Genomic DNA, 144,179 nt, shown 5'->3' with positions numbered 1-144,179 from the left:
ATGAAGATCAGGATCTTCCATCCTTATATTGGATTCCTTAGCTTCACAAGAATCCTTATAAGGAAAGGTTCTTCCAAGTGTTCCACTAAACCCCTTTCTAAAATTCTTACTTCCATACTCACTGCAGTCAAAGAAGGACTTCAGAAATATTCCGAAATGGCATATTCAAGAAGTGGTGTTAATCAGATGTGGATACTGAAAAATTCAAAAGAGTTATTGGTGAATTTACAATCCCAATCATTAAAACATTGTACCAACTTTAAAACCTTTGATTTTTCAACTCTTTATACCACTATTACTACCAAACGTAAAGCTCGACTGAAAGAACTCGCCAGCTTATGTTTCTTTAACAAAAAGGGCACTAGACGTTTTAAATATCTAGTTTTGAGCAGAAATTCAGCTTACTTTGTGAAAAATCATAGAGTCAAGGAAAAAATACACCGATGAGGATATCACTGCCATGCTGGACTTTTTGATTGACAACATATTTGTTGAATGTGGTTGTCTTCCAACAGCCTATTGGAATTCAAGTGGGTACCAATTGCGCTCCTCTATTGGCTGATTTGTTTTTGTATTCCTATGAAGCAAAATTTATCCAAGGGCTTGTGCAGAAAGGAGAAAAGAAATTAGCCCAGTCTTTAAATTTCACCTTTCGGTATATTGATGATGTACTGTCTCTTAATAATAAGAGATTCAGTGACCACTTACATTTAATATATCTAAGAGAACTTTTCTATGTTGGCTACATTTTAATGTTGTGTGTCTGTTGTGTCGTAGTTCTCTTATATTTGATGCGTTTACCTCAGTTTTAATTTGTACTACTGTTACCTTTATTTATCATAAGATCAAGGGCTTCACAAAAAAGAAATCATGAAACGAAATACTAGTAAACAGAAAACAATTTCTGTAATTCTTACTCGATTTATCCCTTTTTTCTGACCTGTTAAATATATTCTTTATCAACGTGTTATGATTTTTTTGCACGAATGAACGCGAAATAAAATCGCCGTTTCACGATGAACGAACAATTATTTTTTTTAACTAAAATAACCCTTTACCACCCTCTTTTAATATAAGGCACATAGGAACACTAACATGAAGGTCTGTGTCTGTTGTTTCTACATTGATTCCTTCATTAGAAAATCGAAATGCAAGAAATCTCATATTTTCATCATGTAATAGTTTTGGTCTTATTATTATTTAAAAGTCGGGAATGAGTTTCGTCAGAAATTAGTTACAGGTCTGCATATAGGAGAAAATGTTATCATGCATCCCTTTTTAAGTGCATAATCTCTTACTTCAAACTACTAATGGATTCTGTTGAGGGTTATCCTGGAAAACCACAAATCGGTTATAATCTCTTTTGGTGTTAATCCAAAGGATGAAGATCAGGATCTTCCATCCTTATCTTGGATTCCTCAGCTTCACAAGAATCCTTATAAGGAAAGGTTCTTCCAAGTGTTCCACGAAACCCCTTTCTTAAGTTTTTACTGCCATACTCACTGCAGTCAAAGAAGGACTTCAGAAATATTCCGAAATGGCATATTCAAGACGTGTTGTTAATCAGATGTGGATACTGGAAAATTCAAAAGAGTTATTGGTGAATTTACAATCCCAATCATTTAAACATTGTCACAGTGTAGATACTATTCTGTACGCTTTCCGGAAGTCGCGATTTTCGAAGCGAGATTTTTTTGGATCACATTTTAAATTTGTCGGATATACTATATTAAACGGTAAGATGTTCATCTGTACATTGCTTAATGATTAATTCAGCTGACATCGATATTCACAAATGGTTTATAATTAAATTTAGCACATTCATTATTCGTATTTTTACCTTAATCAAGAGATTTTCAAGTGCATCATTAAGGAAAATCAGTCGGTGAACCTAAAAACAACCTTTTTTCACCCTTACTGTACAAATTAACGTAAAATCCAGAATTAATTTACTAAATAAAGTATATTTTAAGTGGTGGTAAAAGTTTCAGCCAGATCTTTGAAGCCAGAAATAAGAAAATTACACTTGTTCGAATTTCACACTGTACGATCAGTCTCGCTTGTATATTTTGAAACTGTATGATCAGTCTTTATTTCACTGTATTCTAGTAGTGATTTCAAAGCTATTTACGATACATTAGAAGATGGCATTTTTCTAAGTAACACAAATATATTTTAATAAATTCACATCCTGTAAACTTTTCAAACATGTTTTAGCTTGATAGGGTGTACTCGACTTACTACATTAAGTATAAGGATGATTGAATGTGGCTGAAATAAGAAGAAGGTTTGTTTGTTTATATAAGTTTCAGAAATGTCCTCCGTTATACTTTAAATTGTACAAACACACAGATTTAATTGTTATACAAAAATGCATGTATTTACAAACATTCGAGGCCGTACTGTAGCCTATAATTGATCACAGTTCCTTCACTTTGTTTTGGATGTAGATCTGTCTCTTTCACACTCAATTGTGCACCACTTTGTAAAGCGATGGTTTATAGTGATAATGAAGTCCGTCTTTCCGTTCGTCCGTTGGACCGGTACAACATGTTTCGCCGGTTTTGCAAGCGCATCTCCTCATAAACCACTTAATATACATTTGGGTTTCCAGACATTTTTAAATGGAGAGGGGTCCAATCCAGGAGAAAAGAGGATTCTAAATATATGTTCCCATACAAATGCATTGAAAGTTAAAAAAGAATTTCAAACCGCCGGGTCCCAATTTTCTTGAATCCTTCACTGGTATAACTATTAATTATTTTTTTCTCGGATTCCGTATCATAAATTATAATATAAAAAAGAAGATGCGGTATGATTACCAATGAGACAACCGTCCACAAGAGATCAAAATTACACAGACATTAACAAATATAGGTCACCGTATGGCCTTCAACAATAAGCAAAGCCAATACCACAAAGTCAACTATAAAAGCCCCCGAAATGACAATGTAAAACAATTCAAACGAGAAAATTAACGGCCTTATTTATATAAAAAAAAGGAATGTATTTCGAATTTTATTAAAAATCTTTTATGGGGTTTCCTTATATAAGATACGGACTTGAACATTGCATTATATGGGGGCACCCATCAGGTATTTCCAACCGTGACCCTCAAAACCAATTGTTAAACTTTTCTAAAAGTGCTCCATTTTTAATCAATTAATGTATTATGGAGCTTCTATTTCGAATTTTTGGTAAAAATATTGTTGATGTTTCTATATCTTAAATACGGACTTTGTCATATTAACCGTATATTGGGCGTACCTATTTTATATCCACAACTTCCTTCAGACAAGTGTCATAACTTAATGAATCTTCTTTTTCAGATTCCTTATCATTTAATTCAATTGTGTACCTCTTATTTGGTTTTTCGAAAAATCATCAGTTTTTTTATTTCCATGATAAGGACTTTTCCACTACCTTATTGGGTGGTACCCGTTTATTATACGCAACTATCAAAAACTTACCATATACTAATATTAATAAAACTTCCTCATATTCGTTTTTAAATGATGCCCCTGTGCACCTATAATTTAGTTTTTCTGGTGGTTTATTTTATTCCAAAACATGGACTATAGAAGTGGCGGGGTATAATTTTGCTAATTCTTTCCTCAATCCCTAAAGTTTTTAAACAAAGTTTTCTCTGCTAGTATCTATTTTTTGTCATTTTAAAAGAGACAGGCTTGATGTATGTTATCCCCAATTGGTCAACGGCAGACGGACGGTGTAAATAGTCTTTAAAAATGTAATAGTTAAACAGATAACTGCAACGACACACTAATACAAAGTCCACAAGCGAATCATGTATCGCTTTTTAGGCATTTGATTAAAAGTAAGTCTGATAGAACAAAAATATAATTATTTTGCCGTTTACAAAAATCATCAGAAATATATTTGTATTGTCTGATGAAAGAAATTACACGTTATAGTTCCAGGCACACAATCATAATTTCACATAGACACGTATACACCTTCAAATTGCCGTTGTTTTTCAGTCAAGGCCGTTAAAAACTTCCATTTGTTGTGGTTTTTTTCTTCAAAATCACGACTGGTCATACAGACAAAAAATCTGAAATCGCTACTAGAATACAGTCAGTTTTAGACTGATCGTACAGTAATTTATTTTGGGATCCTCAAGGAAAGCATATTTTTTATTTGAAATACGAACATTCTACTTAAATACGATAGGAATATTGAAACAGTATATATTTAACTGTAAACTGATGCAAATATTTGCAATAAAAGATTATTTGCTTTGTACTACGAGAGCAAAATTGTCAATCGATTTCACTTTTTTCTATGAAGTTGGTGTGATGCACACGTATATTTTATATTCTACTGCATGTTTTTGTTACAGTTACTCATATTTATGATGCTATACATACATTTAAGATGTGCAAAGCACTTTATAGCTATAGGAGTAAACAAATGATGAGAAAGGGCAACCAAAACAAAACCGTTCTGTTAGCCAGTTTGAAATCCTCGCTTCGAAAATCGCGACTTCCGGATAGCGTACAGAATAGTATCTACACTGTGATTGTACCAACTTTAAAACCTTTGATTTTTCAACTCTTTATACCACTATTACTACCAAACTTAAAGCTCGACTGAAAGAACTCGCCAGCTTTTGTTTCTTTAACAAAAAGGGCACTAGATGTTTTAAATATCTAGTTTTGAGCAGAAATTCAGCTTACTTTGTGAAAAATCATAGAGTCAAGGAAAAAATACACCGAAGAGGATATCACTGCCATGCTGTTTTTTTTTATTGACAACATATTTGTTGAATTTGGTTGTCTTCCAACAGCCTACTGGAATTCAAGTGGGTACCAATTGCGCTCCTCTATTGGCTGATTTGTTTTTGTATTCCTATGAAGCAAAATTTATCCAAGGGCTTGTGCAGAAAGGAGAAAAGAAATTAGCCCAGTCTTTAAATTTCACCTTTCGGTATATTGATGATGTACTGTCTCTTAATAATAAGAAATTCAGTGACCACTTACATTTAATATATCTAAGTGAACTTGAAATTAAAGATACTACCGACACAGATAAATCTGCTTCATATTTAGACCTTTTTCTCGAAATGACTACCGATGGTAGGTTAAATACCAAAATTTATGACAAACGCAATGATTTTAATTTTCCTATAGTTAACTTGCCATTTATGTGTAGCAACATCCAAGCGGCACCAGCATACGGAGTATATGTGTCTCAATTGATACGTTACTCTATAGCTAGCTCAAAGTACGTTGATTTTGTTTAACGGGGAATACTGCTTTCTCAAAAGTTGCTAAAACAAGGCTATGAATAAATCAAATTAGGGTCAAGAAATTTTGCGGTCGCCCTTATGAGCTGATTGGCCATTATTACAAAAGCGTGTCAGAAATCATATCTGATATTCTTCCTAGGTCATAATTACCTTCCATCATTACCGAACTGAACAAAGAAATAACACGACGGGTGTCGTATACATGCAGGAAATGTTTACCCTTCCGGAGCACCTGATTTCACTCCCGGTTTTTAGTAGTGTTATTTCTTATTTCTTATTTATAACTTTTGATGTAAATGTCCTTTGGTTTTTTAGATTTTGATGACGTTTTTTTACATTGGCCCGATAGCAATTTTAAGGGTGTGACTACGCATCCCGAAATTTCCCTATTTTTTTTTTTAAACAATATCAAATAAATGTTATTGGTGTGGTGATAATTTTTTCGATGATGAGTACTCATGGAGATATAAGGATCATATTTCGGTTATGTGAAATTGTTATAAAGAACGCTGAATTGCGGATCTCTACTATGAGAAATTCGCAACTCGTCCAGTAAAAAAACTCATCATAGAAACCAGGATAAAAATATATATATTTACGCCAGACACAAGTTTCGTATACAAAAGTGACACTAGAATCCAAAAATGTTTAAAAGACCAAATAGAGTACGAAGTTGAAGAGCATTGAGGACCAAAAATAAAAATGATACCGTAAATATTATTAGCTTGTTTGTACTGAAGAGATCTTTTGAATATTTAAGCATCCACGTGTACATTTTATTTGCACAGCCCCTCAAGGAGGTAATTTCAATTCGCCGTTTTTAAGTCAAAGGACTATAACTCTGCACAAATTCATAAGACCGGTACAAAATTTAAACTTGAACTGTAGCTTGTCATGATAAAACTATAAACCAATTATCAATTTAATTTCTTCAAGAATGACACAAAAAGTGCTGAAAACTGATTATTTGAGTGAATTTTCTAAGTCAAAGGACCATAACTCTGCACAAAATCATCAGACCGGAATGACATTTGAACTTGATCTGTAACTTGTAATGATAAATCATTGCACCAAATATTAAATCAATAACTTCAAACATGAAGAAAAAAGTGTGTTAAACTGATTTGCCGGACTGATAGACATATGGACGGAGTGCAAACCTTAAGTCCCCTTGTACCAGTATAATGTAATTTCTACCCGGTAGGTAACTTTGTATTGCCATGGGCCAGGTGAGCTAAAAATGTAAAAAATTGTAACAGAAACTTAAAATTGATGTTTTAGGACAAACTTAGTTTAATATTGTTATGTTTGGTTTCATTTCATTCAGTAGTTCTCTTAAAGAAGACATTTATATGTATTTCCCACGGGGTCCAATGTTAAACTAAGTCCCCTGCTGGCGGCCATCTTGGGTGATGGATCGGCTACAAAGTAACAACACTTGGTCAGCACCTCAGAAGGAACATTCATGATACATTTGGTTTCATTCCATTCAGTGGATCTTCAAAAGAAGATATTTGTATTTCCTATAGGATCCTATGTTAAACTAAGTCCCCCGCTGGCGGCCGTCTTGGATGATGGATCGGCTACAAAGTAACAACACTTGGTCAGCACCTCATAAGGAATATTCATGCCATGTTTGATTTCATTCCATTCAGTGGTTCTCTAAAAGAAGACATTTGTATGTATTTCCAGTAGGGTCCTATGTTAAACTAAGTTACCCGCCGGCTGCTGCAACTTGGATAATGGAAGGGTTACAAAGTAATAACACTTGTTCAGCACCTCATAAGGAACATTCGTGCCATGTTTGATTTCATTCCATTCAGTGGTTCTCTAAAAGAAGACATTTGTATGTATTTCCAGTAGGGTCCTATGTTAAACTAAGTTACCCGCCGGCTGCTGCAACTTGGATAATGGAAGGGTTACAAAGTAATAACACTTGTTCAGCACCTCATAAGGAACATTCGTGCCATGTTTGATTTCATCCCATTCAGTGCTTCTCTAAACAAGAGGCTCTCAAGAGCCTGAATCGCTCACCTTAATTTTTTGGTTAAATTTCTCATCAATGATTATTTTGGCTTTTCAATTTATTTAAATGTTCTTTGAATCGTCCTATTTTCTTCAAAAGCAAAAAAAAAAAATTTTCTCCTATGTTCTATTTTAGCAATAGGATCTATGTTTCTTGACATACAAGGAAATAAAATATAAAATTTATACTAGATACTCTGAAACTCATTTAGCCTAAGTTTGGCTGACATTGATACAGCAGTTTCAAAGGAGAAGATTTTTTAAAGTAAGTCAACATGATGAACAAATTGTGAATAAAATCTTTAAAGGGCAATAACTCCTTAAGGGGTCAATTGACAATTTTGGTCAAATTGACTTATTTGTAGATCTTACTTTGCTTAACATTTTTGCCATTAACAGTTTATCTGTATCTATAATAATATTCAAGATAATAACCAAAAACTGCAAAATTTCTTTGAAATCATCAATTCAGGGGCATTATACCTGAAAGACCAGTTACCCAATTCGGCTGAAAATTTCAGTACAGGTAGACTTTGACCTAATAAATACTTTAACTTCTTGTCTTATTTGCTCTAAATGCTGGAGTTTTTGAGATATAAGCCAAAAACTGCATTTTACCCTGTGTTCTATTTTTAGCCATGACGGCCATGTTTTTATGACGAAATAAAAAATAAAACACAGACTTTATTTTATACACCCTACTGATCATTCAGTTAAAGTTTGGTTGAATTTAGTTGAGTAGTTTTAGAGAAGATTTTTTAAAGTTAGCAAATATGATGAACAAATTGTGAAAAATTGTCATTAAAGGACAATAACCCCTGAAGGGTTCAATTGACAATTTTGGTCATATTGACTTATTTGTAGATCTTACTTTGCTGATCATTTTTGCTGTTTACAGTTTATCTTTATCTATAATAATATTCAAGATAATGACCAAAAGCTGCAAAATTTCCTTAAAATTACAAATTAAGTGGCAGCAACCCAACAATGGGTTGTTCGATTCATCTGAAAATTTCAGGGCTGATAGATCTTGACCTAATGAACATTTTTACCCCATGTCAGATTTGCTTTAAATGCTTTCGTTTTTGAGATATAAGCCAAAAACTGCATTTGACCCCTATGTTTTATTGTATTTAACGGCGGCCATGTTTTTTTACGGATCAAAAATCGAGAACAAACATTGTGCAGGATAATCTAAGGAACAATCATGCTAAGTTTCATCCAAATCCATTCAGTAGTTTCAGAGAAGATGTTTGAAAAATTGTTAACGACGACAGACGACGACGACGTCGGACGCCAAGTGATGAGAAAAGCTCACATTTCCTTTTAGGAAAGGTGAGCTAAAAAAGCATTTGTATGTATGTCCCATAGGGTTCTATGTTAAACCAAGTCCCCCGCAGGTGGCCATCTTAGATAATGGATCGGCTACAAAGTTACAACACTTGGTCAGCACCTCATAAGGAACATTCATGCCATGTTTGGTTTCATTCCATTCAATGGTTTTATAAAAGAAGCCATTTGTATGTATTTCCCATAGGGTACTATGTTAAACTAAGTCCCACACTGGCGGCCATCTTGGATGATGAATCGGATACAAAGTGACAACACTTGGTCAGCATATCATAAGGAGCATGCATGCTACATATAAAAAAGAAGAAGTGGTATGATTGCCAATGAGACAACTATCCACAAAATACCAAAATGACACAAACATTAACAATTTGAGGTCACTGCATGGCCTTCAACAATGAGCAAATCCCATACCGCATATAGTCAGCCATTAAAGGTCCCGATATGTTTGGGTTCATTCCATTCAGTGGTTCTCTAAAAGAAGACTTGTGCATATATTTACCATAGGTTACTGTGTTAAACAAAGTCCCCCACTGGCGGCCATCTTGGATGACGGATCGGCTACATAACACTTGGTCAGCACCTCATAAGGAACATTCATGTCATGTTTGGTTGCATTCCATTCAGTGGTTCTCTAAAATAAGACATTTGTATGTATTTCCCATAGGGTCCTATGTTAAACTAAGTCCCCCGCTGGCGGCCATCTTGGATGATGGATCGACTACAAAGTAACAACACTTGGTCAGCACTAAATAAGGAAAATGCATGCTATGTTTGGTTTCATTCCATTCAGTAGTTCTCTAGAGGAAGTTCAAATGTAAAAAGTTTACCATGACGTGGGAGACGAACGACGGACACCAAGTGATGACAAAAGCTCACTTTATGCTTTGGGCCAGGTGACTAAAAAAGTGTGGAAAGTTGATTTGCGGACTGACTGATGGACAGACAGACAGATAGAAGGAGTGCAAACCTAAAGTCCCCTTTGACTTCATCAACAACAAACTACGCATATCAACTGAATTAAAACATTTTAATATAATATATAGCAACCATGATAACAAAAAAAAATATCATAACATTTGGTGGTCATCCATCTGACTAATAAGAGGTATTACTATACATGCACTCAGACTTTTTAACATGTTATCTGTATGACTTTAGAATGGACCAATAAAAACCTTCCTTTAATTTTTATAAACTTAAGTCTTTTAGAGGAAACTGCTGAAAATAAAACAAGGTTAATAATGAAAATGTGAGTTAAAAAAAAGTTGAAATGAATTGAGAGCAAATTTAACAATGAAATCAAACTATATATACAACTTTTCTTTATAGAAAATTAAAAAAAAAAATCTTAATTACTAATCACTCAGTTTTAGAATCTTGTAGCAAGTATATTTTGAAATTTTTATGATGCAGAACATGATCCAATAGCACACCTTCTTTTATATCTTTTATTAACTATTTTCTTTATTAAATAAAAATTCCAAGAAGAGTTACTTTGAGTATATATTGGTCTTTTTGTCGTAAAATAACTTTCATAGAATTTTTTTTTTTTAAATATGAAAAAGAAGATTTTGGTTTGATCTTTATTACTTTGCAATCAGATTTTGTTTCATCTTGTAGCAAATAAATTGTGAAATAAACATTCATCAGAATAGGGACCCATAGCACCCTTTCCTTTTATAAACTTTGATTTCTGTGAAGAAAACAGACGAAAACAAAAAAAAGTTACTTTTTGTATATTGGATTTTCTTTGTTTGTCAAAAATTATTAATGGAAAAGAAATAAATTTAAAACTTGTTTTAAGATGAAATAAAAAAAAATAACATGGTAAAATTGCTCCACAATTTAAATATCTTCCACCACTTTTAAATATACGCTAAATTAAATAATGTCACAAACAAATTGACATAACAATATAACTACATCCATGAGAAATAAATAGATTTTCTTTCTTACATTATACATACAATGAAACATTGATGGACTACAGGCCTCAGAACACAATTATTCTTCCCCTTGGCAACAATGCATTTTTTGATTAAGGTCAAGTTGAATTAAAAAAATTGCACCATGTCAAACACGAAATAAATTTAACTGCTATAGACCATTATTATTCTTATAAATTATACTTGTCTCGGGAAAATCCATCAGTGATTTAATTCTTTTGAGAGCCCTATCAATATGCCAATGGTAGGATTTTAATCTTGAATAAATGATGAAGGCTTATTTCTACCCTACTTTCGGGTTTACTTTCAACAACAATCTTTTTCCACATGTTTTACTTATTTCAATATATATGCAACTTATAGGACCACTTAAATAGTAAACATTTCAAAGAAAACAGTAGACAGATTACTTAGGAAGAAATACCCCATATAATAATTGGGAACTATATTCCTAGACCACGAACAAAGGGAAGTAATTGTGGTCTGAGGAGACCACGAACAAAGGGAAGTAATTGTGGTCCGAGGAGACCATGAACAAAGTGAATTTATTGTGGTCTGAGGCTTACAGTCTTAGACTAAAATAGTTTGGCATATCAATAATTCCTCTACACATGTATAATACAAACAGAAACACATTTTATTTAAGCTTTGTCAACATTTTATTCTAGGTCCACTTTTGATTACAATTTTTGGAAAGTGCGAATCATTATGAAAGAGTGCAGTTTTTTATTGTGAGACATTTTTATGAGTTTTTTTTGCAAATTATTAGATACAAGATCAGAACCTTTTTTGTATAAAAATATGAAACAAAAATAAATTCTAACATATATTTAAATATTAATAATTTACTGCCAAATAAATTTCCGGAAAAGTAATAAATACCATTTCTGGGAACATAAACTTTAATTTTGCTGAAACTTTGAAAAATTAGTGGAAATGCAACACGCCCTATATCAGAGAAACTGTTTATATAAAAATATTGATATTAAGTTACTTTCTTAGTATATAAAGTCAGGAGCATTATTCAAACAAGTAAATGTTTTTAGTTACTTAATATATAGGTAATTTTTGTATAAAAAAAATACTCAATAGAGTTATTTTAAATTTCAATAAAAACATGAACTTAATAGAGTTTTAATGAATTTTTAGAGCATGTAATATCATTTTGAAAGAATTAGTAGTAACACTTATTTAAGGAACATATGTAATTGTTTTGGGTTACAAATTATAAATAACGTCAAGTCTTAATTAAGTGCCAGTCTTTGTGAGAATCAGGCAATAAAAATCACAAAAATCCCATTGAGCTAATCATGCTATTTAATACTAACCATCATCCTGAGTTAAAAACTATAAGTCTTTCATTTGTGTGTGTCTAGTAATACCAAATAACTCGGTTAGAAAATTGGTTAGAATGATAGCAAAGCACAGAGTTATCTCCCCTTATTTGTTAATTTCTAATGCATTTCAACCAAATTGTAACTTCTATTACCAGAACAGAAAACGTAAATGAACGTTATTTTTATGCATAACTACATATTATGAACTTAAATCAATGTCAAATTGGGTGGGTTTTTTGGTCATGTTTTCACCACTGTCTGATTCTAAGGCAAACTGGCACTTAATTCACAAGATTCTATCTATTTATACCTTCAAGATTTTTGAGGAAAACAATATTTAAATGGCCCCAAGAGATCAATCTTTTACCCAAAGCGTTGATATGAAAGACAATCGCGTCAGAAAGGCAATGAGTGTTTCAGAAAGATCAGATTTTATGTTTCATGGGAAAAATAACCAGATGACCGTGAAAATTTGTTAAAGTTATTAAAACCTGTATAGTTGGACACCTATAAAAATTATATTTAGAAAAATTACTTATATAAGTAATATTTAAAATAGCCTCGTTTTCAACATTACTTGTTTAGGTAATTTTAAATGTTACGTGTTTAAGTAATGCCCCTGACTGATATACATCTAACACCATATAAGGCCAAATGATTTTAATTTGTAGAATATAAATCATTTTTGTCTATAAACTTTCTTTACAGTTTAATTCATTTGTAATTTGAACACATTTCAAAATTGAATGGAAACAAGAATGTGTCCTTAGTACATGGAAGCCCTGTCCATCTGCACTATCAAATTATTTTCATTGGACCATGAAAATGAGGTAAAATTATAATTTGGCATTAAAATTAGGAAGATCATATCACAGTGAACATGTGTACTAAGTTTTAAGTTGATTGGAATTTTAACTTCACCAAAAACTAACTCGACCAATAAATTAAACCTGAAGTGAGACAGACAGACGAACGATCAAACAAATGAATGCAAAGACCAGAAAACATAATGCCCCAAAAAGGGGGCATAAAATTAACTTCATAAAGGACCTTACATTGTTAATAACATGAGTATAACTTTAATTAAAAAAGTGCTTTATATCCAATAATGGCAGAATTTCATATTTGATTTCTGACTGTATACATCATCCTTTAATACTAATAAATCTTCCAACAAAATCAAAGAAAATTATTTATATATATCTCTGTAATTTCTATTCATGCAAAACTAAATATCACATTTTTATAGAATAAATAATTTTAAAAAGATTCCATAAATATGCAACAAAACAGTGTTCTCCTTTCTTCATTTCTAAAGGTGAGGTGGGTATTTTTGACAAAAACACCTGCAACAGGGTCATTTTAAATACATTCAACCTGGGTTTTTTTAATGTGAAGACCTGAAATTTTAAGTTAAGTAATCAGGTGTAAGTAAGTTCTTTTTTTATTATAACCAGAAGAGAAATTTCAGAAGCCACCCCGTGATTTTCTTACTTTCTGCATTCCAATCTTATATCTAAATCTTTCTTTGTTTTGCCCTAGATATTTAATTGCATGCCTGATATGTGAACATCATATAAAACTGACACTTCTTTACAGGGGTGGGCTTAAGGGGTGGGAGTATCCTACTTACACTATGTAAGTACTTAATTACTTATCCTCTTCATCCCCAGTTGGACATAAGGCCACACACATGTAAGTAAGCAGTTTAAATTTTTTTGTAGTTTCCCATGTTCAGCTAGAACTCATTTCCCATTTTTACGGCACAATAATTTGACTTTCATGTGTCACAATTACAAAAATCGGATATTCTCACATCAAGCTTAGACCCCTAGCGAGTGAATGAGACCCGCTACAGGCAAATGAATAATATTTAAGTTAAAGGGGAAAGCATTACTCAAATAGAAAGATAATAGTAACCGAGTAAAGGAGTAGGTGCAGAAAGACCCCTTTATTGACCCAAAATATAGCGGTTTTTCAAAATTGTTAAAACATAAACTTTAAGCTATTCATTGGAAAGTAGAATTCTGAATACTTCTGCTACATAAAATATGGTCTGTTTTTTACAATACAATACACGTATATCGGGTACTAGCATCACTAAGTCATGACTAATTACTGAAATATTCACAATTTTAGCATTTGAATTAAAGTTATGACAGTTTCTATCTTAAATGGAAGTACAGGCAGCACTTGTGTTCATTCTTAATATTTTAATGTAAATTGTATTTGATGATTATGATGATACATAACACATATATATTTAGGTTGTGAGTGAACATGGATGCAGCCACTTTCTTTTTTGACAAGAACCATCTGAAAAGTGACATATTGATTATTATTATAGCATATTTGATAGATTTTTCATATTCAAGCTTGAATTTCAGCGCCTGTTAAGACTTAATCAGTTTAAAACTTTTACATGACACTATTTTATTCGACTGAAGTAGACACTTAAGTCTTTAAAAAGTGTTGAAACTCTTTCATCACTTGAGACTGAAATTTGACAATACTCTTTTATAATAGTTCTGCGCAGATAATTTAAGGAAAATACAAGGGGTTTGAAATACACATGTAAAGGTTAAAAGTATTACTTATTAATAAATAGACAATGATACAACATGTACAATTAGGAAATAACTGTATTGTATTTCAAGCTCCTACAGCATCAATTGGGGATTTGATGGTCGCAAATTAAGTTTACTGGCGACGCGTTAGCGCAGACAGTAAACAGGTATTTGCGACCATCAAATCCCAAATTGATGCCGTCGGAGCTTAAAATACAATATTGTTATCTTCATTCTAATGAAACTGACAGAAAACAATGTTTAAACATGTATTTAAAATCTGACATATGCCGTCTACGCTTGCGCGTACCTCCCATAGCATCAATTGTCAATTGATGCCATGTAAGAAAGTGACATTATCCAATCAAAATGAACGTTTCAAACGTTGTTGCATTAGAATGATACTTAAATTATAAGTGAATCATTAAATATGCTAAACTAAAAAAAAATGTAAATTGTTTACTTATAACACTACACTATAACAATGTTATCATCAAATATTCTTTGTGACTTAAGGGGGAACAGAACACCTAAAGGATGTAATTCTTCAAAATTCAGACAATCATTTTTTTAACCACACACTCAGTACAGAGAAATCAAAATAGGGTTTGTCAAACTGTTATATACCATGTATACTGTAAATTCAGAAATTATTGTGTGCATTTGTTATCTGCCCCATCACTGTTCACTCTCAACCTTTATATATGTTATGTACATGTATTATAATAAAATACAACTAACATTTAAATATTTTAGACTGAAATGCGATTTTAATTCTTGCAATTTTGAGAAAATTCCTGCTGAATTCATATAAACAATTTAAAAATGCTTGTTAAAATTATTGCGAATACAAGCAAGTCACATTTTTTGCAATAATAAAAACATCCCAATTATTTCTGAATTTACAGCCTGCAATGGCATTATTCTTGTTCAAATTTCTTGATTTTTTTATATTTTTTGTCAACCAGTCAAAGTTTTTATGATTATTAAGGTGTTAGACCTTGGTTCAGGGAGATAACTCCTTAAATCAGTTATGTGTTTGTAAAAGTCAAGTTTCATCAACGTATTTTAAGCATTTACCTGAAACAGATTGAAAATAGTGTATTAGACCGTTGGTTTTCCCGTTTGAATGGTTTTACACTAGTAATTTTGGGGCCCTTTATAGCTTGTTGTTCGGTGTGAGCCAAGGCTCCGTGTTGAAGGCCGTACTTTAACCTATAATGGTTTAATTTTTAAATTGTTATTTGGATGGAGAGTTGTCTCATTGGCACTCACACCACATCTTCCTATATCTATGTATCCTAGAAGCTTAGAATATATTTATGAAAATGGTTGACAAATGTACTGAAGACTTAAAGAGTTATTTCCCTTAACCTGGAGAATGAGGGCAAGTGATTTATGTCAGATGGAAACTTCAAAACAATATATGGTAACATGGTTATATATAATGATGGTTATCTCAGGGAAGTGGTTCCATTTAAATACATGTATATATATTTATAATATTGTTTGACAAAAAAAATAATGTGAGTGAAAAAAAGACTTTTGAACTTGAACATGTTGAAACAGAAACTATAATATGATAATTATGATTTAACAACTGAAATGAATTATTGTAAATAACATGGCTTATAAACAGGTTTTATAACTCTACTTCATATATGATGATTAAGTTCATTTATAACTGTATGAAGTTCAGGATTTTCTATACTTTCATGAGTACTTGAATTTTCGGTTTCACTATCAAGTTTAGAAATAAGAGTCAAGTGATGTTGTGCATTGTCATTATGAATTTTAAATTCATTTGAAATACACTCTGTCCACTGATGATGTTCAAGATTAATGTTACTAATTGTATGATGTTCAGGATTAAAACTTGAATAATGCATATCTCCATTCATTGATCTAGAGTCATCACTATTTGGCATTTGAACCTGACAAAGAGATAAAAGGGTTTCCGCTGCAGATTCGCGGCTCAGAGTTTGAGACTTTTTATGTTTCTGTTTTCGTTTAGGACCAGGCCAAGGTACAGCTTTACAATATAAGTGGTCCTTGAGGTGATCTGGATATACTAGTTCTGTGTTGAGGTAGTCACATGGTGGGTCTGTTGCAGAGTCTGTGCTCGATGATGGATTATCTCCCCTGGTTAACATGCTAAAGGCATCGGAGAAGTTGGTTATCTGTTCTACTGAAGCTGTACTCTTTAAAAAAAATGCAATTTATGATTAAATAAATTATATATTTATAGATTATCGTTGATTATCTCAACGAGATTGGTTTTGGTACAGCGAAAGTGAGAAAAGCAATCGAGTTGAGATGATCAATGATATTCTGTTTATCGCTATTTTACCTATGACGATGTTGTCAATTTCAATGTCTCCTGGCCTCCTTAGTTTCTAGCGATAATTTTTCCATCTCAAGCGAGAAGCATGATATGAAAATTATCACAAAAAAAGATCAAAGGAAAAATGCACAAAATAGCGATAACTAAAGTTAATATTGTTTTACATTTGTAAAAGCTTAATATATATATTATTCATGGCAATACCTGGTTTGTTTACATGTACATATTCTTTTCTTTTTTTATAAAGAAAAGTGTATTAAATATATAAATGTTGTTTTCTGTTAACAAAGTTAAGCAGCAACCATTTGATTTTCTGGGGGGGGGGGCTATGGTTTTTTTTGGAAAAGTTTGTTTCCATTTTTTAGAGAAAAAAATAATTTGTCATTGATTCTGAGAAAAAAAATTTGTTTGTTTCACCCTCAGCTGTCACTATATGTAATGCTAAAATTGAAAGAAAAAAATTGTTTTCGACTTGTCGCGAAAAAAATAGATTGTTTAGATATATTATATGTCATTAAATTTGCTTTTTTTTATTTGGTTTAAAGTAATAAGAAACGAATGACCGGTGAAAAATAATGTTCTTACAATTCTTGAACCAATGCATACAAACATCATAAATTTAGTCTTCTGTGCATGAATTTATCATTTCTTTCGTGTAAATTTCGTATATTCGTCAAAATTTTTCAATCAGGCAATGTTGTGTTGTTGTGAAAATATGGCAGGTAATTAAGGTTCAGGTTTTGAAGCTGAAGTTTAACAATTGTCAACAATCGACAAAAAATCAACAACAAAAAAATGGAAATTGAGAATGTGTTTAACATGTAAATTCAGATAAAAGTTTATTTTTAGGAAATCCATGCGTATTGTGATCACCAGATATTTACGAGATGGGTCACACTGAGATCACTTTGCATACGGAAAATATGTCGGGTGAATTTCCTGGAAGGAAGCAATGAAAATAAAGTAAACTTCTTTTAATATGAATAAAATTCAAGAATTTTCTTCAGAAAAAAGTATCATAGGGTACATGTGTACTAACATGACTATAAGTTTCAAGTTGATTGGACTTCAACTTCAACTTCATCAAAAACTACCTTGACCAAAAACCTTAACCTGAAGCGAGACAGTAGAACAAACAAACAGACTGAAGCACAGACCAGAAAACATAATGCCCCTCTACTTTCATAGGTGGGGCATAATAATTGTCATTCTATGTAGAACTAAATAAAATAAGCAATAAAAGTAATACATGATATATCAGCCTGTTCACCATTACTTGTACATTGTTATAAGGAAATGCAGAGATCAAAGGATTAAGATCACTCCAAGGAGTAGACGGTATCGGGATCGTTAGCCCTAATAACATGTTCGCCCTGGGTACGTTCAGCTTGAAATTAGTAAACACAATAATGTACGAACTGTAAATCATGAAACGGATTTACAACTAGTTCATTATTATACTCGGAGACAGTCCTAGTCAAAGTTATACTGCATACATTCATGATTGACTGAATACAATTATTTTGTTAACAAATATCAATAAAGAGAAATACATTGTATACCAATTCTACTCTGTAAATCAAAGAGAAAATGATAAAATGATTGCGGCAATATAAATATTCTGTCAATTTGTAACAAACTTTAACATATTTTGTTCAAATACTTAAAATTATGCGACAAATAGAAAAAAATAAAAATCTGGGCGAATGGACCCTGGGCGAACAGGTATCAGGGCGAACACGTAGTAAGGCGAACGTGAATCAGGGCCTACAGACCCGGATGTTCTTACAATTCTTGAACCAATGCATACAAACATCATAAATTTAGTCTTCTGTGCATGAATTTATCATTTCTTTCGTGTAAATTTCGTATATTTGTCAAAATTTTTCAATCAGGCAATGTTGTGTTGTTGTGAAAATATGGCAGGTAATTAAGGTTCAGGTTTTGAAGCTGAAGTTTAACAATTGTCAACAATCGACAAAAAATCAACAACAAAAAAATGGAAATTGAGAATGTGTTTAACATGTAAATTCAGATAAAAGTTTATTTTTAGGAAATCCATGCGTATTGTGATCACCAGATATTTACGAGATGGGTCACACTGAGATCACTTTGCATACGGAAAATATGTCGGGTGAATTTCCTGGAAGGAAGCAATGAAAATAAAGTAAACTTCTTTTAATATGAATAAAATTCAAGAATTTTCTTCAGAAAAAAGTATCATAGGGTACATGTGTACTAACATGAATAAGTTTCAAGTTGATTGGACTTCAACTTCAACTTCATCAAAAACTACCTTGACCAAAAACCTTAACCTGAAGCGAGACAGTAGAACAAACAAACAGACTGAAGCACAGACCAGAAAACATAATGCCCCTCTACTTTCATAGGTGGGGCATAATAATTGTCATTCTATGTAGAAATAAATAAAATAAGCAATAAAAGTAATACATGATATATCAGCCTGTTCACCATTACTTGTACATTGTTATAAGGAAATGCAGAGATCAAAGGATTAAGATCACTCCAAGGAGTAGACGGTATCGGGATCGTTAGCCCTAATAACATGTTCGCCCTGGGTACGTTCAGCTTGAAATTAGTAAACACAATAATGTACGAACTGTAAATCATGAAACGGATTTACAACTAGTTCATTATTATACTCGGAGACAGTCCTAGTCAAAGTTATACTGCATACATTCATGATTGACTGAATACAATTATTTTGTTAACAAATATCAATAAAGAGAAATACATTGTATACCAATTCTACTCTGTAAATCAAAGAGAAAATGATAAAATGATTGCGGCAATATAAATATTCTGTCAATTTGTAACAAACTTTAACATATTTTGTTCAAATACTTAAAATTATGCGACAAATAGAAAAAAATAAAAATCTGGGCGAATGGACCCTGGGCGAACAGGTATCAGGGCGAACACGTAGTAAGGCGAACGTGAATCAGGGCCTACAGACCCGGATGTTCTTACAATTCTTGAACCAATGCATACAAACATCATAAATTTAGTCTTCTGTGCATGAATTTATCATTTCTTTCGTGTAAATTTCGTATATTCGTCAAAATTTTTCAATCAGGCAATGTTGTGTTGTTGTGAAAATATGGCAGGTAATTAAGGTTCAGGTTTTGAAGCTGAAGTTTAACAATTGTCAACAATCGACAAAAAATCAACAACAAAAAAATGGAAATTGAGAATGTGTTTAACATGTAAATTCAGATAAAAGTTTATTTTTAGGAAATCCATGCGTATTGTGATCACCAGATATTTACGAGATGGGTCACACTGAGATCACTTTGCATACGGAAAATATGTCGGGTGAATTTCCTGGAAGGAAGCAATGAAAATAAAGTAAACTTCTTCTAATATGAATAAAATTCAAGAATTTTCTTCAGAAAAAAGTATCATAGGGTACATGTGTACTAACATGAATAAGTTTCAAGTTGATTGGACTTCAACTTCAACTTCATCAAAAACTACCTTGACCAAAAACCTTAACCTGAAGCGAGACAGTAGAACAAACAAACAGACTGAAGCACAGACCAGAAAACATAATGCCCCTCTACTTTCATAGGTGGGGCATAATAATTGTCATTCTATGTAGAAATAAATAAAATAAGCAATAAAAGTAATACATGATATATCAGCCTGTTCACCATTCCTTGTACATTGTTATAAGGAAATGCAGAGATCAAAGGATTAAGATCACTCCAAGGAGTAGACGGTATCGGGATCGTTAGCCCTAATAACATGTTCGCCCTGGGTACGTTCAGCTTGAAATTAGTAAACACAATAATGTACGAACTGTAAATCATGAAACGGATTTACAACTAGTTCATTATTATACTCGGAGACAGTCCTAGTCAAAGTTATACTGCATACATTCATGATTGACTGAATACAATTATTTTGTTAACAAATATCAATAAAGAGAAATACATTGTATACCAATTCTACTCTGTAAATCAAAGAGAAAATGATAAAATGATTGCGGCAATATAAATATTCTGTCAATTTGTAACAAACTTTAACATATTTTGTTCAAATACTCAAAATTATGCGACAAATAGAAAAAAATAAAAATCTGGGCGAATGGACCCTGGGCGAACAGGTATCAGGGCGAACACGTAGTAAGGCGAACGTGAATCAGGGCCTACGGACCCGGATGTTCTTACAATTCTTGAACCAATGCATACAAACATCATAAATTTAGTCTTCTGTGCATGAATTTATCATTTCTTTCGTGTAAATTTCGTATATTCGTCAAAATTTTTCAATCAGGCAATGTTGTGTTGTTGTGAAAATATGGCAGGTAATTAAGGTTCAGGTTTTGAAGCTGAAGTTTAACAATTGTCAACAATCGACAAAAAATCAACAACAAAAAAATGGAAATTGAGAATGTGTTTAACATGTAAATTCAGATAAAAGTTTATTTTTAGGAAATCCATGCGTATTGTGATCACCAGATATTTACGAGATGGGTCACACTGAGATCACTTTGCATACGGAAAATATGTCGGGTGAATTTCCTGGAAGGAAGCAATGAAAATAAAGTAAACTTCTTCTAATATGAATAAAATTCAAGAATTTTCTTCAGAAAAAAGTATCATAGGGTACATGTGTACTAACATGACTAAGTTTCAAGTTGATTGGACTTCAACTTCAACTTCATCAAAAACTACCTTGACCAAAAACCTTAACCTGAAGCGAGACAGTAGAACAAACAAACAGACTGAAGCACAGACCAGAAAACATAATGCCCCTCTACTTTCATAGGTGGGGCATAATAATTGTCATTCTATGTAGAAATAAATAAAATAAGCAATAAAAGTAATACATGATATATCAGCCTGTTCACCATTACTTGTACATTGTTATAAGGAAATGCAGAGATCAAAGGATTAAGATCACTCCAAGGAGTAGACGGTATCGGGATCGTTAGCCCTAATAACATGTTCGCCCTGGGTACGTTCAGCTTGAAATTAGTAAACACAATAATGTACGAACTGTAAATCATGAAACGGATTTACAACTAGTTCATTATTATACTCGGAGACAGTCCTAGTCAAAGTTATACTGCATACATTCATGATTGACTGAATACAATTATTTTGTTAACAAATATCAATAAAGAGAAATACATTGTATACCAATTCTACTCTGTAAATCAAAGAGAAAATGATAAAATGATTGCGGCAATATAAATATTCTGTCAATTTGTAACAAACTTTAACATATTTTGTTCAAATACTTAAAATTATGCGACAAATAGAAAAAAATAAAAATCTAGGCGAATGGACCCTGGGCGAACAGGTATCAGGGCGAACACGTAGTAAGGCGAACGTGAATCAGGGCCTACGGACCCGGATTCGGAGTAGACATGGGATTTGGTCATGCTGAACTTTCCTCCATCATTAAATTTTCATCCATGGAGATCCCCATAAACCGTCTTGGAACAATAAAGCGCCACCATGAATAGAAGGAATGTGATTATGAGTAAACAATTTCTTATCAACCATAGCATTGTCAACAATATAAAATATTGAACAGAAGTTAAATTCCGCCTCCCCCAAAAAACTATCAAATGCCTCAAGGAATAACATAAGGTCCATGTTAGACCAAATTCTTCTGTCCCTATTACAGGTTGGGCTCATGATAGAAAAAGTGGGTTTATACCTGTTTTCAGTTTGATGGGTTTTGGAATGCATGCAACTTCCACTGATGACGAAAACACACTCAGCAGTGATAAGAAAAATAGTTTTAGTTTGATTAGTCTCTGCTTAGTCGGAGATTACTCTGATGTCTAATGGTCTCTGCTTTGACCTGGACATTTCATTGGGTTAAATTTTACTTCAGGAATGTGTTGAAATGTTCCCTTCCCCCTTTTTTGTGTTTTTAAATATCAATACCTTTTCTGGGCTTTTATAACTAGCGATCTTGTCATTATTTTTCCCTAATTTCTTAAGCTTCTTGTTTTCTTTCTGTATGAACAGAGTTGGGGCATAATTGTCATCATTTGGATCGTCGCTATGCCATCCGAACACAAAATGGTCAGAGCATATGTTTGTGTGTCCATTCGGTTCCCAATCCTCTCTATTCACGGCTTTTATCCATGCTTGAAGTTTTTTCTTATTTGCTGGAAATCGAAAGAAACTTATATTGTTTACTTTTGCCACAGAATTAGCCCGATTTCGACACTTGTAAACACAACAAGTTTTCACCATTTCAGTTGTTTTTGTTTACGGTGTTTCCATCCGGAAGTTAGCCTTGCGCATGTGCATATGAATAAAAGTTTTAAAAGGCGCGAAATTGAAACGCAGGCGATAGCGGGAAATGAACCGTAGATTTGGATCACTTTGTATTAAACTGAGCTATTAATAAAAAAACACCGATTCACATATATCCGTTAGCTAAACAATTCCTTTCAAAGTTACAAAAGTAGATGAAATTTGTAATCAAATGTCAATATAAATGATAAATGAGACAACCATTTGTTATTTTGGAGCCAGATAACTGTATTGTATTTGAAGCTTTAAGGACGTCCAACGATAGTCTTACTGTCGCAAATTTAGTTTACCTGGCGACGCGGAGATTTCGAGATCAGAAGGAACCTCCCCCCTCAATAGAGTGAAACTTGAATTAAAAGGCAGGACAGATCGATATAACAAATTAACAAATGGTTCAGTTTCACAGATGAACTGTTTAAATTATTATTTTTCATTTCGGGCCTTTTTTAGCAAATAATATGTCATGGGTATGTTTGCCTATACTTTTAAATAACAATTATTTCATTTGAACTTGGGTAGATAGTTGTTTGAACTTTCATGATTGTCAATCATACCACCTCTCCTTATTTTTATAGTGCATCAATGGCAATTTAACTGCCAAACATGGATGTGTACCTGTTCAACTATATGCTGTTGTACTCAGTTTTTCATATTCGCCTAGATCTGTATCTGAGCAGATTACACCAAGATATAAGATAAAGATAATTTAAATCATAGTTTTTTAAAGTGTCACCTATTGATATATACATTAAAATACATAACAAAATCATAAAAAAAAACAATCAATACCCAGCCTAAAAAGTTTTACGATACACATATATATAGACTTATCCATCTCTAGCTGAGGGGTTAAATTGATGTACACATGGTTGCGGATTCAAAGAGGTCGAATTATTCATTTATTATTTATATTTGCAAGTGAATCATTCATCATCAATTTGTCTTAGCTTATTTTGACAAAATTGGACCATACTGGCTGCTAAAAGCGAATTATTATTCCACTATTTCACTTTCATTGATGTTCGAACAAAAAAAATCATATTTTATATTTTTTATGTATCTCGTAGCAAGTGCTCCTTTACATTCATTTCCGAGAGTTCATTCATTTTCTCCGTGATGGCGGCCGTATTAGTTCAAGATAGGCGTTTTAGCTATATATACATAACTTTACGTCTATTTGAAACACGTACCTCTATTAAAATATCAAACGGAAATTTCTGTTTGATAGACTAAGCAGCTGCTTACCTTTTTATGTCCCACCTATGATAGTAGAGGGGCATTATGTTTTCTGGTCTGTGCGTCCGTTCGTCCGTCTGTTCCTCCGTCCGTCCGTCTGTTCGTCCGTCTGTCCCGCTTCAGGTTAAAGTTTTTGGTCAAGGTAGTTTTTGATGAAGTTGAAGTCCAATCGATTTCAAACTTGGTACACATGTTCCCTATGATATGATTTTTCTAATTTTAATGCCAAATTAGAGATTTTACCCCAATTTCACGGTCCGCTGAACATAGAAAATGATAGTGCGAGTGGGGCATTCGTGTACTGAGGACACATTCTTGTTGTATACCGTTTCGATCCGTGACTGAATGACATATACTAAAAAAACCTGATAAATTTGATTGCAAATTAATATTGTTGGTACAATATGCTCTATAACTCAAAGTTAGCCTTTTTCCTTTTTTGGGGCTATATATTTCATATAAATCACATTTAAAAAAAATATATTTTGAGGGCATTTATGGTTGGATTTTTATCAACAAGGCCTTAAAAGACGTAGAATTGTCTAAAGTATGTTTGTTTATTTTGTAATAGTTTTGTCTTTAGGTTTTTATTTGTTTCCTCTTGATTATAATTTGAACACATTAATCGTGTAGATATTAATGTTGAAAGTTGCAGAGTTCTTTGTTGTTTTTCAGAGGAAATAGCTGGAGAACTGTTGCCCATCGTGGAGATGTTATATTAATTTGTGTTTTCATGTCATTCTGACGTTTGTATGATAAATCATGTCAAGTAAATGTAATGTTTCTTCAAATTTTATAACCTGTTTGAAAGACCTATTACCATTTGAGGCACATTCCATTTTTGAAGACTGGATGACGGAGTAAAGTCTGGCACAATTTTCACCACATTGCCTGTTCTTTGTTCTGTCAATTTTACTTTTTTGTGTATACTTTTATTTATGATTTAAAAGCCATCTGACTCAACTAATGTTTGGACAAACGAAAAAATAAACACATCATCAACGTGGCTCTCATCAAATAGAGTTGACATATGGCATACAGTATTTCAAAAACAGACCAAAACACAAGAACTTAACTTTGACCACTGAACAATAAAAATGAGGTCAAGGTCAGATCATGACACCTAGCTGTCAGTGGGACAAGAATGCTTTACAACCATTTCGAGGAGGTTTATGTGCATATTGACCGTTATGGAATAACCGTTGCACAACTGATATCGGATATGTTCCTTACGTCGTAAATACAATCCCTTTCCCCTTCATTAATGTGACCTACCGAATGAGACTACTTACCGGATTTGTTATCACATAACCAACACGACGGGTGCCACATGTGGAGCAGGATCTGCTTATCCTTCCAGAGCACATGAGACCACCCCTAGTTTTTGGTGGTGTTCGTGTTGTTTATTATTTAGATTTCTATGTTGTGTCATGTGTACTATTGTTTGTCTCTTTGCCTTTTAATTTTTAGCCATGGCGTTGTCAGTTTATTTTCGATTTATGAGTTTGACTGTCCCTTTGGTATCTTTCGTCCCTCTTTTACCTGGTACCTTTGATAACTATTTACACCACTGGGTCGATGCCGCTGCTGGTGGACGTTTCGTCCCCGAGGGTATCACCAGCCCAGTAGTCAACACTTCGGTGTTGACATGAGTATCAATAATGTGGTCATTTTTATAAATTTCCTGTTTACCAAACTTTGAAATTTTTGAAAAACTAAGGATTTTCTTATTCCAGGCATAGATTACCTCAGCCGTATTTGGCACAACTTTTTGGAATTTTGGATCCTAAATGCTCTTCAACTTTGTACTTGTTTGGCTTTATAAATATTTTGATATGAGCGTCACTGATGAGTCTTATGTAGACGAAACGCGCGTCTGGCGTACTAAATTATAATCCTGGTACCTTTGATAACTAATTAAACAAAGGACACAGAAGGATTAGTGACAAAATTGTGTTTAGGTGATGGTGATGTGTTTGTAGATCTTACTTTACTGAACATTCTTGATGCATGCTTACAATTATTTCTATAATAAACTTGGCCCAGTAGTTACAAAACGAAATATTGTGACAAAACAAAAATTTACCAAATTTATGAATAAAGGTTACAAAATTGACTATAAAGGGCAATACCTCCTGAAGGGTTCATTTGACCGTTTTGATCGCGTTGATTTATTTGCAGGTCGTACTTTGCTGTACATTGTTGCTGTTTACAGTTTATCTATATCTATAATACTATTTAAGATATAATCAAAAGCTTAAAAATGTCCTTAAAATTACCAATTCAGGGACAGCAACCCAACAACTGGTTGCCTGATTGGTCTGAATTTTTCAGGGCAGATAGATCTTGTCCTGATAAACAATTATACCCTGCCAGATTTGCTCTATTCTAAATGCTTTGATTGAGTTATACGCCAAAATTTACATTTTACCCGGCTATGTTTTTTTTTAGCAATGGCGACCATCTTGGTTAGTTAGCCAGGTCACCGCACACATTTTTAAAATTAGATACCTCAATGATGATTGTGACCAAGTTTCAAGTTGGTTTAATTTGGCTCAGTAGTTTTAGAGGAGTAGATTTTAGTAAAAGTTAACGACGACGACGGACGCAAATTGATGAGAAAAGCTCACTTAATTGACCATTTGGACCAGAGGCGCTAAAAAGTGAGAAAGTGACATTTTGAGTAATACAAGTAAATATGCATGATAAAAATGTCTGTTTCACGGTCCGATGAAAAATTAAATGCATATAACTATAACTCTCTTGTGGTATATATGAATGTGAACATGCTTAGCTTGATTTTGAACCTGATAGTCAGTCACCAAGTTGTAGCATGCTAGAAGACATGAGATCTTACCGCAACAGATTGATCCAAATCTCTGCATAGCATGCTTCCTTTTACTTCTAAATGCCTCATGGCTTGCAAAGAAGAAGCAAATATTAATGCAAAATTTAACCCCGCCGCATTTTTTGCGCCTGTCCCAAGTTAGGAGCTGGCATTTGTTAGTCTTGTATTATTTTAATTTTAGTGTCGGGTGTACAATTTGGAGTTTAGTATGGCCCTCATTATCACTGAACTAATATATATTTGTTTAGGGACCAGTTGAAGGACGCCTCCGGGTGCGGAAATGTCTCGCTACATTGAAGAACTGTTGGTGACCTTCTGCTGTTGTTTTTTCTATGGTCGGGTTGTTGTCTATTTGACACATTCCGCATTTCCATTCACAATTTTATGGTTTCACAGATATGGTAAAATGTCCATAGCTACATTCGAGCACCTGATCACACCCCATGTCTTCAGTGGGATGTATTTTTTGTCCAGTTTTTAGTTTTATATGTTGTGTTTTTCACTTTTGTGTACTGTTGTTGGTCTTTTGGTTGTTTTTCTATTTGGCAATCTATATATATCTATATTGTTCAATCCTGACACCCCTCGGTGTGTTCTACGACAAGAAAAACCTTAAAATATGCATTATCTATAACATGTATGTTTTCCAATTCTTGTCAAGGCATTGTCAGTTTGTTTTCGACTTATGAGTTTGGTTATCCTGTTGGTATCTTTAACCTCTCTTTAACCTGACTGGGAATTAATCTCAGGTCATGACCTTTGTATGCATGTTTTCCAATTCTTGTCAAGGCATTGTCAGTGTGTTTTCGACTTATGGGTTGGGTTATCCTGTTGGTATCTTTAACCTCTCTTTACCCTGACTGGGAGTTAATCTCAGGTCATGATCTTTGTATGCATGTTTTCCAATTCTTGTCAAGGCATTGTCAGTGTGTTTTCGACTTATGGGTTGGGTAATCCCATTGGTATCTTTAACCTCTCTTTAACCGGACTGGGAATTAATCTCAGGTCATGATCTTTGTATGCATGTTTTCCAATTCTTGTCAAGGCATTGTCAGTGTGTTTTCGACTTATGGGTTGGGTTATCCCATTGGTATCTTTAACCTCTCTTTAACCTGACTGGGAATTAATCTCAGGTCATGACCTTTGACTCATGTTTTCCAATTCTTGTCAAGGCATTGTCAGTATGTTTTCGGTTTATGTGTTGGGTTATCCCATTGGTATCTTTAACCTCTCTTTACCCTGACTAGGAATTAATCTCAGGTCATGACCTTTGACTCATGTTTTCCAATTCTTGTCAAGGCATTGTCAGTGTGTTTTCGACTTATGGGTTGGGTTATCCCATTGGTATCTTTAATCTCTCTTTATCCTGACTGGGAATTAATCTCAGGTCATGACCTTTGACTTATGTTTTCCAATTCTTGTCAAGGCATTGTCAGTGTGTTTTCGACTAATGAGTTGGGTTATTCCATTGGTATCTTTAACCTCTTTTCACCCTGACTGGGAATTAATCTCAGGTCATGACCTTTGACTCATGTTTTCCAATTCTTGTCAAGGCATTGTCAGTGTGTTTTCGACTTATGGGTTGGGTTATCCCATTGGTATATTTAACCTCTCTTTACCCTGAATGGGAATTAATCTCAGGTTATGACCTGACTCATGTTTTCCAATTCTTGTCAAGGGATTGTCAGTGTGTTTTCGACTTATGGGTTGGGTAATCCTGTTGGTATCTTAACCTCTCTTTACCCTGACTGGGAATTAATCTCAGGTCATGACCTTTGTATGCATGTTTTCCAATTCTTGTCAAGGCATTGTCAGTGTGTTTTCGACTTATGGGTTGGGTTATTCTGTTGGTATCTTCAACCACTCTTTAACCTGACTGAGGATTAATCTCAGGTCATCGCTTTGGTATGCATGTTTTCCAATTCTTGTCAAGGCATTGTCAGTGTGTTTTTGACTTATTAGTTTGGTTATCCTATTGGTATGTTTAACCTCTCTTTACCCTGACTGGAAATTATTTTTAGGTCATGACCTTTGACTCATGTTTTTCATTTCTTGTCAAGGCATTGTCAGTGTGTTTTCGACTTATGGGTTGGGTTATCCAATTGGTATTTTTAACCTCTCTTTACCCTGAATGGGAATTAATCTCAGGTCATGACCTTTGACTCATGTTTTCCAATTCTTGTCAAGGGATTGTCAGTGTGTTTTCGACTTATGGGTTGGGTTATCCTGTTGGTATCTTTAACCTCTCTTTACCCTGACTGGAAATTAATCCCAGGTCATGACCTTTGACTCATGTTTTCCAATTCTTGTCAAGGCATTGTCAGTGTGTTTTCGACTTATGGGTTGGGTTATCCTGTCGGTATCTTTAACCTCTCTTTAACCTGACCGGGAATTAATCTCAGGTCATGACCTTTGTATGCATGTTTTCCAATTCTTGTCAAGGCATTGTCAGTGTGTTTTCGACTTATGGGTTGGGTTATCCTGTTGGTATCTTTAACCTCTCTTTACCCTGACTGGAAATTAATCTCAGGTCATGACCTTTGTATGCATGTTTTCCAATTCTTGTCAAGGCATTGTCAGTGTGTTTTCGACTTATGGGTTGGGTTATCCTGTTGGTATCTTTAACCTCTCTTTACCCTGACTGGAAATTAATCTCAGGTCATGACCTTTGACTCATGTTTTCAAATTCTTGTCAAGGCATTGTCAGTGTGTTTTCGACTTATGGGTTGGGTTATCCTGTTGGTATCTTTAACCTCTCTTTAACCTGACTGGGAATTAATCTCAGGTCATGACCTTTGTATGCATGTTTTCCAATTCTTGTCAAGGCATTGTCAGTGTGTTTTCGACTTATGGGTTGGGTTATCCTGTTGGTATCTTTAACCTCTCTTTACCCTGACTGGAAATTAATCTCAGGTCATGACCTTTGACTCATGTTTTCCAATTCTTGTCAAGGCATTGTCAGTGTGTTTTCGACTTATAGGTTGGGTTATCCTGTTGGTATCTTTAACCTCTCTTTAACCTGACCGGGAATTAATCTCAGGTCATGACCTTTGACTCATGTTTTCAAATTCTTGTCAAGGCATTGTCAGTGTGTTTTCGACATATGGGTTGGGTTATCCTGTTGGTATCTTTAACCTCTCTTTAACCTGATTGGGAATTAATCTCAGGTCATGACCTTTGTATGCATGTTTTCCAATTCTTGTCAAGGCATTGTCAGTGTGTTTTCGACTTATGGGTTGGGTTATCCTGTTGGTATCTTTAACCTCTCTTTACCCTGACTGGAAATTAATCTCAGGTCATGACCTTTGACTCATGTTTTCCAATTCTTGTCAAGGCATTGTCAGTGTGTTTTCGACTTATAGGTTGGGTTATCCTGTTGGTATCTTTAACCTCTCTTTAACCTGACCGGGAATTAATCTCAGGTCATCGCTTTGGTATGCATGTTTTCCAATTCATGTCAAGGCATTGTCAGTGTGTTTTCGACTTATGGGTTGGGTTATCCTGTTGGTATCTTTAACCTCTCTTTAACCTGACCGGGTATTAATCTCAGGTCATGACTTTTGTATGCATGTTTTCCAATTCTTGTCAAGGCATTGTCAGTGTGTTTTCGACTTATGAGTTGGGTTATCCTGTTGGTATCTTTAACCTCTCTTTACCCTGACTGGAAATTAATCTCAGGTCATGACCTTTGACTCATGTTTTCCAATTCTTGTCAAGGCATTGTCAGTGTGTTTTCGACTTATGGGTTGGGTTATCCTGTTGGTATCTTTAACCTCTCTTTAACCTGACTGGGAATTAATCTCAGGTCATGACCTTTGTATGCATGTTTTCCCATTCTTGTCAAGGCATTGTCAGTGTGTTTTCGACTTATGGGTTGGGTTATCCTGTTGGTATCTTTAACCTCTCTTTACCCTGACTGGAAATTAATCTCAGGTCATGACCTTTGACTCATGTTTTCCAATTCTTGTCAAGGCATTGTCAGTGTGTTTTCGACTTATGGGTTGGGTTATCCTGTTGGTATCTTTAACCTCTCTTTAACCTGACCGGGAATTAATCTCAGGTCATGACCTTTGTATGCATGTTTTCCAATTCTTGTCAAGGCATTGTCAGTGTGTTTTCGACTTATGGGTTGGGTTATCCTGTTGGTATCTTTAACCTCTCTTTAACCTGACTGGGAATTAATCTCAGGTCATGACCTTTGTATGCATGTTTTCCAATTCTTGTCAAGGCATTGTCAGTGTGTTTTCGACTTATGGGTTGGGTTATCCTGTTGGTATCTTTAACCTCTCTTTACCCTGACTGGGGATTAATCTCAGGTCATGACCTTTGTATGCATGTTTTTCAATTCTTGTCAAGGCATTGTCAGTGTGTTTTCGACTTATGGGTTGGGTTATCCTGTTGGTATTGTTCCCCCTCTCTTTACCCTGACTGGGGTTTAATCTCAGGTTATGACCTTTGGTATGCATGTTTTCCAAATCGTGTCAAGGCATTGTCAGTTTGTTTTTGACTAATGAGTTTGGTTATCCCATTGGAATCTTTAACCTCTCTTTAACCTGACAGGGAATTAATCTCAGGTCATGACCTTTGTATGCATGTTTTCCAAATCTTGTCAAGACATTATAAATAGATTTAGGAAGATATGGTGTGAGTGTAATTTTTTTTTTTTTGTGGGTTTCATTATCCTGTTTGTCTTTCCCCTCTTTTTACCCTGACTGGGGATTAAACTCAGGTCATGACCTTCGGTATGCACAAGTAATGCCCTTGACCAAGAGGTTTTTAAATTGATATAAATTTGTATCCAAATAAGGGAGCTACTACGTTTGCAGTAATCTTTTAAGGAGGAAGATCTTTCTAGAGTAACAAGAATGTGCCAATAGTACACAGAAGTCCCACTCACACTATCATCTTTGATGTTCAGTGTACCATGAAAATTGGGTAAAAACGCCAATTTGGCATTAAAATTAAAAAGATCATATCAAAGGGAATATGTGTATTAAGTTTCCAAATCGTTTGGACTTAATCAAAAACAACCATGACAAAAAATTTAAAATGAAGTGGGATAGACAAAACGACAGGCGACATACCAATGGATGCACATATAAAAAAATAATGCCCCTAGGTGGGGCATATCAAAAATAGAATTTGGAGGATTTATGAGTACCTAAAAATGCACAAAGACGCCTGTTAATCAGCCTAGAGATAGGGGCATATTTAAAGTAGAATTTGGAGGATTCAGGAGTACCTAAAAAATGCACAAAGATGCCTGTCAATCAGCCTAGAGATAAAAAGAGAACAAAATTATTCATAAACAGAGTTTATTTGGAACCATAAACATCTTTTAGAGGTGTATTAATGATTTAAACATGAAAGTTATGTAAAATAAATTATATTGACACCTCCCAAACTGACATGTAAAATTTTTATTTTTAAAAATAATTTTCAAATATAAAAAAGCGTTTTTCAACTTAAAATTTAAGGTTGACCAAAAATATATTAAATTTATTAATTGGTTAACACAATATTACAAAAATAGAAATAAAAGAATAACTGGTATTGAAAAATAAGGTGGTTTTTAAAATCACACTTGTACAAATTAATTTAAAAATCTTAGAAAAGTTGTCGGAAAACAAATTCATAAAATTTTAAATGTATAAATAAATAATATATAGCTTAAATATATTTACTTTATTAACAGTTACAAAACTTCATCCAAAATAGCTTCTTAAGCACATTTTTTTTCAAAGTAAACAGCATTTTACATTTGATATTATGCAAATTAATCTTTACTAATTATCTCCCCTTACATTTAATCAGCTTCACTTTAACAATGGCAAGACTCTAATAAAACAGCAGAGGATTTTTATAAATATAAATCTATTTATAACTTAATGTTTTGGAATGTCTGAAAACAAATAAGTACACCATTCTTAAGTGATCTCTATTACTGTGCCTATCCAATAAGCTTTGTGGTCGAGAATTACCTATTGCCTGACCAGTTTAAAAAATTGTGAATACAATTTGTCCATTTAAATTGTACAATAGGTATTGTGAGAGCTACTATCAACAGGTGGTCATTTAACTACCTGTAGATTTATTTACCTGGTTTGTTTTTGACAGAGCTAATTTAAATGAATGATACATGTAGCTAGCTTGCTTTCCTCATGTTTAATGTCCTGAATGAACTATTCTATTTAGGTATGGGACATTTTACATTAAATACAATATTTGTTCTTTTTAATAAAGATATTTATTGTAAATTTATTTATTTTGCTTACAATCACAAATAAATCATTGCTGGTATATCCCACTTTCATAATGAAGAATAAAGCACTGAAATTTCTATTCACTATAAGCCATTTGTACTTTTTTTGATATATTGAAAATAAATTTTTAACAGTAATTCCAATTGAAGTAGATCCTGAATATTAAATGAAACTCAGCATCACTACTATTCCATTTCAGGCATGTCAGGAATCTTAATATAACATGAAAATATATCCCATTAGAAAACACTACGCCACACATAATTCATCTTGTAGAATTATTCACATATCCAAAAAAATCCATTTCACAAACACTTTAATTCCATTCAGGAATCAAAAACTTAAAATACATCCCACATTAAAAACACCATGAAGCAAACATATATCTCCTTTTTTATAAACTAAATCCACTGATTGAAATGTCCATCTTGACTATTTAGAGACACAAAAAGAAATGGCTTAAAATGTCCCATATCTTATTCAGGACATTGGTCATGGTGCATGAGGAAAGCAAGCTAGCTATCGGTCATATAAATTTTACCTTTTAGAAATAGTGAATATTTTTTTACTGGGTAGTTAAATGACCACCTGTTGATGAGCTCTCACAATACCTATCATACAATTTAAATGGACAAATTGTGTTGGCTATTTTTTATACTAGTCAGGCAATAGGTATTTAAATACCCCAAAGGTGATGAGATAATGACAGTAAAAGGACGGTGATTTTCCTAATGTAAATAGTATAGAATTTTCTGAATAAAAAATAAAAAAATAATAATTTAAAAATGAAAAAAATAACCACCATTTTGTTTTTGATTTAAAAATAAATTAAGGTAGAATTTTTTTAAAGCCATACATAAAAAAATTTCTTCCAATTCAGTTTAAAAACTTTTCATCAGAAATTCAGAATATACTGACATCACACTTATTCTTTCTTGGATGAAAATGATAAGTACCCTTTCAGATCAGTACGAGAATACAAAAAAATTATAAAAATCTAAAAATAGATTTCCATTATTTTGATAGAACCAATTTTACAGAAAAATGTGTTTAAAGACTCTATTTTGGACGGATTACATATAAAAGAAAACATTTTACACAATAAAATCAACAATAAGACACATAAAATCTATAAAAACTACTTAACAATGATGATTGCATTCACATTTTCATCAATACAGTTAGGTTCAGATGATACATACTTAATTATATATATATGGTTTAACCAACTTCCAACATGTGTTAAAATGTTTTCGTTTCAGAATCTATTTTACTGGAATGTAAGGTTTGCGATAGGCATTAAGAGCTAGTTGATAAGTACTGTACCCAAAATGACAGAAAAGTTCCTTCTGAAAATAAACATAAAATTCTCCATTTTTTATGAAATTTTCTAGTATCTACTCAAAATAATTACCCAAACACGGAAGGTAATTTGTATTTACAAACCTAAATAAATTTACTAGTAATTGAAAATAAGAAGGATGCTGATTTGGACTTTCAAAATAATCACTTGGTAAATACTGGTGATTATTCTAAACACATTCAAATGTTTCATCTGCTCCCAACTGTAGATAAATAAACAATTACATTGATTCATAAACAACAAAGTTAATATCAAGGAGCAGCAATACGATTGGACAATATCAGTAAAAATCTGACCAATGAAATGTATTAAGCAAACTAAATTGGCACTATGAACATCAATTTTTTTTTGTTACTTGGCACTGAATTCTATTGGCTTTTTATTTCAACTTTTAATTTCCCTAAATAGTTTTTTAAATTCTTTTTAACATGATCTTAGAGCTAAATATTAAATCCTTTAATATATAACATATAAAATACATGTTTTGTAAATACTGACATTTTTAAAATAAATTAAAGTTTCTTGTTCATCATACATCTAATAGCATCAACAATTATCCATTGGCCGAACTTTTAACATGTGAATGTGTGCAAGTTTAAAAACTACAGTATAAATAAAAGCATGTGAATCATCAATATAAATAAGCATTATAAATGCAAAATATACACATAAAATGCTAATTATCATATAAATGCAAAATAAAGTGTATTTTTCATAAATAAAAAAAAAGACAATTTGGTTTATAAAAAAATAATTGAACTTTCCATTTGAGACAATATAACTTTGTTTAACCTCTCAAGGTCACATCAGGTTACAATATTGTGTTGTCATATTATTACACTTTTAAAAGTATGAAAATATATTTTTTTCAAGTTTATTGAAAAAGTTCTGCCACCTACTACAATATATCTGCTATCAAGAACTATAACTCTTTTTAACAATCAACAAAATATCACAGAAAAGCTTTCTTTGTACTGGATCATCTTTATGGTAACAAAAATAGGGACCATCTCAAAATACATTGTTTCCTCCTAAACACAGTTTTCAAAACTTCATCATTCTGAAATATGATCTCAATTTCCAATGAAAAAAAGAGCAGAGGAATGGTTTAGTTTTCAAATATATAGAATTAATGATTTTTTGGCAAATCCCAGAATGACATAGCTATTTCAATTTAGTATAAAAATCCAAACCAATTTTAAACTAGCGACACTAAAACCAGTTTAATTTCAAGAGTTCAATTAAAAAACTTTTGAAATCGGTAGTGTTCAACCAAAACCAGTTCAATATAGAAATTAGTCCGTAAATACTGGCTTAATTTCACGAGTTCAAATTCTGAATCGTCCAACACAAACCAATTAAAAACAGGCGATGAAACATCACCAGGCGCTGTTAATTATGTATATTGGCATATATACTATAATTTTATGTCAAACCTATTCAATAATTGAAAGTATAACACTAATATTGGTTTAATTTCAAGAGTTCAAATTCTGGGACGTCCAACCCGAACCAATTTAATAATTCAAAATATGAGAACACAAATGCTTCTGTAATGTTATGTGAATGATCAAGTCCTCGAGCCTCTACTTGTAATGTTCGATTAAATTTAAGTCTTGCTTCCATCTCAGCTTGTTTCCTCGCCATTTCTTCTGCAAGTTTTCTAGCTTCTTCCATTGCTCGCTTGGCTTCTTCTTCTCGCCTTATTCTAAAAATATATCAAAATACAATTAACCCTCTTTAAAGTTATATGAAATGAGGGACTAGTGAAAAATAATGTTTATCCAATTCTTGAACCAATGCATTTATATATCATAAACTTAGTCTTCTGTGCAAGATTTAATCATTTTTTACTCAAATATATCGTATAATCGTCATTTTTTTTTCTCTCGGTCTGTTATGATTTTTAAACAAGTATGGCAGGTCATTAAATGCTGTGTTTTGAATCCGAATGTTACACATTGTTCCCTTATAGTAATCAATCAACAAAGAAACATGGATATTGAGCACGTGTTTAACATGTACCATCAGATAATAGATTATTTTAGTGAAGTGCCGCGTTAAGGTCACTTTGCAGATGGAAAATATGTCGATGAATTGCTTGCTGGAAGCAAGCAATTAAAAAAGTAAACTTCTTCAAAATGTGGACACTTTTAAGAATTGTCTTCAGAAAAAAGAAAATGTACATAAGTTCAATAATGAAAACTATCGATCTTGTTATAAAAAACATATGCATATTTTTTTCTAATTTGAGGTTTCATATGACTTTAATTATATTAATTCCATCCAGAAAGCCCCTCATTGGTGTTCTTTGTAATCATTTAATCACAGTTTCTTTGCCAATATAATCACAAAATCATTTATTATTTCTTTAAATAAGATAATTAATATTCCAATGGGCATAACTTTTAAAATAATTAATCACAGATTTTCAAATTTGTTCGAGACATTATAGTTACACACCTATGATATTAGTTTGATAACAATCCTTACATGTGAGAGTGCTAACAAGGCTTTTTACAATATAATTAATATTTCTCAGGGAAGGCATAGAAGTATTTATATAAATGTGTATGCCACTAATAAAAAACACACAAGTTAAGCAAAATATTGCATTACAGATAAAAAAAAATACTGTATGTCATAATTTAAAAAAAAGATCAATGTATGGCACCAAAAGGGTATTTGGAGTCCGACTAGGGTCATTTGAAGACAAAATTCAGCTGAATACCAAAAGTGTAAACACCTCTTTAAAGTCATGCCTAAAAAGTCAAAATTAAAAAAAAAATAATGTATGGTGCTAAAAGGGTATTTGGAGTCAGACTATAGGTACATTTCAAGACAAAATTTAACTGAATACCCAAAAGTGTAATTACTTCCCTCTTTTAAGTTATGCCTAAAAAAGTCACGATTTAAAAAAAAAATTGGAGAAAAAAATAATAAAAGTATGTCCTTAATCTTACTTGTCTTCCTCTTCTTTTCTCTTCCTTTCCTCTTCCTCTAATTTCTTCTTTCTCTCATACTCCAACCTCTCTTCCTCCGCCATCTTTGCCATCATTTCTTCTTCTTCCTTCCTTCTCTCTTCTTCCTCTCTCTGTTTCTCTAACATCTCCTCTACAAAAACAATGTCAAATATTTTTTAGTTTTTTCATTTTTTCACTTAAATATTTTTCATCGACATACAAACGAAAAAAACTAAATTATAAACCATGTCTGAAATTGAAATTAAATTGAACATGTATAAGGCTTAGAACATGTAGAAATCAAGGTTTTGGCGAGCACTTCTTTCCTGTTTCAAGCTAAATCCACATAAAATTTAGACAATGTATGGTTGTTCCTTTCATTTGAATCAAAAAATTTGTAAGGGTTCCGCGGAACCCAGTGTCTCGCCTACTTTTGCTGTAATTCGCAGGCTTAACAAAAATGAGGAAAAAAATCAATAAAAATATTCCTCTTGATACTATCTTATGATTTAAAGAAGCTTCTGTCCAAGTTTGGTAAAAATCTAGTATAGTTAATGAATCTAATAAATATTTTGAAAACTTGAACTGCAGACTGTATGAAATGTTAACTGGAAGAAAATCTAAGTCCATTTAAAAGTAAAACACAGAAAAAATGGAGTTATCTTTTTACAAAATTTCTGGATAATATCTTCTGATGATAAACAAGCTTCTGTCCAAATTTCGTAGAAATCCAGTATAGTTTTGAGAAACTTATTAAAATTTCAAAAACTTTAACCACAGATTGAATATTTGTGACGGAGAATGTAGGATCCCTAAGTCTCGCTTTTTCGACTAAAGTCGAAGGCTTGACAAAAATGGTTAGTAATGAGATAATTTCAGTAGAAAATGACAGTATTAGCTTCTCAACAATATCAACACTTAATAACATTATAGGACTGCAAAAATTTCAGAAAATGCACAAATTAAACATTTGCCACTGGACATTAAGCAACCAACAATCGACAGATAGATCTATGTAAATCCACACTAGATAATTTGTTCTCATGAAAAACGTGCATAAAACATTTGCCTCTGGATATTGAGCAACTGACCATCACACAGATAGATCTATGTGAATCCACACTAGATAATTTGTTCTCATCCAAAATATGCATGAAACATTTGCCTCTGGATATTGAGCAACTAACCATCACACAGATAGATATATGTGAATCCACACTAGATAATTTGTTCTCATCCAAAATATGCATGAAACATTTGCCTCTGGATATTAAGCAACCAACAATCGACAGATTGATCTATGTGAATCCACACTAGATAATTTGTTCTCATGCAAAACATACATGAAACATTTGCCACTGGACCTTAAGCAACCAATAATCGACAGATTGATCTATGTGAATCCACACTAGATAATTTGTTCTCATGCAAAACATAAATGAAACATTTGCCACTGGACCTTAAGCAACCAATAATCGACAGATTGATCTATGTGAAACCACACTAGATAATTTGTTCTCATGCAAAACGTGCATGAAACATTTGCCACTGGACCTTAAGCAACTAACCATCGACAGATCCATCTATGTGAAATGTAACACTAAGTCAGTATGTCTTACCATAACGTTTCTGTTCCTCCTCAGCTTGTTTCCTCTTCATTTCTTCCAGTTTACGTTGATATTCCTCCTTCCTTCTTCTCTCCTTCTCTACCTCAGCTTTTTGTTTGGCCATTTTCTCCTCTTCTTGCTGTGCTTCTCTTTCTCTCTCTTCATCTTCTTCCATTTTTCTTTGTCTGCAAAAGTGTTTAAATTACATGTAAAAGATATTTTCTCTAATTTTTTTGCTATTTTCACACATAATTGCTCTCCACGCTAGTGAAAAATCTGTTCCTCGGCAAATGATTAGTTGAAATTTCATGTCAATTTTATTGACAACACCACGTGCCCCCTTAGTTTCTAGCAATAGAATTTTATATCACTGGACTCTGCTGAGAAAGGAAATTATCAGTCAGCAAGGAAAATTTCGTAAAATAGCGATAAAAATACATTTCAAAGGGAGTCAATTCTGCAATCCTTAATTATTTTAACCATACCGTTTTGCATCTAGTGTTTTGCGTCTCTCAGCCTCCATTTCTCTCTTAAGTTGTTCAGCCCTTTCATGTTCATCTCTTTCCCTTCTTGCTTGTTCTTCTTTCTCTCTTCTTTTTCTTTCCACATCCTCTTTACGCTTGGCAGCTTGTGCGGCTCTCTTGGCCGCCCTGGCTTCACGATTAGAAATCATTCGTAATCTGGCTGCTTCATCCTACAAATGATTTGAAAGTTTAAGAATCGGTAGTACAGTGAAACCTGATTAAACCGAACCCTGAATAAACCGGAAAACTGTCTAATCCAAACTTGTTCTGAAGACCAATCATACCATATTTAAAGCATTGTGAACCTGATGAAACATCATCGATAGACTGTAAATTCAGAAATTATTGCAAGGTTTTTATTATTGCGAAAAATGCGATGGAGTTGTAAACACAATTAATAATTTAAACTCCCATTTTGAAATATTTTATATGAATTAAACAAGATTTCTGTCGAAATCGTAAAATTAAACTTGCATTTAAGTCTAAAAAAACAAAATCGCAATAATAAATGCACGCAATAGTTTCTAAATTTACAGTAACTTAAGCCATATTGAATAGTTTAAAGTCCTAATCAGACTTATCTCCCCTTCAACATATTACAATCGGAAGACAATTCAAAGTATCCTAAAAATTTGCCAATTTTTTTTTACTGAGGAATAAATATCAGTATAATTTTTTTTAAATATCTAACAACAAGGGAAGAAAATAAAGAAGAAAGTAAAGCAACTGTGAAACTTACCAAATGAAATATTTATCCAGTAAAATTATATGTAAAAATCATATAAATACATAAATCTCTATTTATACACTAACGCCTTCTGCTTCATGTTTAAAATAAAATAAAAAATTATAAAAAAACACACACACACACCAAAAATAGTTCAAGTTTGTGCAGAAAAAAAAAAGGCAACAGTAGTATATTGCTGTTCAAAACTCATAAATCCCGGGACAAAAAACCAAATCGTTACAATTATATTAAATAATTAAACATTCTCTCACAACTTGCATGCCACACAGTAATAAAATATTACAACAGTTATTATTTGAAATGGTGTAGTCAATTAAAATGTGATTTTTAATTAAAATATTGACTTTATTTCAATAAAATTATAATAATTTTTAAATCATTTAATTTCAGACATGGCATATCATTTTCAATTATATCTTAATATTTTAAATCTTAACACAAATATGACTTTTAAGTATCTAATTTCAAATTTTCAGTTTTCAATTACAAATTTTAAAAGAGAAATTTTTAACCCATCACATTTTCTCTTTTTATAAGTTTATAAATGTTATCAAAAGAAATTAAAAATTTATATCAAATTGGTAATAAAATATTATTATAAAATTTTATATTGCTTTATTATTGTTAAAATATACTTTGCTTTATTGTTGTAAAGAATTAAATAACTGAAAATTAAAATGCACTTTTAGAAAAGCTTTAAATTCATGCATGCTTATAACACCTCTAATTTAAAGTGAAACATCTTTTCATGCTGCAAATGATCTTGGACAAACCCAGGGTCGGCCATATTTCTGACTGAATTATTGGATTATGTTGAATATCAAGCAACAATATTACATGCAGGCCCGTAGCCAGGAATTTTCAAAGGGGGGTTCATTGGACTCACAAACTCGACTTTAACAGTCACAATTGAACAGAACATTGACTTTAACAGTGCTTATTTGTTTTCAAGTGGGGGTTCGTCTGAACCCCCCGAACCCCCCCTGGCTACGGGTATGACATGCATATTCAAGACGATGCATTTGTCTGACTTAAAGCTCAGACACTCATTTATTTTAATTACTTAAACAGCAAAACAAAAAGTATTTCCATCCAGAAATGTATCTTACCTCATTAAGTTCATGCATTTGAGGCAGACATTTTTAGCTTAAGTATAATCATTATCAAAGTTGTGATTTAATCATTTCAAACCTCACAAAAGCATAATAAAATGTAATGCAATCTAACAAATCATTAAAATTGTGTCAAGCACAAGCAATTTGAGCACTAATGTCCCTTATGTCAATGAAAATGTCATGTCATAATAAGACATAAGACAGTTTATTTCACTAAAGCCCCCACATGGGGTATGTACATTAAGCCAGTTTAAGCTTCCTTATCTGAGTTATCTCCCCTAACGCACAGGATAATTTCATGAAGCAATATTTGTTTACAACTTTTGATTCATTTCCCAAGTATATAATATTATTAATAATAATAATATCTTTATTCATATTGTATAAATAATTGAATTGAAAAAATTAATAAAATCAAATGAAAAAATAACACAGAAATTATATATTTTTTTTTAAAGTTTGGTTTAAAAAATTCTATAAACAAAAATGTTGGTGCTATTTCCTTGTGAAATAACTGCAACAATCAGTGTGAAATTGATTGACGATAGCTTTACACTACATCTTTATTCTAATTTTAAATTGCAATCCAATTATATTTCTAAGGGGAGATAACTTTACATAAGGGAGGCAAGTCATGATGTGTGAAAATATGAGAAAAAAAAATTCATTCAAAACCATGCTTTTTACCTTTGTCCTTGGCTTTTTAAGATAAAACAATTAATTTGTATGTAAAATTTATGTAAAGTATATGTATTTGTATTCACAAATTAACTCCTTATTCAAATCAAGTCAATTATTGACACGGTAAATTTTCTTTCAATATAAATGTCAAAATTTTAACTAGTGTGAAAATGAAGATTTTATCAGTAACATCTGCTACTCATGATGATATTTTTTTTCCTTCACTACTGTGGGCATACACCTACATGTATTATGATGATAATAATTGAAAGCTTACTTTTTCTGTGGTAAGTAAAAATGTTGAAGATAATCATACCTCTATTTTGAGGGAAACAAATGTGTATGCCATTTTGAACCAATTTGATAATATCTTCTTAGTTCTACACAAGTTTCGTATTTTAAAATATGAATTTTTATGATCACTACTTGAACTGACACTCAAAATTGATATGATAAGGCCACACATAAAACATTTGATTTTGTTCCTATAAACATTGTATGATTGTATTTTTTTCTTTAAAGCACTAAAAAGATTTGTATTATATGAGCTACCTTGGATAGATATCAACCTCATGCAAGTGCATTTTTTTTGTTATATAGATTAGACCGTTGGTTTTCCCATTTGAATGGTTTTACACTTGTAATTTTGGGGCCCTTTATAGCTTGTTGTTCGGTGTGAGCCAAGGCTCCGTGTTGAAGGCCCTACATTGACCTATAATGTTTTTTTTTAGAATTGTTATTTAAATGGAGAGTTGTCTCATTGGCACTCACACCACATCTTCCTATATTTATGAACGATACATGTCCAAGACTGATAATTCATTCTGGAACATACAAATACCAAATAAAAGATGAATTTTTGACTGGTTTGTAGTTTTCTTATATCAACTCCATTGTCAAACAGTTACACTAAAAATTTGTTCCACCTTCAATTGGTTAACTCAGATGGATTGATAGTCATTTTATATAATTTAATTCTAAATTTTATTTTTAACCAGAGTAAACCATGAACAAACGTTGATGACGTCACAGTCACATGACCAAATCATGTCTATGAGCTGATAAACAAAACAACATTAGTCAATCAGAAGACACGTTTCATCCAAAATTAAATTATTTATGTATAAGATCAATTCTATCAGACTAAGCTCATATATAATCATTCCTTTTGAAAAGGAATTTACCACTTGCAAAAAAACACCTTTTTATTTAATATAAGGCCTAGATAAATATCATTATACCGAGGTGTAATAAATATTCTATGTATCATAAAATTATGAATAATAATAAAGTTAATTGTTATCTAAACATACATGTTTTATGATGTTATAAGAGTTTATAATGATCACTTGAAGTTAAAACAGTTTGTTATGCATTTACTTTTCTACATTGGTTAGAGGTATAATAAGGGGGAGGGTTGAGATCTCACAAACATGTTTAACCCCGCCGCATTTTTGCGCCTGTCCCAAGTCAGGAGCCTCTGGTCTTTGTTAGTCTTGTATTATTTAAATTTTAATTTCTTGTGTACAATTTGGAAATTAGTATGGCGTTCATTATCACTGAACTAGTATATATTTGTTTAGGGGCCAGCTGAAGGACACCTCCGGGTGCGGGAATTTCTCGCTACATTCAAGACCTGTTGGTGATCTTCTGCTGCTGTTTTTTTATTTATTCGGGTTGTTGTCTCTTTGACACATTCCCAATTTCCATTCTCAATTTTATCATATTGTGGTTTGAGTTAAAAGGGTTATAAATGTTATAAATGTTAGGTGTGTTTGATTGAGTGATAATTTGGTGATTTGTACCACAACAGACAGAAAAGCCATAGCTAGACAAGAAATTGGAAACTAATGATATAAAATGAACCTGAAATAAAAACTGGGACTGGATGTGACACTGATCAAATTTTGAAAGTTAAAAGACATGTATGGAGATAGGTGTGTAAAATTGTAAGAAAATCATATTTAGCCTTAAATAATTGTCCAAAAATGTACCTACTCTAAAATGAATGAATAGATGGAGGGCTTTTCCTATGCAAGAACACACAAGACAGCCTTATTCAGAACATACATTTCCTTTTTTTTTCTTTCTTTTCCTCCATTGCCAATTTAATCATTTAATCTTTGAATGAGACTTACACTGATCAGCACAACATGTTCACTCTGTGTAGCAGGATCTGCTTACCCTTCTTGAGCATACATGATCTGCTTACCCTTCTTGAGCATACATGATCTTCTTACCCTTCTTGAGCATACATGATCTGCTTACCCTTCTTGAGCATACGTGATCTTCTTACCCTTCTTGAGCATACATGATCTTCTTACCCTTCTTGAGCATACATGATCTGCTTACCCTTCTTGAGCATACGTGATCTGCTTACCCTTCTTGAGCATACGTGATCTGCTTACCCTTCTTGAGCATACGTGATCTGCTTACCCTCCTTGAGCATACATGATCTGCTTACCCTTCTTGAGCATACATGATCTGCTTACCCTTCTTGAGCATACATGATCTGCTTACCCTTCTTGAGCATACGTGATCTGCTTACCCTTCTTGAGCATACGTGATCTTCTTACCCTTCTTGAGCATACATGATCTGCTTACCCTTCTTGAGCATACATGATCTGCTTACCCTTCTTGAGCATACATGATCTGCTTACCCTTCTTGAGCATACATGATCTGCTTACCCTCCTTGAGCATACATGATCTGCTTACCCTTCTTGAGCATACATGATCTGCTTACCCTTCTTGAGCATACATGATCTGCTTACCCTTCTTGAGCATACATGATCTGCTTACCCTTCTTGAGCATACATGATCTGCTTACCCTTCTTTAGCATACATGATCTGCTTACCCTTCTTGAGCATACATGATCTTCTTACCCTTCTTGAGCATACATGATCTGCTTACCCTTCTTGAGCATACGTGATCTTCTTACCCTTCTTGAGCATACATGATCTGCTTACCCTTCTTGAGCATACATGATCTGCTTACCCTTCTTGAGCATACATGATCTGCTTACCCTTCTTGAGCATACATGATCTGCTTACCCTCCTTGAGCATACATGATCTGCTTACCCTTCTTGAGCATACATGATCTGCTTACCCTTCTTGAGCATACATGATCTGCTTACCCTTCTTGAGCATACATGATCTGCTTACCCTTCTTGAGCATACATGATCTGCTTACCCTTCTTGAGCATTCATGATCTGCTTACCCTTCTTGAGCATACATGATCTGCTTACCCTTCTTGAGCATACATGATCTTTTTGTTATGCTTTGTATTGCTTAGTACAAGTTTATATGTACAAATGTAGTATTTTAGAGACTGGTCACAGTTTTATGATGATCTTTCCATCTTATTTTGCCATGATTTTGTCTGTCTCCCTTTGACTTCTAAATCTTGCTACTTCTTTTGGTAAAATTGAGAAAGGAAATGGGGAATGTGTCAAAGCAACAACAACCCGACCATAGAGCAGACAACATGTATCTTAAGCCTTTTTTTAATTAATTTCTGTCCTGAACATGCCTGAAATATTTGCCACTGGACATTAATTCATCCAATACAAGTCCCCAGATGTAGGGGGTTGGGCTTTGCCTCTCAATTATACTGAACCGGTCAGATACCCTGGTCTGCACCAAATAAAAAACCTTCTTCTCCAAATCTCATTTTTTTTTTAAATTGTCTAACATCTTACAATAATTTTTAAACCAATTGTTTACTAGTCATAAGCAAGGCCTGCCATTTAAAAAGGGGAAGGGGTCCCATCCCAACCTAGGACAAAAGGGGGGGGGGGGGTCCTAACTATATGTCCCCATTCAAATGCATATTGATTGGCAAAAAAAAAAAAGGGATGGGGTTCCAACCCCTGAATCCCCCCTCCTAGATCTACCAATGCCTGCATGGTGGTTTTTGTCAAAGAGTCAATTTATATAATATAGATCTTCTTTCAACATTCTATCAGGTATACTGGGTATATATATAACAATCTATATATTGATACCTACTAGGGAAAATTATCTAAACACACCAAAAAATTATTGTAAAAAAATAAATGAATAATACACAAAGATAAAAGTCAAATAATATGTTTTCACTCTCATTATATCCAGTATTTGCAGTGACCTCAACTTCTTCCTATAATCTTTGAATTTCAAATAATTTTATAGCAGGCCAATAATTTTGTAAATTAGAACTAGTGCTGAACTTGGAACACTTAAACATATTTAAGATTTTGTAATGTTGTAAAAAATTTTAAAAAATCATATTCATAATATAGAATTTGAACATTCAGAGGCTCACTTTCCAATTAGCCACAAATTGTCTTTCCTAATTCAATATAGCTGTGCCCTTAAGATGAAAATTTCACAAACATTTTTAGTTCATGTCTATATAATTTTTTCTCCTATTTTTAGAGCATGCAACAAGAATCATTCTTTTAACATTAAAGGGAGGTAATTGACACAATATTTCAGAGTTATTTCCCTTGAACCAATATATAACTTTATTAGTTAAATGTTTCAGAACCTGAAGAGAATAGAAAAAGGCAATGCAAGTTCATTAATTGAATACAGATTAACACAAGTTTTTAAAACACAGTGTACTGTTGATTTATCAATTTTCATGAATACAAATTATCATAAATTGAGGAAAACAAATTGTTATTTTGTGATACTTCGTATTTGTGTTTTGGGCTATTCCATTAAAATGTATATGGGAGGGTAGGAAGTGAAGTTACATTTTTAAATTTGGGACTATTTTTAGTATGCACCTATCACAGATATCAGATATGCAAAATAATCTAACTAGAGGCTCTAAAGAGCCTGTGTCGCTCACCTTGGTCTATGTGCATATTAAACAAAGGACACAAATGGATTCATGACAAAATTGTATTTTGGTGATGGTGATTTGTTTGAAGTTCTTACTTTACTGAACGTTCTTGCTTCTTACAATTATATCTAAAATGAACCTTGCCCATTAGCAACAGAGAAAAATATTTGGTAAAAATTTACATAAATTTACCGAATTAATGAAAATTGTTAAAAATTGACTATAAAGGGCAATAACTCCTTAAGGGGTCAATTGACCATTTAGGTCATGTTGACTTATTTGTAGATCTTACTTTGCTGAACATTATTGCTGTTTACAGTTTATCTCTATCTATAATAGTATTCAAGATAATAACCAAAAACGGCAAAATTTCTTTAAAAATTACCAATTGGAGGGCAGCAAGCCAACAACCGATTGTCCAATTCATCTGAAAATTTCAGGGCAGATAGATATTGACTTGATAAACATTTTTATCCCTGTCCAATTTCCTCAAAATGCTTTGGTTTTTGAGTTATAAGCCAAAAACTGCATTTTACCCCTATGTTCTATTTTTAGCTGTGGCGGCCATCTTGGTTGGTTGACCGGGTCACGCCACACATTTTTTAAACTAGATACCCCAAAGATGATTGTGGCCAAGTTTGGATTAATTTGGCTCAGTAGTTTCAGAGGAGAAGATTTTTGTAAAAGATTACTTAGATTTATGAAAAATGGTTAAAAATTGACTATAAAGGGCAATAACTCCTAAAGGGGTCAACTGACCATTTCGGTCATGTTGACTTATTTGTAAATCTAACTTTGCTGAACATTATTACTGTTTACAGTTTATCTCTATCTATAATAATATTCAAGATAATAACCAAAAACAGCAAAATTTCCTCAAAATTACCAATTCAGGGGCAGCAACCCAACAACAGGTTAACCGATTCATCTGAAAATTTTAGGGCAGATAGATCTTGACCTGATTAACAATTTTACCCCATGTCAGATTTCCTCTAAATGCTTTGGATTTTGCGTTATAAGCCAAAAACTGCATTTTACCCCTATGTTCTATTTTTAGCCGTGGCGGCCATCTTGGTTGGATGACCGGGTCACGCCACACATTTTTTAAACAAGATACCCCAATGATGATTGTGGCCAAGTTTGGTTTGATTTGGCCCAGTAGTTTCAGAGGAGAAGATTTTTGTAAAAGCTAACGCCGGACGACGACGGACGACGGACGCCAAGTGATGAAAAAAGCTCACTTGGCCCTTTGGGCCAGGTGAGCTAAAAATGGTTTTTGGTTGTAGGGATATTCCTTCCTACCCTCCCAGATACATTCAGAAGTGGAATAGCCCAAACCACAAATTGTGTATAAAGTATAAAAAGTTTAAACTTTTTTGAACACTCAATTTTGTGGTTCACTCAAACAAATAAGAATTGGACCCTACAACAATTATTGATCCTCATATTATCATAATCTTTCGGATATACATTTAAAAATTGGAAATTCAAGTTCTGAAATGGGAGATTTACAATGGGAGAATATGTGAATATGAATTAGTAAGATTATGTGTATTGTATCACACTTTGTGAGGGTCTTGTTGAGGTCATTCCAAATTACCTTTTGTCCACCCTAAAATAAAATTATAAATAAAGCATGTATATTTCATATGCTCTACAAAACAAATATGGGTCATCTACAGTTTTACCTTTGTTTTCCTCTTTGCCTGGAAATTATTGAATTTGGTTTATAGAATTCAAATTGCTTGTTCACACAAGAAAAGAATAGCTCAGTCACACACAAAAATAATAGCAGTTACACCAAATCATATCACTCAGTCACCAGACAAAAACAGCCCTTTGACAGATACCTTTTGAAACTGCATTTCAAATATTTGTAGTTTAAAAGAAGTGTATTACTACATAAGTTAAGCCACGTTTAACAACTACTGTAAATTCAGAAATTATTGCGTGCATTTATTATTGCGATTTTGTCATTTTACACTTGAATGCGATTTTAATTTTTACGATTTTGAGAAAAGTCATGCTTAATTCAGTTAAAATATTACAAAATGCGAGTTTTAATTATTGCGTTTACAACTCAGTCGCATTATTCGCAATAATATAAACCTCGCAATAATTTCTGAATTTACAGTATCATAAAGCCATGGTCTGTCTGTCTATTAAAAAAAAAGGTCAGTTAACTTGACCTGCAGACTAATAATATTAGAAGTTTACTATTGGTTTCCTCAGAAACAAATGAAATATGCAACAAATTACTTTTGTTTTAAATAAATTTTTCAGAAAAGATATATTTATTTTCACATTTTAGCTGGAACTCTTAGCTGGATCACCATAGCAGCAAAGAACTTATCACCATAGCAACAAAGAACTTATCACCATAGCAACAAAGAACATATCACCATGACAGCAAGTCCATGAACCCAATCTGACAAAAATATTAAAAATGGCGGTTAAAAGTCTTACATCCTCTCCATCCTGTTTCTCGTCATCATCTGTTGGTTCATCGTCAACCGACGGTATCGTGGACGGAGCTTTTGGCGGTGGTGGGGGTGACGGCGATGGTGTTTCACGTACAAAGTGGAACTCAAAGTCACTCTCAGACGATTTAGCAGTCTCAGCAATTGACTCCTATAAAATACAAAATAAAAAGTTTAAATGATTTGTTAAATTATTTCACTTCTCAAAGCAAAATTATTGAAAATCGGTCTCATCTCATATTTGAAATTTAATTGCTCGAATTTTGCTTCAATCCATCTGAAAGATTTTTATCTAATTTTTGTTTTTATCCATAGTGATTTGCTTATATCATATTATAATCTATATTGTTGAACTAATCATAGCATAAAAATTTATCCTTACATAATTATATTGTATAAAAAGAAAATAAAAAGAGAAAAAAGAAAAAAAAAAGAATTATATATATCGATTTTATCACTGTGAACTTTGTGAGATTGTGAACAAAAAGTGAAAATGTTTGAAATTATTATAACACATATCACGTTGTGAAAAAAACACTTTGGATCTTTTGCACTTTCTTTAAAGTTAAGTGAAGATGATATTCAATATAGTCACAGCTCAAAATGATCTCCCTTTTTGAAAAAGACAAAATAATCTGATTATGTGTATCATGTGAATTTTTCAAATATGTGAACAAAATTGAAAGTGCAACATCAGTGATGTGTTATCTCCCTTTTAATAACTTTCTGTGCCAAATGTGACAAGTTATCTCCCTTGAATGTGAAAACAAATAATTCTGTGTTGTTGTCACCACTACCTTGGACTGAAATTTCCTTAGATTTGTTGTACTAGCTTTTGACCTTGTAGAAACTTTCGACCTCTGAAAATTTGTGACACATCAAATGAAAAAATGTAACAATAATTACCGGTACTCAGATTAATGATAATAAAAATGCCATGCTGATTGTTAGGCATTTCAATTGAAATTTTACATTTTGTTTTTCTATGTCGTGATTTTACACTATTATGTTTCTGGTAAGGGTGAAGGTTGGTACCTACATGTATTAAAATGTTTAAACCCGCTGCATTTGATTGCACCTGTCCAAAGTCAGGAATCTGATGTTCAGTAGTTGGCCCTTGTTTATGTAATTTATACGTGTTTCTTGTTTCTCCTATTTTATATAGATTAATAGACAGATGGTTTTCCTATTTGAAACATTAGTAATTTTTGGCGCCCTTTATAGCTTGCTGTTTGGTGTGATCCAAGGCTCCTTGTTAAAGACCATACTTGACCTATAAAGCATTTTGAATGTCAAGTAAATATGTTTTCAATGTTTTGCATTTGCATTTGTAGTCTACATATGTGTTACTATAATATGGAAGTAAATTTAGAGTACACAAATGCAACAATGTGGATATTATATAAGGACCACATCTGACAAGATAGAGATAAATCACTTTAATATCGGAGCGAGCTTGTCTCAATTGACATATACCCGAATCTCTTATTATTCAACTGAAACTGTAAATAATAAGCCTGTTTCTACAATACTAGCAAAAAACCAACAAAGTTCAACAATCAGAATAGCCAATCAACACTGATTTTTATTCAAGTTTAATCTACCTTCATTTTGACCTGTTGCAAAAAAAAGAAAGATTTACCACATTTTTAAAACTTATAGTATATCACGCTTGAAAACTTTTATATTATCATGATTATGATTAATCTAATTTTGATAAAACTTTTTGTCTGCAAGTTATGGTTCTTAGATTTGTGTCTTGAGTTTCATAAAATTTGCATGAAGCAATTGAACTCAAGTTTGAGTGAGGAAACAAAAATGGAACAGATGGACAGACAGTCACGTATCCCCCCATTGTCTACTACTGTTAGCCAATGATGTATTTTTTTTTATAAGCGCCTCTTTTTGGAATTGGGTTTTCTCTTTATAAAGTTTGTCTTTAAAGAATAATGTTGATTCTTTGGAGAGTTCTCCATTTAAAGAATTCATACCTGCCAACTGTCACTATTTGCGGGGGATTTCCCCCATGGAGACTCCCAAATTGAAATTTTGAAAGAGCAATTTTGTCCACAATTTTAAACAAAACAATTAATTTTACAATGCATTTAGGCTTACAAAAGCTTGAAGAAGCCAAAAAAACATCATAAAAATATATTTGAAGGCCCCCTTGAAGGTTTTTTAAGATTATGGCAGCCATCTTGCACGCAAAACCCCCATGGGCATTTTGAAAAAATTGGCAGGTATGAGAATTGTGTGGGCTGTTTAGAAAGTTTCTGTTTATGGAATGATGTGGGTTTTGGATGAACTTTCTCCTTAGGGAGTGGTGTTATTTCTTTTGAATGTTCGTCCTCATGCAATTGGGTACATTCTTAAGGAAGTTTCTCTTTATAGATGGAGTGGTGTGAGTTCTTTATGAAGATCTTCTGTAGGTAATTTCATGGATTCTTTTGGGAATTGTGTAAATTCTTCAGAAAGCTTACCTTTATGAAATTACTCTTTAGGGAATTGATAGATTTCTTAAGGGAGTGCATCTCTTGGAAATTGTTTGGGTTCTTTAGGAAGCTTTAGGAAGCTTCTTTTATAGAATGTTGTGGGTTCCTTAGGAATTTCGTCTTTAGGATTTGTGTGAGTTTATTTAGTTTGTTTTAAAAATATTGTGTGTGTTCTTTAAGAAGTTCAAGTTTATGAAATGATATGGTTCAGACCGTTCTGTATTCATTCCTCTTCAGGAAATGGTATGAGCTCTTTAGGAAGCAGCCATTCACACCAGATCCTTTTAAACTTAACAAGTTTGGTATCTCATTAAGAATTTGAAAGGAACATAATTATACCTTATCAGATTCATTATCAGAAGCTCCTTTATCCTCCAATAGGGGTAGTGAAGGGGGAGGTGGTTTTTCTGTAAGTGGCTCCTTAGAAGGAGTAGAATTAATATCTAGCTAAAAAGAACATAATTATACCTTATCCGATTCATCATCAGAAGCTCCTTTATCCTCCAATGGGGGGTAGTAAGGGGGAGGTGGATTTTCTGTAAGAGGCTCCTCAGAAGGAGTAGGTTTAATTTCTAGCTAGAAGGAACATAAGTATACCTTATCTGATTCATTATCAGAAGCTCCTTTATCCTCCAATGGGGGAAGTGAGGGTGGAGGTGTAGGCTCCTTAGGAGGTGCTTCTTCAGTAGGAGGCTCTTCAGCAGGAGTAGGTTTAGGCTCTTCATCCTTTGCCTTTTTGCCTTTAGTTGCCTTGCCTGGTTTCTTGGCAGGTGCTTTCTTGCCTTTGTCTTTTGGTTTACCTATAAAGATATCCATCAACAAATATAAAAGAGATGATCTTATTTTAAATTGATTATCATGCATGATATACATAATTTCACACAGAAGATATTGTTATTACTGGTTAACCGAGAATGTTTAAATCTACTTTCAAAGAAAGAATATTTATACAGCAAATACTAAAAGATAGACATTTTATCATTTTGCAACTACAATGTATCATAAAATTAGTATTTTTATTTTAAAATTTAATTCAACAAAGGTTTAAAACTAAAATATTCATTACACATTTAAAAAATATAATGAAACAAGATTTTTGTCAATAATTTAAGTAGCTTATAAGTTTCATGTTATAAAATATATATCACTGATGTGTTTTCTAGGAAAGAAATCTTAAATTCCCACATGCGCACAAACCAAAAGTATGACTGTGTATACCTGTAAAAATATATGTGCACAGAAACTGCAAAAAAATAATTTACTGTTCATTATTAACATAATTATAAAGTAGTGCTCATGCAAAAGTTGGTGTATAAAATATAATAATAAACATTTTCACAGAGTTGTTGAATTTGAATTATCAGATAATGCAATTGTCTTCCGATTTGGTATTAACATCAAAGACTTGTGTTATAATTTAATGTTGGATGTAACGCGTCTTCTGATTGGCTGATGTTATTTTGTTATGAGCCCATATACATAATTTAGTCATATGACCATGACGTCATCAACGTTTCTTCATGGTTTTCTACGGTTTAAAATGGAATTTTGAACAGATATATCATGTTATGGAGGGGTATTTGCGAAAAATACAAGTTGAGGGACTTAAATTTCCCGAGCCGCTAGGCAAGACGGGAAGATGCTCGTGATGGTAAAAAAGGATTATCAAAAATGGCAAATACCATGGTATTTGAGGCATATTGACACCAGCAGTGGTGAAAAAAAACAGATTTGTTTGAAATGAGGAAAAAATGTTAGAATATGCAAAAAATACACTGGCTATCAGCCAATCAAATGCTGGCATTCTTATATAAGGTGTAATTAAGAATTAAATTATTAGAAATGAATGCAACGCCTGTTATTCAGTGTGCACCAAATTTTTTATGTTATTTCTTCATAGACAGAAAAAATATTAGTCATTCCTTAAATAAATTACTTTTTTGGGGCTTTTTACGGATCAATATTTTGTTTATTGCATCACAAACTGATCCAAGTATATGTGGTCCATTTGTGGTAGATTTGTTATGATATGAAAAAAAACTAGAGGCTCTAAAGAGCCTGTGTCGCTCACCTTGGTATATGTGAATATTCAACAAAGGACACAGATGGATTCGTGACAAAATTGTGTTTTGGTGATGGTGATGTGCTTGTAGATCTAACTTTACTGAACATTCTTGCTCGTACATATATCACCATCTATAATGATTGGCCCAGTAGTTTCAGTTGAAAGTGTTAGTAAAAATTTACAAATTTTATGAAAATTGTTAAAAATTGACTATCAATTTGTCTGAAATTTTCAGGGCAGATAGATCTTGACATGATAAACAATTTAACCCCATGCCAGTTTTGCTCTTAATGCTTTTGTTTTTGAGTTAAAAGCCAAAAACTGCATTTTACCCCATGTTCTATTTTTAGCCATGGTCGCCATCTTGGTTGGTTTGACGGGTCAACGGACACAATTTTTAAACTAGATACCCCAATGATGATTGTGGCCAAGTTTGGTTAAATTTGGCCCAGTAGTTTCAGAGGAGAAGATTTTTGTAAAAGATTAATCAGATTTACGAAAAATGGTTAAAAATTGACTATAAAGGGCAATAACTCCTAAAGGGGTCATTTGACCATTTCGGTCATGTTGACTTATTTGTAAATCTTATTTTGCTGAACATTATTGCTGTTTACAGTTTATCTCTATCTATAATATTATTCAAGATAATAACCAAAAACAGCAAAATTTCCTTAAAATTACCAATTTAGGGGTAGCAACCCAACAACAGGTTGTTCGATTCATCTAAAATTTTCAGAGCAGATAGATCTTGACCTTATAAACAATTTTACCCCATGTCAGAATTGCTCTAAATGCTTTGGTTTTTGAGTTATAAGCCAAAAACTGCATTTTACCCCTATGTTCTATTTTTAGCCATGGCGGCCATCTTGGTTGGTTGACCGGGTCACCGGACACAATTTTTAAACTAGATACCCCAATGATGATTGTGGCCAAGTTTGGTTTAATTTGGCCCAGTAGTTTCAGAGGAGAAGATTTTTGTAAAAGTTAACGCCGGACGCAGGACGACGACGACGACGGACGACGACGACGGACGCCGGACGCAAAGTGATGAGAAAAGCTCACTTGGCCCTTCGGGCCAGGTGAGCTAAAAATGAAAAAAAACCTAAAAGTGCAGCAACACATACTGAATTTCGAAAACAACTTATAACATTTAAATTTCCATCAAATGCACTTTGAAATTAAACAATAAGGTTGATTTGATTTGATTTGAATTGTTTTAATGCCACTTTTAAGCCTTATTTTGGGGCCATTTCGAGGCAGCCAGTTTTTATTGGTGGAGGACTAAAGAACAAGGAAGGTTATGACTAAACTACACTGTTACATATAGATACAGAAAAAGTTAATGTGGATTGATTATTTTTCCTGGATTTCCTGGATATAATATGTAACACAAATCTAAATATTCAAAGAAGAATAAATTTTCCAAATGCTAAGGTATATGCATACTTTATTAGAAAAAATATTCATGAAAAACTTTTTTTTCACAATCTACGAAAAATTAGTTCCAAAGAAAATAAATATATGTATGTGCAGAATAATGAATAAAATAAATTACCATGCGCCAGGGTTATAACCTGTGTTTTATACTGTACATGCAAAGTAAGACTATAAAGAGACTGAAAGCTCCTAAAATAAAAGATTCAAGTGAACTCATGCAAAAGAAATAAGATCAGTAAAACAGTATCTATTCTAAAAATAGATCATGGATGGTAAACATATAGAGAAACTGGTATAAGATCTTAACAGATTGTTCTTATGTTGTGCCTTTTCTCCATCAGAAAATGCCTGTACCTAATGAGGATTATGACAGTAGTTATCCATTCATTTGATGTGTTTGAACTTTTGATTTTGCCATTTAATTAGGGACCTTCTGTTTTGAATTTTCCTTGGAGTTAATATTTTTGTGATGTTACATTTCACCACTGTTTCAGATAAGTGGGGGGGTTAAGCACTCAAGAAAATATTTAACACCAAGTCAAAATCCTGTAGTTCAGTGTTGGTCCTAAAATTGGTTCATGTCTGTCATATTTATTTATCATAAATTGTTTTGTAAAAAAACTAAGCAGTTATTTTTCTCATCTGAATTGTTTCAAATTTTGTCATGTCGCAACTCTTTATAGCTGATGAAACTGTAAAGATTTTACTCATTTTTGAAGGCTGTATGGTGACCTATATTTATCTATAACCATGTCATCTGAATTCTGTTTGATAATTATCAAATTTGCCATCATTATATATATATAACCACTTTTATCAAAATCCTTATTTTCATACTAAAAATATAATCCAATTTTAACTCGTTAATTGATTTCTAAAGTGAAACTATATAAAGTTCATACCAGTTTCTCTAGAAAGAAATGTTTCAAGGGAGATAACTATAAAAGCAGGAAGGAGTGTTAGTGGAGAGTATAAGAATCTAAGAATCTGAGATCTTCGTTGTCTCACCCTTCTTCTTGGTAGTCGGTTTATTGGGAGGGAGACCTAATTCTCCAAACAATTTCTCCAGTTCTCCTTTTGTATTAACTTTCCCTGTGAAATTAAAATATTAAGATAATATAAGTATAAAATTATATACTGATTTGAGACAATCCAATATGCTACTTTGACCTCTGGTCATTCTAAAAACTGAAAGCTGAAAGTTCAAAACTGCCTATTAGTGTTAGGATTTTAAATCAACCAAGAAAACACACCAAAACAAGTTATAATGTAAAATGTAAAACTACACAAAATGTGCCTCAAGCAGAATGTGATAGTACACACCAACACAGTGTGCCAAGTATAAAAAACATGTACATGAAGAAAACACTCATATCATATTATCAATTCATGTTAAAACATATAAGTTCTTTACATCTCGTCCATTTCTGAAAGAAAACAAACAAGTTAAAGTGTTGTCTCCAAAAGTCATGTGATATTAAAATGTGTTCTGCAAAGTCATGTGACTATAACTGTCGTCTGCTGACAGCAGTCTCTCACCAACTGGTTCCTTTACTGGTGGTTTAGGCAATGGTTCATTGGTAGCTCCTTCAAATTTCTTAGATTTTTGTCCATGATCTATAACTTTAGGGATTTCTGGTGGCAGGGGAGGTAATGTGGAATCCTGGATTGGAGGTTGTACTGAGATTCTCCTGGCAGATGATGGTTTTGCTGGAGGTATGGCTTCTTTCTCTGTTACATAAATTATGAATAATTCTAATATTCAAACTTTTGTTATGAATAATATTATTGAAAGCTATAGATAGTATACATTTCTTAGATTGACAGTTTAATTGAATTTATAATTTACAAATAACTTTAAAACGAAGGTTTCAACACCCTCAGGCAAAGATGGCCTCAGGCAGCAGATGATGGCTATTATTTTTTGGTCATATAGCTCTTTACTTGTTTCTGGTGCTTCAATAATACACTTTCAAATATTTGCCTTGACCTTTTCTGATTTTATTTTATATCATTGACAGTTTTCTCAGATCTTCAATCATTTTTTTTTCAAACTAAATTAATATCAATTCTTCCACCATACAAATTATCTAATCTATGGAAATGTTATAAACATTGTAACATTATAAATTTTAAAATTTAGTGTCCATGACAACTAAAAGTAATAAATTATTTATAAATTTATTTACTAAAACCTCAGCCTGTCATTAAAACCCATCGGAAAAACTCTAAAAACCATAACCACTTATGACAATCGCAAGAACTATTTGATTTGAGCGTTGCTGGTGGGTCTTATGTGGACGAGCGCACATTAATATAAAATTTCAATCCTGGTGTCTATGATAAGTTAATTTACATAATAAAATGATAAAATGGTAAAAAGTTTATTTAATGCTTGATTAAGGTGGTACCTAACACTGCAGGAAGATAACTCCATAAAGTCAGCTAAAGGTTTTAATTACGTTGTGTTGTAAAAGGAGTATTAAGCTTCTCAATGATCAAAATTGGTGTTTGTCCAACTTCTATAAAACCAGTGTAATTTTTCTGACAAAACGGTTGGTTCAAAAGTTTTTAAATTTTTATATTTTTGTTAAAGGGTCAAAGGAAAAAATTTGACAAAATTTAATGAAAATTAAAAGAGCCAAATTAATTTTAGTGAAAGTGTTGGGTACCACCTTAAATATTTAAAAAGAAAAAAAACTTTAAGCAACATCATTGTACTTAAAAGAAATCTTGTTACTTCAATTTGTGTGCAGCATTAATTTGAAATTGAAATCAAATCAAAAACAATTTTGAAAAAGCCATTAGTTGTATAATATTTCAAAATCTTGGAAACAATTTAAGAAATTTTCCATTTTCTTAAACAATTTTTGGAGAAGATAAACAAAATATTTCGCCCATCCAGCTGTAATCAAATTAATCGATATTTCTACTCTGTTTTCATGCAAGTCATATTTGCTAATTATATAACTTAGTAGGGAAAAAATTGTATACCACACCCATGAACTAATTTTCTATGGTAAAATGGTAAATTTTCTATGGTAAAATTATTTTTTTTATTTTACCTTCTGCAAGATTTTTCAAATATTCTTCCAATGGATCTGATAAAAAAGTTCATATACAGTAAAACCTGACTTAACCGAACCCTTTTGTTACTTGAGATTTGGTTTGGTTTTGGCAGGTATTTTCGGTTTCATCAGGTTCACAATGCAGAAAATGTGATATTATTGGTCTTCAGAACAATATAAAAAAGAAGATGTGGTACGATTGCCAATGAGACAACTGTCCACAAGAGACCAAAATGACACCTACATTAACAACTATAGGTCATCGTACGGTTTCTGGTTTATTTTGGGTATGGTTTAACTAGGTTTCACTGTAACAATTTTCCTATTTTCCATTTTAAACTTCTAGATGACAAAAAGTACACAAGTAAATTTTATCAGATTGTGCTTTATAATACATTTCTCTAGTTCTTAGTGGGGACCTTGGTGGCTAAGTGGTCTGAGAAGTTGAACTACTGTATCAATATAGCCCGTCAACACTGAGATTGTGATTTCAAGCTTGCATGTGGCAGGTGAATTCTAGCAGGTTTTATGGTTTTAAAACTGCATTCAAATAACTTGTAAATTTTAAAGTTTCAATCGAAAAACAAGCCATCTTTATAACTTTTTTTTATCAATTTAGAACAATGCAAATTAACTTTTAACTAGGCTTCTGTATGTCACCCAGTGTAATTTCCACTAAAGGTGCAAGTTTCATCAATCTATTAAAAACATTGGAATTATTTTATTGTTCAAAAATAAATAACAAACAAAAGTCAACAATTACTATGCTTAAATAGAACAAAACATTTGCTACCAGTTTGTTACCAGTAGAAGTTGAAACTGATAAAAAATAAATAAATAAATAACAAATATAACAACATTTTTTTACATTGTGCCGGAACAAAAGGTGTTGTCACTCTTATGGACGACATCAAAAAATCAATGAAGGATAAAAAAAACTTAATTCAAATAGTTTGGGGGTGAGGGGGTCAAAATTGATGCAAGTTTTGTTAACTTGACATCGATTTTATATACATCCTTATTGGTCGATCATTTTTCCCTAATTAAGTTAAGAGGGAGGGGTAGGGGGGGTCAGTGAAAAAAACTATATGAATGAAGTTTTTTATTATTCATTGAACTTTTGATGTCTTCCCTTTAATATAATGCTTCAATTACAATTTTTGATTATAAATCAAAAAATTTTCAATATAAAAACATGAAACAAACATTGATTGATTGTTCAGGGCACTTTTAACATCCAGTTGGTCCGAGACCACAATTATTTCATAGCTAGTGCATTTCTTTTAGAACATAAATGAAAATAAAAACAAGAGGCTCTCAAGAGCCTGAATCGCTCACCATAATTTTTTTGGTTAAATCTCTCATCAATGATTATTTTGGCTTTTCAATTTATTTAAATCTTCTTTGAATCGTCCTATATTCTTCAAAAGCAAAAAAAAAAATCATTTTCTCCTATGTTCTATTTTAGCCATAGGAGCTATGTTTCTTGACATACAAGGAAATAAAATACAATATTTATACTAGATATGTATATACTTTGTAACTCATTTAGCCTGAGTTTGGCTGAAATTGATACAGCAGTTTCAAAGGAGAAGATTTTTTTAAAGTAAGTCAACATGATGAACGAATTGTGAAAAAAGTCTTTAAAGGGCAATAACTCCTTAAGGGGTCAATTGACAATTTTGGTCATGTTGACTTATTTGTAGATCTTACTTTGCTTAACGTTTTTGCTATTAACAGTTTATCTGTATCTATAATAATATTCAAGATAATAACCAAAAACTGCAAAATTTCTTTAAAATCATCAATTCAGGGGCATTATACCTGAAAAAGCAGTTACCCTGAACTCGGCTGAAAATTTCAGGACATGTAGACCTTGACCTAATAAATACTTTAAACTTCTTGTCTTATTTGCTCTAAAAGCTGGAGTTTTTGAGATATAAGCCAAAAACTTCATTTTAGCCTGTGTTATATTTTTGGCCATGATGGCCATGTTTTTTGATGAAATAGAAAATAAAACACAAAACTTTATTTTATACACCCTACTGATCATTCAGTTGAAGTTTGGATGAATTTGGTTGAGTAGTTTTAGAGGAGAAGATTTTTTTTAAAGCAATTTGATGAACAAATTGTGAAAAATTGACATTAAAGGACAATAACCCCTAAAGGGGTCAATTGACAATTTTGATCATATAAAACTTATTTGTAGATCTTACTTTGCTGATCATTTTTGCTGTTTACAGTTTATCTTTATCTATAATAATATTTAAGATAATGACCAAAAACTGCAAAATTTCCTTAAAATTACCAATAAAGTGGCAGCAACCCAACAATGGGTTGTTTGATTCATCTGAAAATATCAGGGCTGATAGATCTTGACCTTACATACATTTTCACCCCATGTCAGATTTGCTCTAAACGCTCTCGTTTTTGAGATATAAGCCAAACACTGCATTTGACCCCTATGTTCTATTTTTGGCAATGGCGACCATGTTTGTTGATAGATCAAAACTTCAGATATAATTTATAAACTAGATACCCTTAGGAACATTCAGTTAAAGTTTGGAAGTATTTGGCCTAGTAGTTTCAGGAGAAGATTTTTGAAATAGTTTACAACGACAGACGATGACGATGACAGACGACGGATGCCAAGTGATGGCATAAGCTCACTTGGCCCTTTGGGCCAGGTGAGCTAAAAATACCACCTGCGCTTTCTCAAAGAAGTTTTTACAGTGTGTTGTACTGTACTACTTTTGGGACAAAATATATCAAAATTATAGATTTTTTTTTTTAAAAGTGTAATTTCAACCCCCTACTTGCAATTTGAGACATTAATAAACATGGAGAAATAAATTTGGAAGGGGTATAAAAATTAATGGCAAGTAACCCACTGTCAACACCAGGGACTATATTTGTGAACAACGAAAATCAAGGGACGACAATTGTGGTCCCGGACCAGTTAATGAAATATCCATGAATAAAAAAATTTAAATAGAGGGAGATAATTCAATCATTATTTAAAGTATAATGTGATATAAAACAAGTTGATTGTCAATAATTTAAATGAAAGGTAATCTTGAAAATTCACAAGTGAAAACAATTCTGGCGGATTAATATTAACAGTGGTCACAGTTAAGTGTCAACAATGAGTCTGTGTAAGGGGAAATAACTCAGGTGAAATTTGGCTCCAAACATTCATCATCAACCGTGAAATCTCACCGTCTGATTGTGCTTGGGACCCTTTGTCTTCTGTAAAATTATGATTTCATATATTTAGAAAATTAAATGATTGATACAGATATCATATTTAAAATTTTATATTCAAAATAAATTGAGCCCTTTTTTTTGCATTTGAAATCCAATATTATAAAATTTTCTTTGCAAGAATAAAAAAAAACTTTCAAATCGTAAATATATTTTTAAAATAATAATTTTGTAATGTTTTATTAAAGACAATATATTTTGTGTTTATTTTTATAATAAAAAAAAAAATTCAATGATAAAAATTAACATTTTTTATTTTCTTTATCTTTAACCATAACCATGTGCAAATTGTTGATCTGTTTCATATTTCTGAGTGATGATATAGGTTTGAACATTTCAAATGTGCAGTTTGAGCCAAGTATCACTTTATATATACATTCAATCCATAAGGTATACATGAAGGAAGGTCAGAGGTGAAATATATAGGTGGAGGGGAATAACTTTTGTTACCATGCCAATGACAGTAGAAATGTGACCTTTAACCTGGTAAACACATGCCATATTGTCAAGGTCAGTAAAACATACACAAATTGGGTAAGTGTAAAGTACATGAATTATAAATTAACAGAAATGTGCTTCCATGACAACGGTATGCAAGACATTCATATATCACCAATTATGACTATTAGTGGTTCAGGGTTCACATTCATCCATGTTTCCGTGACAACCAATACAAATATAGAAATAACAACACAAGACAAGACATCCATGCCAACACTGTTAGTGTAGAGTGCACTGCAAAAAATCAACATGAATAGTGTATCCATGGTAACCAGGTAAATATAAAACAAGATCTCCATGCCAAACACAGTGTTAAGGGAGATAACTCTTTACCTTCATTAGGTGGTGTGGCGCCTTTTGGTGGCGGAGATATACCTCCGTATAAAGCCTCATTTTCATTTTTATTTTTTACCATTCCTAAATTATTTAAAACCATAAAATACATTATTGTAATCTAATTATTAGAATAAGTCTTGCTGAAAATAAAACCTTTTTTGTTCCAAAAAATTAGTTGCTGTTTTTGTATTACTTTACATTGATAAATTTGATTTGCTGAAATGTTATCACAAAAATCTGATAAAACTGAAACAAAACCCTAATATATTACAATTGCCAAACAATTTACAATATAGTTTTAAAACTTTCATCAGAAGCTACCAGAATGTATTTCCTTTTCTTTTACTATAATAGTACAGAATAAACCACATTTCAAAATTGGTTAAATTCATAAACACACACTTAACCTAGACTATGACTCACTGGTCCATATCCATTGAAAGCTTCATCCAATGATTGCTATTTTTTTCATCAAATGAGTCATATCATAAAAGGGTCAAAGTACTGTAAATTCAGATATATATTTTGTTCATTTATTATTGTGATTTCGTCATTCAAGACTATGAAATGTCATGTTAATTTTTTTTTTTTTTTATTTTTTTTATGTCATGTTAATTTTTGCTATATTAACAAAAATCTGGAAAATTTCAAAATGCAAGTTTAAATTATTGCGATTATAACCTTGTGGCATATTTTGCAATAATTTCTGAAATTACAGAAACATTTAAAGTTTCAAAACAAACATGATTTATAAAAAAAAAGCTTATCCTAGCAAGTCTAAATTCATTGCAAACTTCACAAATATACAGAAAAAATAATTTGTACCCACCTACTACAAACTCTTCTTTTTTAGCTACAGCTTTCTTGGCGTCTGACTTCTCAGTTTGTACGCTCTTTTTGTCATCTGACACAGCACTCTTTTTATCCGATACTGCACTCTTCTCACTCTTTTTACTCACAACACTCTGTCGGCCAAGATCCTTCTGTTCCGCTTCATTGACCTAAATTGTGAAAAATAAATTGTCTCTAACCAACAGTATAATGTAGGTTCGAATATATTTTTAGAAAAGGAAAGTTCATTATGGGAAAATTGAAAAGAATTCACCTTCACCAAATCTCACTTAAGGATGTTCAATTCTCTGGTTTTTGAATTTATGCAAGATTTTTGGAATCCTCTGTATTTATCCATGTAGTGCTATTAAAATAAGAAATATTTGTAATCTCTTATTGCTTCAATTTAAAAATGATATTAGACAAGTTTATCCCTCTCTCTTTAATGTCTTAACATTCTGAGTAAAAGTACCAGAATTTTAACAAAATATACTTTGACTAAAACTTTAGGGAAAATTTTGTATATAAAAGAAAACGAAGTATGATTTTTGCCACATTGGCATGAGACAACTCTCCACAAGAGAATACCGATGTAGTTTACCTTTTCAACTTCTACTAAAGCTTTTTTAAATTCATCCTCTGGCTCTTCGACCTCTTCTTGTGACATTTGACCTCCTGACCTTTGTGATTTCATATCCTCCTGTTCGTCTTCTTCTACAATAGATTCACCCAAAACTGACGGAGGTTGTGATTTACCTCCCTTTTCTGACGATTTCTCTGATGGTGCTTTATCTGACAATTTCTCTGATTTTTTACTTGAGTGGGTTCTAGCTGATCCAACCTTTGACCCAGCATCTGATGACCTTGCACCATAATTTATAACTTCAATTTCTCCTAGGTCAGCAATTGACTGGCGGTCAGTAGGTATCGTGCCATGCTGTTTGTTGCCGTCTGCAAAGCATTAGTAGTTACAAATAGCAGCATTACAAACACACACACAAACATTCATATAAACACACACAAACATTCAATCTAGCCCATAACCATTTCATAGTAATACAAGGCAGACGGACACATATTAGTTAAATTATCTGATGTAAAAAGTGTTTTAATTTTTTTTTATATTTAAAAATTCGAAACTGAAACAATCCTTTTTTATAACATGCTGTTTGCAATGCTACGAACAATCCTTTTGTGTTGCATGCAACTATAAGCTATAAAAAGTTTTCAATTTAAATAGAGCTGTTCCAGGGAGAAGCACATGAGTGTGGGGTCATTGTATGCACTTTTTTGGAAGCCCTGACTACCCATAGAAATTTATCTGAAAAAATTGCTTCAAATATTGCAATTTTTTCCACGGAATAGACCAAAATGTGAAAAAAAATTTTACTTCCTGTTAAGAAAATATAAAATGTTCTGTAAAATGGCTTTGCCACATTTCAATCTTTAGAAAATATGTGACTTATAATATAGATTTTCAATAGTTTAAGATGTATGGTCTGTCTTGTATTTCATTTTTTATTTCAAAAGAAATAAATTTCTCAGATTATTAAATATTTAATTTTCTATAACCTAAAAAATAGGATTGCATAGTTTCTTCTTCTTCTTTTTTTTTTATCAAATCAAAATCCACAACTAAATTGAAATTCTGAGAATTTATTACTTTTAGCATACATGTACATTTATTACACACACTCACCATTTAAAATCAATATTATTAAACGAACAAAAACTCAGTGTAAAAATTTGTTATTTTGAAATGGTTTAATAATGTTCTCTTGCTACTTGATAGTTTATTGTTACAATTAAAAATAATCCCTCACTGTAGTATATAATACATGTATAAGTATTTTTTTAAATAAACAATCAAATATAGTTATAACTTACGACAAAACAAGAAAACAAAAGCATGTCAAAGCAAAGAAGCTAGCTGAAATAAAACATTAGTAAAGCTAAATAAAACATTAGTAAAGCTAAATAAAACATTAGTAAAGCTAATAGATAAGCAGTAGTAAAAGCAGTAGATAATCATTTGTAAAGCTAACTAGTAAGGCCAATAAAAAGAGTATAAGTAAAGCGAGTAATACAAGCAACTATTCTTGCAGTCTGGTTTAAATTAGTCCTGTCTTATAGTCATAATAAGCCGAACTAGAGATTTTCAACTCTTCTAATATACCAGATAGTACATGCAAGGTTCAGATGATCGAAAGGTGTTTGAAAAAGAGGTGAAGAAAAACTGAACTACACTACACCTCATGGGGATTTTGTCATTTCTACCTGTCCACAGTGAGAAGAGGGTGCTAAAGGGTTATTTTCGTGCAACATGTTTTGCCATTTTTATTTCACATGTGTCCGTGAAAAAGGTTCGTTATTCACCATGTTTCATGAAATTGGTAAAAAGATCAATGTGCAAGAAATTTTTTATTGTTTGTACATCGTGAAATGGAAATTTTATTTTGCCTTCTCCCATGCAAATACCCCCCTTTTTACGCCCCTTTGAGAGGCCACTTCTTTCACCTATAAATTAACCAATTTTTTCTCTCTCAAATATTGTACTGTAAATTTCGAAATTATTGTTGGCATTTTCATACTGTGTATACTTTAACACTGACAAAACAGAAAATCAAAAGTACAATCATTACTGAAAATATTGATGCATGTTTTAGTAGTCTGATTTTTTCCAGTACTAAAAATATAACAATTATTTCTGAATTTACAGTAGTATTCAAATCTTAAATTTGTTTTTCTTATGTATAGTTAAGAAGGTATGATTCCTTTAATGACAGAAAAGGCATATCATGTCCAATCTAAAGGATTTTCTTATAAGTAATTTTCACGAAGTTTTGCTAGCTTCCTGCCCACTCCTAATGTGGACGGGTAAAAATGACATAATCCTGATGAGCTGTAGTGTACACGGAGATAAACAAAGCACCATCAGTGTCACGTCAGTAGAAATACAGTGAGACAGACTGACAGACACACTACTGGAAAGAAACGTTAAAATTATAATTTATTAATAATACGGTAAACCAACTTATTTTCAGGAGCAATTAATTTTGACAACTTTCGCTAGTTGAAAAAAAACGCCAATATAAATTGTCACAAATATGTTAAACTTGTATCTTTCTTTATTAAACTACATTCAGTAAATTAGAAAATCACGAAATTCAATAGCCAAAAGTGGACTAGAAATGTCACTTAAAAAACGGAAAAAAAGTATTTGCGAAAATAAGTTGGTTTAAAGTTACAGTAGTTAAGTGCAATATATGTAGGCATATATTTTTATACAAAGGGGTAGAGTTTGTGCAGTAAATCATATTGGAAGTACAAAACTAATTAAAGAAAACAGAAAATTATAATAGCAGTGCAAAACTTCTTCAATCGTCTCATATTTTAAGTAAACAATTTTAATGAACACATTATAGTAATTGAAATCAACATTATTATCATAATATTTGAATATGAATATGAATACTTTATTAAATCCAATAAAATTGTTTTTTAATCTTATTTTTTAGAAAGTTGCTCTCTGAAATCACACCATTAAAATTTTATGTTTGCACTGTAATATTACAAGAACAGATAGAAAATTTCAAGATTTGTTAATCATAAATGTACAGTGTAACCCGGCTAATCCAACACATGAATATTCAAATATCCAGCTTTAACCAACACATTTTCATTGTCCCAAAATATGACTATCCAGGAGTCTTTTTCCTTTTTACCTCAGAAAAAAACTGAATATTTTGACACCCTGCTTAATAGGGGTGTCATTGGGGGGTTCCGATCCCGGATCTCGCTTTCTTAAATTCCTGTATCCCGCTTACACTATGTACATAAGCAATTCTCATTTTTTTGTCATTTCCCAGGTCCGGCTAGACCTCATTTCCCGTTTTCACGACACAATAATTTGACTTTCACGTGTCACGCTTACAAAAAATTGGCAATCCCAACATTTATTTCTGACCCCCAATTTGTCAGATAAGACAGGTTACACTGTATAACTAAATAAAATTCTATCAACTATTATAAGGAATATACCACAATAAAAAAAACACACAATAAATTGTACATACTTTTGGCAACAGGAACATAAATGTGACCTTCCTTGACCCCACCCATGGCAGCAGACATTTGACTTCTTGACCTGACAATACTTTTGCCTGTCTCTTCATCTTTAACAATTTCTATGTCCTCTGGTGTGATTGAGTTGTTCTTCAGAGCCTCCAGTAATTCAGGACTTAATTCAGCATCATCTGGAATTTGTGGTATAGACTCACCATCTGTATTTGATACTGAAAAGAACAGGAAATAATTCAATTGCTTTGAATTATGGGAAAATGCTGACAAAATAGTTTTATGCCAATTATTGCAAGATGTTTAGGCAAAATAGTCTATGGAATTTTATATTCAAACTGAAGGAATGATAATTGAGCAATGTCGAAACACTTTTAAGAGATTATCCGACAATATAAAAAAAGCATCATTGGTAATTATCAATAGTAACCAAAACAACTCTTTCTTTTCATCTGCAAAATAACCCCTGAGAAAATCAAAGAATTGCTTTTAGGGTGAAAAACAGACCCGGCAGGGTTAGGGGAAACCAACAATAATTTTTGCATGGCCTAAACTTAAGCTCTTGAAATGATAATCATGGTTTCTCCATCCATCTATGACCTTATTTAACTCTACAAGTTTTGCATAACCTCGAGCTCTGACCTGGGATGTTATGTGTCTCACAGTCTGTCATACAAGCGAGAGGTTTAGCTGGTTATAAAACCAGGTTTGATCCACCATTTTCTATAAGAAAATACCTGTACCAAGTCAGGAATATGACATTTGTTATCTATTCCTTTGATGTGTTTGAGCTTTGGATTTTTAACATTTGATAACAAACTTTTCGTTTTGGATTTTCCTAAATGTATTGTCTTTTTGTTATTTTACTCTTTTCACTTACAGGCAGTCTGTAGTTTTTCTTTGATCAGATCCTTATATTCACCAGCTGTAGGGCCGGCACTCTTACGACCATTCTCCACCGCTGACCGAATTGCAGCCTATATTAAAATAAATCGTAATTATGTATACCAATTCTTTCAAGTCCCGGTAAGGCTGATTATTTGAATTTATTATTAAATCCTAGAAAATTAATTGCCATTCAATCTATTAATATTTCATTAGGATTGCACAAAAGTTAAGTAATAAGCATTAATTACAAACAATTGATTAAATGAAAAAAAACAGCAGCGTATACACAAAACCAATTATACATAATGTAAACTATTTTATTTACCTGTGTACATATTTGCAAAATTATATAGTATTTCCAAATAAAGTATTTCTTCGAAATACTAATTAGGATGTTCTTATCACAGGCATAGATTACCTAAGCCGTAATTGACACAAATTTTTGGAATATTGGGTCATCAATGTTTTTCATCTTTGTACTTGTGTTGGCTATCAAACTTTTTTGATCTGAGCGTCACTGATGAGTCTTATGTAGATGAAACCCGCCCCTGGCGTATAATATTATTAGACTGGTACCTTTGATAACAATTATTTGCAGCATTTCTACCAAGGTTACAGTTGTATTTCTGATATAATTCTTTTAATTATATAGGATCAATATTTTGTGTTTCTTACAAACCAAAATAATTCAGACCCAACAATAATCAATCTCTCGATCCATCTTGAAAAGTCCTGAACATACAGCTAACAGTAACAGCTTGATTATATTCAGAAAGGTAAGGATTGTTCAGAATAACATGTTCATTGGCTGATGTCTAAATTAACAGAACACTCAACATGAAGCAGAATTGAGTATCATGTCAGTACATCCTTGTATTAGCAAAGCTTTGATTCATTGACTAGGATTTCAGGCATTATATCTTTTAATAGGGTGAATATAGTTAGGGGAGATTAATATTGTGTGAAAGTTCAAAAGGTCAAGGTTGCTTCAGGGTTAAAGTTCCTTACTTGATCTCCTTGTGTGTCTTGAACTGACTGACTTCTGGATATGATACGAGGGGCATTCTTTTCTAACCATAACTCGGCTGCTTGCTATAAAATGTATTAGTATCATAAGCAAAATTAATCAACACAAAAGCAAAAAACAAAATTCATTGAAATTAAAATGACACAGCCATCATTATATAAAACATGCACACACACACTAATAAAAAGGTAGAACATGTACAGTTTACACATGAAATGATAAACAAAATTAATCTACCATATTCTGTAAATTCAGAAATTATTGAGCCCATCTATTTAGTCCTGGTATCTGTGATGAGTTTATTTACTGCGATTTTGTAAATTTAGACTAAAATGCAATTTTAATTTTTGCACTATTATAAAGAAAAATCATGTTTAATTCATATAAAAAATTTCAAAACGCTAGTTTTAATTATTGCGATTATAACCCTGCCGCATTTTTCGCCATTATAAAAACATCGCAGTAATTTCTGAATTTACAGTAGTTTGAAACATTTCAAAATAATCAAAAGATCAGCATTAAAAGTCACATTCATTATTAGTTTGATCAAATAGCATTTATAATAATATCTAAAGCCGCTGAGACATTGTACTTGTTTGTTAGGAAATTTCATAGTTACAAATTCTTGCAAAGCTTGCAATATTTATAAATGATGAAAATACAGATCAATTATCTAAGCTTGGTTTACATCTAAGGATCTGGAAACCCTCAGTTCTACCTTCTTAGGGTAGAAAGAGTTGACAAATCTTAAAATCAAAGAGCTGATAGCTCTGAAGTGGAAGAAGGTGAATAAAAAGTAACTTGAATTACCATAAAAGCAGCCCCACTTACCCAGGCTGCTTTGTTCCATTATTGTTAAAATGTATTTTTTTCTTCAAACAAGAAAAGGTCATAAGTACATGGATTTCCCATCCGTACAATCATTTTCTATGTTCAGTTGACTATGAAAATAAGGTAAAATCTTTAATTTGGCAGTAAAATTAAGAAGATCATATCAAGAGGAACACAAGTGTACTAAGTTTCAAGTTGATTGGATTTCAACTTCATCAAAAACTACCTCGACCTTAAACTTTATAACCAGAAGCAGGACGGACGGACAGACTAGAAAACATATTGCCCATAAATGGAGCATAAAAATAGTAAGACATGTTACATACCCGCCAACTTTTGAAAGTTCCCATATGGGTTTTTACTGCACAACAACAATTTTAAAGGTTACAATTTTTAGCGACGTATTTTGCAAGATCTGGATTGTCTAGAAAAAGTGTCATATTTGTATGATGAACTTGCATGCCTTTTCCTTAAGTCTGTTTGCATGATTCTAGTTATATATTAAATCGGTAGAAAAAATATACATGAAGCTAGCAGACCAGGGTTTATTTTCCAGATTAAGAATATTAGATGCTTGTTGAAATTTCCAATTTTGAATAATGCACAAAGATGGACCTTTAACAGGTTGGGAACAACACTCCAAATGAGGGTAACTAACTGGAAGATCATTACAACCCACTGTAAAAAATGAGCACAAAAAAAGTCATTTATACTCATATTATTTGATGAAACTTTTCCCCAAGAACTATGCATCTATTAAGTACTGAATGGTCAAAACATCATGTTTTTTTATCGACATAAATTTTGTCGTAAATGTAACCAAATGATGTAGAAATTGTGTGTTTTCTTCAAATTTCCATCAAATTGTAATGTTTATAGTTCCTTTATTATGGAAAGCCAACGGGGTCAAAATTCTTACTTCGTATCTTGTCAATGTGTAACTTGTAACTGTGTGATTTGTCAATTTGTATATTGATGTTTTGTAACTTGTCGATTCGTAAATTGTCAATTTGTATATTGATGTTTTGTAACTTGTCGATTCGTAAATTGTCAATTTGTATATTGATGTTTTGTAACTTGTCGATTCGTAAATTGTCAATTTGTATATTGATGTTTTGTAACTTGTCGATTCGTAAATTTTCAATTTGTATATTGATGTTTTGTTACTTGTCGATTCGTTAAATGTCGATTTGCAAATTGTCAATTTGCATATTGATGTTTGCCGATTTGTAAATTGCATATTGATGTTTTGTAACTTGTCGATTCGTAAATTGTCAATTTGTATATTGATGTTTTTAAACTTGCCGATTTGTAAATTATCAATGTGTATATTGATGATTTGTAAATTGTCGATTCGTGAAATGTCAATGTGTGAAATATCAATGTGTGAAATGTCATCTTTATATTATGCTAACGATCATTATGACGACAGATGGCGCTCGGTAAAGTTATTCTTCAGTGCATAAGCCTCCTGTAAGTAGGAGCACCTCCATATGAAATATAAACCTAAGTAATTTTAATTTTTAATTACAGCAAATGCCTCTGAAAGAAAACAATACAAAAAATGCATGTTTACAGGATCCCTGTTTTATTTTGTTAACTGAGTCAGACGTGGACTTTCGTTCGAGAACGTATTAAACTTTATAAAAATGCATCCGGACTAGTTTAGTCCCTCGACATTATCGATCTATCAAAATTGCGAGTTTAATGAAATAGTCGTTGGTCGGTGGAATACAACGACTGGATTTTTCAGGTAAATACAATAAGAAGATGTGGTAATAAACCGAATGATTGCCAATGAGACAGATATTCACCAATGCGAAGTTCAAATAAAGACGATTTAAGCAAATATAGGCAATCTACGGCCTTCAACAATGAGAATACCATATAGTCGGCTATAAAAGGCTATATCATTACTGGAAAAACAGGTACTAGTAATAAAAGATTTCTATTAATCATAAAATGCTATTATCGGACCATTTTATTCTGACAGGAGGGGAAAGGGCTGACATATATATATATATATATATTAATAAACATGCCTACTGAATAGTTCTGGTCAAAAAGCTTAAAAATTGCCGCTATATTTCCTTTCTATAAAAATTTACAACCAAAAAGACCAAAATATTCACTATAGTCCCTCGATCTCAACAGCTGCTTAACGCCCAGTCCTCCCGATATGAACCCCACCCGGTGCCACACCACTATATAGCCCGGCAACCTTACCAAATCTAATATTTTGTCGATCAGATGGTTAACTAACCGAAATGATTTACGATGTTAATCAATAAAGCTATTTGTTTTGAAATTTGCATGGCATATTAAATAAAAAATAAATTTATTTGCAATGAATTTGTAACAATATAATCATAATATCTAATTCACAAACCATGTTGTATTCCGCCTGCCTCTTCTGTCGAGCAGTCATTCAGGATCCCTGGCTACCATTTTACTCAAAATATACCACAGGGCCATACCTCAAATCATGTGCAAATATTTTCATGGAGAAATAAAATTAGTGTAAGCATATTTGAGATATTTGCCTCTGTCATGCAAAAGGCGAGATGGCGAGATCTTTTCTCTGACAAGTCGAAGGGATAGGGCGTCACTTTGGTAAAAACTGGGTGTATAAAAAGGGGGGGCGGTTGAGATCTAACAAAAAATGTTTAACCCCTCAGTCGTATTTTAGCGTCTGTCCCAAGTCAGGAGCCACTGGCCTTTGTAAGTCTTGTATGATTTTTAATTGTAGTTTCTTGTGTATAATTCGGAGTTTAGTATGACGTCCGTTATCACTGAACTACTAGTATTCAAATTTGTTTAGGGGCCAGTTGAAGGACTCCTCCGGGTGCGGGAGTTTCTCGCTGCATTGAAGACCCATATTGGTGGCCTTCGGTTGTTGTCTGCTCTATGGTCGGGTTGTTGTCTCTTTGACACATTCTCAATTTTATAATAATTGTTAAATCGGCCCGATTTCCAGCAATTAGTGTTCTTTTTGAACGAGTTTTTTTTTAATTGTCTGGTCCTATAACACTGAGAAACAAGCCCCTGGACCACCTCGTATAGAAATATTAGTTTCTGGCTTGAGCGTCTTGTATGTTTGTCTTGTAGTTTCAGTTTGGTGAGCGTGTTTGAGATGCAACTAACTTCTCTGGATTTGTCTCCTGTTATAAATCTGGCAGGTCGTCGGTGTATTCTTTCAAGCTTATTGATGTTTGTGGTCCCATACTATTGACCATATGATATCCCATTATTGACCTGACCATTGAAATATATGCGGCCCCAAGTTTTCTTGCATTCCGATAAACAATATCTCAAATTTCTTATCAGGAATCCTAGTGTTAATTTGCCATCTTGGCTACGTTGGAAATATTGGTAGCCCATTTAAGGTCCTCGTTTAGTTTTCTGGTGCCTTTAGATTTTATTTCAAAATAGTGCATATTCAATACAGTTTTGATATATAGTATACATTAACTAAGTGATTCATTTAAAATAATTGTTCACTTCAGTTTGTTTTGTAAAGTACAATTATGATATGCGGATAAAACATTTTTTATCTTCATTACTCATGCAGGAACCAAATATATAAAGATTGTTCTTCCATTTACTTCTTGTATTAAAAGATCATTAGATAATTACATTCTTTCCTGAAATTTTCATATTGAGATTATAATATTAAGGAATAATGGGTGTCAAACCATTTCTCCCACTATACATTTAGTCCAAAATTTGCGGCCCAGGATAACATTAGTATAAATTAGCAAGCCCCGTCTTATTTAGTCTTATTTTGACCCGGTTAAATATTAAGTAGAAATTTTCTGCCAAGTGACAGTGATATATTTGCGAAGTTGATAAGGAAGCCCGTTCCAGCGACACATCTATGTATACCTTAATACAGGAAGTGACAAACCCCATCCCAGGTTTGATGACCAGTACATTAGTAAACAAACATGCTTATTTGAGGTCACCTCTTATAAAACCGAGTCCCTGGTATACACGCCATATAAAACAAACAAATGCATTTATCTATTTGTTTCTTTTATATGTATGTGGTGGTGCACAGAACTGATTTAAATTACTTTGGTATATATATTCCATATGGCGGTGCACATACTTACAGGAGGCTTATACACATAAGAAGAGACCGAGCGCCATCTGTCGTCATAATGATCGTTAGCATAATACAACGATGACATTTCACACATTGACATTTAACGAATCGACAAGTTACAAATCATCAATATACAAATTAACAATTTACGAATCGACAAGTACAAAACATCAATATACAATTTGACAATTTACAAATCGACATGTTACAAAACATCAATATACAAATAGACAATTTACAAATCGACATTTAACGAATCACAAGTAACAAAACATCAATATACAAATTGACAAATCACACAGTTACAAGTTACAAATTGACAAGTCACGAATTAAGAATTTTGACCCCGTTGGCTTTCCATACTTTATTGCCTCTCTATTTGAATAAAATAAATTAATAAGAAGAATCTGTTTCTTGATTTGTTTTGTTTTTGACAAATGATTGTTCACTTCAATGTAATCCTTGAAAGGAGGTCTAGATTGCTAAAATAATTTATAAATGTTAATTTTTTTATTTGTCCAAAATCATTTAAATTCATTTAATCAACATCATTTTATGATTATTTGATTAAAATATTAATCATTTATAGTCTTTTTATAATTTACATTTTTGAAAGCAAAATAACTGAAAACAGGCTAAAACAAAGGGAAGTAACAAAAAAGTATTTCAATATTCCCAATACACATCGTTTTGATAACACAACGGCAGTTAGCCGGAGGTAAACATCGTTGATTACCAGTATGTTTGACACCCAAGCTGTCAAGTGAAGCCATATAATTATACATCTTCTTTGATGTTCAGGTAAAATTTACCACAGGTGTCAATTACACCCGTACAGTAGTAAGAAATGATCAAATATTCATTCATGAAATATTTCATACACGGGAGTTTTTTCTCCTAAACGGGAGGATGGGAGGAGACCTCTGAAAACGGGAGTTTTGTACTCCCGTCGGGAGGTTCACATGTATGTAATACGAAGGGCATCTAATTCACATGACAAAGGAAAACCATGAATAAAGACAACACTTTATATATCCTTTTTATTTATATAAAAACAAAATCTTCTTGTCTGCAGGATTGCAAATTCGTAACTTCAAGGGCGAACTTGTAAACAGGGCGAGTTGTCCCGATACCAAATTCACGCATGTGTAATACAAATATCTACAGTTAAAACATCCTGTTACAAGTAAACAAATAACGTTCATGTGGATGGGATGAAATCTAATAATTTACATAAATAAAAGGGTCATATTTACGATAGTGATTGTTTTACAATCATAATTTACAAATTAAATGATTCAGATGCCTAATCATGTGTAAAAATCGGTGTCAGGAATCTTAAGTTGTTTTGAAATTGTAATACACGAAATGAATGCGGCATACGGAGACTCAATGCCAAGGGTCGGCCCCTTAAGTCTTCAGAAGACTTGACGTCTTCTTCCACTAAAAACTTGGTATGAACAAAGCTTAATGTATTATAACACTGCTTACAAGGTTTCATGACAATGGGATGTATATTATGGACATTAAGTTAAGTTCTATACTCATCTTTGCGTGTAAAATTTTGACTTTAAAATTGAAAAATTTCAACTATCAACATTTGGGGCTTTAAAAATTAAAATATTGCAACAAAATACTTTTTAAATGCCTTAATATATAACTTATCATGTTTTTAAAGCAATAGAGTACTCATTTGATTTATCAGACTAGACATAATTACTCAAAAGTCAAATTTATATGAGCCTGCGCCTAAAAATTTAGGTTTTTCAATGAAAGGGGGCCTAACATGAAGATGTAATATTTTCCAGCAATTTTAAATTTGTGAAGCTTTTTGGTTATAAATAATCCTAACATATGTATTTAAAGTACTTTAAATGGAAAGAAAAGTTACAAATAACATATGATATTAGTTTAAAAGGGTCTTAGGCCAAGTAAGACTGGAAAAAAATTAGGGTCAATTTAGGCCGTGCCACATATTTACATTAAAAAATGCATATTGAGGTTATAAAAAATAAAAATTTGTGTCTTTTTTATCATTTCTATTCTCATGTGACATAATACAACAAATCTGAGCACAAAAATACTCTTGCAATTAATTTTTCTTACAAGCAGTTTGGGCTGAAACAAAGATTTTTGCTTTTTTAGGGAAAAACTTGCATGCAATTTATTCTCAACAGGCTTATATTTAAACCACTTTCTATCCTACAGAAGAAAAGAAATATATTATGTGAAATGGAACAGGTACAATAGACATTGTAAAGTGCATTTGATACAAATTTAGTGAGGTCTCTAATATGGACATCAAATTTTATATACCAAGCTCCCCACTATTGACTTCATCCAAACAAGGCGTTAGACTAGGGTCATTTATACAACACATTTTGCACATTTTATCTGAGATAAACTTCTTTTCTGTAGATTCAGAGTTTATAAATTAGTAAAAGAAGCAGATAAAGGCATAGAAACACAAATATTGACACATAAAAACCTGTCAGATAGAAAGTCAGGATGCCATTTATGCAACAATATTGAAAAAGTTATAAAATGCCTATTTTGACCATAAAATGCCAAAAATGGTTGTTTTTGCAGAAATTCTATAAAATAAAAGTTTAAATGCTTTAGTTTCATTCTATTTGACAAGTTGACACCATCAAATCATTTAGGGAAGTTGCCAGAGTACAAATTCTATATTTACAGATTTCACCTCTTAGGTCTGAGAACACAATTAATTCATAGTGCATTTCTTTTAAAACATAAATAAAAATAAAAAAAATCCCACCTGCGCTTTCTCAAAGAAACTTTTACAGTGTGTTGTACTACTTTTGGGACAAATTATATCAAATTTATAGAAAACTTCATCGCCTCTAACTCAAAATATGGACAATTTTATGTTTAGGGCGTCTTGAAATCTTTTGACAGCGTCCGAACTGCTCATTTTCAACCTTTTTCAGCTGGACCAAATCACTACTTTCCTTTAAAATTCTGGACCCAATTTTTTTTACAGTGTAATTTCATCCCCCTACTTGCAATTTGAGGCATTGAATATGGAGAAATAAATTTGGAAGGGGTATAAAAATTAATGGCAAGTAACCCACTGTCAACACTAGGGACTATATTTGTGAACAACGAAAATCAAGGGACGACAATGGTGGTCTCGGACCAAATAGTTTTAAAGACTTTTCTGATTTTTTCAGATCAATTATAACCACTTTCAAAAATCAGAAAGCTGAAACTTCATTGGCTGAACTTTCAACCATCTGAAAGCTGAAATTTCATTGGCTGATCTATATATTAACAGAACAGGAAGCAGAATAGAGTTTTGTCAGTACATTATTGTAAGCAAAGCAAAACACAGGACCTGTATTTTAATCAAATTAATTTGCACTATTTTAATAGTTAATATAAACAATCAACTTTTCAAAGTAACAGTATAAGTTGTTAAATTATTTTAAGCAAAATCATTAGATGTCAATTTGCAAAACCTTTAGTTTTTATTGTTTTTCCTTGTCATATTCAGGAAAACAGTTCTGTCTGCAATCAGAAAATAAGTGACACAAAACAACTTATTAGGGAGATAGATAGCTCACAAACAAATCTCCCTGCAATAAAAACATTAACTCTTAGGCCACAGACCACAATTAATTCCTCTATTAGTTCTTTATAACTTTTTGTCTCATTAAAAAAATTGAACCGATTCTTTCTGTCCAATTTTTTGTGTGTGTAATGTATAGTACTAGTCCAAAAATATATCCAAACTTCAGAAAGATTGCTTTCACCCAACTTACAAATTTAGCCAATACACATACATACCCCTATAGGCAAGTCAAGAGATGTTCCGAAAAGTGTAAATATAACCTTTTTGCACCTGGCCTTATCACTCTTTCCTTGTTAAAATCAGTTAAAATAAAACATCCAAAAGTTTATTTCAGCTCTCTTCTTTCATTTCCACCCCAGAAAAGCTAAGAAATGAATGAGAAAGGGAAAGAAAAAAAATAAAGAAAAAATACACTATAATTAAGGGGAACTATATTCGTGAACAACGAAAAGCGGGATCATTAGTTGTGGTCTTGGGCCAGAGGGAAGACAAATCATAGGGGAGATAATTCAAAAACACTTCTGCCTTCAATGAACACATAAATGAGAGGATTCAACTCATAAACACCTCTGCATGCAATGAACACATTAATGAGGGAGATATTTCACAAACAATTCTGCCTGCAATAAAAACATAAATGAGGAAAGACAGCTCATAAAACCTCTGCCTGCCATTAACATATTAATAAGGAGAGATAATTCACAAACACTTCTGCTTGCAATGAACACATCAATGAGGTGAGACCAAGCATAAAGGATTTAAGTAGCATACACTTCTGACATACATGAAGGGGAGATAATGCATAGGGGAGATAACTCACTCTAGCATCTTTCTCCAAGTCCTGTCCACTGTCACTTCTACTAAGTGTGGATGCAGCGATATTTCTGGCTGTATCCTCCAACACATTAATAATATCTTTCTCTGAAATCTGCTGAGATTGTAACGATTGGCCGGATCCTAAAAATAGTACAAAATTTTATATTAATTCAAGATTGAAAACAATTAGGACTTCGAAAAGGCTTTGTAAAAGACTAAAAAATTTCATCTGGAAACCTGTTTCTTGCAAGATGCTATACATAAATAAAAAAAATTATAATTGATTTTTTAGAAAAAATTTTGATGACCAAAAAAGGAATCATAAAGTTAATTGTAACAGCTTGAGACAGATTTTACCTGATTTCTGTATTCATATTATTTTATAACTTCTCACTGTACAAGTTACTACTCATATGTAATTGACCAATTGCAAGACGAATTAAGCTTTTAAAATATTGCGGATAAAGGAAGCAAATAAAAAAAGTAAAAAAAGTTTTTAAAAAAATACATGCATATGTATTATCCAGAATGCACTTTAAGCTATAAATAAATCATCATTAGACAAATAACAAGAGTTTGAAACAGTGTGAAATGCATGCGAGAACCAGTACAAAACAAAAGTAATAAAATAAATATCTGAAATCAAAATTCATTTTTTTATTGTTACTAGCTGAACATACTAATACTAAATAATGTATTGTATTTTGAAAATGAAATTTATTAAAAGTAATATAATACATAAGCAAAAGACAAAATAATCTGCAATTTTTTTCTTACATATACACAATTGTTTTGATTATAATGTGAATAAATATTACACACATACATGGTGAAAACAATCTGTGAATAAATAACAATATAACAATCAAAGAGAAAAAACACAGCAGTAAACATTGTATAGCAGTGCTCTGTTAGTCAAATCACAATTGTGGTACTAGCCTGAAACAAATATTGTGAAGGGGAAGTAACTCAAGTTAATCCATTCCAAGGGAGATAACTGAATCACTTCCAAGGGGGATAACAAGGTCATCTATCAATAGATCACTTTTAAGTTATGTCCTTCACTAGAAAAGTTCACCAATCGTGTGCACATTCATTACTTCAATTACCTGCAGATAAGGCCATAAAAAAGAATAGGTTTGTTTGCCCAAACGCTACCTACCCAGAAAAAATCTGCCTACTCAAATTCTTTTATTGTCCTGATTTGAAGAAGTTCTTTTTAATCAGATAGGCATGAAGACTAATAAACACCTGATACTTCAATTTCTCTTTTTGAAAAAAAAAGAAAATGCCTACCTACCTACCCACTGTCTCAACTTTGGGGTAGGGTTTGGGCAAACCAAAATATTTTTAATTGTGACCTAAAGGTGATCGCCTGTATCCCTGCTCAATTAAAGTTGGCCAAATGTTTTTTGTGATCGTCATTATGCGGGATAAACTGGAAACAACATTTGTTTTATAAGTACTAAATTACAATTCCCTATTGACAGCAGTGCTGATTTTCAATTATAAGACTTATTAAAGTTATCAGAATGATTTGTGCAATAAAGCATCATATTTTTTCAACCACTTGCTCAAAATGGGAAAGATTTAGTGACGATCCCCCTAAATGCACAATTGATGTTAACTAAAACCAAAGTTTTTGACGGAAATGCAACGAACTCAAAAGTTGTCTATCTGTGAAATCTCAGTGTAAACATTCCAAGGGTGAAAACAATTTTAACTATGTGATGAAAAGGGGAATAACTCAGTGAAGCCATTCCAAGGGAGATAAACAAGATTATCAATCATAGAAATGTCAGTTATTATAACCATCGTGTAAATGAGTGAATTCATTCAAAAAAAGAACAGAAACTTGGTGAAGAAAATATGTATTGGTAGAATGGCATTGCACACTACACAGCACTTGTGAATAGTGTCCCCATTCTTGAATGATAGAACTAAGTCTGGTTTTCTTGTAGTGTTAGGTTAATGCATCATTTGAATCAAACACACCTTCTTTTTAGCCTTATTAAAAATGTAAATAACAATAGTGTAAACCAACGAATTTTCAATTGAAAATGATGTGTATATAAATTGTTTAAATAAACTTGGACCTTCCTCAATATAAATACATTCAAGATAATAAGGAAATGACAAAAACATTGCTTTGATGTCATCTAGAAAGATATTTAAGTAATCACAAAAATTAGTTCTTTTACAGCTTCTGAACCTTCCATTTATTTTTTGGCTATATTTATCTTTGAGTAAATAGTTCTATGATGTGTTAATTTAATATTCGCTTAAATAAAGATTATTGGCTTAAATAAAGACTATTCACTCAAATAAAGACTATCTACTTTTAGTATTTCTTAATAGTATAATTATCATACTGATTTGTTTTATGTAAAATATACAGTATATTTTGTCTAAACTAATGACCTAGATTTTGAACTATGTGTGCCACAAATTGTGAATGTTTATCATTGTGTACCATTCAGTGTGCTGTGAGTGTGAACCACACATTTACTACCTTCTCTATGAAGTTTCTCAGGAGGCCCTGATTCTGCATGAGCTACATCTTCACCAGGCCCCAGTTCAGCATGATCAGTTTCCTCAGTAGGCCCTGATTCAGCTTCAATCTTAGAGGAGGCGGAGCCTACCTTAGAATCTGAAGGAAGTGCAGGAGAGGAAGGTTTTTCATTGGTTGGGGAAGGAGTTGATTCAGATCCAGATGGGATAACTATATGTTTTTCACTACCTGGCCTTGAAGGGGCAACAGTTCCCAATGATGATTGAGATTTTTTCCTGCTCTCTTTATCAGATTCTTTCCCATCAGTCTCAGGTTCCTTTTCCTCATTCAGAGGTGGAGTTACTGCCCCTTCATCCAAAGACTTATGACTATTGGATTTTTCCAGTGAATTGGTCTCCCTTTCACCTTCTTGATCTTCTCTTGGTGTATCTAGTTCATGTTCTTGTTCAGCCTCCAGCAACGGGTCTATTATTGGGGTCTCTGGATCATGGCGACTGGATGTTCGGGAATAGCTCTGAATAGAGACTTTAGAAAGTCTTCCTTCTCGTTTTGACAACGTATTGGCTTTACGTTCAGCATCAGACATACTGGATCGTCTCCCTTGATCATTAATGGCGGTCTTACTTCCAGACCTCATTTCTAACTGTGACATACTTTTTCTTTTATCAGAAAGTTTACTACGACTGATACTCTTTCTTCCGCCACTTTCTCTGGACATTTGACGATCTGATGAACCATCATCAAAAACTTCTTCTTCATGACGGGATAATCTGGAAACTAAACCATGATTGTCCTCCGTGTTTATTGGAGTTCCAGGAGTTACATGCCCATCAGTTGGTGCTGTCCCTGGTTTGGCTACTGGTACAGAGACGTGAGAAATAGCCACAGATTTATCAGGACTTAGATCTCCGGGGTAATCGATGCCTTCTTCTGTTTTTTCTGTGGCTCTGCTTAGTAGCATTGTAAATTCTTTGGAGTTTTCATCTAAAATGTCATTAAATATAACCAATAGTTATCAACTTTCTTTTTTTAATCAACCCTTAATTGAGTTTAAGTTTTTAAAATTCAGGCCCATCATTTTAACGAGATGGATTCTTTATACAAATTTGGAAAAACTAATTTTCACCATATTCAAAAGACATAACTAATATTCAAAATTTTCTTTGCCAATGAAAAATATTAGTTTGATAGGTTGCAGGTTTTTTTCAAAGAGACTTTGAGCAACTGGTTAAAATTGCTAAAAGTTGAAATGGCCCCTGTTTCTGAAAAATAACTTGTTAGAACTGTACAATGTTTCTGATTTTTGTCATTTAATTGCTATGCAAATTATAACATATGACATCACTGATAAAACTGGCAAATACTTTATATGCATTCATTTTTAGCATTTGGAAAATAATCAAAAATAAATTTGCATTAATTTGCTGAAATAAAAGCACACAATGATTACTTAGAAATATATATATTAAGGTGGTACCTAACACTACAGGGAGATAACACTGTAAAATCAGCTAAACGTTTTAATCACGTTGTGTTTATAAGGGAATATTAAGTTTCTCAATGATAAAATAAGTGTTTGTCAAACTGCTATATAACCAGTGTATTTTTTCTGATAAGACAATTGGTTCAAATTTTTTTTAAATTTTTATGTTTTTGTCAAATGGTCATAGTTATGCTATTGTTTCAGAAAAAGGGAGAAGGTTTGGGCCCATTAAAACGTTTAATCCCGCTGCAAATGTTTGCACCTGTCCTAAGTCAGGAATCTGATGTACAGTAGTTGTCGTTTGTTTATGTAATATATACGTGTTTCTCGTTTCTCGTTTTGTTTATATAGATTAGACCGTTGGTTTTCCCGTTTGAATGGTTTTACACTAGTAATTTTGGGGCCCTTTATAGCTTGTTGTTCGGTGTGAGCCAAGGCTCCGTGTTGAAGGCCGTACTTTAACCTATAATGGTTTAATTTTTAAATTGTTATTTGGATGGAGAGTTGTCTCATTGGCACTCACACCACATCTTCCTATATCTATAGTAAATACTTTGTCAAAATTTCAAGAAAATTAAACGAGCCAAATTAATTTTAGTTAAAGTGTTGGGTACCAACTTAATTTTAATATCTTTAAACATAGAAAAGTCTCCTTTGACAGATAACCAAAAATGTATATATATAGCCAACATTTACAGCTAATTTCCCAATGCCTGAAGGGGAAGACTTTGGTTAGCTTGCTTGCTTTGTTAGTATAAACGTTTACTAAAGCATTTTAACTATAATTGACACCAGCAAACAATATAAATAGGCATACTGAAAACTGTGACCTGTATATATGATACATGTATTTGGATTTGTTTGGAGGTCATCCCAAATATAATTGTACAATATACAAACAAAACAAGCAAGCTAACCAAGTCTTACTCTACATGCATTAGGAAATTAACTCTAAAAATAAAAATCGTTGCAAGGTAGAATTTGCTGAGGTTTTGCAAACTTTTTTTGATTTGTTCAATTTTCATTACATTATTAGCCAGAATTAAGATTTTATGAAAAAGACAAACATATTTGGAAGTGCGTTTTCAGTAGAATTTCAATCATTTAATTAATCAAAAGGCATAACATATATAAAATTGTGAAAGAAACTACTGTATACATATAAGTTTATAAAAAATAAGGAAACATAATAAAACCCATTTTCCAAGGGGAATCATGCAAACCACACTGTTACATGGGAAGAAAAAAGATATTGTAAAACACAATCTTTCAGAGGTTAGAAATTCTGCCAATCATATACAGGCACAAAGTGAAAGGATTAAACCTTATACAATTGGTTAATATTCTGGCCAATTATATACTGTGTAAAATAGTGGAAAAGGGGGATAACTCAGTGAAGTCATTCAAAGGGAGATAACACTCTGTTAAGCCTGATTCCATTAGTTGTTTTTTGATATATAGGTGGCACTCATATTCCATCAAACAGTGAAAGAGAGAATAACTCGGTGAAGTCAATCGAAGGGAGATAACACTCTGTTAAGCCTGATTCCATTAGTTGTATGATATATAGGTGGCACTCATATTCCATCAAACAGTGAAAGAGGGTATAACTCAGTGAAGCCAATCAAAGGGAGGTAACACTCTGTTAAGCCTGATTCCATTAGGTGTATGATAAATAGGTGGCACTCATATTCCATCAAACAGTGAAAGAGGAGATAACTCAGTGAAGTCAATCAAAAAGAGATAACACTCTGTTAAGCCTAATTCCATTAGTTGTTTTTTGATATATAGGTGGCACTCATACTCCATCAAACAGTGAAAGAGGGGATAACTCAGTGAAGTCAATCAAAAAGAGATAACACTCTGTTATGCCTGATTCCATTAGTTGTTTTTTGATATATAGGTGGCACTCATACTCCATCAAACAGTGAAAGAGGGGATAACTCAGTGAAGTCAATCAAAAAGAGATAACACTCTGTTATGCCTGATTCCATTAGTTGTTTTTTGATATATAGGTGGCACTCATACGACATCAAACAGTGAAAGAGGGGATAACTCAGTGAAGTCAATCAAAGGGAGGTAACACTGCCATATTCAGTCTTGACTACCTGAACGAAAAGGCAATCCTGGTAAACTGCTAGCTCTGTTCATTTGGTTAACAATACCAGCAAATTCAGGATCTGTGTCTTTGGGTATGTAACTCCACGAGTTTATAGACAGAGTGGCATCAATATCCCCACCTGTATAGTCTATTTCTAAATATGCAGAAAGGGCAATCATTGAATAATAAGCCACTTCATTATGTATAGTCTATTTCTAAATATTTAGAAAGGGGAATCATTTAATAATAAAACACTTGAATATAATCATCATTAGTATAGTTTATTTCTTAAAATTGAGAAACTTTGACAGGGAATCATTTAATAATAATTGGACACTTGAATATATAATCATCAGAATAGTCTATTTATAAATATTCAGAAAGGGAATCATTCAATTATAAGCTAATTGAATATTATCATATTCCAATTTTGATTTCTTAATGAGTCTAACACACCTACTGCCCTTGATTTCATTTTGCTTTATCTCATCTTTACAATATTTAAATACTGATTTTAAAATTGCACAAAAAGAAGCAGTCAAAATAAATTTTACATAAAAAAAATCTAGGATGTACAAGTTTTAAGTCCTAAATTAAAATAATATAAAAAAAAATAATGGCAAATAAAAAATCTGCAAGCACAGGTAATGGCGTCATATCCACTGCAGCAAATATAAAGCAAACAGCATTTATTTAGGATGAGTTAAAAGGTTAGATAACTCTAAAAATAAAAGTAGTGTAATCTACCTTTATGGAGGAATTTTCAATAAAGAAATAGTAAACACAAAGTAGCAAATTGACCTTGATAGGCAAAATGGGCAAGCTGATATTTTAAACATTAGAGATGTCTTGTCATTTGCAATTCGCCTTTTCAGAATCTAATGCATTCTGGGTAATATTTTTAAAATCGTACACCAAAATGTTGTGATAGGTTTAGAATGTTCTATACAATGGAAATTCATCCAATGGCGTTACATTATTTTTATTTTGGTGTCAAACAATGAGAATACCCATAGTCCTTTAGATTCAGAAAAGACGAATTAAAAGCTAATTTCAAACAAAAAAAAAGTTTAAAAACCAAGCCAGTACATGTACACATTTGTTCAACTGCATTTCAATTTCAATTGCAACACAAAGATAATATTTGTCACACGTAATAAATAAAACACATTGTACATAGTAAGCAACACAGCCAAGCCCAATACCAAATCACAGGACAACATATGGAGCAGTTAATAAATAATTTCTTGACACGCCCTACACCGAGCAACTTTCACACAATACATACATTGATAATTAGCTTATGGTACATAAAACAAGACAAGCCCTACAAAATTAATAACTGGACAAAACAAATACGAGCCATTTACAAATAAGTACTGAACACACCCAAAACCAGCGAGTAACAAACCTTCAAAACCCTCATCTTTGTCCTTAGATGAGGCAGAAAATCGTACGGTTTTATTAAAGGACGATAAAGAATTTGATTTTGATTTGAGACTAGGCTGTCGCTGGACTATTGGTCTTCTAGGCGGAATGGGTCTTTTTTCTTCATAAAAATAAATTCCCAGTCAGAGTAAAGATAAAGAAAGTACACATACATTTCAACAGCAAAAATATAATATATATGAATTGTTATAATGATTTCAAACCTTGATCCTCTGTCAATGAAAAAAAAAGAATACTGCAGAATGATATAATAAAATAAATGTCTATCAAGTAAATTTGAGAAACAGTAGGAGGGGATGCCATCCTGAATTCCTGAAAAATTAAAATACTCTTGCACTGATCTCTTACATTAACCATTAATTCCCAAATTCCACTGAAAATAATGACCCAATCTGGAGTTTCCATCAAAATTTCTTTTCACTATAGTAAGTACTTCACTTAACCAATATATCTATCGATCTTGTATAATTAGATAAGAAAAAAAAAAGTCCAGGAATATTTGAATTTTCAAATAAAAATTCATCCATAGGAACTCCATTGGTCCCTCTTAAACAGCATCAATTAAAAAGATGCGAGTTCTTGAACTTTTTTTTTTTTTTTTTAGATTAATTAAAATTTCCATACAAGAAAATACAGGCTCTTAAACTAACCTTTTACCCTCACTAAATCGAAACCCAGATTAATGAATACAAAAATCTGTATAATGAAAAGACACTCTTTTTCAACATGATGTATATCTTATTACTTATTTTCATCAGAGGCAATGTTTTGTTTTTTTGGGTTTTTTTCATAAAATGTTCCTCTTTCTATTTTACTTATCAGTACATCAATATGCACTTAATTAATGAACGGAGCTAAAATTATTATACAATTATTATAATATTTGTGCATACCTCGTTTATGTGCATAATTTCTCATGTCCTCCCTCTGGACGCCTCGTCTTCTCTTCCAGACGTCAGGTTCATCATCAGATTCCTGGTCACTTATCAAATCTGCAAAAAGTTTTTTCATTCATAATTTTATCAATGAACTTTATATTAAAACAGAGAATTTACTATCTTTCAATTATTTTTTTACAGGTTACATTGAAGTAACAAATAAAATTGTTTTCCCCACATAAGGGAGACAACTAAAGTTTAAAACAGATATTTGGTAAGTTAAATTAAAAGGGTGAAGTTAGCTCCCTTTAAAGAGGTTTGGTAATTCCTGCGAAGTTGTCTCCCTTTTTAAAGGTTTGGTAAATCATGTGAAGTTGTCTCCCTTTTTAAAGGTTTGGTAAATGCTGTGAAATTGTCTCCCTTTATAAAGGTTTGGTAAATCCTGTGAAGTTATGTCCCCTTTTAAAGGTTTGGTAAATCCTGTGAAGTTATCTCCCTTTTTAATGGTTTGTGCATATCCTGCTAAGTTGTCTCCCTTAAGAGAATACAAAAATCAAAATAGAGACAGATTAAAACAGATAATACATAAGACTCCAAAAATATAATCCACCACCAAAAATATATATTCTCAAACCAAATCAAAACACTACAAAGAATGTGAGAAAAATCTATGTCGTGTGGAAAATGCATGCACATAACATTCAAATGTACCACCCTGAAACAGCAAATAAGGTCAGGTAGGGAGGGATAAGGTGAGATGGGGAAAAAACAGGAATATAAATTGGGATAAAATAAAAAAAAATAATGAAGATTTAAAAAGGTGGAAAACATTTAAATTAATATGCAAAACAGGTAAAATATGGGATCAGGAAATAAATATTTGAGGAAAGTACAATTATGGTGAATTTTCCAAGTCTCCCTGCATCAAATGAAATAGGTGAAAAACAAAAAGTCTAGTAGAGACAATTTGAGAGATATGGGATTAAAATATCCCATACCTTTTATTGATACATGAAAGGTGAAAGTCCAGTTGAGACAGGGAGAGATACATGGCAATAAAACATCCCATCCATTTTTCTGATCCATGAAAGGTGAAAGTCCAGTAAAGACAGGGAGAGAGACATGGGGATTTGTTTTCCAATACCTTTTTCTGACACATGAAAGGTGAAAGTCCAGTAAAGACAGAGAGAGAGACATGGGGATTTGTTTTCCAATAGCTTTTTCTGACACATGAAAGGTGAAAGTCAAGTAAAGACAGGGAGAGAGACATGGGGATTTGTTTTCCAATACCTTGTTCTGAGACAGGGTTCTCTTCGACACTTTTCTGACCTTCTGTTTCTTCCTCTTTGATTTTACTTTCTGTTTCTAGAGTAGATTTTTTTAACTTTAAATTGTTTCAAAATTTAATATTATAAAGGGTTTTTAATTAATTTCATTGTTTTGAGAAAATAGTTTAAATTATGTCAATTCTATATCAGTAATTCACATGATTAACTTTTGTAGAGGGAGTTTCATTACAGTTTAAATTTGCCATTTAGATTTTTTTTTTATTTTTTTTTTATTTTTAACAAATAAGTACCGATTATCGGGTTATCTGCATGTTGATATCGTAAAATATCAGCTGCGAGACATCATATGAAGCTTTTTGTCGAGTGAGCGTAGCGAACGAGATCAAAAAGCCTTCATATAATGTCAAGCAGCTGATATTTTGCAATATCAATATGCAGATAATCTGATAATCGATTTATTGGGCTATATTTGTGTGTTTCATAAGTGTTTTCCTTGTTTCATCAGCATATAAAAGATGACTTGATAAGTTCGGGTCAAAGTTATTAACGTCGGTTCAAACATTATGACGTCGCTGATATGTCCGGGTCAAAGTTATTAAGGCCGGGTCAACGTATTTGACGTCACAAAGACATGATACGGAATAATATTAAGAGCTGAACAGAGTGATATAGACAGTTGGACGACCGATAAATTTAAATATTCAGCTATCCCATGATTTCAATAATGTTAAGGTGGTACCTAACACTACAGGGAGATAACTCTGTAAAATCATCAGAACGTTTTAATGACGTTATGTTGTTAAGGGAGTAGTAAGCTTCTCAATGATCAAAATTGGTGTTTGTCAAACTGCTATATAACCAGTGTAATTTTTCTGACAAATTGGTTGGTTAAAAGTTTTTGAAATTTTTATATTTTTGTTAAAGGGTCATTAAGTAAATACTTTGGCAAAATTTTATGAAAATTAAACAAGCCAAATTAATTTTAGTGAGTGTTGGGTACCACCTTAATCATTTTCCTTTATCTAATTTGTTAATTGTATTATTTATTTTTGTGAAACCTTACATTAAACCGTAGATGTGCAATTTAGTGCTACCAGGCACATATGGTTATATAACAGTGTGTTGTCACTACCATGTAAAATCTTACATAAGCCCTGACCTATATATCATGTATATTTTGGATTATTTTTACCTGATTTGTATTTATCAATTAAAATGTCTGACAAGCTAGAACCTAAAATAGCCCAAATAGTGTTTTTAAAAACCAACACTGCACTTTAAAAAAAAATGTCTTTTGGCTGTGGATTTTTTTTTTTAGGGAGTACACTTGTCTATTTGTTTCATAGTTAAGAAAAATATCTTGATTTCTTCCAAGTCACAATCCTGCGACTAAAATACATTTTTAGTTTTTAAATAAACCAGAAAAATATCTGTATTTTTACTTTTTTAGAAAGGGTAAACTATTTCTGGAATTTTATAAAACAGACTCGATAAACCATCCAACGTTCAAAACAATTATTGAGAAACATTCATTAGATATTAAATTTTCAATGATATTTTTAAACACTGTGTAAAAATATTTCCTTTTCTCAATCATAGAGAAACACTTATTAGATATTAAACTTTTAATGATATTTTTAAACACTGTTTTAAAAATATTTCCTTTTCTCAATCATAGAGAAACACTTATTAGATATTAAATTTTCAATGATATTTTTAAACACTGTGTAAAAATATTTCCTTTTCTCAATCATAGAGAAACACTTATTAGATTTCAAATTTTCAATAATATTTTTTTTATTTCCTTTTCTCAATCATAGAGAAACACTTATTAGATATTAAATTTTCAATGATATTTTTAAACACTGTGTAAAAATATTTCCTTTTCTCAATCATAGAGAAACACTTATTAGATTTCAAATTTTCAATAATATTTTTTTTATTTCCTTTTCTCAATCATTGAGAAACAATTATTAGCTATTAAACTTTCAATGATATTTTTAAACACTGTGTAAAAATATTTCCTTTTCTCAATCATTGAGAAACAATTATTAGCTATTAAACGTTCAATGATATTTTTAAACACTGTGTTAAACTTTCAATGATATTTTTAAACACTGTGTTAAACTTTCAATGATATTTTTAAACACTGTGTAAATATTTTTCCTTTTCTTACCTCTGCCAAAATAACGATTAGCATCGCCAACATTTTCTATATGTTGTTGTTCTGGGCGTGTGTGGACTTCAATGTGCCCACCCACACTAATGGGTTCCCCATCAGGACCAATCACAATGCTACCTTTATTACTGTCCTCGGGTAAACTACTCGCTAAACAAAATGGAAAAAATAAACTAAACATACAAAAAAAACTAACCAGTGCATATAAAACTATTGGTGTGTCTAAGCAAAAATAAAGTATAAGCAATGGGTGAAAATCAGTGAAAACATATATATTAAATAATCTTGAATTAGAATTCTAATAATTTTTTTCAGAATTCTAATAATTTATTTTAGAATTCTAGTAAACACAACCTTAACATCATCAGAATTTTATCTCTTTTAACAAAATCAAACATTGACAAAAAAGTGTGTTTTGGGTTCCCTTTCGGTACATCTATAAGTCACAATTATTTTTAGTCACAATCCAGAAAATGTCATGTTTTTAAAGAGTCTAGTTATGTATTAATGTTCATACTGACTTCAAAGATTGTTTCCTTTTTGCAATGTTTTAGAATATTTTTTTTCAATTCAATTTAATTTTAACATTGGAGTCAATGAAACCCAAAACAAACCTTTTTTTCTCGCCCTAAATGATACTATTCATTTCAACACTTTGAGATCGTCATTAAACTTTACTATAATCAATGTTGATTTTATCAAATGATATTTTAAGAATGTTTTTTCACTGATTTTAAAGGTGCATATGTTTAAGCAAACCACATACTGAAATAAAAAATAAAAATTAAATTAAATTGGGAATATATATGAATAATTTAAACCTACAAAAAGAAAATATATAAAAAAAAGTATTACCAAAATCCCTTTTCTATTTATATGGTTAGATAAAAGGAGTTGTTGGGATAACCCAAGTACACAAAAATCCACAAATTGTTTCTACATATATGAAACATTAAAAACAAATATTCTTTCCTCTTTCATTACTAAAATAAATCCATCAACCATTCTACATAAATTCCAAATCTATCCCTTCATCTTCCAAATTCAGTACTAAAATAAATCCATTATCCCTTAATCTTCCACGATTCTATATAAATTCCAAAGTAAATCCATTCATAAGTCTACATAAAATTTCAAAGTTATCCCTTTATCTTCCACCATTTTACATATATCCAAAAATAAATCCTTCCATCAGTCTAAATAAATTTCAAAAGTTATCCCATCTGATGTCCATTACCAAAATAAATCCATCTACCATTCTACATATATCCAAAAATAAATCCTTCTATCAGTCTAAATAAATTCCATCCCATCTGATGTCTATTACCAAAATAAATTCATCTACCATTCTACATATATTCAAAAATAAATCCTTCCATCAGTCTAAATAAATTTCAAAAGTTATCCCATCTGATGTCCATTACTGAAATAAATCCATCTACCATTCTACATATATTCAAAAATAAATCCTTCTATCAGTCTAAATAAATTCCAAAAGTTATCCCATCTGATGTCCATTACCAAAATATATCCATCCACCATTCTACATATAATAATAAAACGTTTACTGGTTCTTGAACTTGTAGAACTTTTCTTGAGTATTCCTGACATCTTTTCCACAACATCTTGGCTTGCACCTTCAGATGAGTCATCACTCTTATCTGTGCCGCCATCTTCCGTAGAATTCTCATCTTGACTTTCTTCTTTCTCATTTCTTTTTTCTTCCTTTCTTTGTTTCATTCTGTCTTGTAAAATCATCCTTCTCTGTAATTCTTTCAATGATTTAGCATCAAGTTTCTGATATTCAGCGACCTTGTCAATGACCTCATCATCATCATCATCATCATCATCATCGTCATCATCATCATTATCATCATCATCGTCGTCCTTGTTGTCCATTGATAAAGCGAGCCAATGATTATTTACATCCTCTCTCCTGTCAACATAACTCAAATCATCGCTTTCTTCTGCTGAGCTGTTGAAATAATGTTCAGCATCTAATTTCGGTCTAGAGGTATCATGAAGAAAATTTAACAGCTCTATTTCTTCATCAAACTCAACACGTTCTTCTGGAAAGATGTCTTCGAATTCCAATTCTTCTGATGTTGCTTTCATAAATCCATCTTTCACAACACTCCCCTTCCCCATCACATCATATTCCTCATTTTCAGTTTTTGTTTTTGAAAAAGGGTTCATTTTAACATTTTCATTTCTTTTTAACGGTTCAATATTAATATTACTGTCTTCACCAACTCTGACTGTATAATCTCGCCTTTTTAATGACTCCGAGTTCAAGGTCGTCCATTCTTTTATACTAAATGAACTCAGACTCAACGACAGCAGACGGTCTTTACTCAGGTCTGTACTTCTTTGTTTCACTGACGATAACAATTTTGAAGTTTCCTTTGAATTCTTTAATCTTTCATTTGTCGAAGTACTAGGACGCTCAGAGAAATTTCCCTCTGTATTTATTTTTCTTCCTTCATCTGAATCTAGCCTGAAGCGTACAGATTTCATCTTTTTTTCAGGATCAGAAACTTTAGACTTTTTTATACTGTTCCTTTCAAAATCCTTGTATGGATCCTCGATCCCAAATAAACCCTTATTTAGAGTTTGGAGCACTTTTTGTCTTTCATCAATTGCATGCCCATCAGTTTTAAGTCTCTCTAAATTTTCAATAGGTTCTTCTATCAAAACAGATAAGCGCCTTTTTCTATCTAATAAATCCAACCTGAATCCTGAAGCTCTCCTTTTTCTATCAAGAACATAATTTGGCTGAGGAGGAAGAATACGCATGAATTCATTTTTCTCAGCTGACATTTCCACAAAACTTCTTGACCTTTCAATGCCCTCTATGGTAGAATCAATGTAATTGGCCCTCTGATTATTGTCCTTTTCTTTTGTCCCATTATTTTTATTATTAGTTTTATCAAAATCCTGAACTTCATACTTTATTTTAAATTTATAATCTTGAACTTCATCTTTTGTTGATATTTCCTTCTTTGTCATGGTATCATCTTCCTCAACATCTTTAATTGATTTCATAATTGCCAAGGTAACAAGACATTCAGTCAGGTCATTGGATTCAGATATACTTTTTACAGGAAGTTCTTTAGGTGTTTTAATAACGGTTGTTTCAGGTTTTTTACCTACCAATTTTTCCACATTTTTAGACAATTTTTGTTTCTTCTTTTCAGTGATTTCATCTGCAACATTGTGTCAATAAAAATCTAATGCAGTGAGAGTCAACAAAGCACAATTTGACCCAACACCATTTATAAAGAATAAAAGATAGACTTCATTTGATGTTGTTAGATTTAGAAGTGATGAGGGGGTGGCAATAGGGGGTCCCTTAACATGTTAACAACACCTTGATTTTTTGCAAAAACAGTTTGTCTCAGATAACAGTTAACAACACCTTGAAAAGGGCCAAAACAGGTTAACATAAACAGGTATTCCCCCCCTCCCCAACCTAAGTGATTTCTATTTGCTGTCATGACAATGCATGCTCAAAGTCCTTTATAAATCATTATCATTTATCACAAACTTGAAAGAGTTACCTATTCTAGTAGCTCATCTCTAACACACTTTACATAGTTAGTGCACCCCCACCCCTCTTTATTTTGGCTTGTACTGTGGATTCATTTATTTTCGTGGGTATCAATTTTCGTGGATTGAGAGAAGTTGAGGGTATTTGATTTCATGGTTTTACTTATCACTTCATACACATCCTATAGAAAATGTGTAATTAGTTGAACCTTTGCATTCGTGGTTCACCTGAACCCACAAAAACCACAAAAATTGGTATCCAACGAATAATAATGAATCCACAGTAAACTATCTTCAAGAGTAAATATCTTGACCCCGCATAAAAGGATTCCAGTACATGTCTTGAAATGACCCCTCATAACAGCATTTCAATTGATATCTTGAAATGACCCCTTAAAACAGCATTTCAGTTGACATCTTGAAATGACGCCTTAAAACAGCATTTCAATTGATATCTTGAAATGACCCCTTAAAACAGCATTTCGATTGACATCTTGAATTGACCCCTCAAAACAGCATTTTAGATGATATCTTTAAATGACCTTTCATAATAAAATTTCAATACATATCTTAAAAAGACCCTTCAAAACAGCATTCCAATTAATATCTTGAAACGACCCCTCAAAACAGCATTTCAACATATCTTGAAATGACCCCTGATAACAGCATTCAGTACATACATCCTTTCTTTGATCGATCACTCTTGAGGCTCTGAGTGCTGCCCTTCCAATGAGTTCTGAGTGGCTTGGCTGTTGGCAAAGAGTGGGCGCTGCTTGGTCCTCCCAGACTCTCTGTACTGCTGTGTAGGTGGTAACCTCCTGATACAGAAGGGCCTGGTTAAATAAATTTAATTCACATTATAAACAACATGGGACATAGATAACTGCAACAAATGATTACGATATTTCTTCACTCGAGACAGTTAAGTTTCAATATTTAAAGCATGAGGCTTGCCGAGAAAATCGTAATACACGAGTTACAGTGGTGGAAACTATTTTTCTCTAATGATTTTTATCCTTCCTTTTCAAAGATTTGAGGAAAGTTGTGTACTTTTGATGTGACGTCATCAGGCATGGTCGCCTTTTTTCATGACGTCACAATAACAAAATTTGGAAGAAAACAAGAAAATTTAACATCATAATTAAATTTTAACCAATCATTTGCTGAGAACAGATTTTTCACAGGAAATTTGAAAATAGCACAAAAATTAGAGAAACACTTTCACCCTGCAAGGACGCGTTGAAATAAATACAATAAGAAAAGTTTGTAAAGAAATATTCTAATGTGAGACCCTTTTTTTGCTTTGTGAAAAAGCCATGTTATAATTCTAATATAACATTCAGTGCGTGTGTGGTGTATCAACCAAAACTGCAATGTAAATTGTATTTTTAATAAGCAGCATATCAAAATTGACATTTTTGTTAGTGTTGCTCTGCTAAGTTTGACATGAATTACATAACCTTTGGTGTTAGATAGCCATTAAAATATGTTTGAACTAGTCTATGAAAAAAATGTTTTTTTATATAAGTCTTTGAAACAAATGTTTTTTTATATAGATTACACTGTTGGTTTTCCAGTTTGAATGGTTTTACACTTGTCATTTTTGGAGCCCTTTATAGCTTGCTGTTCAGTGTGAGCCAAGGCTCTGTGTTGAAGGCCGTACTTTGACTTATTATTGTTTACTTTTATAAATTGTTATTTGGATGGAGAGTTGTCTCATTGGCACTCATACCACATCTTCCTAAATCTATTGGATGGAGAGTTGTCTCATTGGCACTCATACCACATCTTCCTAAATCTATTGGATGGAGAGTTGTCTCATTGGCACTCATACCACATCTTCCTAAATCTATTGGATGGAGAGTTGTCTCATTGGCACTCATACCACATCTTCCTAAATCTATTGGATGGAGAGTTGTCTCATTGGCACTCATACCACATCTTCCTAAATCTATTGGATGGAGAGTTGTCTCATTGGCACTCATACCACATCTTCCTAAATCTATTGGATGGAGAGTTGTCTCATTGGCACTCATTATGTGACCACATCTTCTTATATCTATGAATGCTTGTACTTTTATTAATTAGATTGCAACATACCTGTATTTTCAGCCTTTATTCTTCGTACTCTCCTCTTTCTTTCAGTGTCCTCCCCGTAATGTCTCTCTGTTCTCTCCGTCTTCACACCAACACCACTCTCATCGGAAAACTCTATAAAAAAAAAAATTATTTCAAATTTTCAAATAGCATTATGTCTTAACATGCAAATCTTTTATATTTTTTTGTGATGAATAAGTTTGTTTTAGTAAGGGCCTTTTTGTTCTTATCCAATAGCCAAACTGCTGATCTCTAAAAATGAAGACAGAAATATTTGATTAGGTGAACATGATTCATTAGGCTCTTCTTTTTTAGACCAAAATCTCTTTGAATTGTGAATTTTGTTATAAAGAAGCCATTTATTCTAATAAATATATAATCCATGTCAACATGAAATGAAGAGCAATCACATATTTACTTGTAGATTTACTATGGGAAAAAAATAATTAGAATTTATATAACTAATGGATTATAATTATAGAAAATTAAAGATTCATTCAATGTGAACAAAAAATACAAACAAAAGTTTCAAATTTTGTTGAAGTCATATGCCTTGAAGTATCATTGTAGATTTTATATATATATATCAAAGGGGTTGATAAGGTTTCCGGTCTGAGTTACTTCGCTTGTAAACAATTTGTAAAATTACTTTTCTATTTTATACAATGCTTTAAGTTGTTATATTTAGCTGCTCTATGAAGGCTACATAGGTCACCAATCAAAAACCAGGATTCATAAGGAGTTTTTGATGTAAAAGGAATTCAGGGGCTGGCATGTAGAAGAGATTAATTTTAGGGAGGAATTGAATTATTCAGGCCAGTCATAAATAAAGGCAACAGTAGTATACCGTTGTTCAAAACTCATAAATCCATGGACAAAAAACAAAATTGGGGTAACAAACTAAAACTGAGGGAAACGAATTAAATATAAGAGGAGAACGACGACACAACATTAAAATGTAACACACACAGAAACGGACTAAGCATTAGACAAAATCCTATGAGAACAACAAATATAACATTAAAACCAAATACTTGAATTTGGGATAGATAAGTACCGTGACACGTCTTATAGTAATGTGAATTTACACTCAAAAATAAGAGAAAACAAACGACACAACGGAAACACAACGTTAATATGTAACACACACACAGAAACGAACAATAATATAACAATGGCCATATTCCTGACTTGGTAGAGGACATTTTTAAAGGAAAAGATGGTGGGTTAGACCTGGTTTTATGGCTTGCCAAACCTCCCTCTTTTATGGCCATGTGAAATATAACATTAAAATGACAACAAAACATTACAGGGCTACAATATAAATAAACTGGAGAACACATGATGTTGTGAGAAAAAGCAACGACTATTTAAGAAATCTTTGGTAAAAAATATTGTTACTTTAAAAAGAGTATCCTGCTTAAAAATTATGCATATACTGTAAATTAAATATGGTAATTTAAATTGGAGGTTTTAACTATTGTAAATAATATGAACAGGTGAGCTTCACAATAGAAAGAACTTGCATTCTGATATCCTGTTTTTCTAAAAAAAATTGTGAATAATTAAAAATGCACAAAACAAGTGAAACTGCGAGCTAATGCTCACTGATGATACCCCCGCCGCAAGTGGATAAAATTAATAGTGTAAAAATATGTAAGTGTTCGGTAAACAGGAAGTTGTCAAGTGATGAATCTGAAAACGCATCACACGGTATAGCTGACTTATATAAATCCTGAAACCAAATTTCAGAAATCCTTGTATTGTAGTTCATGAGAAAAATGCGACGAAAAATATTCATGGGACGGACGGACAGACAGAGGTAATACAGTATACCCCCCCCCCCCCTTTTTTAAAGCGGGGGTATAATAATTTCCAAACTTACAGTAAATGTATTTCAAACTTTTCTATCAAACAATGGAAGTAACTCAATAGTGTGACAAGTCATGTGATAAGTCATGTGATCACCAACCAACCTTCATTGCCTTCATCTTGAGGAAGGAGTTGAGAATCTTTCACCATCTTAGTAGGAGAAGCAGTTAAGCTAGAATGTTGAGGGGTTGGAGGTATTACAGTTAACATGGGTACACCTACAGGTAAAACACAGGTAAAACAGGTAAAGCACAGGTAAGACAAAGTGCAAACTACAGGTTATGATTACAAGTGTACACAATGTTTGATGGACAGCAAAATTGAGCATAAAATCTTATAATTCCTTATTCAAAAGGACTACCGTAAATTGCTCATTCTAATGCAGGTGAGAAAAGTTCTTACGTTTAATGACAATAAAGTTACTATTTTTTGTAACTTTTCTTTAACAAAATTTGACAAAGAGGAAACACAGTACTTCTCATTTTCTAACAATAAACAGGAATTTCTTATTCATCTTTCTTTTATATTATTGAGTCCATCAAACATAGCATATATTGGAAAATATATTATAACAATTTACTTATACATTTGCAAATAAAAACATTCAAAGCTTTGATAATTATATTCTGTCATATTTTTCATTCTTTTAATAATGTTGATAATGAAATACTTTATGATTTAAAGATTTATTGATACATTAAATAAATGTTCTTTGTATTTTTTTGATGAAGTGGTGTGTCATATTTATTTTTTGTAAATTGTTTTGGTATAAATTAGGCTGGATTTTTTCTAAATTTAATTGCTGCATGTTTTTCATGCCAGGGTCCTTCATAGCCAACTATACAGTATGGGCATTCTTCATTGTTGAAGGCCGTACTGTACAGTTGCCTATAACTAATTAGATCCACTTCATTTGAACTTTGGTGAATTAATTGTCTCTTTGGCAATCATACCACATCCACTTATCTATATATTAAGCAGAAACTTAAAATTGAAAATGAAGCTTTTAATCAGGCAAAAAATATGACAGAATTATTAAATATTAAACAACAAATCATACCATCACCAATTCATAAGCACATGTAGCAATTAACCAAATTAATATACAGGGATTCAGAAATAGTATATAACTTTTTAACATGGCAATTCAGTGAAACATGTGAAGAAATGTGAAAATGTGAAAACACATGGCAATTCAGTGAAATATATGTGAAAACACATGACAATTCAGTGAAACATATTAAAACACATCACAATTCATTGAAACATATTTTAAAACACATCACAATTCATTGAAACATGTTAAAACACATGGCAATTCATTGAAACATATGTGAAACACATGACAATGAATTGACACATGTGAAAACGGAAAACAATTCAGTGAAACAAAATTCTGTGAAACACATGACAATGAATTGAAACACATGTAAAAACACATTACATTCAATAAAACATATGTGAAAATACAACAATTCATTGAGGCAAATCAAACGTAAATTGGAATGAGAAACCCAGCGAAACAATTATGAATATGAATGACCATTCAGCCAAACATATATGAAAACACATGAAATTTTAATAAAACATGTGATTACATGCTACACTTTTATAAAACCTGTAAAAACATATGATAAAAATATATAATTCATTGAAACATATGTGAAAACACATGATAATTGATATTTCTCACCATCAATACCCTGATCTTGTCCAATAGGCGGCAGAGAAACAGGAATAGTCATTCTTGTCCCCTCACGACTGGCCTCTCCAATAGGTGTGAGTGGCATCGCACCACTAATATGAGGCAATTGTGGCACACTTGACTGGTCACCACGGACACTGGCCACTGGAACACTGCCCACATATTCTTTTTCACTTTCGGCATTATCGAATGGCAAGGGAGAAGTAGCTGAAAAGATAATAACAAGTGAGTTTAAGTTTACAGGAATCTGACAAAAATCATACATTATTTGATAAATTCCTGATCAGTTATTGTAACAAATATCTTGATGTGCTGCATGATTGTCTAAAAAATTGTATTGGTTCTGTATTTTACTGTAAGACTGATGAGAAAAAATCTGAGTCTGAAGTGCATATCAAGATTTTAACCTTAAACGGGAATGCTCAAAGTCGAATATTTGAAAGCCAAGTATGAAAAAGCATCAAAACATTTCAAGAGCTATAATGACCAAAATGGATCTAAAAAAAGTCAAAACAACCTAACCTTTACTTTGCAACAGGAAGATGAAACCATAGTTTTTTTTATAATCTATAAATTCAACAGACAATTTTAGAAAAGTATATTACAAATTATGTCAGTTCCAAAGTTACCTGACTTACTGAGCTGACTATGACATATGGGCTTTGCTCATTGTTGAAGGCCACACTGCGACCTATACTATAGAGCGCTAGCAAAATCACTGCCTATAGTTGTTAATTTCTGTGTCATTTTGGTCTCTTGTGGAGAGTTGTCTCATTGGCAATCATACCTCATCCACTTTTTTATATTGACTGAGCTGATCATAAAAAACAGTTTAAAGAGATTTCACAATACTTTACTTTTTGTTCTTGTAGAGAAATTTCAGCCTTTAAATTTTTTATAATGTATATATATCATACTGTCAAAACCCGAGGATTCTGAAAGTCTTTTAAACAGAAAGTAAATTCTGGAGCAACATCGTTTGTAATGTTGATTTTGATTGGATAACTTCAAAAATTTGCATAGCATCAATTCACAATTGATATATGCCATGAAAAATTTGTGCAAGTGCAGACAACAGTATGACAGATTTAAAATGTATGATTAAACATTGGTTTTCTGTCAGTTTCATTAGAATAAAGATAACATTTAAGAACCTTTGTGAGCACGCTCACATACCCCACGTCCCCACATTGTCATTGGAGAAATTAAATAAGTGTAAGGAAAACAATTGTATAAGAAAAAATATTGAATAATAATTTCCTGTCAATATGCACATCTACATGCATAGTATGTCCTTATTATCTACAAAATTTCATGAAATTCTGTTGTGTGGTTTGAGAGGAGTTGCGATGACAAACTGTTGCAGTAGTACACTACAGTAAATAAGTTCAAAGGGGCGTAACTCCTAGAAAAAAAATTGAATCGCAATTTCCCGTCCATAACTCTTTGCGTGGGGTATAAATATTGTATTTTAAGCTATAATGCATTGCTAGTAGCCTTAGTTAGCAACCATCAAATCACCAATTGATGCCGTTGGAGCTTAAAATACAATACAGTTATCTCTTGAATGGAGTGTTGTCAGATCCTTGTAAGCAAAGCATGGTCACATGATATGGTCACATGATCTGGATTGTAATCAGACTATAAATTGATTTTTGGGCTTTGCTTATTGCCCGACCATGCAAGGGCTGTATAGCCAGTCAAGGTCGTTAAAAACTTCCATTGGTTGTCTTATTGTTGAAGGCTGTACGTGACCTATAGTAGTTAATGTCTGTGCCATTCTTGTCTATTGTGGAGAGTTGTCTCATTGCGAATCATACCACATCTTCTTATTTATATTAATAAAGCACTATATTATTGTTCTGATTAATATATATTTGAAGGTAAAGTCCAGCAGAATATTTTGAAAATAGAGAAGACAAAAGTTTCAATAGTTTGTAGACTTCAATTATGTGTTATATCCATAGAAAATAAGGAAAGGTTTGTTTTAGTCACAAAGCCAAGCAAATTTGTATCGATGACATTGAGTCATTCTGCAAAAAAAAGAACATGGTTAAGTAAAACATATATGTATGAAACAATTGATATTTTTGAAACAGAAATATTTGCAGATATATATTAAGAGAGAGATCGAGAAGATCAGACAATTTTGTGTTAAATGGAGAAATGTGACATATGCAATTATAATATTTAAGAAATAGAAAAATGTGTAAGACAGTTCAAGCTTCATATATACATTTGTTGTTTTTAACAATTCCTGCATCAATTTGCACAATGACTTCCTCAGTATAAAGATTTACTTCCCCTTGTAGCGAAATATTGCAAATAATTAGCCTTTTTTTCTAAATACATTGACATCTCAGCTATTAATTCTTTAAAATCAGTGTCTTTATCTTCAGACAAATACTGTACAATTGTCTTAATTTTTTAATACACAAAACTGTATATTCAAATATGCTGCTATTAAGGGGAGATAACTTCAATAAAAGGGAAGTAACTGTGTAAATTGAAAATATGGAATTCTAGTATTACCTCTTGATGACTCTGAATCTAACAAAGACACACAAGTTAATTTAAAATTTTATAATTTGATTTGAATACACCCTTTGTTTCATGTTGGGCTGCTGTCTCAATGAAATTAATCCAATAAGTTTTGACATTGTATACATTTGATAATAAATCATATACTGTTTTATTCTAGAATAATCTAATACACATAAAATCATCCAACTTCCTAAACTAGCAAAATAACTAGACAAAATAATAAAAAAAAAACAATATGGATTTGTCTGCATTATATGCAAATTCTTCATGCATTTTACAACTTTTTCTCAACTGATTCAAGTTACAAATAATTTAATTTGATATAACTGTAATGCAATACTACAGAAAGAAATCTCTTTTCGTCTTAAAAAAAATAATCTATGAAATTAATATGAAATTGACAATACTGATGAGATTAGCAAATCTGTAAAAAGCCTATAGCAGAATAAAATACAACAATGTTACTAATTTACCAAATTTTAAAATTGATACCACGGCACTGAAGGTCACATCTGTATATGGAAATAAAAATTGTATCATTTATGATCTTTAAAACTATATTTATAGCAAGAGTGTGTGTGTTCTAATATCTTTCTTTTTCTTTTAAAACAATATTGAAAATCTCCTACCCACCAACCCCATTGAATTATAAAAAAAATATTGAAGTTAAATCAATTTTTTTGTTATGCAACATGTTCAGTGTTTTCCTTTTTGTTTTAAAAACAATTCTTTACAACTCTTTCAGTTAGGAAGATATCCTTTTTTTAACCATATGCAAAATCTGTTTTGTTTTAAAACAATTTTTTGCTTTTCCTTCAGTAAGGATGATATGCTACAATACAAAAAATGTTTATCTTTTATTATATCAAATCATGAGTTAACTCTCTTTACTTATCTATGAAAACCCTTTGTAACATTAAAATTTGTTATCAGATGATGACGATCTAATCAAAATAATTCAGTCCCTTCCCATAACAATCTCTCCTACTTGCAAGGGCTTGAATTCCTATAACGATAAAAACTCTTCAGGAATCCTGGATTTTGATTGGTGCCCTGCAGAAGAGGTGACCAATCAGCAATCAGCTCAATTTTATTGAGATAGGTAAATCTCCAGCTAATTCCAAATGGTTGATTGAAGATTTTTCATTTTCATTTCATTTTCATTCAGGCGTTAATGTAGCAATCATAGATCATCTGAATATAATGAGTGAATTATTCGGTTTAATGACAATTAGTTTATTTTTATATTCTGATAATCTCCCATTAATTGCTAAACCTACCTTTATCTTTACTCCTTCGTTTGAGTGTTTTTCCCTTGATTGATCCAGATCGACTAGATGCTTCAGATTTGTCTTCTGGAAAGTCTGTATTTAAGACTCCTTTCGATTTCTGTGAATCTAACAGAGACTGAAAAATTAAAAAAAATATTAAAATAAAATTGTCTGAAATGGGAACAAAATATTGACCTATTTAGGGGAATGAATTGTTTCCCCTGAATTAAAAGGACTAAGGAAATTAAATTCATTACTTTAATTCTATTGTGGATTAAATTAAGGGGATGTAATTCTTTATCATTCCTAAATAACATGGTTAAAAGACAATTATATGTCTACATGAGCACAATTGCAATACTGTGATAAGATGAAGATTCCATTAATAAGCCCAAATAAAATATTTGATTGTTTCCCTTAAAGGAGTGTGTGGTAAATATGTGCAAGATACTGTCTCATAAAATTGAGAATGGAAATGGGGAATGTGTCAAAGAGACAACAACCCGACCAAATCAAAAACAACAGCAGAAGGTCACCAACAGGTCTTCAATGTAGTGAGAAATTCCCGCACCCGGAGGCGTCCTTCAGCTGGCCCCTAAACAAATATATACTAGTTCAGTGATAATGAGCGACGCCATACTAATTTCCAAATTGTACACAAGAAACTAAAATTAAAATAATACAATACTAACAAAGGCCAGAGGCTCCTCACTTGGGACAGGCGGGGTAAATCATGCATTATAATAATTAAACTTTATCATTTCTATCAACATGTTTAAAAAGCATGAAAAGCTGAAACTTTTTTCTTCATTTAAAATTTCTTGAAAAAAATTCTCACATTTACAAATATATGAAAGGGAAACAAAATTAAATGTAAATTAAGTGCTAAATTTAGAATAGTATGAATTGATCACTAAGATATAAGAAAAGAATCCAACTTTTTTTTATGTATGAATGTTTATCAAGACAGTCAGTGATGATGCCAGATCTTTGAAAGCCTGTTTTTGTAAATGTTGACTTTCAGTTGTCTTTTTTTTTTGTTCTGTTGTCCAATTGCTGTCACCTTGATATGTCTCAAATTTTATCTTTTGCAAATGCGTTTTTTAACAAATATAGCAAATAAGGATCTACATGTACTAGGAATGCAACGATGATATTATCCACTAACACATTGAGTATACTTACCAAATTTCCAGTCAGCACCTTGCTAATTTAGCTAATGCCTTTATTTTTTTTGGAGTTCAATATCTTACTTACGAGTCTAAACTAAATATTCCTGATATAATACCTACTTTTAATGGACATCTTGGCTTGACTGCTTTATAATATCGAGCATGTTGTATTAATTGTGTTGCTCCATGTATCAATTTTCTGTCTCCAAAATGGTACTCCCAAAATCTTATATACATAGTTATCTATTTTCCCCACAAAATTCAGACCAAAGGTCCATAAATATTCCACTAACAACTAGTTCATGATTTTTCCTGTTTTTTGCACCTAATTATAAATACTGGTCACATAACATTTGCAACTAGTCAAATTGAATTATTATCACTTTTTCACCATTTCAGGTCAAAGGTCAATAATTACATACTCCCCTTATTAAATGATTCCTATTTTTTTGTGGCCTTATTTTACTGCTATTTGTCACATCACTTTTGCAAATACATGTAGTTAAAATTATGAGTATCACTTTCTCATAAAATTCAGAGTCAAAGCAATAAGAATAATCCACCGAAAAATACTTCCTACTTTCTTTCTAAATTTAACAAAATACAGCTAGGTTATGACAAAGGTCAAAACATAATCCACTTAAAACTAATTACTACTTTCTAATGCCACTGATCACAACATTTTTACTCTTATATAATCATATTAAAACAGAACATCTTCCAAAGTTTTGATCACTTTTAAATATAAATTTTGACATCAATTATTAGACTTAAATCCCAACAGAAGTTGCTTCTCTATGGCTTTTAAAACTCAAGTGTTTACAGTTAGGATTTTCTGATTTCCAAACACTAAAATCATAAGGTTTATTTATTTATTACAAGTTTGATCGTTTATATCAATATACAATGTTATTTCCATTGTTTTATGCAATGAAGGTCTACATATAATAGTAATGCTGCAGCCGATTTAATAAGTTTATGTAAATAAATCGAAAAAAAAACTTCGGTTTCTTTATAGTACAATTTGAATAAAATTTGGATCTATTATAATTTTCATTCGTATAGTTCTGGACATAATATTCAATTTCATGATGCTTGATGTATAGGGAAAACGGAAGTATTACATTTTCCCAGCATTAGGTTGGCCTTTTGTGTACCAAATTGCGTTCTGAAATTCTCTTGACTTTTTATTACTTTAACATATTCCCAATCATTTATTTATTTAGTATATTGATATATAATATAATAAAGCCTGACGAAAGTTCATTCTGTTGTTTCGGGATTGTTCTTAAATACTCGGATACATCGGGATTTTTCAATCTCTAAATTCTGAAAATCAAGTGAAGGCTGCTTGGAGTTTGCATGCAGCAAAAAAAAGTGAAACCTTTGGGGGAACAACGTAAAAGTAGCATGTTCTGACAGAATATTAGACTTAAGTGAAATGTTTTTGACATCTCTTTTGAAAAAGGTCAAAATGGCTGCCGTTGATATGGACACAGCAAAATTTGAAAAGTGAACCATTTACGGCCTTCAACAATGAGAAAATCAAATGCATTACATTTAGTTAGAATTTGTTGAAAAAATATGAAAAGTGAAGCATTTACGGGCTTCAACAATGAGCGAAACCAAATGCATTATATTTAGAAGTTGCTTTAAAAAATATGTAAAATGAAGCATTTTAGACCTTCACCAATGAGCTAATAGCAACTGTTGCCTAAAGAGTGTTTCAATGGAAGTCGCGAATTTCTGTATTCTTCCCATTATGATGTCATTGGTCTATATTCTTTATTTTTGTTTAATTATTTTGTTAAAATTTCTTCATACTTTACCACCCTATTAGCCTTTATTTTTTATATTAGGGTATAAAAGCGTATAGTATGCATTTACAGTTTAAGATGCCATAAATAAATTAATATAATTTCTGACACTATAAATTCTGTTAATAAGATATTTATTTAGGCGCTCCATATAAATAACATGATAAGAATCAATCAAGTTCATATGGGCAGGTTACTCGGACATTTTTCTATAAATAGAGAATCAGGTGAAAGCTGCATGGGTTCTTATTATAGGACATTAATAACGACCAGGTCAAAAATGTTGCATAATTAGTAAAGGTTGAATCAAGTGCATTTGGTTACTATGCAATTATTCTAAAAATAGTAAAATCACGTGAAGGCCGCGTGGAGTCTGCATGCACAAAGCGTGATAGATATTGTTCGGAACCAAATTGCGTTCTGAAATTCTCTTGACTTTTTATTACTTTAACATATTCCCAATCATTTATTTATTTAGTATATTGATATATAATTTACAATTTTATTCACTTTTCACCATAATACTTTTTTTAACACTAATTTTTCACCATTGCATGCTAATATTAATTTTTCTCTGTTATTATTCCACCACTTATTATTCCACCATGTGTAATTATTACAAATTTCGACTTTTTACAATTCTGTAATCTGAATGAGTATCACTATTTTACAACTTCCACACAGATGAAATTTACAAGTCACATGACTCAGCACAACATTTTTTTAATGCATTATCATTTATTTTTGTTTAAAACTCGATCACTTTTCAAATTTTTTTTCAAAATGACAAAAATTTCAACTGTTCAGAATTTTCCAAGTTTACTTTATATACAGGATAAACTCATACATCCAGATGAATTTAAATTATTTCCTAAATTCCTGCTTAAATATTTTACATATTAGCATTTGTCATTCAGTCGCCCTCACATTGAAAAGTAGGATTCAAGCAAAAAACATGAAAAATGAACAATACATAATTGATAACTATATCTGTGAAATGTTTATCCAAATTTAAGAAAAGTTATATTTTTAACTTCGTCTCTCGTGAAAAGAAATTTTGTCACCTGTCTCACCCCTACCTGGTAAAACCCAATCAACAATCTCTTTGATCTTTTCATATTAAACTTTTAGTGTTAAAAGTGACAATTAAACCATTTTATTTCTATTTTTAAAATAAATAAATGATTTAAGACTTTTAATTTTAAAAGTAAAATTAAATTGTAATTAAATTCATGTTGATACATCTTTTATTACCTAAAGAGAAAGGTTTTTCATAAATAAGCGATAAAATTGTGGTAACAGAGTTAATGGCTTATCCAGTCATGATGTCCTCCAATGGTCATTTTCATTAATTGGAGACATAATTCTAATGTAATTGACCGGAACTTTACTCATCAGAGTGTCTCATTATAATACTGATTTATAAATCTTACATCATTATAGCAAGGCTAGATTAAAATACTGGACAAAATTTGTAAACCAGAGAATATAACATTAGAGTGAGATTATGTGAACCAAGAGGGGATTTATTGAACTGTCTTTTTTTGTAAACTTTTCCCCCAGAATTTAATCAAGCCAAATTTTTTTTTAATTATTTGCATACAAAAATTTAAACACCTTTAATAATCCTTTCTTATATATATATATCCAGCTTAAAGTTGATATTTTGGGGTTTTTTATTCAATTTTTTGGGGGTGGGGGAAGGGGGCTATTTTTCAGGTGAATCATGAAAATTTATTTCCAGAGCTAAAATTGTGTAAATGATGAAATAAAAACTTAATTTCTTTGATTAATGAAATCAACAAGTTGGATGTAACAAAAAATTGAGACAATTGTGTCTAATTAAGGCATTTAAATCCAAAAGCATATTTTATTACCTAGATTTAAAATCCAACATTCATTATCATTATGCATGCTTCCCATTACAACATTATAACAATAGCTGGATTGGAAAACAAAAGAAAACAATGATAAAAAAAATTAACTTGTAATTTCATGGTTGTGGATAAAAAATGTACTCAGGAATCTGATGTACAGTAGTTGTTGTTTGTTTATGTAATGAATACATGTTTCTCATTTCTCGTTTTGTTTATATAGATTAGACCGTTGGTTTTCCCGTTTGAATGGTTTTACACTAGTAATTTTGGGGCCCTTTATAGCTTGTTGTTCGGTGTGAGCCAAGGCTCCGTGTTGAAGGCCGTACATTGACCTATAATGGTTTACTTTTTAAATTGTTACTTGGATGGAGAGTTGTCTCATTGGCACTCACACCACATCTTCCTATATCTATTTACAATAATTAAAATATCGTCTAATAGGGTTGTAAAAGAGTTGGATGATAGTGCACATATTTTTTGTTAGAAATCCTGATTTTCAGATGGTCTCCAGTCAATGTTTTTAAAACCTTTTAAATCACAAAAAGAAACATGAAATCATTACTGTGAAAACAGTAAATAACCTTTAACATAAAAGTACAAATGTTATCCTAATGTCATGACATCTAGCTGTGTTAAAAAAATCTAGAAACCAAAAAAAAAAACCCAGCAAATTCTGTCTCTGTTCTATGTCATAAATAACCCCAACATAAAAGTACAAAGTTTATCCTGACAATCTGACAATAACTTAATTTAAGGAAACCAAAAAAAAACCCTGCTAAATCTGCTTTTGTTGTCATAAATAAACCCCCAACATAAAAGTACAAAGTTTATCCTGACGATCTGACAAATATTGATCATTCTCCCCCAAACAAACAATCATTTTTAAAAATCTTTTGTAATTCAATTAATAAACATTTATCGTATTCTACGCCAGACTAACTATATAACATTGCCGGCTGTTTGATCAATTTCAAACGGTTTGTTAATTTTTTATGTAACCGTTTGTTAATTATGAGAAAAATCAATGTAGCATATTTGTGCACAGTTAATAATGTTTGATCGTAGGGATATGTCAATTGTGCAGCGTTTATTGCACCGATATGTCAATTGTACGGTAAACTTTTGACAATTAATGTTAAATGCTTTACAAATTTTCAAACATTTATAAAAAAAAGAAATACCTTAAGCACTAAAAGAAACGAGACAATTATTGAAATTTATAACTTTAATGTTCAGACCAAAATTCAAAAAAAAAATCTCCATTTCAGGACTAACTGTTATATATTTTAAGTCTATGAAGAATTTGAATATCATTAAAAATATGGTACACACTGGATAATCCCCTTAGCAGGATATATAAAAGTGTGCAGCAGGTTATTCCTTATAATTCATTTCTAAATTTCTTTTTTAAGCAGTTCCAATCAAAAAAAAAATATGAATAACATTAGTCACATGACATGAGCTGAAAGACAAAATCTTTCAGCCATTCAGAAGATGTGTTACATCCAAAATTTATTCTATAATAAAGACTTTAAGTCAAACCTGTCATGTATCCTTGGGAACTTTAAATATTGACCTTAGAAGAGGTGGAATTTGAATTGATATTCAAATTAAGAAAATATAACCACATCAAACTAAGACATGTTTTTGTTGAACAGATGTGACCTTTATAAAGCAGATTTGACTGTACAAAAATATAATATTATAAGAGCTGAAAAAAAAATGTGTCCATAGTACACGGATGTCCCACTCGCACTATCATTTTCCATGTTCAGTGGACCGTGAAATTCGGGTCAAAATTATAATTTGGAATTATTATTAGACAGATCATATCATGGGGAACATGTGCACTAAGTTTCAAGTTGTTTGGACTTCAACTTCTTCAAAAACTACCATGACCAAAAACTTTAACCTGAAGCGAACGGAGGCACAGACCAGAAAACATAATGCCCCTCGATCTACTATCGTAGGTGGGGCATATAAAATTTGGATCAAATTTATGTCATGACCTTTTTGTTGGTATGCTGCTTTTTATTTAAGTGTTGTGTTGGGTATAACTTAATTTAACACATGAAACACCAAACAATCTGAATTACATTTTTTGGGTAGGGTAGTATTTACCAGATTCAATCTCGTGCGTGTCCTACTTCTGAAAGCTAACAATCTACTGTCCACGACAATTGGTGGCAGGAGTCCACATCCAAGCTTCCGTTTTCTCTGACGTTCATGTCTAATCACTGGAACTATGGGTAATGTAGGCGACTGACGTAGACGTTTTGGATGATATCGAGGAACTGCTACAACTTTTGTTGGTCTGCTAGGCAGAGGTGGTAAAAGGTATGCAGACACCATTTTGTTTATTTTGTGATTTATTATAAACTGTATGTTATATGTCTATTCATATATATTTATATTCATACAAGAAAATCTTTTCCAACACATTAGAAGTTACCTATAATTTACTTCCACATAATGTTCGCTCTTTTGTAATACCTCCTCAAATGAAAACACGTTGGCACTTTAAATGATAACAGAACAGTTTTTGAACACATTAAGTTATATGATGCAATATTGTATTTTAGCATCAAGAATTTACTCTTTCCTGAGGTCAAACAAGGGCATACTTGTAGTTCAAATATTATCTAGTGTTTAATCCTGAATTATCATAAAAACCTTGACAAAATGCACAGATAAGATACAACTGAAGTCCTGAGTGACGATCTATATAAAGCCATCAATTTATGTTGATAGGGTCTTCAACCCTTTTCTCAATTCCTATTTGGAAAAAACTTTTTTCAAACGTAGATATATTGTATGTTTATCCACTTCATCATTATGTGTTTTAATATAATTTTATCACAAAACACACTAAAATAAACTGCGGTCCTTTGTAATACTTTTTCTCACAAATTATTCATATACATGTATCTTCCACTGAATTCCATGAATTTGCATATCATTTGCATAAATTATTCACTGATAATTTTACTTATGTCATAACACAAAATATTCGTTCATAATACACCATGTTAATTTTTTCATAATTCAATTTTCTTCAATAAACTTTCTACATGTTTTTTCACAAATATATTTGAAAATCTCTATACGTACTCCATCAGAAGTCTTTCTTCTTAGGTAACCTGAATTCCATCTACCACCTAAATTCAAATTAATACTGAATTATTTTCCAGAAATGGAATTCCGACCAAAATAAGATGTTATTCTGCTTTAGAATATTGAAAAGTGTCTTTTAAAGAACAAACCATTTACAATTAATTAACCAGAAACCTATTATAGGCTGAACAAAACAAACCAATATTTTTCCCCAGAGTTATGAGAGCTTGTCCTTTTTACGGCACATAAAATGTCTAACAATTTCCTGGTAATTTTAATAATCTGTCTAATTTTTTCAGATTTCTGCATAGAAATACTTTCTGTGTTGCTTAAATCAATAATACTTCTTTTAATTTGCAAATCTTTTTGAAAAAACAAATCCTTTATCAATCATAGAAAAATTAATGGAATATTACGTCATGTAAAAAAAATCTGTAAGTTTATTTTAAAAAGCCGTTATTGATTTGGATCTTAAATATCTTCTGATTTACTGCAATGGATTTACATTTAATGTGAAAGAAAAAAATATCAAAATTGTCTTTATTGGATGCATAGTTTTAAGGTGCCTGCATGAGGCTTATAATTTAATACGTCAGACGCGCGTTTCTTCTCACCAGTGACGCTCAGATCAAAATAGTTATAAATCCTAACAAGTACAAAGTTGAAGAGCATTAAGAACCAAAATTCCAAAAGATGTGCCAAATATGCCTGGGATAAGAAAATCCTTAGTTTTTGAAAAAAATCAAAGTTTTGTAACAGGCAATTTATAAAAGTAACTATATAATTGACTATGCCCAAACTCCACTACTGCCCTCAGCAATAGCCTCTATCAATATAATGCATCTCAGAGACAGCAAACTTAATCTATTCCCCTTATCAACAGTCAATTTATCATTGTGAATTTTTTAGTATGGATAAAAATTTACAATATTTAACTCTTTGAAAAATTAAAATAATTCTCCATACTGTAACCAGAATTTTTCTAAATTACGATACTTTCTTTTTCCACAATCACTGATTGATATTTTTCTTATGTTCTTCTTATGTTACGAAAGTTTTAATCACTTAATTGTCCTTTTAAATTCCCAAGGTTAGAAAATTAAATTTTTATTGATACACATATCAAAAGTATTTATTATTTTGCACCGAATAAAATCTGGGAAAAAAAATTATAATTACGTTTTCTTGTCATCTTTTTAATCAAAACATTTTATGTAATGAATTACATGATCTTTGGTCCATTCAAAATCAAAATGCACCATCATGCAACTAAATGATAACTTTGAAATTGCACAAAAAGTCATGTGACTTAATTATCTACCAATAAAAAATTTAAATGTTAATTTTATGATGCATACTCATGCAATAGTCTGCTTTTTTCACACATTAACAAATGAATAACTCTTTTTGAAGTAATTCCTGTCGTTACATATATATATATATATATATCAGCAAAACTTATGATTTATAATCCCCAAAAATTGAAACACCATATTTTTTTATACGGTTCAGCTAGAATTCACAGTTGGAATTGTTGAATAGTTTGTTTAACGTCATATTTAATAAAAAAATTAACATGTTGTATTCCACCGCAAGCACTGTATTATCCAATTTGAATTCAATTACTTAATTAATTAAATTTACCCACAATTCCATTTTTATTTATTTCTCTAAACCGCACCATCAAATACATGAGAAGCTACATTTAAAAATTCCATTTAAAGACCTTTAGCTTCTTACGGTTTCTGCTATTGTAGCATTTTAATTTTTCCTTTACCTTTTTATATATACAGGCAAACATAAAAACATGTATTAGCCACATGAACTTTGAGAGAATTAAAGATATTGTATCTTCAATTTGATGTTCTTTAATACTTAAATCACGTTTTTTTATTTACATATCCAATTAATAATTGACCTAAAAGGTCCACTTTAAAAGTGTATCAATATACCAATTCTTTTACAAATCTGATGAATAAAATAAATTTATGCAGGAGATGTCAATGTATTGAATCTTTGGTAGATATAAACTCCATCTTTTTTAAATTGAGTTTTACTATTGAATACCATTCACGATATATTTGCCTTCATTTTCCTTCCATTTTATACACTTATTTACATAAGAATTATACTACATTGTGAAACTTACAATTATGTAAACAAATATATTACAATATACCTAATAATGGTAATTCATTTCAAACCAATCAAAGTTTTTGTTATTTCATGAAGTGCAATTATTATGCAAGAGTTGTCTTTCTTTTGTTTCATTATTTAATGTGAATAAGAATTTAATGGCAATTTTTTCTCGAAAAAAAAACAAACTTTAATATGAAGTTAAAGAAGATGTGGTTTGATTTCCAATGAGACCATATTTTCTGTCAAAGAGATTCAGAAAAAATCCAAAAAAATTGATGATAATAATAAGTTTTAAAATTAACCTCAATTCATGAAAAATTAAAATCAAAGATTTTTACTTACTGAATAAAAGATCCTTACAATTTGTGCCTCATTTTTACAATGAAAACTACACATTATACAAAACACAAAATATGCATTTTTATTGTAATTAGGACTCTTTTATCTCTCATGAATAAATCATAAAATAACGAAAAATATAGCAATTTATCATAAATCAATGGGTGCTTGTTATATAATTTATATCACAAATGCTTTCATGATGGCAAAATAAAGCAGACAATTAATATTTAATAAAAATTTAATTAAAAATGTTTCATGTTTCGTTTTAATGCTTTGAAAATTGAATACAAATTGAAAATACATTTATTTGGAAAAAATTGTGAAATAAAATTCCTTTTGTAAACTTTTTTATTGCCATTTATCATGTTCAAAGTTTTATAGAATATTGTCGAACCTTATATATAAATACTTCATTGTTTCTTGTTTCTCGTTTTTTATATAGATTAGACCGTTAGTTTTCCCTATTGAATTGTTTTATACACTAGTAATTTTGGGGCCCTTTATAGCTTATTGTTCATTATGAGCCAATGCTCCGTGTTGAAGGCGGTACATTGACCTATAATGGTCTACTTTTATAAATTGTTATTTGGATGGAGAGTTGTCTCATTGGCACTCATACCACATCTTCCTATATTTAAACAACCAACAAGGAACTTTTGTCTTATTTTTTCCTTCCTTCTTAGGACTTAAAAACTTAAAAATAAAAATTCATATTAGAGATCTTTCTGAACACAATTGGAAAAGGGGATCTAAACAAATTTCTTAAAACAAAAGGTGAAATTTAAAATAATATATCATTTTAGAAAAGTTCGACAAGCATTTTGTCTTTATATCTATATAGCTGTCTTCTTTAACTAATTACTAAAGATTTAGAAAGTGGTCAAATTGAACTGACTAAATGACAAAATTTAAATCAAATGTTGATAAAAAAGATTTAAAATGTCTCTTATTTTGTCAAAGTTGACAGAATTCTTACATTTCAAGGTTAAACCAAACACTTGAAACAATGTTAGCCCTCTTCAGTTCATTTTGTTAAGATCGGATCGTTGTTAGGTCTGATTGTGTTAAAAATCTATCTCCAAATATTGAAGTACGTTGGTTTCTATTTGCAGGGCAAATTTTTAAGTGAGAAAAGATTAGCTTCCAAAAAATCTTGACATCAATCAATGTCAACAATTTTATAAGACTGTACACAAAGATAAATGGTTAACATTTGAGTAAGAGAATTAACACCTTTATAGCTTAGTGACTTTATTTCTTAAAAGCAATGGCTTAATTAAGAACAGGCTTTATTTGTGTAAGCTTATGTTCAGTGGCAAATGTTCCATTAATTACAAATCTATTTCTCATTGGCAATGATATTACATCTCTAATTTGTATACCGGTATATTAAAATAGTTAAGGTTGAGTTTTGTCAAAAAGTTGACATTACTTAGGGTTCCCACTGTTGGAAATACTTGTGGGTGCATTTTAGAACATTTTTGTCAGGGAAAAAAAGAGGTAAAAGGGGTAAAAGGGGGAAAAGGGGGGGGGGGCGTATAAATTTGATGATTCTATCTTGGACATACAGTACAGTGTTTAGAAGATAATAGAAAAGATTATAATCAGTTCTCAATCATTCAACGGTACAACTGCATCATGCAACTATTAAATCTTCCAGCATTAAAAGAATCTTTTACTAATTTATACATTATTGAAAGACATACAGAGCTTTTATTTTATAATGCTTTCTGGATTGGGCCTTTCTTTTATGCTAGAAATCAAAATTTTAACACCAAACTAGGATTTACACTTGAATTTAAATTGAGACTTAAATTTATGATTATTTTTTTTGGGATCAGTGAAAGATTATATATTATTGGCTTGACCTTTGGGGGGAATTTGAGATGATTTTCTTACTAAGGTCATCTCTAATTTATTAAAATTATTAGAATAACTTCATCAGCCTAGTTAAAAGACATCTGGAAAATAGATGTCATATTTCCCTCAAATAATAAATTTAAACTTCGTACTAATTATCTTCAGTTCTTAATGTTCTAAATCTAGCAGAGTTTTACATACAGAAACACAGAACTCTTATCATATAATCAAAGAAACAGATATTTCCACTACTCAGGAAGCTTACAGAATTAGAGCAAAAAATGTCTCGTAATTCTATTTGATATAGATTTTTTTCTAAAAATGGTAAAGATTACCTCTCATTAACATGATTAAGGCTGACATCAAACAAATCATGAAATAGATTGATAGAAATGTACATTGTCTAATTATTGATTTGAACTAATTAGTTAACTGATAAATGACCTAATTACATTTTTTACTGTTTAGAAACAAGCTATACATCAATTGGTGCATGGTTCTTTTCGAATGGATAAGCTTTCAAAATTATACTAATTATTTCAATTGATTAGGTTTAAATTAACCAGCAAACATGTTTAATTGATTAAGGTATCGATCTTGCTTCAGCGAATGTTCAGTGGTTGTGGTCGTTGATGTGGTTCAATAAGTGTTTCTGTTTTTTTATGTAGATTAGACCGTTGGTTTGCCTATATGAATGATGGTAGCAATGTCCTTTACCCTCAGGCTTCAAAGGGTCATTTCAAGCTACTGTCAGCGTCAAATTGGTGTACTTTGATTCATCAAAATATTGTGAATTGTCAGAGGTCTCAATTAGTTATCATTACAGTCATTTTTGGAAAATATTTAACATGATGTCAAAATCATTTTTTATTATTGACTCTAATGCGGGGTTCACACATTGCCCATTATTGCTCCCGTTTGAGATCAGACAGCAATACGACATGAAAAGTGAAAAAGTCGGATTAGTATCCTCAATAATCTGGAATGTCCTATCATTGTCTGAACGCAGTCGTTTTAGTTCGTAACAGATTCTTACGGGTCGGGAAGGGTTCGAATAGTTCGGCAAAGCACCCCGACAGTTAGGTGCGTCCCGTAACATTCGGGAAAACTCAGCCGATTTTGTCTAGTCGGATTACAATCGTGGCTATGTCGTGACAGATTCTGCTGTATCGGATCGAATTCCGAACAATGTCTTGTGTATTCTGGACGGTGGCTTGTGGAACGGGAATGATCTGGAGTCATTTTTCATAGTTGTTTTACTGCCGATTGAGTCCAGATTGCATCCAGATCTTGTCGATTGCGAACCGTTTTTTGCCGAAACCGTTCTGAAACAGTCCCGTTATTAATACGAAATTAATCAATGATACCCACGTCAGAGTCCCGACAATTACAGAATACAATACGAGTGAGACCAGACAAAGCCGTTTGCAATGCGATAGAGCGGACCGTGATAGGATTACGTTCCGACAGTACCTGATCATCCCGAATATGCCGACATTTTCTAACGGATATCTTCCGTCAGCGTCGGTTCACTGTCTGGTCACTGTCTGATCTCTGTCGGATTACGTTCGGTAGAGTCGGGACGAAGTCGTGACATACTCGGTCGAATTTTACCTGGCGAAAAATACAAATCGGGTTAGAAGCGGATTCAGAACAGGATTATCGGGACTAATTCGCTTAGAAACGGTTGAATATCGTCGCTTCCTGAACACTATCTGATTGTTGTCGTGATCAAATTATTTTTTTTTACAAATTTTGATTTAAGCTTGAATTTCCATCCACGATTCACAGGATTTTGATCAGACTTTTGATAAATTTTAATCGGGAATGGTCCTGTCGAAAACGGTAGTAACAATCGTGGATGTGTGACCCCAGCTTAAAGAAAGTGTACGTTTTATCGTATTGCGCCAAAAAAAACATCATTGGGTTAAAATGTTTACTTGTTATGAAGGTACCTCCATTACTACCCTCATGAATGGTATTACACAAGTCATTGTTGGGGCCCTTTATTTAATCTTGCTGTTTGGTGTCAGCCAGGAGGCTCCTTGTTGATGGTCTTACCTTGACCTTTAATGTCTTAATACCTTATACTAATTGACTAAGTGACTTGGACAGAGAGTTGTCTCGTTGGCACTCATACCACATCTTCCTAAATCTATTGGACAGAGAGTTGTCTCGTTGGCACTCATACCACATCTTCCTAAATCTATTGGCCAGAGAGTTGTCTCGTTGGCACTCATACCACATCTTCCTAAATCTATTGGACAGAGAGTCGTCTCGATGGCACTCATACCACATCTTCCTAAATCTATTAGACAGAGAGTTGTCTGGTTGGCACTCATACCACATCTTCCTAAATCTATTGGACAGAGAGTTGTCTCGTTGGCACTTATACCACATCTTCCTAAATCTATTGGACAGAGAGTCGTCTCGATGGCACTCATACCACATCTTCCTTAATCTATTGGACAGAGAGTCGTCTCGATGGCACTCATACCACATCTTCCTAAATCTATTAGACAGAGAGTTGTCTCGTTGGCACTCATACCACATCTTCTTAAATCTATTGGACAGAGAGTTGTCTCGTTGGCACTCATACCACATCTTCCTAAATCTATTGGACAGAGAGTTGTCTCGTTGGCACTCATACCACATCTTCCTAAATCTATTGGACAGAGAGTTGTCTCGTTGGCACTCATACCACATCTTCCTAAATCTATTGGACAGAGAGTTGTCTCGTTGGCACTCATACCACATCTTCCTAAATCAATTGGCCAGAGAGTTGTCTCGTTGGCACTCATACCACATCTTCCTAAATCTATTGGACAGAGAGTTGTCTCGTTGGCACTTATACCACATCTTCTTATATCTATAGAATGACAGCAAGATTATGATTCACATCTGTTTATTTACATCTTCTAATAGTTATGTCCCTTTCAACATGTACTAGATTTTTTTCTAATTTCTATATCAGTATACACATTTGCTTTGTAAAAATCTTATTCAATCCCAATTTTTTATTATTTAATTATCCTGCTTGAGGCTGGTCGCCCTAAAAATGAGGCTGTTTGCTGCCCTCAAAATTTCCTCAAGAAAGACAACTCTTAAAACCACCAAAAGGGAAGTCACTAACTCTTTAAACATATAAAAAAAAAGAAGAAAAACAATTGTGACTATACAGTTTATTGTGGCTGAAGTCAGTACATTCTTTATGAATGCTGAAAAAGAAGATGTGATATTAGTGTCAAAAGGACAACTTGCCATTGAAGTCACAATGTGTATAAACTTAACAAGTGTAGGTCAGTGAACAGCCTTCAACACTGAGCCTTGACTCACATTGAACAGCAAGCTATATAAAGGGCTCCAAAATGACTAGTGTGAAATAATTCAAACAGGAAAAACAGTGTCTTATTGATATGAAAAATAAAACACTTTAGTATAAACAACAGCAACAAAAACAACCACTGGACATTTACATTATTTCTCACAAATTTATCAACCAATCAGCTACAGTCTTACTTAACATTTAATTTAGTCACATGACTGGTATTAATTAGAAATAAATATTTTTACCTTTGGCCTATATATTTGTAGAAAAGTTACTTTTACTGAATCACCTTTATAATACTTAACTAATTATCCCTTTATCTCACTATAATTATTAGGTTTTTTCTTTATCTTACAAAAATGTTACATAACTATTGATTTTGAGGGCGTCAAGACTTAAAAAGAAAATGATTTAATTCAATGAGACAAATTTCTTAAATTAAGTGTAAGTTATTAATTCAATTCATTAATTTTTTTTTACTGATTACAATCAAATTTGACATTTATGTGGGTTGCAACATAAATATGTCCCTTTTCTAGTAATAATTAAATATAAGCAAATCTGCTAGAAAATACAAAAAGTGATACCAGTACTTGTAAATAATTTACCTGAAAACCTTATTAAGGCTTTAAATCAAGTATTCATTTAATTATAGTTCTGTAGAAGATTCATACATTCCAACATATAATTTCCTGAAATTCTCTGCAATTCAATTTTGTTCACATCAATTACACTAATTTAATATTTCCAGCTGAAATCCTATTTTTTCCAATAGGATTTCAATAAAGATATGAAATGATCGAATCACACTTTTTCACTATTTTGATAACATTCTGAATTCATATTTGTTCATACACAATCTTAAAGAATTCCATAATATTTACTTCCAGTGTAAGAATTTCCAATTGGAATAAAATTTGAACAGATTTTGTAAGATAATCCAACAGGAATAAAAGGTGAACAGAACAGATTTTGTATGTATCCAATTGGAATAAAAGGTGAACGGATTTTGTAACAATCCAATAGGAATTAAAGGTGAACTATACAGCAAAGAAACAATGCAAGTTCATCAAATTTGATTTATTTCCACCAAGCTTCTTCATTCCGTGAGAAAATGTGAACTACAGAGACACTGTTAACTGTTGAAAAAACATTTGACTCTCAATAACAAAAAAGATTTGTTTAAATATATACACTCTCAATAGAGTTCACCACTAATTTTAAATAGATTTGTATATTTCTTTCCATTCAACAAATGTTTTCGTTAGTATACAAATAAAGAAACTCAATTATGACTTTGTTAAATCAGGTTTCATTTTCCTTAAGAAAAGATACAGTAATCCGTTACGATAATATTTAAATTCAACTATCAGTTAAAACGAATATAGATGTTACCATTTAATATTTATTGAAATATATATGACTACATCAACCTCCAAAGAAATTGTTATTAAAAGTGTCGATTTTAAAATCTATTAAATTTGTCTAATCAGATTTTGCATGCTAATACATTTAGTCTTCCAAATGCAACAGTTCATCACTATTTTAAAGGTTATTTTTTCCCCTCTAAAGTTGTCATATTTTGAACATTTCGTCCACACAAATTCAATATCAATTTTGTTTGTTGTAAAAAATCCTCTAAGAAAATATATTCATGATACACATTTTCAACTCCTAATTGATCTAAGAGAATAGTTGAATGGCTCGCAATCCCTAATTGAATCTACATTGCAAATTAAGATACCATACATGGATATTCACTATCTTGATTATATATATATAGCTTTAAAAAACTGTATCTGCTACGACAGCGAAACAAATTATCTAATACATTTCACTTCTCACTATATCGAGATAAACTTATAATATATATATATATAACTTTCAACTGTGAATTAACAAGTCCATAGTTTTTAAAACATTTAGAACAGATATCATACATGATTAATTGGCTATTAGTCGTTCCCAATACAGTGCGACATTTTTTTTCAAAAAACTATTTGTGACTTTGGCACCCAAGTTCTTGTATCATAGACGTTTACCCAGGTGATATATATAACGGAACACCAATTTAATATTGTGTATTGTCTTAAGAATTACAAGATTGTTTCTGAATGAAAAAAGACGATAACATTCTTACGATTTAATCAGATTTCTCACCCAACATCAAGTTCATTCAAGTGTTTAAATGGACATAATTTTGACGGAGATTGATTATTTATATAATCATTCTGTAATCTCTAGATGTTCATGTCAAATGGACTTATATTTTAAAATAAATATAAACCGAATTTGTCTATATTTAAGATTCAAATAAGAAGTCTAATTTGACATTAAAATTAGAAAGATCATATCATGGGGAACATGTGTACTAAGTTTCAAATTGATTGGACTTCAACTTCATCAAAAACTACCTTGACCAAAAACTTAAACCTGAAAAGGGACAGACCAACCAAACAGACGAAAGGACACACAGACCAACCAAACAGACAAAAGGACGTACAGACCAGAAAACTTAACGCCCCTAAATGGATAGGTCTATAATGAAACAATTAATTCAAATTATAAATATCTGTTAGTATAAGCTATATATAAAGATGTACTGAATAAGGCCGTTAGTTTACTCGTTTGAATTGATTTACATTGTCTTATCAGGGCCTTTTATAGCAGACTATGCGGTATGGTCTTTGTTCATTGTTTAAGGCTATAGTGACCTATAGTTGTTAATGTCTGTGTCATTTTGGTCTCTTGTGGACAAATGTCTCATTGGCAATCATACCACATCTTCTTTTTTTTTTTAAGAAAGAGTATTGTTTGAAACGTTAAAAAAAAAAAAAAATGAAGGTACCCTAATGCACCAACCTGATAGATTCACCTAGAGATAAAAAATAAAGTAATCTTTACTGGGGATATTCTTGAACCTAATACATAAATCCTTAATCCCTTTCTTTATCCTTACTAAACATAAATGACTATTAAGTAAACTTATTTTATCATTGATTTCTAATAATTCATTAAATTTGAAATCCATGCAAAAAAAGCCCTTTTGACAGTTTAATCTTGCAGTAATTTCTCATAAACCAGTAATTTCTCATAAACATACCGGTTTTTTTTTGGGGGGGGGGGGGGGGGTGAAGGGGTCAGGGTAGAAAGGTAGTAAACATTCTATAACCAGGTTTCAATTTTGTCCTAAATTGATGCAAAATTTTGTAACGTGGCAGATTCATGTTTAAGTGGGAATTTTTTTTTTGTTCCTTATTTATTTTTTGGGGTTTGTGGGTGGTGAAGGGGTTAAGGTTGTTAACATTTTATTAGCTAGCTGCCCCTTAAACCAACAAAAAATCAAACTATATCAGCAGATATTTCATTCTCAGTTTGAAACAATAATTACTGTTTGTACAAATATATCGTCACGTTCGCCTAATCCTTCTAATAACCTAATTATCAGGAATAAGATAATCAAACATGATAATGTCACAAATTTTAAACCACTTTAAACCTTTTTAGACATTTAATAATGTCAATTTATCAAAACTGATAAAATCTTACAAAGAAATAGTTATACCATAGAATTCACTGTATATTGATTTGGGCATTTATTGTTCCGTTTTTTCAATGCCCCGATTGTGAAGAAAATTTCATCATCAATCAGCACAGTGAAAGGCAAAATTAACATGGAGGCTTAAAGCATGTTACTTTTCAGAATGCATCAAATTTTAAATAAATTAGGCCTAAATGAAAATATTGTTTGTTTCCCCAATCCCGTCTCTGCCAAGCCAGGTGTGGGTAGGTAGGGAAATCATTTTATTTTTCCAAAAAGCTTGAACATTATTGGACGATACGGCAATTCTGAAAATCCAAATTGAATAAAATAATATTTGACTTTGTTTTGACAATAAAATTTTATGAGTAGCACCAATTTTGCAGGGTCGATTGGGATTGGGGAAACAAACAATATTTTATTTTAGGCCTTACAGCATGTTAGATGTATAATTGTATTTTGAAATGTTATAATATTTTTAACTGCATATAGATTCAAGAAAACAATTTTTATAACCCCCAGTTTTTGGTGGAGTTCGCATTGCTTAGTCTTAAGTTTTTCTTAGTTGTGTCTTGTGTACTATAATTTGTCTTTTTCTTTTTTAGCCATTACTTCATCAGTTTATTTTCCATTTATGAGTTTGAAATTGTCCCTCTCATGTATTTTTCACCCCTCTTTTAATTTTTGCACTACAAATCCACGGGGGGGGGGTCTCAACATGGGATTTTGGGTACAGGTGTGCAGCTGGGATTTTAAAAACACCCCCATTCATATATTGAATAATTGTGAAATCCCTACCTATACATATATTTCACAGCGAAATCATAACCCATTCATATATTTATGACCCATTGATATATCACAATCGGTCAATTACTACCTATTGATATATTTCCTCGGTAAAATTGTACCCCATTGATATATTTGACGGATCAAAAAAGGGACCCATTCCAGCGGCACATATGTATATACCTTTATATAGGAAGAGACCCCCCCGTGTACAAATCTGCATTAATACTGGTAATGAATCTAGTTTTTCTTATCAAGTTCACAGATTCCAATATATATAGCTAGCACCAAACATTTATTTGCAAGGATACAAAAATGAACTATAGGACTGTGTTAATAGCCCTCAAAGTTGACTAAAACTTGGATCGAAAGATTATAAAAGGAAATCTTTCTTTTTATCATACCTTAAGTATAGGAATTCATTGCTTTTAAATGAACAAAATAATATGTTAAATAGTATTCATGAAATGGTTATTAATTACAGAGCCATGCTAGTATGAAATTACAAATGTATAATTAGCATCGTCTTAACCATCAAACTGAGAGACTCTAACAATTGTTTATTTGTTTTATCAGTGACTTGATCAGAATACATCTTGTTTCAGTATATCAATTTGATTTTAAGTTACCAAGTAAAATGGAAACTATTTGGTAATATTTTATCTTTAAACAACTCACAACCTAAGTGTTGAATGGCTATAGCTAGTGATAACAGTAGTAGAGCTACTTACACTTGGGCACGGAGGCCCCTAATAAAATATTATAATACTGTAAATTCAGAAATTATTGCGTGATTTTATTATTGTGATTTTGTCATTTTACACTTGAATGCGATTTTAATTTTTAGGATTTTGAGAATAGTCATGCTTAATTCAGTTAAAATATTACAAAATGCGAGTTTTAATTATTGCGTTTACAACTCAGTCGCATTATTCGCAATAATAAAAACCTCGCAATAATTTCTGAATTTACAGTAGTCAACAAAAAGTAAACATCTTTCTAGTCTATCAATCCTCCAAACTTTTAGTTTCCATAGTTAAATCAATAAAGCAAAGAAAGGAAGATTCTTCTTTCAAACTGTTTTACCTCTAATTGTAACACTAAATATAAATAAGAAGATGTGGTATGATTGCCAATGATAAAATTCAGAATGGAAATGGGGATCGAATGTATCAAAGAGACAACAACCCAACCATAGAAAAAACAACAGCAGAAGGTCACCAACAGGTCTTCAATGTAATGAAAACTTCCCACACCCGGAGGCATCCTTCAGCTGTCCGCTATATACGGCGTTTTACGTTTCCGCAAATTGGCATTACTTTTCCTCGAAAAAAAGATGACGATTCCGGAAAAAAAAGTTTACGTTTCCGCAAATAAATATCTTACTTTTCCGGAAAAAAAGTAACTATTCCGGAAAAAATAAATTATTACTTTTCCGCTTACTTTTCCGCAATTAATTAAGGAATACCTATTGCTCGAAAACAAAGCTATAATAAAAAAATAAATATGTATTAAGTTATAATAATAATAATAATAATAATAGTAATAATAATAATAATGATAGCTTTATTTAAAGAGAGTAAATTACTTGGATTAAACCAATTATAGTTACAATACAAGTTATAGGTCATCATAACATGTAAGTAAAATACATCATTAAAATGTATGAAAACGTATGTTCAAAAATATCTTGATATGAGTTCATAAGGCAGTTCTGGTAGAATATTTGTAGCCAACACGTCGTACAAAGTCCATAGTAGCACATTCACCGTTTACAAGTTTTGTATTTTGTTCAGGAAAGAAGTCCATCTTCTCCTTTTCATATTTCCGAACGGGGGCTTTTACAGTTATAGTTCTCATCTTTATGTAAGATGTTGTCTTCAGTTTCAATAACACCTCGACCTAATACTTCTATCGTTAGATATGGAGCATCGGCAATTAATTCAAAGCATTCTTCAATCATGTCAGTTGGCAAGTAAGCCAAACCAAAAATTTCTCAATGAAGTTTAACTCATCCTTACCCGAGTCAACTAGTTATATCTAGTAAATTGTAGCTATACTGAGATCAGAACATTTTCTTTATTAAAAAAAAAATATATATAATTTATCATATATGTATATTCAAATCTTTATAATTTACCAGGTAAATTTGCGGAAAAGTAATAAATACAAATTGCGGAAACGTATACTTTAAATTTGCGGAAACGTAGTATTGGAACTTTGAAAAATTAGCGGAAATGCAATACGCCCCCTAAATAAATATATACTATAGTTCAGTGACAATGAGACAACTTCCCACAAGAGACCAAAATGCCACAGAAATTAACAAATATAGGTCACCGTACACCCTTCAACAACCCCTTATGGTAACACTAAGTCTTTTCCAGTTACTCAAAGCTTATTAAATCTCAAGGGATAATGAGTTATTTCCCTTTATACAGAGATTTAATATTCATGAGGCTTTAAATGGCACATCATGTATTTCCATTGATATGAAATAGAAAACTGTCTATGTTAAAATAACTGTTAAGTCCCAAATGAGATTTTTAAAATTATGAAAACAAAAATTATGAAAATTAAAATTATGAAAATTGATTTACTCATTGTTGATTTAATATTATGTATTAAATTTTCCATTTTATGTTTCTTATTAATAATTAACATTACAAATGTTTGAAGTTTACAAATTTAAATGGATGGATGGATGGATGGCTGCCAGGCTCAATGTCAAGCATATTAAATGCATTTTCAGGATAAGAACTTGTAAAGTGATACATTATTCTTCACAATTAAAATATATTTATGAACTATCTGTAACATATACATGTATGAGGATAATATATAATATGGATCCTTGTTTATTTGTATTCCTATAATATTTTAGGCCATAATATTCTTCTTTTTTTTTTTCATATTTCAGTATTATGCCATTATATTTTATATATATATTCTTTTTTTGTTTGTTGAAATTGTTCATTTTTCAGTATTGTTCATTTTTTTGGGTTTTTTTTATCAATATTCTTAATTTATTTTTTGCCCATATTTGGTTTTTTTCAGTAAACACCCTCATAAACTGTGGATTCTTAAACTATAAAAATAGAATTCAGAAGTATGAGTGCCCTTTTAAGACAACTCTCCATCCAAGTCATAAAGTAAATCATTATACTATGAGGTCAAAGTACAGTTTTCTGAACACGGTAGAAAGAATTTTAAACAATCTGATTTTTTTCTCAAGGAAATAATCATTAGTTTATTGCCTATCTTTCAGATCAATATATTATACGTGTATCTAATAAAACTAAAGGTCATCTTGGAATTTCTAGACCACCAAATTCTCTCCTTGCAAAAAATTCACTAGAAAAATCTTAAACTACATTTAAACTTCAACAGAAATTTACACAACTTGGATTTTTTTCTCAAGGAACTTATAATAAATTATCGCCCCCTTGTCAGGTCAATAATCAATTAATTAATTTCCACCATCTATTAATTACCTTACAATGTAGGAGGTAGAGAGATATTCATTGTGGTTACTCATCCGTAACAAATCAATCTGATATTTCTTGACTATTAAAATACCTTCACATCATATAAGTACTATGGATGATTTATATTTAATGTAATTAATTGAATAAATTCTAATTATAAATTTAATAGAAATGTCATATTTCTGCTTGATTATTTAAGACTCTTTAATTAAAGTTCGACAAATATGTTATAATTTGTTTTTCAATATTTCAGTAGCAACAACAGGATCATATTTTTCCGCTTTTTCAAATGTTGCAAGTACAGAATTGTATTTTGATTTTTTGATATTTTTATGTGTTTTAACGCCACTTTTAAGCAACACATTTAGGCTATTTCTTGGCCACCAGTTTTTATTGGTGGAGGAAGACGGAGTGCCCTGAGAAAATCACTGACCTTCAAAAGGACAACTGACAAGTCTAGTCAATTAAGATTGGAGTTGAGTGCACCTGCACCACAAACCGGGTTCCAACTCACAACCTCAGATTGACCAGCTTAAGTGATTGCAGTAGTAACTACTTAGACCACTTCGCCACTGAGGCCCTAATTGCATTTTGATCATATAGAATTTGCTTATCATTTTAACCCAACCTCAATTTACGTCAGCTAGTTTGAAAATAGCATCTTACTCAAAACCTCTTGTGTACAAAACTTAGCATGTTTAAAGAATATAATATCAGTCAAGATGCAATATTTTGAACTCATATCAGAAATGCTGTATTTTTTTATAGGCATATCTATAAGATTACAGTTAAAGATAATCGCAAATATTCCATTTTTATTTTACGAAGAAACCATATTAAAATATTTGACCCATTTTATTCTACTGAGAATATTATATGAGACAGCATCTCTACATATTAAGGTAGCAAAAAGTATATATAGAACGAGGTAAAAATGGTTAACATTGCTATTTATAACTCAAACAATGGATGAAAGTAAAATTGAGAATGTAAATGGGGAATGTGTCATAGAGACAACAACCCGACCAAATAAAAATACAACAGCAGAAGGTCACCAACAGGTCTTCAATGTAGCGAGAAATTCCCGCACCCGGAGGCGTCCTTCAGCTGGCCCCTAAACAAATATATACTAGTTCAGTGATAATGAACGCCATACTAATTTCCAAATTGTACACAAGAAACTAAAATTAAAATAATACAAGACTAACAAAGGCCAGAGGCTCCTGACTTGGGACAGGTGCAAAAATGTGGCGGGGTTAAACATGTTTGTGAGATCTCAACCCTCCCCCTATACCTCTAACCAATGTAGAAAAGTAAGCACTTAACAATACGCACATTAAAATTCAGTTCAAGAGAAGTCCGAGTCTGATGTCAGAAGAAAATAAACAAAATGACAAAATACATAAATAACAACAGACTTCTAGCAGTTAACTGACATGCCAGCTCCAGACTTCAATTAAACTGATTGAAAGATTATGATTTCATCATATGAATATCAGGCACAATCCTTCCCGTCAGGGGTTTTAGTATCATACCATCATAACATATATGAGAAGAACATAACCCGTGTCATGCCAACAACTGTTTTTAGAATAAATGTGTTTAGTTCCGACATGGACCAATGTTGATATAACAGGGTAAAATCCATACCAACAGAACCAAAATCAGAAATTTATGGTATATCCGTTTCTTTTTTAACAAATATTTAAGTTACAAAAAAAATAAATTCATAGACCTTGTCCCCATTCACAGGTAATGCCTGCCTCATATTATGGTTGAATCATTACTGGTCTTAAATTGACATTCATCAATATCTACCAGCCTTTGAAATGACGAGGATTATGAATACAGCAGGTACTCATTGCTGATTGTAGATTCTTATTTAATTCAAACTACATTGTAACATTATCAATGATACAAGGATTAAAGTTAAGACGATTACAATGGTAGCTCACTGCTTAAATTTTGTAGCCAATATATATATATATGTGCTGACAATTCTACTAAACTTATTTCTTGTTAAGCCTAGAACCATTCTTCTTCTGGTTCTGCCTTACCATCTTCAAAATCTACTTCCTGTAAGACTATTTCATTAACTTACCTCCACTAATTCTTCTTCCTGTAAATATATTTCTTTCTACCTATACCTCTACTGATTCTCCTTCCTGTATATCACCCCATCTCCTAACTTACCTCTACTGCATCCCTCATATCAAATTGTTGCACGGATGATCGGTTTTCATCTACTTCCTGTATGGCTTCTTCTCTCTGATTTCCTTCCATCAATTCCTGTTGATACAAAAAGATTTTATATCTAAACGTGTACGATTGGCTCGAGAATGTAACAACATTTTACATAGAGAAAATATGTATAACTGAAAATTTATTACAACAGGGATTTCGATACATTTGTATCACAAACTGAAGTCAAACATTTACTAAATTTTATCATCAGGACTGTGAAGGACATCATTCGTCCCAAGCATCAGTCAGGAGCCTCTTCTTATTATTGAGATATTTATTTAAGGAATGACTGGAATAATTTTTCTGTCTATGAAGAAATAACATAAAAAATTTGGTGCACACTGAATAACGCGTGTAGTGGGTTATTTAACAGTGTGCACCACATTTTTTATGTTATTTTGAATAGACCGAAAAAATATTACAGTCATTTCTTATAATTTAATTCTAAAATCCATTTTAGACAGTAGAAAACCCATTAAAATAACGTTGATGACGTCACCGTCACATGACTAAATTATGTCTATGGGCTCATAACAAAATAAGGCCAGCCAAGCAGAAGAGGTGTTACATCCAAAATTAAATTATTTCAATTCAATAGCAATTTTTAATAATATTTAAAACATAATTTGCAAAATTTTCTGAATTTACTCATCATAAAACATAGTTAAATTTTGCTGTTAGACAAAATATGTAGCAAATATATACTTTTATCAATTTAATTTTATATCATATGGTTGAATATTTAAATTATATTAAGAAATATTTGAATTTCTAATCTTATTAAAGTAGTTTGATTGTTTTTTTTTGTCAAAAGGCTCTATTACTGGGAGTGGAATTTCAGATGAAATTCTTATGTCATTGTTCAAATACCCAAACGTAGTAAACATTCTACTTTGACATTTTTATTTATTTATAACATATAGCATGAACAATAATGTGCAAATGGCTTTGACCCCTGAATTAAATTGTAACAAAATACTTATATTACGTTCATAAAATTGGATTTAAATTCAATAACAACTAAACATAATACAGAGCAAAAATCATTTAAATACTAATAAACAAGCCATTGTATTGACTATATCTGTGTAATTATTTTTGTTGTTGTTGTTTTTTAAACAGTTTGTTCTTTTCAAACAAGTCATTTGATTTAAGTTTTTATGTACAAACCTAAAATGAATATTTCATACATATTTTTTTCCTCTCAAAAAAAGGTATCAAATTTAAGGCACAGAAAAAGAAAATGAATAAAACATATAAAGTTGAAATAATGACAATACTAATGAAATATTTTGTTTTAACAAAATTAAAAGAGCTTTATAATTTGCATTTGTCTGAAGCTCTTTTTCCTGGAATTTTAAGCTTCATCAGAAAAGTGCAGTCATAGATGTTTATTAAAGAGCGGAAAAAGATGAAGAGCTTATTTTTAAGAACATTGCAAATTGTCTAAATTCTACTCTTACCAGGAATTTCTTAATGCTTGCTAAGCCCCAAAAATTTTGTATCCAAAATATAAGCAGATAACTTAATTCTTTTACAGTTATTCTTACAGTGATATATAAACATGATTAAGAAATGCCATAATTTGCAAAGCATTAATCCAAGATTTTTACTTTTGATTATTTCACAAATAACTGTTCAATTACTGACTCCAAACCTTCAAAGATATTACTGCAAATAAAGCCATAAAGACTTAAATACAAAAAATGGATTTCAAATAACTTTTCATTTTTATTGGAACTATACATGAAATATTTCAGCCATTATACTGAATGATAAAGAGAAACATTCAACTTGGAATATAAATTATTATCTTAATAGAACATATTTAATTTTCCATTGTAAGCTGAATGTAATAACAATGATAATGATGAAATAAATCTCTTGAAAAACTGAAAGTTAGATTATGTTACTACCAAATCATGTCAAACCAAATTATTATTCCATATACATGTAACTTTAATATTTCCAGTCAACTTCCACACAATTTTAATCCTAGATTTTTTCATATTAAAGTGACCCAAATTTTCTAAATGATTTTCTTTTGGCTTTATCTTCCTTCTGGTGAAAAATAAATTGGTCCTGAAAAATACTCGATTTACGGTGCCATTCAAATGTTTATTCCAAAAATAAGTAAAATCAAACATATAATCATTGCAATTAATGAGCACGATGGGGAAAGTTTACTGTTTATCAATTATATTGTATTTGTATGAAACATAAAACTGTCAATTTTCCTATGCAAAATGTACTGATTGAAAAGTGGATTTTACTTCTTTGCTTTTTTTTTGACAGGACAGAGTATCAGAAATAGGGTGTTTTGAAGCTCAGGATTTTGAGATTGACACTTTCAGGATCCGGGAATTCTTTTTTGGAATTTCGAGATGTCAGGATTTAAATTTATTTAAATTTAGGACCTCAAGATTTCATGTTTTTCATGCTCGGGATTCCAGGAACAGTACCCCTCCTACCACCCTCAGGAATTTTCCTTGGAGTTCAGTATTTTTGTGATTTTACTATTTTCCTACCTGCTGTTTCTTCATGGCATAATGTACAGCACTTTTGACCAACAAATCTGTGAGGACCTCCTCTTGAGCAACTTTATCTAGTGTGGAGTATGAGACCTCTTTCTGGACACCATCTTTTGTACTAATAACTTTAATGGACCCCATCTGAGAAGGGGTTCGCTCAGGCTGTTGTTCTGGTGTTACTTTAATAAATAAAAAAAACCAATGAAATGAAAACGACTGTAGATTCCTTATTGTTTGTTAATTTTCTTGTAAGTAATGTGGGTCAAGACCTGCTTTTGAATCTGATGATGCAGGTAAAAAACAATACACTGAAGACCCTTGGGTGGCCTTGGGTTTTTTCTGCTCGTTGTTCAAGTTGTTGTAATTTTGACACATTCTCAATCTGATTTTATTTGATGAATTTGTTTTTTTGTGACTTATATGGATGGACAGAACTCCCATTGAGACAAGCAGTTACTTGACCTGCTTTTGCTTTTGGTGATGCCGGTAAAAACAATGAGGTATGGGCTTTGCTCATTTTTGAAGGGGGTACAGTGACCTATAGTTGTTAATGTTTGTGTCATTTTGGTCTCTTGTGGACAGTTGTCTCATTGGCAATCATACCACAAAATCTTTTAATCATACAGATTATTGCTTTTCCAACATATTAACTACCAGGTTGAAACTTACCCACAGTTTCTGCTGATTCTGGTCGTACTCTGTAGAATGTGTAGCCAGACAGGGAACCAGGTGACATCAACATACTCCTCATTAGTTTGTAGGGAGCTGGGAAATGTGACATGTCATCGTTCAGTCGTCGCTGCAGATGTGGATTTAATGGGTTGTAATAAAATAAAGACTTTTCTGTCAAGTATCCTGCAAAAACAAACAAGAATTTTTTTGTCATACACGTTGTATACACAAACAAAATCAATCATAACTCATGTAACAACTGTCTAGTCAGGACTACTGTTAACCATCTCTTTTTCAGATACTTAATTTCTCTTTTTTAAAAAGCTCTTATTATCCCATTTCACAGCAATTTAAATTTGTGATTTTTAAATTTGTTTGAAATCCAAAGTTTACATATACATGTATATATATGGGGCCAGCTGAAGGACGCCTCCAGGTGCAGGAATTTCTCGCTACATTGAAGACCTGTTGGTGACCTTCTGCTGTTGTTTTTTTCTATGGTCAGGTTGTTGTCTCTTTTACACATTCCCCATTTCCAATCTCAATTTTACATATGGACCATAATTTGGTATTCGGCCTTTGGTTTCTTTTGGTATCCTTTTTTATAAGTTCTAAAACTTTAACTTTTATTCTGTGGGTTGTGTTGGTGTAAGAATAGTATAAATGGATCAATTGAGTTTTTCAAGAAAAAATTAATACATTTTGATTCACCGTTTACGTGATGAAACCAAACAGGAAACCATTCTTTATTTTCTTTATTTGGCACAATATATTTCAAAAGACATAAATGAACACCATTACTAGTGTTACTTGCTTCATGTTAATATTTAAAATGTATTTTCAATGTTAAATTAAAGGTTTTTTTTAACACGACAGGAAACCATAAGAAACCAAAAGCATTTTTTAAGTTTTATTTTATTGCAAAATCTGCTTAAAATAATCTGAACAGTATACTTTTTCTTAAAATCTATCTTTAATGTAACAGTATTATAAAACTCCTAAATATGTGCTTGTTTTGAAAACAATTAGTACAATTTATTCAGAAATTTCCACTTTTTCTTCATTGATACAGGATACCACAATCGTTGTATCTTGATGTTTAAGCCAAAAAATGTATTTATATTTGGTTTTGAAATACCAGTTATATTCAATTTATTCCAAATCATTGGCAATGTAAATTTCTTTAAATCCAGTAAAGAAAAAAACTTTTAACTTGGAATTAAAATCTTTAAAATAGGCACCATGCACAGGCACTTGTCTCAGAAAAAAAAATTCCTATATACCTTATTATAACACAAGGTACTTAACTTGCATTTTAGAAAAATGTTGGGTGGTGACAAAGTTCCGTTATATGCCGCTTTATAGGTTGTTAATCCCACTAAAGCTTGTTTTCTCGTAAATCTAAATTGATTTATCTTTACAATGGTGTATAACATGCCTACATTTATTGTCGGAATCATCCGTAGCAATCCTACCAAAGTATGTCAATCGTTATAATTTTGCAAACCGCTGAAGAATTGGCAATAAACGCGTCATGCTCCTTGTATATCTCGGTTTCCGATTGGTCAATTCTATGGGAAAGTCTAAATGTTTCTCGGAGTTATCTGATCTTGTTTCATTTCATACGTAAAGTCAAGAGAGAGTCTGAAAGGCATTGACGTCATGGGAAAATTTGTAACTTATTAGACATACCACAAACAACACTTGTTAGATTTTTTCACAGTATATCATACAATTTTACTAACTGTATGATAAGTTCTATTCATACGAAAACTAACAGGTTTTTTTAAAACGATGTTTATAATAAATTATTTACTGCGGCCGTTTATTGCCAATTCTTCAGCCGATTGCAAAATTATTACGATTGACATGCTTTGGTAGGATTGCTACGGATGATTCTGACAACAAATGTAGGCATGTTATACACCATTGTATAGATAAATCAATTTAGATTTACGATATAACAAGCTTTAGAGGGGTTGACAGCCTATAAAGCGGCATATAACGGAACTTCGTCACCACCTAACATTTTTCTAAAATGCAAGTTAAGTACCTTGTGTTATAATAAGGTATATAGGATTTTTTTTTCTGAGACAAGTGCCTGTGGCACCATGTGATATTTGTGACCTGTACACCATCTACATGGTTTCCACACTTTAACCTACTTTAGTGGGCTAAAATCAATAAAGTACTTCTTTCAAGTCATGCATGGTAAAAGTTTACTTCTCCTTTGACAAGTTTATTGCGTTTCTGATAAGTGTTTGCAGAACATGAATAAAAAAAATTAATTAAAAATTTTGACAAGATACCAACTTTGTACATTCCAAGTGTAACGGTATATTAACATGAATTTTTCATTTAATTATCTTTATTCACCAAAAATATCCAGTAATATTTACTGCTGAAGCAAAATCAATCCAACGAACATCGGCACCATGATAAGAGACGTAATTTCGATTGAATTTTCCAAGGACCCTTTACGTCGTTATTGGGAAACGTAGTGTGTTTAAACGTCGGTCAAATCTGAAATCGATTTTGTCAAGTCATTGGGCATTTATTTTCACACAAGATCGAATGTAACATTATGCACATAGGAAAAATAATAGACACCCGGCGCAATCTCTTTGAAAATTGTATTTTCCTTTTTTAAACAAGTCGAAACAAGTCTACAGATTATGTTTGCTAACATCCCGTTGGAAACAAAAACAATGTTTAGAACTAGTATATCGTATGTCCGGCTGTAATGGCGTGATCACATGTTAGTCACATGTTTCACGTATGACCGGAAATGATTAGAACTTAAGGACAAAAACAATTTTAATAAATAACTGGACTTCTGTTTCGTGTGAAATGTAACGCATAAGGACAACATCATGTTCTTACTTAATTATTACGAAGATCAAAACAAGAATGTAAATCATCTCGGATTTACCTGTTTGAACATCTCGCAAGACTTCATATTTGCATATTGTTTTTAAGAATTCTATTACAACAAAGCAGATTACATCATCTAAAAATTGCGTTACGAAATCGGACACAAAAATCACCCCACTGTTCTTACATCTGCTACATAAATACTTATAGTTCTCAGCATTTTCTTCTCACTATTCTTATTGGTCGATGTTCTTTGTTATTTGAAAGCAAAAGTTACGAATTTGCCGGTGACGATTATTTATAAATCAGTCAGCTTTATGCTCTTCGGAGGCAAAAAGTAACTCGAGAAACGACACAAAAATACGGTTGTAGAATCTTTGAAATTCGTATATTTCAATTTTTTTTCTAGGGAGGAGTAGCATACACTTGTATGTTGATAGAAATAATGGCATCTTTAGATGTAGTTACAACTTTTCTTACAGTAATTCACATTTTATCACTTTTCTATAGTTATAGGAAACGGAGCCCAATAGCAAGTTATGGTCCATATGTATATGATGTTTAATATTCTTGTTATTTTTTTTACTCAAATGTAAACAAAAGTAAACCGCTCATGAAAATAAGTTGGTTTACAGTTATATATTTAACTTGAGGGAATTCCTGTCTCATTTATATCCTATTTGCCATTTCAGAATCTGTAGGATTATTGGTTTTTCATTGGTTCTATCCCAAATGACATAAAACAAATAGATACAATATATATAATCATTTCATTGGTTCAAGTTTCTTTTGTTTAGAATTTTGATTATATAAAGAGGACAATTTGCCCATGCTAAGGTGTTCTAGATCTTTTATTAGATATTACCTAGAATGCATTAGATTCATCATTCTTAAACAATGCATTACGCTATTGTTTCAGGTAAGGGTGAAGGTTGGTACATATTAAAACATTTAAACCTGCTGCATTTATTTGTGCCTGTCCTGAGTCAGGAACCTGATGTTCAGTGGTTGTTGTTTGTGGATGTGGTTCATAAGTGTTTTCCTTTATTATTTTTTAAATAAATTAGATAGTTGATTTTCTTGTTTAACAGGCATTTTTGGGGGGCCCTTATAATAGCTTGCTGTTCAATGTGAGCCAAGGTTCTGTGTTGAAGACTGTATTTTGGCTGACAATGTATATTAGTTTACTTTTACAAATTGTGACTTGGATGGTCGGAGAGTTGTCTCACAGGCAATCATGTCACATCCTCTTGTATCTATTTACATATACATGTATTCATAACAGTCTAATTGTGTACCTTTGCTGATAACTTTTCCCAGGACATTATCGTCCCAACTTTTGGTCCACAGTGACAAGTAACGTTTAGCAGAGAACCCTGGTCGGATTTGTCGTTCAAATAAATCTTTCTTTCTTCTACCATATGTGTTGTGAATGAATCCAAGATATATATCTGTATCATCATTGGTAGGCTCCTAAACATAAACAAAATATTGATTGATAAACAATATATGTCCAGTGGCAAATACTACATAAATATAGGGTGTGGTATGAGTGCCAATGAGACAACTCTCCATCCAAATTGTATATATATATTCAGGCTGATAATACTGCATGCAACTTCAAGTATCAAATCTTAAATGCAGACCTATAGCTATCTTTACTGATTCAATTTTGTTAATTCTTGTAATATAAACATCTTAGAAAATTTAGAAATTATGGGTGCATTTACTTGGAGTTCGGTATTTTTGTGTTTTTACTTTTTACTATTGTGAACTGATTTTTGAAGAAAATGTGAGACTAATTATTACAATATCCACAAAATCTGCATACAGATATCAGGAGGAACTAAGCTCTTATTAATGCTATATTTTTGTGATTTTTTAAGAAGAGACAAAAATGTGAGATCAATCATAGCATATCAAAAAATCTGCATACATGTACAGCCATGACAGCGTACATTGTACATGTATGAGTATCAGCTACATGTGTCAGAATATGAGGTCTTATTACTGCTATACTCACCCAGTCCCCTTATATTAATTTATTCCCAATTATAAAAACATCTTGATAATTTCTGAATTTAGGGGTTTCTTGTGCACTTACCCTTTTTCCAAATGATAAAATAGACTTTGCCAAATCGTCAACAGTTTTCAATTCAAGTTCATCCGCACTTTTAGAGAGTTCCAGTGTTTCCTCCGTCGGATGAGGCCGCCGATGTCGGGCTTTCTTAAAATCATGGTGGGACGAAAGCACCTTGTGGGCCTGGTCTTCGGAGTACAATAGTAGCGCTCCTTTTCGAGTGGTGAAAGTTTTTGGTATTTCCTGTGATGACTGTGATTTAAAATGACTGGATTTTGTTGAGCTTGGTAATCCGTCAAAGTCATACTTGGGTATTGGTGGCAAGTATATTCTACTTGAGTTTCCCACAAAGTTAAAGTAGTCCTGCGAAAATATAAGATCAGGTGAAGCATATATACATTCAGGGGGTCGAAATTAGCGCTGGTCAGGTGGTCCGAGACCAGTAGAATTTGTTTCGGACCAGTAGATTTGTCAGGTGGTGGTCCGGTGGACCAGTAGAAAATTGTCGATAAAAAATACTGCTTGCATCGTAATCTCAATTTATTTACCGTAAAATACAGCACAGGGAGTTATTATTCATATATACATCATTTTGTTGAATGAACATCATTTTTAGGACCAGTAGATTTGGAGCCGGACCATAAGATTATTAGTCCACTGATCCGGCTGGCCAGTACACAATAACGCTGAAATTCGACCACTGTATACATTGTACATGTACATGTATATAATTTTTGCGAATTCATTAAAATTTGTATCCGACGAATAATAATAAATCCATGGGTTTGATATAATTGTTCATATAAATTTGCTAATTCTTTATCAAAACTGAGAACATGTAAGTATATCTCGGCAATAATTAAAAATACAATAAAATATAGGAAATTTGTTCCAAAATAAAGGCCCTATAAAGGGTACATACATGTATATATTTAACGGTAATTTGTATATTTTCCCTTTGATCTTACTGCCTTATATTTTCAAGTATCAACGTACTGGCTGTATCACTGAAAATATTAGGCAATACATTTCGTGACGTCATAAATACCGTTAAACAGAATAATAGGTAGTTGAGTTTTTGATACTGACTATATCATGTGGAATATCTTAACTCGCCCTAACGAGATCGTCTAGATATTCCACATGATATAATCAGTATCAAAAACTAAACTACCTATTATTCTATACAGTCTCTTACTTGTATGGCTATAGTTATCTTCAGCAATAGACACAGTCTAACATTAAAGAATAGATATATATAATTCGTAACATAAAATCTCTTTTGCTGATCCTTTTTTTATTTATATCCCTATCTTATCCTAGCCCGAAATTAAAATTAAATCTTGCCTAATATTGCTATTTCCCCCCATCTTAAACAATGGAAGTAAGAACTTTCTATCTACTGGTACATATAAAATTCTAAGATAAATATATATACATCTATAACATAAAAGCAAAAAAAATGGCAGGTGCATAATAAGTCATAAGGCCAAAAAAAAGTATATGTCTGTTTACGGTTACCCGACCAACCCTATTTTGAGAGCTGACCGTAAGCCATTTTTAATAATTTCCATTGTAAAGTTAAAAATAAACTGAACTCGTGTTAAGGTGGTACCCAACACTTGAACTAAAATTAATTTGGCTTGTTTAATTTTCTTAAAATTTTGACAAAGTATTTACTTTGACCCTTTGACAAAAATATAAAAATATCAAAAAAATTTAACCAACCGTACGTTTAATCAGAAAAATTACACTGGTTATATAGCAGTTTGACAAAAACCTATTTTTATCATTGAGAAACTTAATATTCCCTTAACACAACGTCATTAAAACGTTCTGCCGAATTACAGAGTTAACTCCCTGTAGTGTTAGGTACCACCTTAAAAGTGAAGATAGTGTTGCCTGTTACATCCCAATGTTCATAATCATGAATATGAAAGCTGTTTTAACATGTTTAAGTTTAAGGAAATTTCGCAACTCGTGTGATGAAGTAAACATTTATATTAGCTGCCATTTTTTCCAATCAATAACAGAGGGAAATAATTCAATCATTAAAAATATGGGTAAACTTGGCCCATGGACAACTCAGACCAAGTCAAGACAGACCGCACAACTCGAAATCTTCAAGGCAAAAAATAAAATGGAAATACCGACCTACCTATCCTATTTATTTTGATGATGTAACCTTAAACAGACATACATTTTTTTTGGCCTAAGACAAATTTATGAAACCTATTGTTTCCTATTGTTTCCCTTATCCTACAGATGTTGCAGAAAATGGCAGCAGCTGCCAATTATCAATTAATTTCAAGCAGTCATTGAGTCACTATGATTTTACAGAAAAAACTTTTTTCAAATGTATGGGCATGCACATGTATTTGTATTATATATATATATCAAAGTTCTTATTCACTGTTCTTTTCAAAAATATATTTTAACTGCAGTCTATTGCGCTGTTCTGAGTGAGTCAAAAAATGTAATTACATTGATTAGTAATTTTTTAAATCTATACTTTTAAATTAAATAGATTTAACAAAATTAGGAAGTCGACCATTAACATGCTAAAGTAAAGATGTTGTACCTACTACTTAGGCCTAAAAAAAAGATATGTGTTTCCGGTAACATCATTTTGAAAAAAAGGGTCGGTAGGTCGGAATTCTTTTTTTTTCTTTCTTTTTTTTTTGACATCGTAAATGAAATCCGGAAAATTATCATGGTTTTTCCGTAATTAGTTTCAAAAACCGGAAGTGTGCCATTTGCATTGTTTTTGAAGCACCTGCTGTACAAATTTCTTGGATTTTAACCTATTTGGAATACCTTTTGACATTAATAAAATGTTTTACTGGCTTTCTATGCAAGTAGAAGCAAGAGAGAAAAAATATTATGTCATATTTCAGAAACCTGTGTCAAAAACGGGGTCGGTTGATACAATTTTTTTTTTTTTTTTGAAGATCCAATAAAAAAGTTAGGGTCGGGGCTTAAAAACAGGGTCGGTCGGGTTACCCGAAACATCGATCTTTTTTTTCTCGGCCTTACTGTAACTTTTACATATATACATGTACTTATAACATGTATAAGAATACACTTGCCAAAACTTGATCATTAAACACAAAACCAATTAAAATTGGGCGCAAACATGAAGGGCGCGAACAGACTTAGGGGCGAACATGAGTGAGTGCAAACGTGAATGGGTAGGAACGGACCCGGATTCATAAATTGCTGACGTGTGTTAAAGAGAGAGAGCCAAATCTCTTCCACATAAAAAAAATCCTTGTAGATTTCGAAAAAGAGTAGGCGGATGCTGCTACATGGCAGCACTAGCACCCACAAAGTGGAAAGGGATTAATATAAGTTACAATAACTTGTTTCCCAATCCACTTTAAATAGATATGTTAAAAATCAACAATATGCTAACACCTATCTGTAATTACCAATGATCTGTATGTATATATGTGTTAATAACATAATTATTAATTCATTCCATATTATACATTTTGTACCTCTGAGTATAATTGTTTACATAATTACTTATTAGTAATTTACACCTTTGTTTTCTTACCTGCGGTTCAAATACAACATCTATTTTCTCGTGACCGTTTTTACTTATTTCGCCAATTCCTCGACTCAATAAGGATAAATTGAGTGCACCACCGGAGCTTGCCATCTTGTTTACTTTTGTAATAGGACGTCAATCATCTGTACAAAATATACAATTTACTGATCGAATTTTAAATCCCTGGAGAATATAAAGATAATTAGAAAATGTGTAGCGACACCTTATTATTGCGGTGATCACTGTATGGATGTATTCACCCGATAGGTGTGACAAATTGACGCTTCTGTTTGATTTTTATAAAGTAAACATAGTCACACTTTTACTTTTTTCAAGGCGATTTTCACCTTTTTCCGCCATATTGTTTGTCGTTGCTAGTGCGCGTTACGTCACTTCCTTTGGAATTTAATTGATGCGTGCTTATTTCCCGCGATTTTTGTTGCGACACATCCCTTTAAAAATATATTAAAAACCAGACTTTGTCATACATGTGTGACGGTCTGTTTAAACAAAACAAATGTAATCGGTATAAACTTTTTTTGTTTAAGCATTTATAAATGGACAGAAAAATAGCTGGTATACATAATACAAGAGTCTAGCTTTAATACATCAATGTGTATGATACATGCTGAGACTACTATAACACATATGAGGGGGGATAGGACCTGTATGGGGACTCCGGGATCGTGTGTTTTTAAGCTCGGAAAATCGGGATCCCGGAATTCTTTTTTCCGTATTTCGGGACCTCGGGATATCATGTTTTTAAGGGCTCGGGATTACGGGATCTGTTTTTTTTAATCCCGGGATTTCGGGATCAGGACCCCTCCTATCCCCCTCACATAGTAGTCTCAGATACATGTACAGAAGCGGATCAAGCCATTTTTAAAAAGGGGGTTCGGCTAACCCAGGACAAAGCGGGGGAGGGGGGTTCCAACTACCAAATACATGTCCCCATTCAAATGCATTGATCGTCCAAAAAAGGGGGTCAAACGTCGACCCCCCCCCCCCTGGATCCCGCGCGCCAGGCATAAAATTATTCAAACTGTATTTTTTAAAACTTTAGCATCAATGAAAATTAAGCACTTAATTTAAAGACAAAGTTAATAAACCATTTATGCAAACAGATGAATCAAATGATATGACTATGATTTGATATCGCAAAATGAGCTTAATAATGATTTCAGAGGCAATAAACATTATGAGAACAAGTTTAGAACTTTTAGACTTTTTAAACTCAGATTTTGCTTAGAAAATTATCTTTTGCAGGGAAATTTTAGATATAGAAATTTCTTAACGAAATTCCGTATCAGTGCTCACGATCATTGTAGATTGAGAGGGGAATACTGAGGTACAAAAATCTGACAGTATCAGAACGTATCTGTAAATTGTGTGGTATTGAGGTTGTTGATGAGTAGATTTACACTAGCCATCACTCGCCGGTCATCAAAAACATCGCCGACTTCAGCGAATAAAACACCACACTTCAGTGAAGATCATCGTACTTCATGATGCGTGACATCGTACTTCACTGAGCGTTCAAAAAGCACACGAGACAGAGTGCCACATATTTACTAAGAATTGGACATTATTCCCGGTCACGAGTACCTCATAATGGACGGAAATGTTAAAGGATGAGAAAAATATTTGATTTGTAAGTATCTATCTTTGTGGTACAATACACACAGTGTATTTTGACAAAAACACTCTTTCTAGCTTTCACCGAAACCCGGATATTTCTAGTGATTGAAGATGATAACACTCCAGTTTAATTATATATAAATTGGAACACAAATGTTGTGTGTATCTTTATATAAAAAGAATATTCTCGCCTTGTAAGTCTTTTGTTTGTTACAGCATGATGATACACGAAAGATTTGAATGTGAGTGACTGATCTTTACCTTTTGAGTATTAAGCAATACCTTTTTTTTAATTTTCATTTCAGAAAATTCTTTCCAAATCTGACTCTAACCAAATTAAAACAAATCGAGCGTAAAGTAGCGAGACAAGAGAAAACACACGTCAGTCTAACAATTTATGGGCTCTATATATTCTGAATAATCCAGTCGTTATATTCCGCTTGGCTCTCTCTATATATATAGTCTGAATAATCCAGTAGTTATATTCCCCTTAGCTCTATATATTCTGAATAATCCAGTCGTTATATTCCGCTTGGCTCTATATATTCTGAATAATCCCGTCGTTATATCCCGCTTACTACGATGACTACATGAAAGAGTGCGCTGTATTGTTCGAGTTATTAGAAAACTAATTATTAACCCAAATAATCCAGTCGCAATATATTCCTCGCACAATGATCACTAATTAATTGAGGACACTTACCGTACAAATGCGCTGTATTATATGCGAGTTATCACAAAACTGACCTATTAACCTGAATAATTCAGTTGTTATAATTTGTATTCCTCGCATAACGGTCACTTAATTGGGGCCTCTTACCTTATATTAAGAGGGCGCTGTATTATTCGAGTTAACGTCAGAAAAGAGAATAATAACAAGAGCAAAAGGACGGGTGACACATGTGGAGCAGGATTTGCTTACCCTTCCGGAGCACCTGAGATCACCCCAAGTCTTTGGTGGGATTCTTGTTGCTTAGTTTTTAATTTTCTATGTTGTTTCTTCTGTACTATTATTTGTCTGTTTGTCTTTTTTATTTTAAGCCATGG

General features: G+C 32.0%; 2 protein-coding genes across 10 annotated transcripts; both read right to left on the bottom strand.

The window, feature by feature from the left end:
- Positions 1-16,063: 16,063 nt before the first annotated feature.
- On the bottom strand, positions 16,064-23,120 carry LOC134694677 (THAP domain-containing protein 5-like). Its single transcript, XM_063555719.1, has 2 exons — positions 22,769-23,120; positions 16,064-16,698 (listed from the first exon to the last, which is right to left on the bottom strand). Exons 1-2 carry the CDS (start codon positions 23,081-23,083, stop codon positions 16,153-16,155), a joined length of 861 nt encoding a protein of 286 aa, XP_063411789.1. The 5' UTR covers positions 23,084-23,120; the 3' UTR covers positions 16,064-16,152.
- An 11,120-nt stretch (positions 23,121-34,240) lies between these two features.
- LOC134695530 (uncharacterized protein KIAA2012 homolog) lies at positions 34,241-141,897 on the bottom strand. 9 transcript variants are annotated; one of them, XM_063556811.1, is made up of 34 exons: positions 141,842-141,860; positions 141,501-141,637; positions 137,966-138,304; positions 137,160-137,334; positions 132,985-133,170; positions 132,313-132,494; positions 129,734-129,829; positions 104,083-104,209; positions 102,791-102,808; positions 100,247-100,465; positions 98,658-98,771; positions 96,685-96,795; positions 95,265-95,417; positions 91,033-91,185; positions 88,858-88,932; positions 87,583-87,681; positions 86,652-86,789; positions 85,248-85,394; positions 81,885-82,640; positions 79,149-79,285; positions 69,776-69,859; positions 68,760-68,856; positions 67,879-68,097; positions 64,404-64,753; positions 63,801-63,972; positions 62,969-63,052; positions 62,090-62,119; positions 56,811-56,894; positions 52,898-53,100; positions 49,795-49,959; positions 39,912-40,120; positions 39,439-39,611; positions 37,820-37,970; positions 34,241-36,564 (listed from the first exon to the last, which is right to left on the bottom strand). In XM_063556811.1, exons 2-34 carry the CDS (start codon positions 141,603-141,605, stop codon positions 36,318-36,320), a joined length of 5,598 nt encoding a protein of 1,865 aa, XP_063412881.1. In that variant the 5' UTR covers positions 141,606-141,637; positions 141,842-141,860; the 3' UTR covers positions 34,241-36,317. The 9 variants fall into 9 exon arrangements, with proteins under 9 accessions (XP_063412881.1, XP_063412882.1, XP_063412883.1 ...); XM_063556812.1 differs by lacking the exon at positions 86,652-86,789 and having other exon boundaries at positions 141,501-141,897; XM_063556813.1 differs by lacking the exons at positions 86,652-86,789; positions 88,858-88,932 and having other exon boundaries at positions 141,501-141,897.
- Positions 141,898-144,179: the final 2,282 nt, after the last annotated feature.

The sequence above is a fragment of the Mytilus trossulus genome, chromosome 13 (assembly GCF_036588685.1).
Source record: "Mytilus trossulus isolate FHL-02 chromosome 13, PNRI_Mtr1.1.1.hap1, whole genome shotgun sequence".
NCBI lineage: Eukaryota > Metazoa > Mollusca > Bivalvia > Mytilida > Mytilidae > Mytilus > Mytilus trossulus.
This window is presented reverse-complemented; position numbering and strand designations above follow the sequence as displayed.

Excerpts from the sequence above, each read along its gene's own strand:
- LOC134694677 (XM_063555719.1), bottom strand. The coding sequence starts at position 23,083 with ATGGTGAAAACTTGTTGTGTTTACAAGTGTCGAAATCGGGCTAATTCT. Across the intron at positions 16,699-22,768 it reads GTTATAAAAGCCCAGAAAAG|AGTACAGCTTCAGTAGAACA; the intron begins GTATTGATATTT and ends TTTTTTTTAAAG.
- LOC134695530 (XM_063556811.1), bottom strand. The coding sequence starts at position 141,605 with ATGGCAAGCTCCGGTGGTGCACTCAATTTATCCTTATTGAGTCGAGGA. Across the intron at positions 95,418-96,684 it reads AATAAAGGCTGAAAATACAG|GCCCTTCTGTATCAGGAGGT; the intron begins GTATGTTGCAAT and ends TTATTTAACCAG. Across the intron at positions 49,960-52,897 it reads CTGATAATGAATCAGATAAG|GAGTCAATTGCTGAGACTGC; the intron begins GTATACTTATGT and ends TGTATTTTATAG.